The sequence below is a fragment of the Elephas maximus genome, chromosome 19 (assembly GCF_024166365.1).
Source record: "Elephas maximus indicus isolate mEleMax1 chromosome 19, mEleMax1 primary haplotype, whole genome shotgun sequence".
NCBI lineage: Eukaryota > Metazoa > Chordata > Mammalia > Proboscidea > Elephantidae > Elephas > Elephas maximus.
In genome coordinates this window covers 13,304,663-13,416,403 of record NC_064837.1, presented here as the reverse complement: position 1 = coordinate 13,416,403, position 111,741 = coordinate 13,304,663, and the positions used below count along the sequence as shown (strand labels likewise).

The 111,741-nt window shown below is 52.3% G+C and overlaps 11 protein-coding genes across 24 annotated transcripts; 9 read left to right on the top strand and 2 right to left on the bottom strand.

The window, feature by feature from the left end:
• Nucleotides 1-18,159: 18,159 nt before the first annotated feature.
• Nucleotides 18,160-19,925, bottom strand: TMEM256 (transmembrane protein 256). 2 transcript variants are annotated; one of them, XM_049860428.1, is made up of 4 exons: nucleotides 19,676-19,925; nucleotides 19,175-19,206; nucleotides 18,820-18,900; nucleotides 18,160-18,719 (listed from the first exon to the last, which is right to left on the bottom strand). In XM_049860428.1, exons 1-4 carry the CDS (start codon nucleotides 19,701-19,703, stop codon nucleotides 18,576-18,578), a joined length of 285 nt encoding a protein of 94 aa, XP_049716385.1. In that variant the 5' UTR covers nucleotides 19,704-19,925; the 3' UTR covers nucleotides 18,160-18,575. The 2 variants fall into 2 exon arrangements, with proteins under 2 accessions (XP_049716385.1, XP_049716384.1); XM_049860427.1 differs by lacking the exon at nucleotides 19,676-19,925 and adding an exon at nucleotides 19,505-19,644.
• A 478-nt stretch (nucleotides 19,926-20,403) lies between these two features.
• Nucleotides 20,404-35,292, top strand: NLGN2 (neuroligin 2). 2 transcript variants are annotated; one of them, XM_049860425.1, is made up of 8 exons: nucleotides 20,404-21,109; nucleotides 24,089-24,221; nucleotides 27,646-27,696; nucleotides 29,817-29,966; nucleotides 30,160-30,345; nucleotides 30,469-30,661; nucleotides 31,048-31,644; nucleotides 32,426-35,291. In XM_049860425.1, exons 2-8 carry the CDS (start codon nucleotides 24,116-24,118, stop codon nucleotides 33,297-33,299), a joined length of 2,157 nt encoding a protein of 718 aa, XP_049716382.1. In that variant the 5' UTR covers nucleotides 20,404-21,109; nucleotides 24,089-24,115; the 3' UTR covers nucleotides 33,300-35,291. The 2 variants fall into 2 exon arrangements, with proteins under 2 accessions (XP_049716382.1, XP_049716381.1); XM_049860424.1 differs by lacking the exon at nucleotides 20,404-21,109 and having other exon boundaries at nucleotides 23,700-24,221; nucleotides 32,426-35,292.
• Nucleotides 35,293-35,439: 147 nt separating this feature from the next.
• On the top strand, nucleotides 35,440-37,193 carry SPEM1 (spermatid maturation 1). Its single transcript, XM_049860430.1, has 3 exons — nucleotides 35,440-35,910; nucleotides 36,008-36,065; nucleotides 36,239-37,193. The coding sequence occupies exons 1-3, from the start codon at nucleotides 35,767-35,769 to the stop codon at nucleotides 36,958-36,960; spliced, it is 924 nt and encodes a 307-aa protein (XP_049716387.1). The 5' UTR covers nucleotides 35,440-35,766; the 3' UTR covers nucleotides 36,961-37,193.
• Nucleotides 37,194-38,920: 1,727 nt separating this feature from the next.
• SPEM2 (SPEM family member 2) lies at nucleotides 38,921-40,790 on the top strand. The gene is made up of 3 exons (XM_049860426.1): nucleotides 38,921-39,064; nucleotides 39,221-39,278; nucleotides 39,400-40,790. The coding sequence occupies exons 1-3, from the start codon at nucleotides 38,927-38,929 to the stop codon at nucleotides 40,683-40,685; spliced, it is 1,482 nt and encodes a 493-aa protein (XP_049716383.1). The 5' UTR covers nucleotides 38,921-38,926; the 3' UTR covers nucleotides 40,686-40,790.
• A 701-nt stretch (nucleotides 40,791-41,491) lies between these two features.
• SPEM3 (SPEM family member 3) lies at nucleotides 41,492-45,140 on the top strand. The gene is given in 4 exon segments (XM_049860314.1): nucleotides 41,492-41,629; nucleotides 41,749-41,806; nucleotides 41,919-45,103; nucleotides 45,105-45,140. Coding segments are annotated over 4 exon segments (3,417 nt in total).
• Nucleotides 45,141-47,436: 2,296 nt separating this feature from the next.
• On the top strand, nucleotides 47,437-49,604 carry TMEM102 (transmembrane protein 102). Its single transcript, XM_049860862.1, has 2 exons — nucleotides 47,437-48,184; nucleotides 48,286-49,604. The coding sequence occupies exons 1-2, from the start codon at nucleotides 47,971-47,973 to the stop codon at nucleotides 49,602-49,604; spliced, it is 1,533 nt and encodes a 510-aa protein (XP_049716819.1). The 5' UTR covers nucleotides 47,437-47,970.
• Nucleotides 49,605-51,592: 1,988 nt separating this feature from the next.
• On the top strand, nucleotides 51,593-55,522 carry FGF11 (fibroblast growth factor 11). 4 transcript variants are annotated; one of them, XM_049860863.1, is made up of 5 exons: nucleotides 51,593-51,785; nucleotides 53,434-53,544; nucleotides 53,742-53,845; nucleotides 54,392-54,590; nucleotides 54,875-55,522. In XM_049860863.1, exons 1-5 carry the CDS (start codon nucleotides 51,593-51,595, stop codon nucleotides 54,943-54,945), a joined length of 678 nt encoding a protein of 225 aa, XP_049716820.1. In that variant the 3' UTR covers nucleotides 54,946-55,522. The 4 variants fall into 4 exon arrangements, with proteins under 4 accessions (XP_049716820.1, XP_049716822.1, XP_049716821.1 ...); XM_049860865.1 differs by having other exon boundaries at nucleotides 51,660-51,739; nucleotides 52,817-53,544; XM_049860864.1 differs by having other exon boundaries at nucleotides 51,714-51,785; nucleotides 52,636-53,544.
• Nucleotides 55,523-56,885: 1,363 nt separating this feature from the next.
• CHRNB1 (cholinergic receptor nicotinic beta 1 subunit) lies at nucleotides 56,886-67,151 on the top strand. 4 transcript variants are annotated; one of them, XM_049859980.1, is made up of 11 exons: nucleotides 56,886-57,033; nucleotides 57,119-57,258; nucleotides 57,868-57,912; nucleotides 58,430-58,539; nucleotides 58,639-58,747; nucleotides 59,062-59,209; nucleotides 59,497-59,706; nucleotides 64,743-64,966; nucleotides 65,404-65,585; nucleotides 65,946-66,093; nucleotides 66,270-66,574. In XM_049859980.1, the coding sequence occupies exons 1-11, from the start codon at nucleotides 56,961-56,963 to the stop codon at nucleotides 66,297-66,299; spliced, it is 1,419 nt and encodes a 472-aa protein (XP_049715937.1). In that variant the 5' UTR covers nucleotides 56,886-56,960; the 3' UTR covers nucleotides 66,300-66,574. The 4 variants fall into 4 exon arrangements, 3 of the variants coding, with proteins under 3 accessions (XP_049715937.1, XP_049715936.1, XP_049715938.1); XM_049859979.1 differs by lacking the exon at nucleotides 66,270-66,574 and adding an exon at nucleotides 66,582-67,151 and having other exon boundaries at nucleotides 56,890-57,033; XR_007514050.1 differs by lacking the exon at nucleotides 66,270-66,574 and having other exon boundaries at nucleotides 65,404-65,790; nucleotides 65,946-66,035.
• Nucleotides 67,152-68,068: 917 nt separating this feature from the next.
• ZBTB4 (zinc finger and BTB domain containing 4) lies at nucleotides 68,069-83,004 on the bottom strand. Of its 6 annotated transcripts, XM_049859978.1 has the most exons (5): nucleotides 82,882-83,004; nucleotides 75,120-75,190; nucleotides 73,597-74,660; nucleotides 71,456-72,683; nucleotides 68,069-71,359 (listed from the first exon to the last, which is right to left on the bottom strand). In XM_049859978.1, the coding sequence occupies exons 3-5, from the start codon at nucleotides 74,649-74,651 to the stop codon at nucleotides 70,730-70,732; spliced, it is 2,913 nt and encodes a 970-aa protein (XP_049715935.1). In that variant the 5' UTR covers nucleotides 74,652-74,660; nucleotides 75,120-75,190; nucleotides 82,882-83,004; the 3' UTR covers nucleotides 68,069-70,729. The 6 variants fall into 6 exon arrangements, with proteins under 6 accessions (XP_049715935.1, XP_049715930.1, XP_049715933.1 ...); XM_049859973.1 differs by having other exon boundaries at nucleotides 68,070-72,683; XM_049859976.1 differs by having other exon boundaries at nucleotides 68,070-72,683; nucleotides 75,120-75,187.
• SLC35G6 (solute carrier family 35 member G6) lies at nucleotides 75,210-85,647 on the top strand. Its single transcript, XM_049860311.1, has 5 exons — nucleotides 75,210-75,340; nucleotides 82,631-83,369; nucleotides 83,656-83,839; nucleotides 84,051-84,124; nucleotides 84,604-85,647. Exons 1-5 carry the CDS (start codon nucleotides 75,210-75,212, stop codon nucleotides 85,645-85,647), a joined length of 2,172 nt encoding a protein of 723 aa, XP_049716268.1.
• A 1,409-nt stretch (nucleotides 85,648-87,056) lies between these two features.
• POLR2A (RNA polymerase II subunit A) lies at nucleotides 87,057-111,235 on the top strand. The gene is made up of 29 exons (XM_049860113.1): nucleotides 87,057-87,535; nucleotides 96,421-96,553; nucleotides 96,706-96,842; nucleotides 96,936-97,109; nucleotides 97,288-97,569; nucleotides 97,901-98,062; nucleotides 98,206-98,426; nucleotides 98,657-98,789; nucleotides 99,259-99,383; nucleotides 99,491-99,701; nucleotides 100,200-100,409; nucleotides 100,495-100,663; nucleotides 100,854-100,948; nucleotides 101,093-101,296; nucleotides 101,449-101,671; nucleotides 102,093-102,276; nucleotides 102,681-102,852; nucleotides 102,951-103,056; nucleotides 103,153-103,358; nucleotides 105,948-106,172; nucleotides 106,308-106,554; nucleotides 106,899-106,999; nucleotides 107,868-107,972; nucleotides 108,054-108,236; nucleotides 108,468-108,671; nucleotides 108,848-109,034; nucleotides 109,162-109,275; nucleotides 109,439-109,588; nucleotides 109,693-111,235. The coding sequence occupies exons 1-29, from the start codon at nucleotides 87,443-87,445 to the stop codon at nucleotides 110,847-110,849; spliced, it is 5,913 nt and encodes a 1,970-aa protein (XP_049716070.1). The 5' UTR covers nucleotides 87,057-87,442; the 3' UTR covers nucleotides 110,850-111,235.
• Nucleotides 111,236-111,741: the final 506 nt, after the last annotated feature.

The window sequence follows — 111,741 nt, the reverse complement described above, 5'->3', positions numbered from 1 at the left end:
TGGTGAAAGAAGGTATTCGCAATGAAGAAGTCGTTGGTCTTGCAAAATTCTATCATTCGATCTCTAGCATTGTTTCTATCATCAAGGCCATATTTTCCAACTACGGATCCTTCTTCTTTGTTTCCAACTTTTGCATTCCAATTGCCAGTAATTATCAATGCATCTTGATTGCATGTTCGATCAATTTCAGACTGCAGCAGCTGATAAAAATCTTCTATTTCTTCATCTTTGGCCCTAGTGGTTGGTGCATAAATTTGAACAATAGTCGTATTAACTGGTCTTCCTTGTGGGTGTATGGATATTTTCCTATCACTGACAACATTGTACTTCAGGATAGATCTTGAAACGTTCTTTTTGACCATGAATGCAATACTATTCCTCTTCAAGTTGTCATTCCCAGCATAGTAGACTATATGATTGTCTGATGCAAAATGGCCAGTACCAGTCCATTTCAGCCCACTAATTCCTAGGATATCAATGTTCATGCATTCCATTTCATTTTTGATGATTTCCAGCTTTCCTAGATTCATACTTCGTACATTCCAGGTTCTGATTATTAATGGATGTTTGCAGCTTTTTCTTCTCATTTTGAGTCGTGCCACATCAGCAAATGAAGGTGCCGAAAGCTTTACTCCATCCACGTCATTAAGGTCAACTCTACTTTGAGGAAGCAGCTCTTCCCCTGTCATCTTTTGAGTGCCTTCCAACCTGGGGGGCTCATCTTCCAGCACTATATCAGACAGTGTTCTGCTGCTATTCATAAGGTTTTCACTGACTAATGCTTTTCAGAAGTAGACTGCCAGGTCCTTCTTCCTAGTCTGCCTTAGTCTGGAAGCTCAGCTGAAACCTGTCCTCCATGGGTGACCCTGCTGGTATCTGAATACCGGTGGCATAGCTTCCAGCATTACAGCAACACGCACGCCCCCACAGTACCACAAACTGACAGACACGTGGGTAGCCAGGTATCATGGGTTGAATTATGTCCCCCCAAAAATATGTGTCAACTTGGTTAGGCCATGATTTCCCAGTATTGTGTGGTTGTCCTCCTTTGTGTGATTGTAACTTTATGTTGAGAGGATTAAGGTGGGATTCTAGCACCACCCTTACCCAGGTCACCTCCCTGATCCAAGGTAAAAGGAGTTTCCCTGGGGAGTGGCCTGTACCACCTTTTATCTCTGAAGAGATAAAAGGAAAGAGAAGCAAGCAGAGAGTGGGGGACCTCATGCCACCAAGAAAGCAGCACCAGGAGCAGAGTGCGTCCTTTGGACACAGGGTCCCTGTGCCAGAGATGCTCCCAGACCAATGGAAGACTGATAACAAGGACCTTCTTCCAGAGCCAACAGAGAAAGAAAGTCTTCCCCTGGAGCTGATGACTTGAATTTGGACTCGTAGCCTACTTTACTGTGAGGAAATAAATTTCTCTTTGTTAAAGCCATCCACTTGTGGTATTTCTGTTACAGCAGCACTAGATGACTGAGACACTAGGTGTACTTGAACTGCATACTTTTCAGTTAAGAGCCTAGCACATTAACCATTTACACCATCCATGGCATCACCCCCAGGGACTTGCCTCTCATTTTTTAAAGCAGCAGCTTCCTAGCTGGCCTCCCACCATGATTTTCATAGTATTCAAACCCAGTCTTGTAACTCAGGCGGCTCCAACATTTGGCCCTCAAGGCCCTCCTGCACAACGTGGTCAGCCCTTGCTCAGTTATTTCCTGTCTGTCCGTAGGACTGTGGGCTGCAGACACTTCTGTTCTCCCTATTGGCTCATGGTATCACCAGTACCATCTTCTCCCTCTTTTCTGGTGAAGCCCTATTCAGACTTCAAATCCAGCAATGACTTAAGCCTTCCTAGCCTCAAGGGCAAAAGAAACCCACCTCAGTCAGTATCTTCTTGTAACACTGAACACGTTATATCAAATTATTATTTTTAACTATCTGTCTTCACTGCTGGAATCTGAGTTCCTTCACATGCAGAGGAGGAAAGAACTAACTTTTGGAGTTGAGCAAAGGAGAGTTTACACCATAGCTTACCCAGGTGCTAGCTGTATAGTATAGAACAAGTTACTTTACCTTTCTGAGCTTTACTTCTCACTAGCCTTACAGGGCTGTTGGGAAATTGGACACAATGCATAGCAATAATAAAACCAGTAAACCACTTGCTGATGTGTCACGGTAACCCCTCGTGTGTCAGAGGAGAACCGTGCTCCCAAGAGTTTTCAATGGCTGTTTTTGCAGAAGTAGATTGCCAGGCCTTTCTTCTGAGGCACCTCTGGATGGACTTGAACCTCCAACCTTTCAGTTAGCACATTAACTGTTTGCATTACCCAGGGACTTAAAAAAAAAAAAAAAAACCATTGCTGTCGAGTCAATTCCAACTCATAGTGACCCTATCGCAACCCTACAGGACAGAGTAGAACTGCCCCATAGGGTTCCCAAGGAGTGGCTGGTGGATTTGAACTGCCAACCTTTTGGTTAGCAACCAAGCTCTTAACCACTGTGCCACCAGGGCCCCAAAGACTAGATACCAATTACTGAGTAGGCCTTCTTTATTTTGGTTCCCCAAGAGCCCAGTCCACTGGCAGGACCAAAGCTAAGGTGTGAGGGGTCCCATCACATGGACGGCGGCCATTCCAGATGCCTAGAGTCTCTTTCACGTGGAGGTTTCCCTAGGGCCCGAGACAACCCCTGAGATGAAGGATGGAAATGCGGCAAGAGCACTGCCCTGGGAGGTAGGAGCCTGGGGACCCAGCCCCGGCTCTGCCACTGGCCCTTTGGGCCACTCTGAGATGTAGCTTCCCCTCTGAGGCCTTAGTTTAGTCTTCTGTAAAATGAAGAAATATTGTGATCCCCCACTCCATAAAACCAAAGCCGTTGCCGTTGAGTCAATTCTGACTCGTAGAAACCCTACAGGACAGAGTAGAACTGCCCAATAGGGCTTCCTAGGCTGTAATCTTTATGGAAGCAGACTACCACAGCCTTCTCCTGCCGGGCGGCTGGTGGGTTCGAACCACTGACCTTCTGGTTTGTGGCTGAGCACTTTAACCACTGCACCACCACGGCTCCTTGATCCCCCACTAATGTACCTCAAATCATGCCAACCCCCTGGATATAAACACTTCAGTGGCTCCCATTGCCCTCAGGAGAGAGTCCAACCATTTGGTCCTTGCTATCCTCACCTCTTGCTGCTGACTATCCCATGATCTTCATGCCAACCAAAAACCAGACCAAATCCGTTGCCGTCAAGTTGATCCCAACTCATAGCGACCATATAGGACAGAGTAGAACTGCCCCATAGAGTTTCCTAGGAGCATCTGGTGGATGTGAGCTGCCAACCTTTTGGTTAGCAGCGATAGTGCTTAACCACTATGCCACCACCGTTTCTGATCTTCGAGCAAGCCACCAGGAATTCTTTCAGGTCCCTAAAGAACTGGGCTGTCTTGCTTCAGGACTTCCTCGAAAGCCCTTGCCTTGACCTGGAATGCCCCCTCACCCGCCTCACCACCTCACTCCTTCAGGTCTATGCTGAACTCTGCTCTACTGCAGCCGATACAGGACCAAGGTGGGGTTGTTATTAGCTGCCATGGAGTTGGCCCTCGATTCGTGGCAACCCAAATGACCAAAACGCTACCCGGCCCTGCTCCATCCCCATGGTCATTTGCAGATCTAACCTTTGTGATTCATAGGGTTTTCACTGGTTAATTTTCAGAAGTAGATTGCCAGGCCTTTCTTCCTAGTCTGTCTTAGTCTGGAAGCTCTGCTGAAGCCTGTTCAGCATCATATCAGCATGCAAGCCACCACTGACAGAAGAGTGATGGCTGCCCATGAGGTGCGTTGGTCCGGATCTGAACCCGGCTTGCCCCAGAGAAGGTGAGAATTCTACCACTGAACCACCAATATCCCCATAGAGACCAGGGTAAAAAGAAGTAGAAATTCGGAATTAATTTAAAAGTATGCAGATTGTAACTGACGTTTTGAACTGGATGAGATTACCTAAAAATCCCATCATTTAGAGAACTTGTCAACACACTTATCTGAACGCACACCTTCTGAAAAACTTAGGATGCAACCCTGATATACTATACAAACTACGTGTACTTTATAAAACATTCCCAAAAATTAAAAAAGGTGAAATTAAAATTAGAATGTATACACAGTCCTAATGTGTGCTTTTGTCTTTGTGTTTTTCATCATTAGCCTTGTGGAAACTATTGATTTAAACTGGTAGAGAAGGAGAAGCTGGCAAGGCAGGCTTAAAAAGAGCTGCCACATGAACATTTTGATCAAAGATTTTACAGAAAAATCCTTATCAAAAGGGGGAAATCGCAAAGCCAACTCTTCAGACAGGAATTGGACTGAACTATAGAAAATGATACTGGTGAGGAGTAAGCGTCTTGGCTCAAGTAGACACATGAGACTACGTGGGCAGCTTCTGTGTGGAGAGGAGATGAGAAGGCAGAGGGGCACAGCAGCTGGCTAAATGGACACGGAAATACAGGGTAGAGAGAAGGAATGTGCTCTCTCATTAAGGGGAGAGCAACTAGGAATATAAAGCAAGGTGTACATAAATTTTTGTATGAGAGACTGACTTGATTTGTAAACTTTCACTTAAAGCACACACACACAAAAAAAATCCACAGCCTTCAGTGTAGGTTATACCTCAGCATAAAGAAAACAAAAATCCTCACAACTGAACCAATAAGCAGCATCATGATAAACATAGAAAAGATTGAAGTTGTCAAGGATTTAATTTTAACTCAAATACACAACACCCATGGAAGCAGCAGTCAAGAAATCAAAAGACTCACTGCACTGGGCAAATCTGAAAAAGACCTCTTTAAAGTGTTGAAAAGCAAAGACGTCACCTTGAAGGCCAAGGTGCACAGGACCCAACCCAAGGTGTTTTCAGTCACCTCATGCGTGTGAAAGCTGAATGATGAATAAGGAAGACTGAAGAACTGACACCTTTGAATTGTGGTGTCCGCGAAGAATATTGAATATACCATGAACTGCCGACAGAATGAACAAATCTGTCTTGGAAGAAGTACAACCAGAATGCTCCTTACAAGCAAGGATGACGAGACTACATCTCACATACTTTGGACATGTTATCGGGAGTGATCAGTCCCTGGAGAAGGACATCATGCTTGGCAAAGTAGAGGGTCAGCAAAAAAGAGGAAGACCCTCAACGAGATGGACTGACACAGTGGCTGCAACAATGGGCTCAAGCATAACAACAATTTTAAGGATGACACAGGACCAGGCAGTGTTTCGTTCTTTTGTACATAGGGTAGCTGTGAATTGGAACCGACTCGACGGCACCTAACAACAGCAACAACAAGATAACTAAGTCAGCCCGTAAGAAGGAAAATGGAAAATAAAGCGTGGTATACTCATGGGATGGAACTCCCATGGCATCCAGAAATTAAGATGGATTAATTTGATCTTTGTGTCCCAACATTGTGAGATCTTCAAAGCCACAATATTGAGCTTAGAAGTCAAACAGAAGAATGATATACTCAGCATCCTATTGTTTATATAGATTTTTAAAAGACGTAAAACAACATTGTACACTATCGGTGGATGCATTGAATTGTAGTAAATGTATGAAAACATGGATCGAAATGACTCCAGCCAATTGCATAATAGTGGTTGCTCCTGAAGAAGGGCAGGAGGGGGACTAAGGAAAGTACATAATTATCCGTAATATGTTTGTTTTTTAAAGACTCGAAGTAAATATGACAAAATGTTAATATTTTTTCAAAAAGGGGGGGAATGCAGGACAGGATTTCAAATTTTCGTGGCATCTAGACTTTCTGGAGCCATGGAGATTGGATGAACCCCTGAAACTATTGCCCTGAGATAATCTTTAAATCTTAATCCAAAAATATCCCCTGAAAGTCTTCTTAAAACCAAAGAAAAGTTTAGCTTAACTAGTAAAGAATGGCTGCCTTGAGCATCATGATCTTTTAAGAACTATCTACACGGGGTCAAACTGACAAAAGCAACTGGAAATATTAGATAGGAACCTTTGGGGGCAGTAAGTTTTTGTTAATGGAGGAGGAACATTCAGAGAAGGGTGAGAATGGTTGCCCAACTCAAAGAATGTAATCAATGCCACTGAATTGTACGTGAAAAAAACTGTTGAGTTGATGTATGTTTTGCTGTGTTTATTCTCAACAACAGCAACAAGAAAATAAATTATTTAAAAAAAAAAAAAGCAGCCACAGAGATAGGGAAACCAGGAGGGCGGTGTCATAGAAGCAACAGGAGTGTTTTGAGGACAGCATGGCCAGCTGTGTTAAGTGTGCAAAGAGACTGAGAAAGATGAGATTGAGAATTGCCCATTGGGTCTGGCAACTAGGAGGCCATAGTGATTCATGGGATCTTTGCAAGGGCACTCACTGGTAGGGAAGAGATAGGATGGAAGCCTGGCCCGAAATGGTTGCAGAGTAAACTTGTGCCCAGATACCTCTCCTGAGCTCAGATGTCTCCCTGAGCTTCACAACTGCCTGCTTGATGCCTCCATTTGGATGTCTCCTGAGCACCTCAGAAACAACATGTCCAAAACTGACCTCCTGATCCATCTTCCCGTAATCTGCCCCTCCCTCAGTTTTCTCACCTCAGCAATAGCACCTCCACCCATCCTAGTGCTTAAGCCAGAGATGTCCGTGTTACTCACCTCCCGTATCTAATCCATCAGCAAGTCCCGTCAGTGCGAATTCCAAATTATATCTGAATCGGCCCCTTCTCACCACCTCTTGCACCCTAAGCCAAGCCACCATCATCATCTCACACCTGGACCTCTTCAAGGGCCTCCTGACTGGTCTCCTGATGGCCATCCTTGCTGTGCTCCAATTGGTTCTCCACATCTTTCAAAAATATAATAAATCAGATCATATTAGTCTCCTGCTTTAAACTTTCCAACTGCACTCCAGATAAAGCCCAAATGCCTGCGCCAGGCACCTGGGACCCCCTTGTCACATAGCAGCCTGTAAAATGGTGTGGCAGGGGTGTCTAACCTCCTCTAACTTCACGAGGAGGAAGGAGAACCAGGATCAACAGCCCAGGGCTGATTCCTATGAGGAGGTCAGACATGCCTTCTTTCTCTCTGCCATCTTTACCAATTCTGACACCAACCGTCCTACCTTTGCTGGGTTTGATAATTTGCTGCAATGGCCACACAGAACTCACAGGCAATACTGATGGTTATGGGGTTTAATAGGGAAGCAACAGGTTATAATTCAGGTTCAGGAACACTCAAGACTCAGTTCTTCCATCAGGACAGCTTCTTCTCACCCGTGCCTTCAGGCACACCTCTCTCTGGCCCCTCAGCCTCTGCCCTGCTGGGGCAAGTGTTACAAAACGCTTTTAGCTCTGCAGATCAGTGCCCAGAGGCACCTCACTCCGCCAGTAAGCCTCAGCCCAAAGGCGCTCAGCTCTACCTCCTTGGGTCGGCAAACCTAGCTCCACCAAGTGTCCGGAGGCACCCTATTCCGCCAGCAAGCCTCTTGCCCAAAGTCACTCAGCTTTCTCACTCTGTGGGTTGGGGAGTCCACTGCAGCATCTCCTGCTGGTCTCACCATTTCTCTGCCACTGCTTCTTGCCATCTTCAGGGTTACAGCTCTCTTTCTCAGCCTCCTGGTTCCAGGAGCTTCTCAGCACAGGGATCCCGAGTCCAAAGAATGCATTCTGTTCTTGGCCTGTCTTCCTCGGTGGCAGTGAGATCCTCCCTTTCCCACTCCTGGGATGGCTCATTTTAAGCCTATCAGGATGGCAAAACTGACCAGTCCCTTTGGTGGGCCACAGTTATCTTATTTGCATAGTCCTGCCCAATCACTTGGGTGGGAGTTAGAAGACCAGAGCAAGAAAGGCCACACAAAAGCAATCCATCACAGTGCAGAGCCACACTGCTTTTGTTCTTTCTCCAGCTCACCAAATTTTCTCCTGTCTTAAGGACTTTGAGCTGCTCCTTTTCAGCCCATTTTGCCAGCTATTCTTTTTTTTTTTTTTTAATTGTACCTTAGATGAAGGTTTACAGAGCAAACCTGTTTCTCATTGAACAGTTAGTACACATATAGTTTTATGACATTGGCTAACAACCCCATGACATGTCAAAACTCTCCCTTCTCAACCCTGGGTTCCCCATTACCAGCTTTCCTGCCACCCTCCTGCCTTCTAGTCCTTGTCCCAGGGTTGGCATCCCCTTTTAGTCTCATTTTGTTTTACGGCCTGGCCAATCTTTGGCTGAAAGGTGAACCTCAGGAGTGACTTCATTTCTGAGCTGGTAGGGTGTCCAGGGGCATACTCTCAGGGTTTCTCTAGTCTCTGTCAGGCCAGCAAGTCTGGTCTTTCTTTTTGACTTAGAATTTTGTTTTACATTTTCTCCAGCTCTGTCCAGGACCCTCTATTGTGATCCCTGTCAGAGCAGTCAGTCTTGGTAGCTGGGCCCCATCTAGTTGCACTGGACTCAGTAACAGACACTACTCACCTGAGTAGAATGTACGACATATTCTTTATAAACTGTGTTATGCCAATTGAGCTAGGTGTTCCGGAGACCACAGTCCCCACAGCCCTCAGCCCAGTAATTCAGTCCCTCAGGAAGTTTGGCTGTATCTATGGAGCTTCCATGACCTTCCCTTGTACAAGTTGTGTTGGCTTCCCCAGTATTGTGTACTGTCTTACCCTTCACCAGTTACCACTTACCTGTTGTCTGTTTAGTGTTTTTCCATTTCCACCCCCCCATAACCATCAAATATTGTTTCTTTTTGTATATAAACCTTTTCATGAGTTTTTACAGTAGTAGTCTCATACAATATTTGTCCTTTTGTGATTGACTTATTTCCCTCACCATAATGCCTTCCAGATTCATCCATGTTATGAGATCCTTCACAGATTCATCGTTGTTCTTTATCATTGCAGAGTACTCCATTGTGTGTATGTACGACAGTTTGTTTATCCATTCACCTGTTGATGGCCATCTAGGTTGTTTCCACCTTTTTGCTATTGTGAACAATGTTGCAATGAACATGGCTGTACATATGTCTATTCCTGTGATGGCTCTTATTTCTCTAGGATATATTCCTAGGAGTAGGTGCTGGGTCATATGATATTTCTAGCTTTCTAAGGAAGCGCATATCATTTTCCAAAATGATTTCATCATTGTGCATTCCCACCAGCAGTACATAAGAGTTCTGATTTCCCCGTAGCCTCTCCAACATTTGTTATTTCCGGCTTTTTTGATTCGTGCCAGTAATGGCAGGGGTGAGATGGTATCTCATTGTGGTTTTGATTTGCATTTCTCTAATGGCTACTGATTTCGAGCATTTACTCGTGTAGCTGTTGGCCACTTGAATGTCTTATTTGGTGAAGTGTCTGTTCACTTCCTCTGCCCATTTTTCAATTGGATTATTTGTCTTTTTGTGGTAGAGGTGTTGGATTTTCTTGTAGATTTTAGAGATTAGACCTTTCTCTGATTTGTAATAGCCAATTTTTTTTCCCAGTCTGTAGGTTCTCTTGTTATTCTTTTGGTGAAGTCTTTTGATGACCGTAAGTGTTTAATTTTTAGAAGACCTCGGTTATCTAACTTATCTTCCGGAGTTTGTGTGTTGTTGGTTGTGGTTTGTATTCTGTCAATGCCGTGTATTAGGGTCTCTAGTGTTGATCCTATTTTTTCTTCTATGAACTTCATAGTTTTTGGCTTTATATTTCTGTCTTTGATCCATTATGAATTAGTTTTTGTGTATGGTGTGAGGTGTGGGTCCTGTTTCATTTTTTTCAGATGGACATCCAGTTTTGCCAGCACCATTTGTTAAAGACTGTCTTTTCCCCATTTGATGGACTTTGGGCCCTTGTCGAAGATCTCATTTGGGTTCTCAATTCTATTTCATTGGTCAATGTATCTGTTGTTGTACCAGTACCAGGCTGTTTTGACTATCGTAGCTGTATAGCAGGTTCTGAGGTTAGGCAGTGCGAGTCCTTCTTAATTCTTCTTCAGTAGTGCTTTACTTAACCAGGGCTTCTTCCCTTTCCATATAAAGTTAATGAAATTTTTTCTGTCTCTTTAAAGAATGTTATTGGTATTTGAATTGGGATTACATCATATTGTAAATCACTTTGGGTAGAATCATCATTTTCACAATGTTGAGTCTATCTATCCATGAGCCTGGTATGTTTTTCCATTTATATAGATCTCTTTTGGTATCTTGCAGTAGTGTTTTGTGGCTTTCTTTGTATAGGTCTTTCACATCCCTGGTTAGATTTATTTCTAAGTATTTTACTGTTTTAGGGGCTATTATAAATGGTATAATAGCTCCTAAAATAAATACCATTTATAAACGGTATGGAAACCCTGGTGGCACAGTGGTAAAGAGCTACGGCTGCTAACCAAAAAGTCAGCAGTTCAAGTCCACCAGGTGCTCTTTGGAAACTCTGTGAGGCAGTTCTACCCTGCCTTATAGGGTCGCTATGAGTTGGAATCGACTTGACAGCAGGGGGTTTGGTGGTTTTTTGGTTTATAAATGGTATTGTTTTTCTGATTTCCTTTTCATCATTCTCTCTATTGCTGTATAGGGATCCAACTAATTTTTGTATGTTTATCTGTATCCTGCTACTCTTCTGAATCTTTCTATTAGCTCCAATAGTTTTCTCGTGGAGTCTTTTGGGTTTTCTATGTATAGTACCTTATCATCCACAAATAGGGACAGTTTAACTTCTTCATTACCAATTTGGATACCCTTTCTTTTTCTTGCCTTGTTGCTGTAGCTAAGACTTCCAGTACAATGTTAAGTAGAAGTGGTGATAAAGGGCATCCTTATCTTGTTCCTGTTCCCAAGGGGAATGTTTTCGGCATCTCTCCATTAACAATGATGTTGGCTGTTGGTTTTGCATAGGTGCCCTTTATTATGTTGACAAATTTCCCTTCTATACATCTTTTATTGAGTTTTTATCAAGAATGAGTGTTGGACTTTATCAAATGCCTTTTCTGCGTGGATCGAGATGATCATGTGATTTTCTTTCCTTTTATTTATGTGGTGGATTACATTGATTGATTTTTTGATGTTGAACCATCCTTGCATATCTGGTATGAATTCTACTTGGTTGTGGTGTATCATTTTTTTTGATACGATGCTGAATTCTATTGGCTAGAATTTTGTTAAGAGTTTTTGCATCTATATTCATGACAGGTATTGGTCTGTAATTTTCTTTTCTTTTGTGGTATCTTCGCCTGGTTTTGGCATCAAGGTTATGCTGGCTTCATAGAATAAATTTGGAAGTATCACTTCCTTTTCTATGTTCTGAAATAGTTTGAGTAGTACTGGCATAAGCTCTTCTCTGAATGTTTGGTAGAATTCTCCAGTGAAGCCGTCTAGGCCAGGGCTTTTTTTTTGTTGGGAGTTTTTTAAATCACCTTTTCAATCTCTTTTCTTATTATGGATTTGTTCAGGGTTTCAACATCATTTTGTGTTAGTTGGGGTAGGTAGTGTGTTTTTAGAAATTTATCCATTTCCTCTAGGTTTTCAAATTTGTTGCTGTATAGTTTTTCATAATACTCTGTTATGACCCTTCTTATTTCAGTTGGATCTGTTGTAATGTTCCCCACTTCATTTCTTGTTTGGGTTATTTTTAATCCTCTCCTGTTTTCCTTTTGTCAGTTTGGTCAGTGATTTGTTGATTTTGTTGATTCTTTCAAAGAACCAACTTGTTGATTCTTTCTATTGTTTTTCTATTCTCTGTTTCATTTATTTCTGCTCTGATCTTTATTATTTCCTTTCTTCTGGTGGCTGTGGGCTTTTTTTTTGCTGTTCTCTGTTTGTTGAGGTTGTGTAGCTAAAGTTTTGATTTCGTCCCTTCTTTTTTGATGTGTGAATCTATCGCTATAAATTGACCTCTGAAGACTGCCTTTGCTGTGTCCCAAAGGTTTTTGGTATGACGTGTTTTCATTCTTGTTTGATTCTAGGAATTTTTTTATTCCACCTCTGATTTCTTCTATTACTCAGTGGTTTTTAAGCAGGGTGTTGTTATTCAGTTTCCATGTAATTAATTTTTTTCCTTGCTCTTCCTGTTGTTAATTTCTACTTTGATGGCACTGTGGTCAGAGAAGATACTTCGTATTATTTCAATGTTTTGAATTTTGTTGAGGGTTGCTCTGTGGCCTCAGATGCGGTCTATTCTAGGGAACATTGAATGTGCATTGGAAAAGAATGAGTACTTTGCAGCTGTTGGGTGAAGTGTTCTATATATATCCATGAGGTCAAGTTTTGCCAGCTATTCTTTCTGCCTGTATTATATTTCTCCTCCACAGCATGTGGTTAGCTCCCTGTCTGTCAGATTTCAGCTTCAACAGGACCTCATCAGTGAGGCCTTCCCTAACCACCCAGGCTAAAGGGGCACACACTCCATTCCCCCATTTCTCCACTGGCTCCCTCTTCTTTTCCTCCAAGCACAAATCACAATTCACAATGATATATTTGTGAGTTTTTTAAAGGTCTTGCTGTGTAGGATTTTATCTTTAAAAAATTGAGATACTCAGGTTTATCATGCATAAACTTGTTTAGTTTTTATCATGCATAAACTTGTTTAGTTTATTGCAAGGTAGTCATGGCAAGGCACCCAAGTATGACCTCACAATGTTCATTTAGAACCAGTGAATCAGAATTAACAATTACAATGTTAGTTCAGTGGTTAGAATCCAAATCTTTTTTTTTTTTTTAGTTGTGCTTTAGGTGAAAGTTTACAGAGCAAATTAGTCTCTCATTAAACAATACATGTATTGTTTCGTGACATTGGCTGCCAACCCCAAGACATGTCAATACCCTCCCTTTCTTGAACTTGGGTTCTCCATTTCCATTTGTCCGTCTTTCCTGTCCCCTCCTGCCTTCTCATCCTTGGCCCTGGGCTGGTGTGCCCATTTAGTCTCATATACATGGTTGAGCTACATATATAATTGTTTATTTTATGGGCTTGTCTAATGTTTGGCTGGAGGGTGACCTCAGGAGTGACTTCAGTACTGAGTTAAAAGGGTGTCAGAGTCCAAATCTTTAGACTTTGGGCTTTAACCTTTAACAAGAGGTCTCAGGAGGAAGGCTTAACGATGGCTCAAACTTGGCGGAGGTTCCTAATAGCTAGGGTTCAAAGCCAACAGTGGTGGGCAGAATCTCAGTTCCATCAGTTCCTTCTCTCAGTCAGTGAGCAGAAATTTAGGGTTTATATGTGAATTTGTCACCTTGGTTCCACACGACAAGAGCTAGTGTGATGTCAAAGGTTACTATGTTTATGTCTTACCTTCAGGGTTAGAGAGTAGCCAAATGACTCATCTTAGTTACAAATTCGGGTGGTTGTATAGATTTATGTTTTCTTGTGTCACAGCATGCTGGGTCAAAGTGAACTTAAAGGTTGTTTACATTCTTTACATACTTCATATGCTTCTACGTCTAAGTTCAGAAAATTTCTAAATAACGGTCTTTATGGCTTACAGGTTTCTAATAACTGATAGTGTTATGTCAGATTCTCACAAAGGTAGACATATTTCTAAGTTCATATTTTGAGTGTTTATACGTATGTATTTTGAAAACATAGTAGTGACTTATACCTTATCAGATTTGAGGTCATTATAGAAATATACAGGTTCATTCCCATTACTAGATAGGAAACTCCACGAGGGGAAGGACCATCTCTGTCTTATTCACAGCAGAACTTCTGACATAATCAACACTTGATGAACACTGGCTTAATAAATACTGCACCGAAGCTTCTTCCATGAGGCAGTGGTGGTTTAGTGGTAGACTTCTCATCTTCCTTATGAGAGACCCAGGTTCACTTCCCAGCCAGCGCGCCTCAGGCACAGCCACCACCCTGCTCTCAGGGGAGGCTTAACATATTGCTATGATGGTGAACAGGTTTCAGTGGAGCTTCCAGACTAAGATGGACTAGGAAGAAAGGTCTGGTGAGCTACTTCGCAAATCAGCCAATGAAACTCTGTGGACCACAATGCTCTGATCCCCAGCTGATCATGTGGATGGTGCAGGATGAGGCACCCCCCCAACCCCAATATTTATGACTTTTATTTTCCTTGTTCTATTACCCTGACTAAAGCTTCTTGTACAATACTGGTTATAAGTCATGAGATGGACATCCTTGTCTTGTAATTGATCTTAGTGGAAAGCATCCAGTGTTTCACGATTAAGTAGGATATTGTTAGTGCTAGGTGTTTTATAGATGCCTCTATCAAATTAAGGAAATTCCAGTCATAGTTTTTTTTTTTTTTAACATTTTATTGCGCTTTAGGTGAAAGTTTACATATCAAATTAGTTTCGCTCCTGTCTTAGTCATCTAGTGCTGCTATAACAGAAATGTCACAAGTGGATGGCTTTAACAAACAGAAATTTATTCTCTCAGTTTAAGAGGCCAGAAGTCCGAATTCAGGGTGCCAGCTCCAGGGGAAGGCTTTCTCTCTGTCGGCTCTGGAAGAAGGTCCTTGTCATCAATTTTCACCTGGTCTAGGAGCGTCTCAGTGCAGGGACCCCAGATCCAAAGGATGCATGCTCCTGGCTCTGCCTTCTTGGTGCTTTGAGATCCCAGAGTCTCTCTGCTGGCTTCTCTCTTTTATATCTCAAAAGGGATTGACTTAAAACACAACCTAATCTTGTGGACTGAGTCCTGCCTCATTAACATAACTGCCATTAATTCCACCTCATTAACATCATAGAGGTAGGATTTACAACACAGAGGAAAATCACATCAGATGACAAAATGGTGGACAATCACATAATACTGGGAATCATGGCCTAGCCAAGTTGACACATATTTCCGGGGGACACCATTCAATCCATGACAACTCATACACAAGTTTTCCATGACATTGGCCACTATCTACACAATGTGTCAGCACTCTCCTCATTTCCACCCTGGGTTCCGTTTCCATTTGTTTAGTTTCCTGCCCCTTCCTACCGTCTCCTCTTTGCTTTTTGGCAAATGCTGCCCCCTTGGTCTCGTATAGTTGATTGTTCTAAGGAGCACATGAGTGTTATTGTCTACTCATTGGGCCTGTATATTATTTGGCTGAAAGGTGATCTCTGGAAGTGGCTTCAGTTAATTTCAATTTTTGAAGTGACTTCAAAAAGTTAGGTGGGTATCTTAGGGCTATAGTCTCAGGGGTTCCTCTGGTCTCTATCTGACCATTAAGTCTTGTCTTTTCTGAAACTTCGATTTTTTTTTCTATATTTTTCTCCCATTCTAACCTGGATCTCTATTGTGATCCTGGCCAGAGTGGTTGGTGGTGGTAGCCGGGCACCATCTAGTTCATCTAGCCTCTAGGCTAGTAGAGGCTGTGGTTCATGTGGGCCATTAGCCCTTTGGACTAATAGCTTTCTTGCGTCTTTGGTTTTCTTTGCTCTCCCTTGCTCCCAAAATGAAGAGACCAATAGCTGTGTCTTAGACGGCTGCTTACAAGCTTTTAAGACCCCAGACGCTACTCGCCTTGGTAGGATGCAGAATGTTATCTTTATGAACTATGTTGTGCCCAAGCAGCGTTTTGTTCTATTGTGCATGGGGTCACCAGAAGTTGCAATCTACTTCTGAAAAAAAATCAGTGAAAGCCGTATGGATCAGTAGTGCAATCCACAACCTATCACCGGGATGGCACAGGACTGGGCAACATCTCATTCCATTGTGCTTGGCATCACCATGAGTTGGGGGCTTATTTGATGGCTGCTAACAACAAACATCTCCCAGTTCTCCACACATAGGGGGTGCTACTCCAGCCTGTCTTTTCACCTTTTTTCAGTCCTTTCCCGCTCAATTCAGAAACTCAGCCCACAATGGAACGGGGATTTGTGCTGCCCTAAACTCCTTTTTTTTTTTTTTTTAAACTCCTTACCTCCCTGCCTCTGTCTTTTTGTTCACTGTTTCCTGCACACAACAGACCTCCTTCAAGGATCAACTTAAGCTCTATGAAACATTTTCTGATCCCCAATACACAATGTTCTGTTCCTGCTTTGAACCCCAAAATATGTTGTAGCTAATGGCACTCCTCCTGTCCTTCCTGCCTTAACATCTCCCTGCCTCACCTCTCACTTCTACAACCAAAGGTGCTTGAGGGCAGTCCTGCAGCCTCCACAGGACATAGCATTTAGGAGTACACACAATACATATTTGCTACATTTGATTGAAAGTCAAATATCTTTCTTTTCCTCCATAATTTCTCCCCTTTTCCATTTCTGCCACTGCCACCTATTCCTCTCATTTGTCTTGCAGCCATAAACTTAAAAAAAAAAATAGATTTAAAAAAGTTTTTAGTTTTATTACAGTATTACAGGCACATCACTTAAAAAAAGATGCAATTGGCTTCTAATACAAACAAAACTACCCCACTCCACCGCCCCACCCCACCCTCATTTCCGGTTTCAGCTCTTAACTGCTCTTTCTTCAATTTATCTCCGTATCTTTCCATTTAGCACTTTAAGATCTTTCCTATCTTCCTATCATGTAACACGAGGATTTAGAACTTACACCACTCACGCAGTTTCTGTTTCTCTCCCTGCCCCATTTCCCTATATATAACAATTTTTGGTTAAATCCCTATTGTTTATGTTAAAACGACAATATAAATTGCTCAAATATTGTTCAGTGCTGAGCCAATTAATGTACTATGATTATATTTTATTTCTTGTATAATTTTCTGCTTCTCATTGAGTAACTGTCTCATTTTTTCCATTTATTTTGTTTTCTATGCACCTATAACTTATTCTTCTTAAACTATCCAATAGACTGGAATCATCTTTAATTCCACGCCCAAACATCAAGTCTTGTTCCTGATCCTTTGGAATGTCCCTTGCAGCAGTATTGTTCCATTTCCCTGTGGGGCCTCCCTCTGTCTTCCCCCCGGGGCACAGCTATTTCAATAGGCTTATTCCTGTAAGTGAGGGCAGTGGTAGTTCAGTGGTAGAATTCTCTCCTCCTATGCCAGTGACCCTGGTGGCGTAGTGGTTAAATGCTACAGCTGCTAACCAAGAGTTCGGCAGTTCAAATCCACCAGGCACTCCGGGAAACTCTATGGGGCAGTTCTACTCTGTCCTATAGGGTCACCACGATTCGGAATCGACTCAACAGCAGTGGGTTTGGTTTGGGTTTATGCCAGTGACCAGAGTTTGATTCCCATACAATTTACCTCAAGCAGAGCCACCACCCGTCAGTGGAAGCTTGCGTGTCACTGTGATGCTGAACATGTTTCAGTGGAGTCTCTAGACTAAGATGGACTAGGAAGAAAGGACTGGAAACCTACTTCTGAAAATCAGCCAACGGAAACCCTATGGCTCACCCTGGCCGGATGCTGTTGTATATGGCCATGAATTGGGGGCCAAATCAACTGCAGCCAACACCACCATCCTGTGGATACTGAGACAAAGAAGGTACAAACAAAAAGCTGTCTTCAACTCCAGCCAGCTTCCTGGCCTCCAGTATCACCCTTATCTGAAATCAGCCTACAGATTAAAACAAAGGTGCTTAGGAAAATCTTGCGAAGCATGTCAAACCCTGGCCCCCTCCAAAGACTTTCCAGAGACTCTCTGTCACCCAGAACAGAGATTTCTAGCCCTGGCTGTGCATCAGAACCCCCAGTGCAGCGTTCTAAAATTCCCAGGACCCACCCCAGGACTACTGAGTCAGAATCTCCAGAAGTGGAAACTGAAAATTCCTATTTTTAAAAAGCTAGTAGCTTTAGTACAGTCCCATCCACAACCGATCACGAGGATGGTGAAGGACCAGGCTGTGTTTTGTTCTGTTGTGTACGGGGGTCGTCATGAGTCAGGGGCCAACCTGACAGCAGCTAACAACCAGCTTTCATATTTATCACAATTATCATCCTGTTGTTAGTTGCCGTGGCGTCTATTCCAACTTATAGCGATCCCATGTACGCAGAGTAGCACTGTTCCGTAGGGTTGTCAAGGCTGTGACCTTTCGGAAGCAGATCGCCAGGGCTTACTTCTGAAGTGCCTCTGGGTGAGTCTGAACCGCCAACACTTTCATTAGTAGTCCAACACTTAGCCATCTGCGCCAGCCAGGGGCTCCTAGGGGCATCGTACATGTGAGCAATTTGATGAATGCCTGTCTCTCCCATCAGACCCAGGACAATCAGGGACAGCATGGTACACCTGGCAGAGTAGGTGGGAGTTCAATAAACTTGTGGAACGAGAGGAGTGAATCCACTACCCTACAGTAATCACCAGATTCTAGTGGGCATCAGAACCACATGTTGAGCTTATTAGAATACAGATTCCCAGGCCCAGAGGAGTCCTTCAGTAGGAATCTCTTTACAAACATTCCTTATGATGCAAATGCTCACCAGTTTAAGAACCCCACAAGTTACTTTGAAGTGCACAAAATCCCCAGACCCAGGGCTCTCGGATTCAGTTTTAAGAAAGGGAGGGAGTTCAGAGATTGACAATCCCTACCCTCCTCCAAGAAGCTAAAGGAAGACTCCAGAGTTCTTTATTTTGCCTTTCTCTTTTAATTCGCTCCCTGTCCCAACTCTCAAAAAAGTACCCAGAAAACCCACAAATTAAACATGAGGGAGCTCAAAGAGCCAAGGCAAGCCAGCCCAAAAGGAGCAAGCTCCCTCCCACAGGGGCCAAAGGCTGGGCACTGGGGTCTCCACTCAGAGCCTGGTAGTAAAAGCTGGTGCAGAATAATGTGGTTCCAGAGGCGAGCAGTAAGCCGGCCTGAAGGAGACACAGGGCGAAATACAGCCTTGTAAGAACAGGGCGAGCTCAGAGGGAGGGGGTGGGGCTTGGTCAGGGTGAGGCAGGGGGGGAAGATTACCCAGAGGGGTTTTCTGCAGTGGGGCACCGCTAACAAGGCCAGGCTGTGTAAGAAGTGGTGTTTGTTGGTCTTGTCAAAGAGCTGCAAGAAAAGGAGAAAGGTGGGAAGGACCTCCTAATCAACGCAGGAGGCTGAGATCCCGTGGAAACACACGGGACAAAAGTTCATCCCCCCCCACCTCACCCCTGCAGTCCCAGCTTGTCCCTCCTTCAGGCACCCACGCCTCAAGCCTGCAGTCCCTGCTGCTCAGGAGACCTGGGCTCTGCGCCCCCTCTCCCCACACACACACTTCCCTCAGCACCCCACACTTCGCGCCCCCGTAGAACCAGAAGGGAGGACAGCGCAGTTACTTCACCTCCTTTCCGTAGGCATCCCGGAACTGGGCACCTGTGGAGAGGAGAGGCAAAGGTTAGAATGAACGCCCAGTCCTAGCGCCAGTCCCAGCCGCCCCCTATCCCGGGGGACTCAGGTGGGAATTAAAAGAGGCTTCTGATTGGTGGAAACACGCATCGGGCAGTTCTGAGAACCAACTGGACCGGGCTGGGGGACTTAAAAAGGCTTAAGTCTCCGCGGCTGTCTAGTCGATAGGAGACCGGGCACTTCCCGTAGGCTCCGCCCCTGCACCAGACCCCAAAGGTCGCTCCAGGGATTCCCACAATCCCATCTCCAGTCCCTGACCCCTGACCGTGCGCCCCGTAGGAGGCCAAGCCTAAGGCCCCGGCTCCAGACAAGGCACCCAAGCGCCTAAAAGCAGCCCCCGACCCGGCCATGGCTGTGGATGGTCACGCGCCGGGCGAACACCGCCCAGGCCACCCGAGAGGCCAGCCAATCCCGATCGCCCATGCAAATAAGTTACACATGTGCCCAATCCAGGCCGTGTTCATTTCAGCGTCCAGGTCCCACCCGGGTACTCCAGCCTTTGTAAAGCCGCTGCTGAGTGGCGAAGAAGTCTGGCGGGCGGAGAAACCAGAACCAATTAGGAGCAGAGTAGCGGAGCGGTGGAAGGCGGGTTGAGGGTCGGACTAGACGATTGACGTCATGGATTGGCCCACTTTCCCAGTCGATCGCCTCTTCTAATCCCCCCCCAGCTCGGAACAATTTCCAAAGATCCCGGTCCCCACGCAAAGTTCCGCTCCGCCCCTTTGCCCACAGGCTCCTCCTCTTCGGTCTCAAACCGGGCCCCCCCCAAAAAGAGGCGGCCCACGGAAACCGAAGCCCCACCCGTCGCCACTAAACCGCGCCCACTTCCCTGATGGCTCCTCCTCCGAGCGCCAAGGCTCCGCCTTCTCCGTGTGTGGCCCGACCCCCTATCTTTCACCCCTCTCTCCCCCAGGCCGCAAGGACCCCGAGGGTGGGAGGTCTGGGGGGGACGTCTGCATTCTGCCCCCTCCCGTTCCGGCCCTCTGTCCGTCCGTCCGCCCGCCCCCGCCCCTGCCCCGCCTCCGCCCCCCACTCTCCGGAGGGCGGGCGGGCTGGTCGGTGCGAGCGAGGGGTGTGCGCCGCTCTCTCGGCAGGGGGCGGGGGAGGCGGCCGCGCGGTGACGCGCGGGGCTGCTGCGGCTGCTCCGCCCGCCCGCGGATCATCACTCTCGGGCTGGGATGGACGCGCGGCGGGCGGGCCCTGGCGCGCGGAGCCAGGAGTTCGGGCCTCCGGGCTATCGAGCATCCCCTGAAACCTCCCCTCACGCCCGCCTTCCCTCCTAGAAGCCGCGCAGACCCTCGCCCCGAGGCTCCCGACTCTGCTCCCGCCCTCCTCCGACTCCCCGGACCTCCCCCTCCCGCCCGCCCTCGGGATCAACTGGATCCCTCCCCCTCCCTGAGGATTCCGGCTGGATCCTTGCCCCTGCACCGCGGATTCTGCGCTCCCGGGCCCCTGGTCCCTGGGGATTGCCGTGGACTCCTCTTCCCCGCACCCGATCCCTTAGGATCCTCCGCCTGGACCGTCTCTTGGTCCCTCGAAGCTGACCCACGGTGTCAGTGGATCACTGATCCAGTCCTGCCCCTTGCTCCCTCCTCGCTCTGTCGTCCCCATTGCGGGGTTCCCTGTTCCCGGGTTCCCTCTGATCCCATCCTGTAATATCCTTTCCCCCGGGATCGACTGGATCCCGGCCCCGGCCCCGCCCCCCGGGGCTGGGGCGATCCCCCTCCCCCGCTGGGTGAGGCGCTGCGGGCGGGGGCTGGGCCTGCGGGGCCTCGGGGGCTCAGAGGCCGCCGCCGCCCCCCTCCCGAAGCCTGTCCGCCCCCTGCTCGGAACCCTGGATGGAGGCACCACGGCCCCGGGGCTGAGCCAGGTAGGAGCTAAGCCGGGCCGGGTGGTGGGGGCTGCGTGGTGGTCCATTGGGGTCTCCCTGTCCCCATCTCTCTCCCTGCTCCTGGTCTCCCCCAGCCTGCTCCGTCTGCGTGTCTCCGCCTAGGGATGCTCTCGCCGTGTCTCTGCGTCTCGGTCTCTTTGTCTCTGCCTCTCTTCAGTCCATGAATGATCCTTTGAATGGGCCCACAGACCCCGTGTGTTCCCATCTCCCCCTCCCCCTCCTTCTCCCCTTCCCGGCCAAGCCATTTCCCCCACTGCAGGAAGGGGGGGTGGGGGGGTGCTGCGGCCTGAGCCCCTGTCCCTCAACTCTCTGGGGCTGGGGGAATAAGGCCTGGGGAAGAATGGAGAGAGCAAGCCAGAGGCATGGGGAGAAGGAGGGGGAACAAGATGTGGCAGACAGAGATGGGGAGATCAGGGAGAGAAAATGGGGGAAACAGAGATAGGGAAAGAAAGAGAGAAGGGGCTTGAGGGAGAAATTTGGGGAAGGAATTTGGAGGAGAAAGAAAGATGAGAAGCACCAAGGAGAAACATGTAGAAGAGAGATGAAAAAAAAGAATGAGACTGAAGGCAAGAGCTGGAGCAAGCTGGAAGAGGCCGAGGAAAGATGCTCCCAGGGAGCGCTATGGAGAGAAGAGAGATGGGGGAGGGCTCCATTGGGAAGGAAGCAATGAGAGATGCTGGCAGGGAGTAGGCCAGGGGCCCAAAGTACCTAGGGGAGGGGGCTGACAGGCTGATGGTGTTGGAGGGAGGGGGCGGCAAGGCCGAGGAAGCCAAGCCTAGCCTGGTAGAGGGAGAGAGACCCTGGGGGAGCCAGCCCAAGCCCCCTCCAGGTGACAGGGGTACAGGAGCTTAAGAGGACCTGAAAAGGGGAGGGCATAACTGGGTGTGTGAGGTAAGGATTCCTGTGTCCTCATCTCTGGAATAAATTGACACCTGCAGAGAGCCACCCCGGGGCTGGTGCCTGGCTCTGAAAACCCCGAGTCAGCAAACAGCTCTGGCTGCTGGAGTGGGGGGGCAAGGGGGCTTGCTAAAATGACCTGGGTGTCTGCCCCTTTGGCTTAATCTCTTCTCAGACCGTGCTTCCCTGAGCACCCAGGCATCAGAGCAGCAACTGTGGGGGGCTGGCAAGGGGAAAGGAAGGTGAGGGGATGGAATGGGATGAGAAGAAAGCCAAGATCTGCCCCTAGGACGTGGGTCAGATGCTGGGCATGGAAGAAGAGGTGTCCGGGGTCCAAAGCTGTACAAGAGTGTGGGAGGGGGGCAGTTGGTGGGCTCATGCAGAGCCCCCCCCAAGCCCGTCTCAGCACCCCTTCTTCTCAGCCAGAGGCCTGGTCACTAAGGACAAGCTCCAATTGGCCAACAAGGGGGGCAAGAGGTGGGTCTTTTAGGGTCCTCTATGCCCCCAATGTCCCTCCCCTACAACAAATATACTCCTCTATCCTGAGCTTAGGGAAACTAGTGTTCTGACCCACGCCTCTGCTCCCTGCCCCGCCCCTGCCCTTAATGGACCCTAGAGCCAATCCAGCCCCTTCCCCTCTGCATCTAGATCCCCCCTCCAGGGTTAAAGCCGCTGCCTGTTGCCGGGGTAACATTGCAGGGCAGCATCCTGTCGCCCGGCAACGGGCTACAGGAACATGCATCTGTCCCTGGATTTGCCCCTCTAACACCCTCTCCCTACTCTGGCTCCTGCCTCAAGGCACCCCAAGTTCTGATGGAAAAAAATGGAGAGGGTCTGGAGAGAGAGGGGACCTGGAACCCCACGGATCCTTAGGGAATGTGTTATTGGAGGGAGGCGAAGGTGCTGGGTTTGTGCAGTCCCAAGAAAGACCTGAGCCTGGCCTGGGGTGGGGGTTCAGCACCAAGAAATTACAGCTCAGGAGTAATTAACACATACAAACAAACCCGCCACTTCCTGCTAATTAATGACTTAGTATTTTTATTTTCTCTTCCTTGTCTATCTCATTCCCTCCCAGAGAGGTGGGAACTGGGACTCCTGAGTCCCAGAGGAGAACCCAAAAGGGAGGGATAAAGGGTCTGAAAGGGGTTGTGCTGGGTCTGGGGAACAGACCTGCCTTCTGCCGTGCTTTGCCCTGGACCTTTACCACATCCTGACCCCACCTCCAGTCTCTCTGACTTTTCTACCTGGGTCCCTCCGAGAGCAGGGAGAGCAAAGGGTGTGTGTGTGGGGGGGGGTAAGTCCCAGGGGCCTGGGGGTGGAAGAAGCCGGGGCAACTTGGACTGAATTCCAAGTCACTAACCACTTGTCTCTTCTGTTTCCCCGTTCCTTTCTGTCTGCCCCGTCCGATCTCCCTTCCCTTCCAACTCCCTTCTGTATTTTTCTGTCTGTCTTTTGCACGCCCTGCCCTGTCCCTCCTCCTCTGCCTCCCGCAGGTCGGGCCTGCCTTTCCCTTCTCCCACCTCCTCCCCCTTCCCCACCCCTTGCCCCCTCCATGGAGAGAAACAGACCCCTTCTGGTTCCAGTCTAACCCCGGTCCCTCCCCATCCCCCTCCTCCCTTTTTCCCCCCCGCCCCCTCCTCCCTCCTGGGGCGAGGGGGGCCTCCCTCCCTCTCCCCCCCCTTCTCTCTCTCTCCGAGGGGGGGGGTCCCGGGGAGGGAGGGGGGTCCCCCGATCAGCATGTGGCTCCTGGCGCTGTGTCTGGTGGGGCTGGCGGGGGCTCAACGGGGGGGAGGGGGTCCTGGCAGCGCCGCCCCGGTGGGCCCGAGCCTGGGCCTTGGCAGCCTCGGGGAGGAGCGCTTCCCAGTGGTGAACACTGCCTACGGGAGAGTGCGCGGTGTGCGGCGCGAGCTCAACAACGAGATCCTGGGCCCCGTCGTGCAGTTCTTGGGCGTGCCCTACGCCACTCCGCCCCTGGGCGCCCGCCGCTTCCAGCCGCCTGAGGCCCCCGCCTCGTGGCCCGGCGTGCGCAACGCCACCACCCTGCCGCCCGCCTGCCCGCAGAACCTGCACGGGGCGCTGCCCGCAATCATGCTGCCTGTGTGGTTCACTGACAACTTGGAGGCGGCCGCCACCTACGTGCAGAACCAGAGCGAGGACTGCCTGTACCTCAACCTCTACGTGCCCACTGAGGACGGTAAGGGCGCGAGCACCAGTCCGTTCACCCCATGGACGCAGCCCACAAACGCACATGCAGACCTTCCGGCATTGGCAAGACCCCTGTGCCTGAGGCGGCAGTGCCGGGTAATGTGTCCCTGAAGCCTCAGCGTGCCCTCGGAGGATGGTAAGGGTACCTGCCAGGCAGACCCAGGAACTAACCCACAGACAGCCACCCCGGGAAGTTCTTTGTGGCCTCAGAGAGCCAATGGTAAGGGCAGCAGACAGCAGACCGGGCTTTCCCCACTACCAAAAGAGGCACGCACAGATCCAGCCACTTAATCTCATTGTGGCCACTGAGAGGATCAGGTGATGGAGGCATCAGTTCCCTGCCCAGACACCCACTCCAACTCTGCCCACCTCCCTCTCCCAGACTTGGGCTTGTTCCTGGCAGAATATTCACTTTAGGTGCATCTATACCTCAAGGCCAATATGAACTCCTTCTTTCTCCAGGCCAACATGGATAGAGATCTATAGCATCTCCCCTGGAGACCGCATCTGAGCCAAGTGCCCTTGGCAGTGGTACTCACGCCCTCCTCTTTTCCATGAGGCTGTATCCCCTGGCCCCTGTGCACCCCTGAAAGTTCAGGAAGCTCCTCACCAAGGGCCCCTCTACTCACAGCACAGCCTACCTATCCTCAGCAGAACACCTTCACTGGAGTTCTCAAGCCAGCTGTTCTTGTCGGTGAATTCTCCACCTTACTACAAGACTGCACAGAGCCCCTAGCACACTCCCCTGGACAGCTCTCCACCTGCCCAGCTTCAGCACTCCACAGTTAATTAGAATACCTTCCAGCTTTCTACAATAGATGGTCATGGTCAGATCTCCAGCCACCCCAACAGACTATCTTCACAAGCACCCCAGTTACCTTGCCAATGTCACCACTCCTCAACATCCCAGCACACCCACAGGGATGGTTCACTTCTACACACAGGCCTAGTACCCAGGAACCCCTATACATATATACCCTACACACTCAACACTCATATATCATATACTCAAGTCCCACAAAAGACTGTGAACCTCAGCTGTTCAACACTCAGATCACGTATCAAACAAACCTACAAACTGACCATGTGCTTCAATACCCCATATATCACAATTCCCAACATCTTCACATAGCACATACTCTAACATTTCTCTGAAATTGTGTACCCCATCACCCACACATATCTATGCTCCCCAGTACTTCTGGATATAGCTAATATACTCTAATAATACCCACACATAGACCTTATGTCCCAATAACATATGCTCCAACATTCCACTCACACCATAGTCCCCAACATTCTCAACGCTTCTCAGAGATTGCTCACCCCAAGCCCTACCTAGAGATTATCTGCACCATGCCTCTGGTGGTGACAATACACTCTATCCACAGATCAAATACTCTAGTCATGCCAATCTCATAATACCTCACGCACCTCAGCTCACCCTCATCCATCCCAAGACCTCCCATATGGACCACCCATCCTATATTCCTCATACTAGCCATCTGCCCTAACACTGAACTACCCCTCCCCATATAAACTATGCCTTCTAACAGCCCGTAGACACAATGCATAGAAACACCAACAACTCCAATCCCATCTGAATTCCAAGTACCCTTACCCCCCATACACCATTTGTGCCAACGCATTCCATGCATCTTCTCCAATACCTCAACGCCCTCTGCCTGAGAACCACCCACTCCACATTCCCCTCTCCTGTCATGAACCACCTAGCCCAGTGTCCTCCCACCTGTGAATCATTAACCCCAGTACCGCCACACTGTCCATCTCAACACTCCCCACTGTGGACTCTCCCACACCTTCACTAGGCTGTCACCCCAACATCCCCCCATGTGGACTATCACTTATCACCCCCAATGTGAAATATCCACTCAACACTTCCCACTAATGGATTGCCCACCCCAACACCTCCATACAAAGTGTCCACCCTCCACCCCCATAACATGCCCACACCTTCTGTATTTTTAACCATTGCTTGTGACAGACCTACTCAGGGCCTGACACAGTCAGGTGATCTCGCTGAATCTTCACACCAGCTCTGGGAGGAAGAGGTTGACTCAGGCACATACTCACACAAATAAACGCACACACACTTAACACTCTCATGTGCATGCATGCCCTGCTGACTTCATTCCCATCCCCATCTGCTCGCAAAGTACAGGTCCTGTTCCCAATGGGTTTCTGAGGGGGTCATGGTTGCCAGTTGGGAGGTTTCCAGAGGCTGGCCTGGGCCTTGCTGATCCACCCCTCCCTATGCCATTGAAGAGAAGCCCGTCAGCCTGGGGGAACCCCCTCAGGCCTCTGGGTGCCAGCTATCCCCTGACCAAGTGCCCCCAATCTGGAAAAAAGCCCAGAGCCAATCTCTGGGCCCAATCTGGGGACTTTTCCTGACTGTGGGCACACTTTCTAACTCCCAGCCCTTCCTGGCACCTTATGTGTCAGGCTGGCTTGAGGCACTGTGTTTCTTACTCCGTATTTGAGGACTGAACCCCAAATGTGAGGGTGGGTTTGGCAATAGAGCATGAATGGAGTGGGGAAGGGGTGGTGCCCATAGTGGGAAGCTCACGGTTTGGGGGTGAGGAGAGCAGGCCTGGGTAAAGGATGAGGTTGGGGGGAGTGCAGAGGGATGAGGTGGAGTGGAGGGCAAGACCTGATGACCCCTTTCCCTGCTTTACCCCACCTTGGGGAGATGGGGTGAGAAGCCAGGCCTGTGAGTGTGGACAGAAGAGAAATGCAGCTGGTGAGAGGCTGGGTGGGTGGGCATGCAGCCCTAGCTGACCTACCCATAGCCTTCCAGGGGGGAGCTGAGGGCTTCCAGTGGCTATGTGGGGTGGGGCAGGCTGCCCCCCAGCCCCATTCTGCCCTCGCCCACCAGAGCGCTCCAAAGCAGAGTCCTTTCTGCTATCGCCCCTCCTCTCTGCAGCCTGGGGAGCAGGCAGGCTTGGCCAGCCCTGAAGGGGGCCTATGTGAGAGACTGCATGGGGCTGGCCTTGATCTCACTTTGGGCTCCCTCTCCCTTCCCCCTACCTCTAACACCTTTTCGTTTCCAGCAATTAGCAAACACATGGACAAGCCAAATCCTTTCCAGCCAAATCACTATGGCTTAAGACAGGCCTCAGCCCACTCAGGCACCCCACCCCCCAAAACCAGCCTTTTCTTTGGGGCATGACTTTTTCTGGGGAGGGGAACAAAATTGGGTTATAGAAACGTTTTTCTCTTTTCTTGGTTTCTTTTTCTTGCAAACAAATTTTGCTTTTTTTGGCTTATTTTTTCTGCCCCCACCCTCCCCTTTTCTGCTTTCTCTCCTCCCCTCCCCATCCACCACCTCCCCCAACTCCCATCTTTCCCCACAAAATTGTCCTTTTTTCTCTGTTTTGTGTTCCCGGTCTTAGGTCCGCTCACAAAAAAACGTGACGAGGCGACGCTCAATCCGCCAGACACAGGTAGATTTAAAAAATCCCGCGGCTGCATGTGGTTGCTGTAGGAGGAGCTCACGGCCCCGCCCTGAACTAAATGTCCCCACAGCCCTCAAGGCCCCTCAGTCGTTCTCCCAACTAAAAACGAAAAAGAAAAGAAAAGAAAAATTTTTAACAATTGGAAAAAAGAATTCTGAAAACTTCATACAAAATTGAACCATGTTGGGACCCACTAGAAAACCTGCAAAAAAAAAAAAAAAAAGGCTAAACGTGATGAAAAAAGAAAAGAAATTGGAATATCAGGGGAAAAAAAAGATTTATATAAAATATTTAGCATTTGAAAGAAATTTGGGATGTTTTGAAACTTGGGAAATGTGATATTTGAAAAACAATTTTAATTTGAAGCAAAACAAAATTTGAAAAAAAAAATTTTAGAGTATGGCAAATCGAAGACACAATTGAAATATCAGAAACCTGCTGCAATTTCCAAAAGCCTGTCAGATGCAGAAAGTGCAAACATTTGGCGCAAATTAAAGAATTTGGAAATTTTTGAAAGCAGGGCCCAATATCTTGAAGTTTCACCACGAAATTTTGAAAAAATGCAAAGAACTTTTTTCTTTTTTTCTTTTTTTCCAAAATGGATTTTTTTGTTTTTTCTTTTCTTGTTGAATCTGCCCCGAGAGCTTCTTGCTTTTTGGTTGTTGTTTTTTTCTTTCTTTCTTCTTTCTTGATCCTGTTTTTTGTTGTTGGTTTTGAATTCTTGTTGCCCCAGCCCCTCTTCCTGCTCCTTCCCCTTCTGACTCCCCTTCCCCCACACTGGGAGCCCTGGTGGAGGTGCCTGGAGGTGCCGGGTGGGGAAAAGGGGCAAGAAAGGACATTTAGGACAGGACCTTGGAGGGAAGGAGCTTTCAACCTGAAGCTCCTGGAAGGACACCCGAGGTTCAGGAACAAAAGGAAGAAGCAGGACTGGGGGAGGACACAGAGGGCACTGCCCACCTAGGTGCTGTGGCCAAAGAAGTCAGGAAGAGGGAGGTGACAGAGAAGGTCATACAAGATAGGAGGCCAGAAGTGTCTGTGAAAGGTTGAGGGGAGTGTTTTAGTGACCTGCTAGTTAACCTGGCAGGAAAAAAGTTTCTAGCAGGTTGAGGGAGGTGGGCAGAGATGCTGGGGGACCAGCTGTGGACGCCCAGGTATGGCTCTTGTTTGCTGAGGACAAGATAGTCAGATTGCAGGTGTCTAGGAAGAGAAAAGCCCATTGGGTCAGAGGTGACCCCACCCTGGGCACTGTGGCTGAATCATGGGGGAGCTGCAGGGCAGGTTTTATAGCCTTGAAGACCCTTTCGGACTCCTACCCTCTTCTGAATTAGTTGCCCCTCAGACCTGTTCAGAGTCCCTCAAGTGCCTACTACATGTGGCGGTGATTATGGGGTTCTTTTGGGAATAGCAAGAGAGGGAACCAGGGCAGAACCCAGGGCTCAGGCCAGTCTGTGGGGGTCTGAGACTACAGAGCTGCACCCTGGCTTCATTAAGCAAACTCTTTCCCACCCTGCCTCCTCCTGCCACATTAATTAGGCTGGGGGTTGCCATGGTAACTGGGGAGGTGACCTAGAAAGGAATTAGGGCGGGGAGGAGACCAAGCCCCCAGGGACCCTAACGCCTGGCACCCCCTCACCCACATACTAGGGCTCCACATGGAGCTGAGGCCCAAGGCCTGAGTCCTGAGAAAACACCAGGAGCCTCCAGCACCTCCAGCTGTAGTTCCAGCCTTGAGAGCTTGCTCTTCCTCAGAGCAGGAGGGAGATTTGCTTTGTGTCTGTGTGAGGAGGGGGTTCCCTGGTCCCAGCAGATGCCCTGAGGAGGGCCACACCCCACCCCTTGCTTCTGTTGGGCTTCTTTCAAGTTCTGTCCCGCATTTGGAGAAGCGCTAAGCAGGCTGGCATGGGGTGGGGGGGGAACTTCTGCTGGGGCTAGCTGGAGAGGGAGGGAGAGGAATCCGGTCTTGCCCCCCAGGGACGGGAGTGACATGTTTCCTGAGCTTCCAGCTGCACCTTGCAGGCCTGGGAGCAGGGCAGTGCTGCTTCTGGTCTGACTGTGTCCCTGTCCCTCACCTCCTGGCCCACTCGCCCGCCTGCCCCCTCCCCACACAGATATCCGGGACTCAGGGAAGAAGCCTGTGATGCTGTTCCTGCATGGCGGCTCCTACATGGAGGGCACTGGGAACATGTTTGATGGCTCCGTCCTGGCCGCCTATGGCAACGTCATCGTAGCCACGCTCAACTACAGGCTTGGGGTGCTCGGTGAGGGTGGGCAGCCCACTCTAGGGGGGCGGAACCTGGGGAAGCAGGCTGGGTGGGTGGGGTCTGGCCCCGTGGGCAGGATTCCTTTAATCATAGCCTGCAGAAGGGCTCCTGGGCTGGACTGAGCTGCCCAGAAAGGGAGGAAGGGTGCTGTGACACCCCCAGGAATCCCCCGTGCTTCCTCTACTTGCAGGTTTTCTCAGCACTGGGGACCAGGCAGCAAAAGGCAACTATGGGCTGCTGGACCAGATCCAGGCGCTGCGCTGGCTCAGTGAAAACATTGCCCACTTTGGGGGTGACCCTGAGCGCATCACCATCTTTGGGTCCGGGGCGGGAGCCTCCTGTGTCAACCTTCTGATCCTCTCCCACCATTCGGAAGGTACCAGCAACCTCCCCAGCCTGTCCCTCCCTTTCCCCTTCCCCCACCCCTGACCCTACCAGGCCCCCTGCCTTGTTCTGGCTGACATTTACAACCCAGCCTGAGGCCTCCCTGTCCTGACAGGACTGTTCCAGAAGGCCATCGCCCAGAGTGGCACCGCCATCTCCAGCTGGTCCGTCAACTACCAGCCGCTCAAGTACACGCGGCTGCTGGCGGCCAAGGTGGGCTGTGACCGCGAGGACAGTGCCGAAGCTGTGGAGTGTCTGCGCCGGAAGCCTTCCCGAGAACTAGTGGACCAGGATGTGCAGCCTGCCCGGTACGGGGGTGGGAAAGGGCTGAGTCCAGACCACCACTCTCCTTGCTGGTTTTGAGGAGGTTGAGGTGAGAGGTGCTCACAGACATTCCATTTGGCAAGGAGAGGTGGGCTTCAGCCCCGTCTAGTGCCCCGCCTCTTGGAAACCTTCCCTAAGTGGAAGTGCTGAAACGGCAAGTGTGCACAAGGTGCCATGAAGGGCTCTGGGAAGACTTCCCAGAGAGGCCAAGTGTCCTGAAGCACGCATAAATGTTTCTCAAGCATCAAAAAGGGTCTCCCAGGCGGGGGAGGAGCCTGCCTGTGGGCTCAGCAGGCTGTGGGCTCAGCAGGCTGCGGGCTCGGGGGGAGGCCAGAGAGCAGGTGATGAGACCCTGACCCCTTCTCCCTAGCTACCACATTGCCTTCGGGCCTGTGGTGGATGGTGACGTTGTCCCAGATGACCCCGAGATCCTCATGCAGCAGGGAGAATTCCTCAACTACGACATGCTCATCGGTGTCAACCAGGGCGAGGGCCTCAAGTTCGTGGAGGACTCTGCAGAGAGCGAGGACGGCGTGTCGGCCAGCGCCTTCGACTTCACCGTCTCCAACTTTGTGGACAACCTGTATGGCTACCCTGAGGGCAAGGATGTGCTGCGAGAGACCATCAAGTTCATGTACACAGATTGGGCCGACCGGGACAATGGCGAGATGCGGCGGAAGACCCTGCTGGCTCTCTTTACGGACCATCAGTGGGTGGCACCAGCGGTGGCCACCGCCAAGCTGCACGCTGACTACCAGTCCCCTGTCTACTTTTACACCTTTTACCACCACTGCCAGGCTGAGGGGCGGCCCGAGTGGGCAGACGCAGCACACGGGGACGAACTGCCCTATGTCTTTGGTGTGCCCATGGTGGGCGCCACTGACCTCTTCCCCTGCAACTTCTCCAAGAATGATGTCATGCTCAGCGCTGTGGTCATGACCTACTGGACCAACTTCGCCAAGACTGGGTGAGGGCCCGAGGGGTTGGGTGTGGCTGGGTGGGGGGACTTTCAGGCATAGGCACACCCTCCCTCCTCATAGGGCCATCCCTTCCTCCATTAAAGGACTTGCTCTTGGCTTCCCTTCTTGTTCCCTCAACTCAGACACCTGCTGGACACCTGTGTTGTGCCAGGCGCTGAGCTGAGTGTTGGAGATTATGCAGATAGGTCCCTGTTCTCTCTGGGGTGGGCTCACTCTGTGGCTTTGCTTGGTGCCTGCCTCTCCTTCCCTCCTTTACCTACCCACCTTCTTTCCTTTCCCAGTGCCTCTGCCCCCTGTCTGGCCATTCAGGTCTTTGTGGCCAAGCGTATGGAAGGGTTTGTGTCTGACTATCTGTTTCTTTATTTCTGTCTCTGTCTCTCTTGAAATTTCCTGATTTCTTTCTTTCCCTCTGCCCACTTTGAGCTGTTTACTTTTTGCTGTCTCTGGTACTTTCTCTGTCTCTTTGTCTCTCTCTTCCTGTCTCTGTCTCATCCCTCTCTTCCTGTCTCTGTCTCATCTCTCTCTTCCTGTCTCTGTCACCATCTCTAACACTTTCCCTCTTTGCATCCATCTCTGTCTGTCTGTCCCTGTCTCTGGCTGACTATATCTCCTCTCCATCTCTGCCTCTGTTTCTACATCTTGTTCTCTGTCTGTCTTCCTGTCTCCCTGTTTCTCTGCATCTGTCTGTATCCCTCCTCATGCCTGCCCCACCACCCCCATCTGAGCCTGGCCCTCACTCCTCCTTTCCCTGCCTTCCTGTGCCCACAGCGACCCCAACCAGCCAGTGCCCCAGGACACCAAGTTCATCCACACCAAGCCCAACCGCTTTGAGGAGGTGGTATGGAGCAAGTTCAACAGCAAGGAGAAGCAGTACCTGCACATTGGCTTGAAGCCACGTGTGCGTGACAACTACCGCGCCAATAAGGTAGCCTTCTGGCTGGAGCTGGTGCCCCACTTGCACAACCTGCACACGGAGCTTTTCACCACCACCACGCGTCTGCCTCCCTATGCCACTCGCTGGCCGCCTCGCCCACCCCCCGGTGCCCCAGGCACCCGCCGGCCTCCACCACCCGCCACCCTGCCACCTGAGCCCGAGCCTGAGCCAGGCCCCAGGGCCTACGACCGCTTCCCTGGGGACTCACGGGACTACTCCACGGAGCTCAGCGTCACCGTGGCTGTGGGTGCCTCCCTCCTCTTCCTCAACATCCTCGCCTTCGCTGCCCTATACTATAAGCGGGACCGGCGGCAGGAGCTGCGGTGCAGGCGGCTCAGCCCACCTGGTGGCTCAGGCTCTGGCGTCCCTGGGGGGGGCCCCCTGCTCCCCACTGCCGGCCGTGAGCTGCCACCAGAGGAGGAGCTGGTGTCATTGCAGCTGAAGCGGGGTGGTGGCGTCGGGGCAGACCCTGCTGAGGCCCTGCGCCCTGCCTGTCCACCCGACTATACCCTGGCCCTGCGCCGGGCACCGGACGATGTGCCTCTCTTGGCCCCCGGGGCCCTGACCCTGCTGCCCAGTGGGCTGGGGCCACCCCCACCTCCTCCGCCCCCCTCCCTTCACCCTTTTGGGCCCTTCCCCCCACCTGCCCCCACCGCTACCAGCCACAACAACACTTTACCCCACCCTCACTCCACCACTCGGGTATAGGGGGCAGCTTGGGGAGGCCGTCCTCCCCAGCCCTCCCTGGCCCAGGTGGGAAGTGCCACTCCAAAGGTAGGGAGGAGGACATGGCCACAGCTTTTCTTGTGTGGAGTCGTCACATGTGGCGCAGCATTAAGATGGACGTGGGTTTTCTCACTGGGATGTGTGTTTTTCTCATGCAGAGAAGCCCGTCTCTTCTCTGGACCTGGGCCTTTGGACAATTGGGGGGAGTTTTTCCCCTCCATTGGGACACCAGTCTTGGGTGTGTGGAAACGTGGAAGTATTTTCCCACGTGGAGGTGTGCTTTCTCATGAGGGGGTGTGTTTTCCCATGTGCAGGGTGAGGTTTTTTTTGCCGCCCTAGACACATGTTGGCCCCCTCAAAGAATTTCTGCAGGGGTTTGTACCCCAGAATCCTGTTCCCTCATGCCTTCTCCCACCTCTTTCCCCTCCCCACCCCCTGGAGACCCTGGAAGTGGTGTGTTCACAGGTGCAGTGACCCTTGGCCACCAGACAACACAGGGTGGTGCTGGGAAGCAGCGAGGAAATCACAGGCACCCTCCCCTCACCCCTGCCACCAGTGAAGCATTTCTGTCCCCTGTGGCACAAGCCACACAGAGCACATTCTCCCGGGGGGAGGGCCCTAGACTTCCACGGACCATGATGACGGATATAGATTTCCTGCCGGGGGAGAGGAGCAGACCCATGTCTCCCTGTGCTGCCTGGGAACTTGCTTTCCCGGGGATCCAGGGCACATTTCTCTTGATGGACACATGTTCTTGCATGTGGATGAGTGTTTTCCCATGCAGACAGCTCTTTTCTCCCCAGCACTTCCCTGTACCCCCCACCCCAGGCCTCAGGCCCAGCCCTCAGTTCCTCCCTACACAGCAGGCAGGAACAGATCAACTACAGAAGCTGAGGGGGATGTACAAGTCCAGAGGGGAAGGCCCTGCCCTTTACTCCCCCAGAGGTGCTGAGTTTGGGGGGAGGCACATGCCACCCATAGAGGCCATGCATGTTTGACCAAAGCTCTCATCCAGTGTCAGAACAGCCTTTTCCTTCAGTCCTGAGACCATTGCTCATCTGTGCCAAACTGGGGAGGTGGGTTTGAGGGGGGAAGACCCTTCCCCCCATGTGCCAAGGATTCCCCAGTCCTGGTCGGGGACTGGGGAAATGGTGGGGGCAGCTGAAAGAGTCCAGCCTATGTCTCTCTTGTCGCATGTCCCTCTCTCTCTGCCTCAGTTCCCCATTTTCCATCTCTGTTTCCCTCTTTGGGTCTGTTCCCATCTCAGACCAGCCTTCTCCTCCCAGGTGGCCTCCTCCCGTCTTTCCTCACCCGCCAGGGCCCCAGGAAAGGAGCAGTGGAGGGGAGAGCTGGGGAGAAAAATTTCATGGGACAGGTTGAGGAGAGAATGAGGTCAGCTGTGCTGAGGAACAGATGGAAGGGGCAGGGGGGACGGCGGCGCTTGGGCAGATGAGGGGGCCTGAGGAGGAAGGGCTTGAGCCCTGGGGTAAAGAACAATGTCAGGAAGAGGAGAGAATCCTTGTTTGCCGGTATTTGTGGGACATCGTTACCAAACTTGAGTAGGGGGTGGGTGCTGTCTTCCTCCGACACCCAAATCCAGAATCCTTGGTCTTGACTCCCCAGAATTTTGCCCCCTGACTGTCTCTGCCCCTCCCACCTTCACCCATGGAAAGTTAGTTCTTTTCTGACCCCTTCCCCTGCCTGGTCCAGCTCCTCCCCAAACAGTCATGCCCTCCAAATGCTGGGGACCGGGGCCCTGAACCCTGTAGACAGATGCCCTCAGAATTGGAGCATGGGAGGGGGGCTGGGGGACCCCATGATTCAGCCACGGACTCCAATGCCCAGCCCCTCTCCCCAGAACAATTCCCTGGCGGCCCCATATCCCCCACCCCAACCCTTCGCGGCTCTGTACACATTTTTAAACCTGGCAAAAGATGAAGAGAATATTGTAAATATAAAAGTTTAACTGTTGGTTGAGCCTACTGTGATGTTAGGAGGTGGTGGATGGGGGCTCAGAAGAAACAGCCTTGGGGAGTGACTCGAGATGAGGAGAGGGGTCCAAGCCCCCAGCCTTTCTTTTCAGTGAGCAGCTCCGAGGCCTCAGGGAAGGGTGGAGTAGGTTCTGGGGTGATGGGATTGTTTGGGGAGTTAGGGCAGGGCCCCTGTCTGCAGAGGCCAGAGGCTGGTATAGTGGAGGAGGGGTCGGGCTGACAGGGGCTGACGTCAAAGAGGTCAGAGGGCCTATGGGCTGGTCTCGAGGTGAGCGGTTCCGCCTCTGCCAAGGTCAGCCATGGGCCCAGGACTCAGACTAGCCCCTTGGCACATTGTGAGGAGGGTCCTTAGCATCATTGTGACCCGCTTACTCCCAGGAGTAAGGTAGGCAAGCTGGTGCATAGTGTGGGCACAGTGGGCTGGGGGCCTAGGGGCCCAGGTGGCCCTAGGGACCCCCATGGCCATGGCTGAGTGGCCACGGCCCGGGTGGGCCTCCTATCACAACCCCCACACCAACAGCTGCCAGGACCTGGGCAACTCCATCCTGTTGCTGTTGGGGGTGATCATCTGCATTAACGTTGGCCTCAACCTGGTGACCCTGGTCAGACTGGTGCTGGGCGGGAGGGTGCTGGTGGGACAGCTGGGGTAGGCCTGGCAGCCGGGGCATGCCTGGGGTCACTGTGTCCTCCCCCACCCAGCTCTGGCGCAGACTCCGTTACTTCTTACGCCGAGTGTTCCATATTATTTGTGTGAAAGGTAAGCAGGGATGGGGCTCGAGTGAAGGAAACCAGGTCCTCCTTTGATTAGCCCCAGCACTAAGCTCGCCTCTTGATGCCCTTCCCTCTCAGACACCACTGCTGTGCAGTGTCCCTCCCTCTACCCTGCCTCTCCATCCCTGTAGAGGCCCCTCACCTCTCCCCCATCCACAGAAGCTCCTAAGTCATCCTCATCTGGGAAACAGACCACCAGTCACCCCTCGAGGAAGCAAAGCCCCCCTACAGTCCACCTTCGATGCACCATGGACCCTGTGAAAATGATCGTGACCCCCCCACCCACTCGCCACCATCGCCATCGAGACGCTGTGATGCACCGTGCCCACCATCCAGTTGACTGGACCCCTGACACTGACTATGAGAAGCCCCTGCCTCAGCACCCAGCAATCTGCTCCCACAACTGGGATTGCCCTGAGGACTGGGAAAGCTTCCAACCCACCCAGGAAATCTGGAATCCCTGGGCCCAGGCCACCGTCGAGCCACCTGCCCAGACCATCCGCTTCCAGCAGACGGTAGAGGGAAGGCCCCTCAAAACAGAGGTCAAGTCAGAGGTGGGCCTAGAGGCCTATGTGTACCCTGTGAACCCTCCACCACCCAGCCCTGACACCCTGAGCCACAAGAACAGTGGGGAGGAGGTGGAGGCTACTCCCTGCTCACCTGCCCCACCGCCTGTCCTGGGCCCAGCGGCAATACCCAACATCCCCCAGCGCCCCTCCTCAGGCCGCATGGCTTATGATGCCCGTGATGTGAGGCGGCGGCTGCGGGAGCTGACACGGGAGGTGGAGGCCCTGTCCCACTGTTACCTCCTGCCCTCTGGGTCCAGCACTGCTGAAGGGACAGGTCAGGGCTGGGTCTACCGTTCCCTGGTGGGCAGGTAACTGGGAAAAGAATAAAAAAGAGAGAGGAGGTGGTTTGTGTTGGCATGTGGGGGTTCCAGGGCCCACACAGCACCCAGAAGCTCTGGTTGCTAAGGGAATCATCTCCCTGGCAACAGGGCCTAGAGAGCCCCGAGGATCCTCATCAACCTCTTGCCCTTGACAGACCCTGCCCTTAGCCCTTTCCCAGACCCTTCCTGATTCCAAAGCTCTACCCTGCTTTCTTTAGAGCGGCCTCCAGATCCTAGCCCAGACACCCAGCCAGTCCTACACTTCCGGGGGGACCCCCATTCCCATGACTGTAGCCCTTCAGAGGTCTGGACCCTGCCGGAGTCCAAGTTTAGGCTGCAGCCACAGGTGAGACAGGCATGCTCACTCCCTCTTCAGCCCTGGTGTCTTTGGGAAGGGATGGCCGAATGAAGATATGTGGGACCTCACAGTTCCCCAGTCAAGACCTGAAGCTCCTGTACCCTCGAGCCCGCTTAGAGCAGAGAATGAAATAAAGGGGACTCTCTCAAGGGCTGCCTTACTGTAATATCGCAGGCTGTATGACCTCACTCCTTTGATTAACACACCCATGTCACAAATGATACTGAGACTCAAAGAGGTCAAGTGACTTGCTCGTGGTCACACAGACATGAAGGGTCAAGTTTATGGCCTCAGATGTTCCATCTCCCTGCTCCTGCAGGTGAATTCCCATTGCCGGCCTGGTTCACCAGAGTCTCCCACTTTCCTCAGTTCTCCATGTGAACTTATCAAAACATTCCCTCCCACCAGATGGCAGGGGACCAAGGCCCTGCCCCACTCCTAGACAGGATCATATATATACACGTGTGGGTGCATGCGCGTGCACACACATGCACAGAAACAAGGATCCTTGTGAGTGGACCAAGGCTGAAGGACTCAGACCTCATCTTACACACCAGATAGATTTCTAGAATGTGGCAGACGGACTTTTTGTGAATCACCCTGCTTCTCTGTTGATTTACATTCAACTAACATTCTTGATCAGTGTAAGGTAATTCCATTAGGTGGATATGTATTGAGCACCTACTATGTGTTTGGAAGCTCGATGGATAGTGCTCACTGTCCTTTCCTCATCCTGTTTCTGGTGAGTGGGTCATTGTGTAGAATGACTCAAGGCACCTGGGCACCTCTTTCACAGATCCCAGTGATGAACCTGGTGTAAATCCAAAAATCCTTTTGCCATATCAAGAATTACACCTATTCTGTCCTTTGTGAGTTTCATATGATTTTCTTACAGTGGCAGCTAACACTTTTTGGAGAGCGTGTGTCAGCAGGATATCAGCTGGTTAGGAAGGAGCTAAATCATGGTTGTGGGTGGTCCCTGGCAGGGGCAGCAACCTCAGTCATTCTCGCTCTGAAGTTGAGGGGCAAATGGGCTCAGGGCCACAAGTAGAACTTCAATCCCTGGCCAGGAAGAGGGCGGGCAGGGATGAGTGCTAGAAGGATTATGGCATGGAAATGGGCAGGGCAGGGAGAGAGTGGTACAGTGGGGTGACCCCAGAGTTGACTCTTGCTATCCCCCATCCAACCAGTCACCCTAGCCACTGGGCCCAGGGTAGGCATGGGGTGGGGAGCAGCCACGTGTCTGAAAAGAATGAAATGAAAGAAATCCTCTGTGCATGGTTTAACCTCTGCGAAGACTGTCTCATGACTGTAGCTACCATCTTTTCAGAACAAGGATCAGGTGTGGGGTTAAGCAAGCCCTCATGGCGACAGAGGAACAGACTGGAATCAAGTGGATGCCAAGTGGATGGCCATGTAAGGGGCCAACAGAGTAGATAAAAGAGCTGCCACCTCTGCATTGTGACTCCCTCCAACTTGCCTCATTATGACCTGGCTCCCCTACCAGCTGGTAGGGGTCCCCAAGTATTGGCATGAGTGCAGTGTGGGCCAGGGCTGGTGGGGGGGGGCACGGCCCAGGTGGCCCTAGGGCCCCCCCACCATGGAAGACCAGCTCTGGTATGATACCCTGGGGTGCTGCAATCAATACCAAGAAAGTCCCCAGGATACTGAGGACTTCCTACTCCTGCTGCTGGGCCTCATCATTCTTGTCAACATTGGGATCAACATGGTGACTGTGGTAAGTGATGGTTGGGGACAAATGCTAAGGAGTGAAGAAGTCTGAGGGTGAAAGCCAGCTGCAGCCTGCACCTCCACCTGCGGGAGCGGTCTTGGCTGGGAGGGGGGCAGGGGCTGGGGGTAGAGAGCCTGGCCTTCACTCTCACTCCACCCCTAGATGTGGCATAGGTTCCAGAATGCCTTAGACAAGATGATCTGTTGGATTAACCAGAAAAGTAAGTATGGCAGCTAGAGAGGGGACCTCCAACCACATCTCTAGAAACCCAGGCCCCACTGCTCCTAACCCTGACCTCTTCTGACAGTTGCCCTGACCTCATGGACTCTTGCCTTCCCCAGATGACGCTTTCCGGGCTTGTCAAAACTCCCCCAGAGACCCATGTCAGGCTCTGGCCAGGGACATCCACATCCACTGTACTCTGGACCCTGTTGAAGTGAAAATGGCCCAGTCCACATGCTACTCCTCTTCTTCCTACCGTCTCCGCAACTGCAACTCTCGCCGCCACCGCAACCACCGCCGCCGTCACCCCTTCAGCCACCAGCAGAGGCCAAAGAGCCACAGACAGTTCCGCCAAGGCCGCCCTGTCTTCCGTGGCCTACGCGGCAGCCACAAGATGTCACACCTGCGGCCAATGCCTTCCTTGGATCGGGAGGACCAGGACTCCTACCTGGAGGATGAGGATGGCCTGTCCTTCCCACAACCCAAGTACCCACATGGGGGCTGGGGAGGACTCTATCCGAGGCTGGGCCTGCCCTCCAACCTGGGGCTGTGGGGCCGCCAAGGTGGCATTCTGGCCAGCCTGCCACCACCCTCTCTCTACATGTCCCCCGAACTTCGCCGCGTGCCCAAGCGTGTGGAGGCCAAGTCCGAGCTGAGGATGCAGTCGTATGGGCCCCACTGCTCACAATCCCACATTTGGGGCAACATGGAAGCTGAACACTGGACCCCATCTCTACAACCTGCCCGACGGCTGCCCCCTAACCCCTCCTGGGTCCCTGGGGGGCACAGCCCACACCCCTCTCGGGGCCGCCTGCTGTATGACTCCTGGGAGCAGCGGCGGCGTGGCACAGAGGGCTCTGAGCCCCCACCTGCCCTGATGCCACGGAGTCCCACCCGACCGGAGGCCCAGGGCTACCGAGATCGCTACTCCCCACAGTCCCACCGGCAGGGCCTCCCTAGCCATGCTTACAGCCAGCCCAACCGCAGCCCCCACCCATCCACAGGACACTTGATTTATAACTCACGGGATCCCCACGAGGTTCGCCGCCGGGCAGCTGAATGGGGTGAGGCTCTGCCCACTCGGCATCTTCTGACCACCTCCACGTCCCTCACTGTGTTGGGAGAAGCCTCATGCCAGCGTGGTTCAGCTCCTGGCCCAGCCTCACTTCACCACTCCTCACAGCCCCTGCCTGTGGTCCAGGCTGCTGAGCCCACCCCACCTCCAACCACCTTCATCCCACTCAGCCGGAACCCAGGGGGCAATGCCAACTACCAGGTGTACGACAGCCTGGAGCTGAAGCGGCAAGTGCAGGAGAACCGAGCGCGGGCCACCTCTTTGCCGCCACCTTCCACGTCAGTCTCAAGGCCCTCTCTGTACAGGAGCCGGGCTGGGAAACTTAGCTGACCAGCAGACAAGTGTGGATGGCAGGGCAGAGCATGCAGAGAGGAATAAACAGAAACAGAGTCCAGGATGCACTGTAGTGGTCTGTGGCTTGGAAGTGCCGTCCCTTCTGCCCTTGGCTTCCTAAAATAAGAAGCTAATGTCCTCTTATTGGTGTGAGGATTCCCTTGGCTTAATGGCCATGGTCCTACCAACAGGCCCCTTCTGGGGCCAGTACGCACTAAAGATCTTACAGCTGCAGACTCCAAACCACTGGTCTCTGGGCACTCATCCCATCTGTCCCAGCTCTCCCTGTCCTCAAAGGACTCAGAGGCTCAGCCCCACACAAGAAGCTGAGGCCAGATTCCAGCCCTGGGGGTTCCAGTCTGGGCAAATGCAGGCCCAGTATAGGGCAGGTAGGTGGCACAGCTCTGGATCCCAGCCAGGCCTACCCCAGGGCTCCAAGGCCAAGGTCTTGCCAATTTCAGGAGTGGACAAGGGGGCTCAGAATTCTTAGCTAAAACTGCTGGAATGACAGAATGAGTGGCTGTATGAATGAGGGAATCAGTGGGCAGTAAGGAAATGACGGAGGAGGAAAGCGGAGATGTGCTGGGCACCAGGCCTTGTCTGACCTTCCAGCCTCAGGTTGCCCAAGCCCAGTTACTAGGGAACTCCAGCCTGGGCCTTCCACTCCCCTCCCCTCTCTCATTGTGACCCCACTACCCACCCTATTGTGACCCACCCCTTCTCCCCCTCCCCCATCAGAGGAGTCTGGCTCCTAGTACGTGTGGGGTGGCCAGGGGGCCCAGGCAGTCCTGGGACCCTGGGCCATGGGTGAGCAAGCCCACCATGGAGCCCAAGTGTGTTCTGGCACCAACCCCAGGAAGTGCCAGGACTTAGGAGATTCGATTCTTCTGCTTCTAGGCAGCTTCATCTTGCTCAACGTGGGGATCAACGTGGTGACTCTGGTCAGGGCGGGGTCTGGGCAGCAGGGTGAAGGGACCCTGGAGTCTCACAGGGGCTAAGGTGGGAGGGCTGCTGGGATGTGGCCAGACTTCCGGACTCTCCTCTCTCCTGCTTCCCTCAGCTCTGGAGGCATCTGAAGAGCTCCTTGCGAATTCTTTTCCATCATTTTTTCCCCAAAGGTGAGTGAGCCTAGGCATGTGGGATGTGGGCCATGTCTCTTTCCCCTGTCCCTGTCCCTGTTCTCAGCCCCTCAGGGACCCAGGCTTTGTCCCATCCCACTTTTCCCTGCAGACAAGCAACCCAGCACTATAGGCAGCCATCCTGTGTGTATGCGCTACTCCGTGAACCCCAAAAACCTGTGCTCAAGAGTCTCTTCTCGCTTTCATCATCGCCCCAGCTTCCTGCTTGGGCACTCTAATCACCTTGACTCCTGGATACCAGACACGAATGATGAGAAGACTTCTAAGTGCTGTTGGATGCCGCCTCAGTGTGGACACACAGTAGCTCCCACAGAGCCTCCACGGGGACTACTGTGGAAGGAGGGAATGATGGGAGCTGGGGAGGCCCCTCAGGTCACAGCTTTAAAGGCCCAAGCCTCGTTTTTCTCCAGGCCAGAGACTTCTTCCCAGTTCAATGCCCCTTTGGCCAACTTCAAGGCTCACAAACCAAAGATGAGCAAGTTGGACATGGTTTCACTGTGCTTGCCCCAAGAGAGCAATATTAAAACTCCAGCCCAGTTGTTGTCCCAGTCCCCAGCCCAGTCCCCAGCCCAGGCCCCTGAGCACACCTCAGTCCAGGCCCCTGAGAACACCCCAGTCCAGGCCCCCAAGCACACCCCAGCTCACACCCCAGCCCACACCTCAGCCCAGGCCCAGGTTCACTCTCAGGCCCAATCCCCTGAACACACCTCAACTCACAACCGGGCCCACTCCCAGGCCCCCACTCCTGAGCACACATCAGTCTATGCCCCAGACCACACCCCCGCCCGGGCCAGGACCCACTTCCAGGCCGACATCCCTGAGCACACCTCAGTCCATGACCCAACCCACACCCTGGTCCATGCTCAGACCCACTCCCAGGTCCACGCTCCTGGGCACACCTCAACCCATGACTCAACCTATACCCTGGCCCATATTCATCTAAACCATACCCATGACCATTCCCCAGCACCTGCCTCAACTTCTGCCCCAGTTCCTTCCACAATTTCTACCCCAACTAGTACTCCTACCCCAGCCCCTACCCCAGCCCCTGCCCCAACCCCTGCCTCATCACTGGTCATGGCCCTGGCTACCGCCCCTGTCCCTGCCAGTACCCCTGCTCCTGTCCCTGAGCCCACCCCTACCCACATTCTAACCCCTATTCCCTCTAACCTGGCTGCCTTCAGCCATGGCCTTTCCACTGGACACGTGGTCTACGATGCCCGCAGGGTAAAGCAGGACTTCTTCCATGTGCACAGTCCCAAGAACTCTGAGTATTCTAGAAAGGACTTGGGTACCCTCTCCAGGCCCCAAGATGGGCAGGGCCTGGTGAGCTCTGGTACATCTGAGCAAACGAAGCAACATGGTAGGGATGGTGCCACGCCCCCTACAGGCTCTGTGCTGGGCTACTTGGAGTTGGGGGATGTGCAGTGGAAGGTCCCAGATGATGGTAAAGACAAGTTTGTCCAGCCCAAGACCTTCCCTTACTGCAGCTTTCATCCCTGCAGTTCTGGGAGGAAGAGCACAGACTCCCAGGCTCCAGTCTACCCCAAGTTCCTGGTCTACTCCCAGGAAACTGCACCTTCTCAACCTTGTTTTCATTCTCCAACCACTGCCCAGGGCTCATTGAACACCATTCCTCCACCATATACTCTTTCCCTGCCTCTTGTTCCTCCCAGATCCTTTGTCCTTCCTGAACCCACCAGCCATCAGAAACCCTTGACCTCAATACAAACCCCTACCTCTCTCCCAACCTCCAAGTCTCCTCAGTCCATCCCCCCTTCCCCATTCCTCATCTCTCCCCAGTTCAGCATTTCCCAATCCCTGATCCAACTCCAATCCTCTGAACCTCACAAGAGTCAAGGCCTTATCCAAGACCCCGGCCTCCAAAGAAGTCCATGTCCTTCAAAAGACCCAGGGCTTACCCAAGATCCAGGCCTCCACAAGAACTCAGGCCTTACCCAAGATCCAGGCCTCCATACGCATCCTGATCTCTATAAGATCCCAATTTCTTCTCAAGACTCTGGCCATCACAAGAGTCCAGGCATTATCAAAGATTCTGGCCCCCAAAAGAGCCCTACACAAGATGCTGGTATCTTTAGGAGCCCATGTGTCAGTCAACCCTCTGACCTCCATAAGAGCACACTATTTACCCAAAATTCTGGCTTTCAGAGGACCTCAGGCTTTATACAAGACTCTGGGGTCTATAGGAAACTAAACCTAAACCAAGAGACCATAGTTGACAAAAGTCAAGGCCTCCCCCAAGCAGCTGGCCTCCAGAAAAGCCCAGGCCCTTCCCAAGATTCTGGAGGCTACAAGAGTTCAGGCATTGCCCAAGATTCAGAAGTCTGCAGGAGTCCAGCCCTAACCCAGGAACCTGGTCTCCACAAGAACTTAGGCCTTGTCCAAACCTCCAGCCTTCCTAAAGGCTCAGGCCTTACCCAAGACTCAGGAGACTATAAGAATCTAGGCCTTACCCAAGATTCTGGAGTACACAAGAGCCCAGGTCTTACTCAAGATTCCAACCTCCACAAGAGTCCAGGTCTTACCCAAGCTACTGAAGTAAAAAAGAAATCTGGCCTTACTCAAGATATTAGAGTTTGTAGGAGCCCAGAACATACCCAAGGCCCTAACCTCCACAAGTGCACAGGAATTAATCAAAATCCTGGACCCCATAAAGGTGCAGCCCTTACCCAAGGCTCTGGCCCTCCCAAGAGTCCTGGTCTTACTCAGAAATCTGGCCCCCACAAGGACTTATGCCTTAGCCAAGATCCTGGTCTCCAAAAGAGCTCAGGCCTTGCTCTAGGTACTGACTCTGTCCCAGTCTTAGGCCCTCTTCAGACCCCCAAGTCAACACCATCCGTGATGAAGTCATGTGTGTCTGAGGAGTCTCCCCAGAGGGATGAGACCGAGCAGCACATACCTGGGACTCCCGTCCCACTCAATCAGAACTCCAGTTCTTCCAAGCCTCAGGGGATCTGCAGCGATCTACAAACCTTCTCAGAGGTACCTGTATTAATTGATCTGCAGCCATCCTCCCGGCGGGCAGGCAGCCAAGATTTGGTATACCGCCCTATGGATACAGTTCCTCCAGCCTGCCAGAACTATCGCCAAATGTCTATGCCTCTCAAAATCAACTGGAAGCCCCACTGCCCTGGACCAGGCCACCGGGCAGGGCATGTGGTCTTTGATGCCCGCCAGAGACAGTTAGGAGTGGGCAGGGACAAATGTGAAGCTCTGTCTCCCAGGCGCCTTCACCAAGAGGCACCCAGCAACTCACAGGAGACCACCAAGGAGTGGGGATATCAGTACGTAATGAAGACCTTGGACAAACAAGGAACAAAGATACATCAGGAATAAAGAGGCAAGAAAAGTGTTCTGTGGTTGTTTGAGGACATCCACCGCAGCCCCAGCCCTGACACTGACCACCCAGAGGAGAGGACTGAAACTATCCCTGTCCCTGCTCTTCCTCCATAGCTAAATCCATTATCCTCAAGGCCCTAGAGCTGCATTCTCCAATAGCCACTAGCCATATGTGGCTATTAAATTTTAAATTAAAAATACATAAAATTAATTTCTGTTCCTCAGTCACATTATCTACATTCCAAGTCCTCAACAGCCACATGTGGCTAGTGTCCACTATATGGGACGGTGCAGATTTAGAATGTTTCCATCATCACAGAAAATCCTATCAGACAGCAATGATTTAGGGTACAGAGAAACTTTCCTTGCCCTTCCCATCCACCCCTCAAAAAAAAACCCAAACTCACTGCTGTTGAGTTAATTCCAACTCATAGAGACCCTATAGGACAGGGTAGAACTGCCCCATAGAGTTTCCAAGGAGCACCTGGCAGATTTGAACTGCTGACCCTTTGGTTAGCAGCCGTAGCACTTAACCACTACGCCACCAGGGTTTCCCATCCACCCCTGAAAAACCAAAAACCCAAACCCCTTGCCGGTGAGTCAATTCCGACTCATAGCAACCTAATAGGACAGAGTAGAACTGCTCCATAGGGTTTCCAAGGAGTGCCTGCTGGATTTGAACTGCTGACCTTTTGGCTAGCAGCTGTAGCTCTCAACCACTATGCCACCAGGGTTTCCCATCCACCCCTAAAAAAAAAAGAAAAAAAACCTTAAAACTCCTCCAGAGCTTAGAGAACTTAGTTCCTCTTAAGGTAGCTCAGAGCTCCACCCTCTTGGGAGGAGTTAAAGTGTAGAGATGCCTGATGCCTGGTTACCCCAGACCAGGGAAAAGAACCAGTTTTTCTTGACCTGGCCTCTTGGGTCACAGCCAAAAAAACAAAAGTTGCCACTGAGTTGATTCTGACTCATGGCAACCCCATCTGTGTCAGAGCAAAATTGTGACCTTTTGGAAGCAGATTGCTAGGCCTTCCAAGGTGCCTCTGAGTGGGTTTGAACCACCAACCTTTTGGTTAGCAGTCAAGTGCTTAATTATTTACATCATCCAAGGTCTCCCACACCAGAAGTATGGAAACCTGCCTCCCCAATTCTGGGCTGTCTTGTGGCTCTTGGTACTCCAGGGGCCCTGGTCCTGGTTGCTGAGAGAGCTCCTTTCACGAGGCCTGGGATCCCCAGATTGAGCCCTGGATTCTGAGAGCTCCCCCTTTACAGGCCTCTAATTTTTCTAGGAGTCCCTGCTTAATTGTGTGGCCCATAGACTTAGGCCTATACACTCTGGAGACAATTCCTTGGCAGAGGGAATGTATGCAGTCCTGGCCCAGCACTGAATTGACCTGATCTGCAAGCCTGTCCCTGGTTTCCTATCTTTCTGTTCTATTATCCTGGCTCCAGGCCCCACCCTAGATTTAAAATGTATCCTGGTCCCTAACAGCATAAATTACTGAAAGCAATTTCCCGCCCTTGATAATCTTGCACTGCCTTGGCCCAGGCTAGCTAGGAGTTCCCTCTGGACCTGATTGTCGTTCTCTTTGCCATCTCTCGTGCATACCTGCGTGGAGGTCACTGCTCACTGATATGTATCTCTTCCCTGGATCAGGCATGTATTCCTGAGTCACTTCCTGGTATTTCTGCTTAATACTACCATCACTGATCCCAGGAAGGGCCCGTTCACCTAACCAGGGAGCCCTTTTCCAACGCCTTCCTGGTTCAGCTCTGTGACGTTGGACAAGTCATGGGCAACCTTTCTAGGCTGCAGTTTTCTCAACTCCGAAATGAGGGAGTTAAGCCTTTCCAGACCTAAATGACCAGCACTCCTCCAGTCACATGCAGGGCCCAAGGGTCTCTATTTCTCCCCAGGCCCTAGGGTGTATCTCCCATTATTGTTTGCTATTCAGGGTCTCTATTTCTCCCCGGGCCCTAGGGTGCATCTCCCATTATTGTTTGCTATTCAGGGTCTCCATTTCTCCCCAGGCCCTAGGGTGCACCTCCCATTATTGCTTGCTATTCAGCTCCACCTATAAGCCCTCTGCCCCAACCCCAAAGGATGCTTGGGTGGGGCTGACCTAGGCTTGTAAAGACCCAGAACAGTCTATCTCCGTAGAAACTACGACTTCCATCAGGCACTGCTGCGCAGAACAGGCAAGAGTCTGGAGGCGTGGCCTCCAACGCCCTGGTAGCTCCGGAGACAAACTGCAACTCCCAGGACAGCCCGAGAACTCAAGAGGGCGAAAGGAATGACGAAGTTCTCACAGAGAGGGGCGTGATCATAATTTAGGGGCGTGGCCAGGTGGGCAAGAGGAAGTTACCTGTTGAATCGCTCTATCCATTCTCTTGCACCCTTGCAGCCACCCCTAAGAGGCAGACCATAAACCTCTTCCGAAAAGAGGTGAGAGGAGGTAGGCAAAGGGAGTCGCCGGGCGGCGGCAGAGACTGGCTATTGCACACCCCCACCCCCGTAGGAGGGAGACAACAGCTACTTTTCACCTGCTGAGTCAGATGAGCCAGTCCTTGGGGCCTGGGACCTGCATGAGAGAAAAGGGCAAAGACTGAGAGGTATTTATTTGTTCCTTTTGAAGACTAAATTCAGAGCCCCTCATCTGCAGACCCAGTTGTGGACTGTCTGGGGCAGTCGCTTGGCCTAGGAGAGAGGGGGATCGAGGGCGATTTTTCGGCCGTCTCGGCTGCCCCCTGTCCGTGTTTTGCCTAGTCAAAATCGATAGAGCCACATGGCTTCCGCTGTCTGGGGGGGTGCCCCCTGGTGGGGCCCGCCACCCCCGGCCCCAGCCCGGCCGCTCACGGACATAGACTTCTGCTCTGGAGCGCAACTTCAGGAACTGACCCAGTTAATCCAGGAGCTGGGCGTGCAGGAGAGCTGGAGTAACGGGCCCAAGCCGGGGCCGGACCTCCTCCAGGCCAAGGACTTTGTCTTCTCTTTGCTCAGTAAGTAACCCCCCTTGCTTTCGAGAACTCGCAACTCTTAGCCACACCACGCCCTCGCCCCGCTTTGGGCCACACCCGCACGAACCCTTCTCTTCCCTTAGGTCTCATTCACCGCCGGGACCCCCGCTTTCCTCCCCAGGCAGAACTCTTGCTGCTTCGCGGCGGGATTCGCGAGGGTTCCCTGGACCTGGGGTCTGCACCCCTGGGTCCCTACGCCCGGGGACCTCACTACGACGCAGGCTTCACGCTCCTGGTGCCAGTGTTTTCGCTAGACGCCACTGGGCCGGAGCTGCAACTGGACCTGGAATCCTGTTACGCATGGCTCCACCTTCCAGAGCTGGTGCGCGGAGCCTCGGTCCGGGAGGAGTGGAAGGATTGCCTGGGGCCCCCGGTCCCAGGAGGATGTGATTCGATCCACCGAAACGAGAACGAAGAAAGTCCTAAGGACCAGCCAAGCTTCGCGGACCAGCTGTATGGTTACGTCACTGAGCCTGAGCTGCAGGTGTCTTTGGAAAAATCACCTAGTGACGTTTCAGGGCCCGAGTCGCCTCGTCGTGACGTCACGGATCTTGGTTCTCCCGCACCCTTGAAGACACTGAGTGGTGACGTCACCAAGCCGGCTGTCCCAGGCCGGGTCCCGAAGCCGTCTGAGGCGCGGGAGGTGTGGCCCACATTGTGTCCTGCCCAAGTGGCCGCCTGGTTCTTTGCTTCGCTGGCCGCGGTCGCTGAGGCCCTCATCCCGGTCCCGGGTGCCCCGCGCCTTGTGCACGCAGCCCGCCACGGGGGGTTCACCACGGTCCTCCTGGCCACGCCAGGGCCCCCGCGCCGTCTCCTGCTCTTCGACCTGATTCCAGTGGTGTCCGTGGCCGGCTGGCCCGAAGGGGCTCGGAGACACTCATGGGCGGGCCCACTGGCCCCCGAGTCGACCTCCTTCTACCTGGTGCCCGGAGGCGGCACTGAGCGGCCGGGCGCCTCCGGGTGGCAGCTCTGCTTCGCCCGCCAGGAGCTGGCGCTCAAGGCGCGCATACCGGAGCCGCTGCTGCAGGCGCACGCCGCGGCCCAGGCTCTGCTGCGCCCGCTGGTGGCGGGTACCCGAGCTGCGGCGCCCTACCTGCTAAGAACATTGCTCTACTGGGCGTGCGAGCGGCTGCCCGCGCTCTACCTGGCGAGGCCCGAGAACGCGGGCGCCTGCTGCCTCGGGCTGCTAGACGAGCTGGGCCGTGTGCTTGAGGCTGGAGCGCTGCCCCATTATTTTCTGAGCGGCCGGAAACTCCGTGCAGGGGACAGCGCCGCCGCCCTGCTGGAGGCATTGACCCGGCTCCGCGGAGACCCTGCCCGGGCCCTGCGCGTCGCGGTGGAGGAAGCCAAGGCTGCTCGCAAAGGGGGCGGTTTGGCCGGCGTGGGGGGCGGGGCTCATTAAAGACAGTGCTCCTACCCGCGTGCAAAGTGCTGTTTTGGGGGAGCGGGATGTGGAGATGACTGGCCGTGCCTCTCCTGGGGGCAAACTGTCCCCTGTGCCCAAAGACCCCGTGCTAAAAGGCCTCGTCGATTTCTCCCAAACCCCAGCCCGGTCATCCCATTCCAGATGGTCCACTCGGAATCTGTGGCCAGCGCACGCCCGGCCCCAGCACAGCCTGAGGCAACCGTCTCCCCCCAGTTCTTTTGGTCTTTTCTCTTAGGAGTCAATAGAGAGGGAGGCTGTATTTGCTGACAAAACGCGGAAAGGAGAGAGGTATGCAGACCCGGAACTAACCAATTTGGCTCACATAAAATCAGGGATATTAAGGAGGCCCGATTTCACCCCAGGGTCAATCTCACCAGTTCTTTCCCCTTTTCTTTATCCAGTTCTGTCCTCACTCCCATCCCATGCAGTAGGGTCCCCCTCTCCATTCTCAGAGCTTCAGTCATTCCATCTAGCTTAAACCAATCTCTCCCCTCATCCAGAGCTCTGATCAGTGGAGTTGCCTCCCTGTCCCTCTTCCTCTGAACCCCGAGACGTACAGCCCAGCCTCGGTTCCGTCCCCACTCCCCGCCTCCAAGGAACCCGGGGGTTCCTCCAGCTGAGTTATTCCCCCTTCTTTCCCCGCGTCTCCGCCCCCTGCCCCGCCCCCGGGCTGGCTCTCCGAGGAGGGGGAGCTGCTGTCGCCGCCACCGCCTCAGCTGCCCACAGCCGCTGCCGCTGCCGCTGCTCCGCCTCGTCCAGCTGCCTGGCCCAGTGCTCCGACTTCGCCGGACTGGGGCGCTCTGCAGACACCCCCACTTCTTCCTGGGGGTCCAGGGCATCAATACGGGCACGGGGGGAAGCTCTGCTCGCGAGGGACCGGGAGGGAGGAGCCTGGAGCCGGAGCCAAAGCCACCCATCGCCGGATCAACAGGACAGGGCAGGTTGAGGGGCGTCGGGGAAGGAAGAAGGGATTGCGATAGACAGTCCCTGGGAGGATGAGAAAGCCCGGTCACAGGAAGCTCAGACTGATGCGCTCCGACTAGTAGGTCGCCTGTTCACATTTGGGGACCAGCGGCAACGTGGGAGCATTCCACTCGGGGGGCTGGTTGGATTGGAGGGCGTGGGATCGAAACAGCACCAGCTGTCTCCAAGGAAACTTAAGGGGCAACAAGGAAAAAAGAAATCACTGACGCTCCTTATTTTGAAGTGACAGTGGGCCCCCCAGACAACCACTGGTGTATGGGCTAGGAAAGGTGGATTTGGAGGTGACTTCAAAAGGAGTGGAGGGTGACAAGGTGAGAAAAGGGGCTCAGCAGCTGGAACCTTGGGCCACTAGAAATGGAGGTGACTTGGTGAAAAAAGGTATTATCCAGTGAGAGGGCCCGGGAACCCCTGGAAATTCTAAGACATAGATTTTGCGGATTTCAGTGAAAAAAGTGGGGGATCCTCTCCATTTAGGGGGCAGCAAAGGAAAGAGCACCAAGGTGGAGTTCCTCCCTGACATTGGCAGCTCCCCAGTAGAAGTGGTATGAGCTAATATCCTCAAATCAAAGGGTCTCCACCCTTTAGATTACAAGTGTGGATTTGGTAGGGGTGCAGGGCCCCAAAATAGGGTTCCTGGGGATATTGGAACCACATCTTGGAAATTTTGAGGGTCTTGGCTTTGAAACAGGCGACAGGGACACTGGAGAACAGGGAAGGGGGAGTTTTTAGTAGGAGGCAAAATTCGAGGGTGGGGTAACTGAGGGGCCGATAGGCTGCTGGGTCCGGTGAAGCCAGCACAGGGCCCAAGGGTCGGAGCTGGCGGCTGTGGGGGGATCTGGGGCCTAGCCTCGGGTCCTGTGGGTTGAGCAGTGAGTTGGGGCAGGAGTGGTAAGAGTATGCCCTGGTGAGCGGGTTTCTCTGGGGGAGCCCAGCGCGCTCTGGGCGCCTGCCGGTTTGGGGGTGTCTCCTCCCGGGGTGCCATGGCGGCGCTGGCCAGTAGCCTGATCCGTCAGAAGCGGGAGGTCCGCGAGCCCGGGAGCAGCCGGCCGGTGTCGGCGCAGCGGCGCGTGTGTCCCCGCGGCACCAAGTCCCTTTGCCAGAAGCAGCTCCTCATCCTGCTGTCCAAGGTGCGACTGTGCGGGGGGCGCTCGGTGCGGCCAGACCGCGGCCTGGGTGAGTGCGGCTGGGCGAGGTCTCCGGCCGGGGTGTCTCTGCCTGGGAGGTTGAAGTCAGGGGCTCTGAAGAGTGGTGCCCGGCAGAGGGGGCTCCCCGGAAGTGGAAGGGGGTGGGCCAGGACAACAAAGTCCCAGCCTGTCTAATCGTACCCCAGTTTCCTTTCCCTTTTTCCCGTAATTCCGAGTCTCCTTGCTTTCGAGGGCAAGGGGAAAGCTTGATGGGTTAAGTCTGGCGCCCCGAAGCCTCGCAGCTTCTGTTCACCCCCTCCACCAAATACTGGAGTCCCCACCCCCAGCATCCTCCGCCTACGTGCGGGTTCTCGCGATTCTTTCAATCCCGAGCCGAGTGGGCTGGGGGTTCCGGACGCCTGGATCACCCCGAGGGTTTCTGCTGCTCAGCCGCCCCACCCCCGCCCCGGTTCTCCCGCTCCTCCACTCTTTGGCTTGGTTCCTCCTGGCCGCGCTTGCCTGGCTCAGGGCCAATCTCCCCAGCTCTCCCCCGGGTATCCTTGCAGCTACCTCTCCAGCCCGCCCCCCTGTGCGCCCTCCTCGCGTGACCTGCGCTTCAAGAAGGGAGCTGGGTACTCCCAATTACCCCCGATTTCCTCCCCGCGCGACTCCGAAACCGGGTCCCATAGGCTCAAGGGACCCTGCCCGGAGGAACTCAGACACAGTTGCAGGGCTGGAGATGGGCACTGAGACTGGGGGTGGTACCACCTACAAGGGGGGCAGGGGAGTGGGCGGAGAGCAAGCGATGGGGGGTGGAGAGTTGTAAGGGTTAGCGTGTGATCCCCGTCCAGGTACGACAGGCAGGGAGTCCCTCCAGCCCTGCTCACGCCCGCTCCCAGCTCCCCTGGGGGCAGTTCCCTTGAGCGCTCCTTCTGCCGCCACCGGCCTTCCGCAGTGGTACGGTCCGCAGCCCACCCTCTGAGTGGGACACAGCCCCCACGTGACTCCGTCTGCCTCTCCACCTCCTTGGCCCCCCTTCCCCCATTTCCTGGGTAAGTTACCGAATGTCTCCCACCCCAGGCGGGTTACCTGACTGAAGGGGAGAGGCTGAGCCTCAGGGAGGGCTGGGCCCCGCGTGCCAGCAGACGGACAGACAGACAGACGGACAGATGGGTCAGTGTCAGACAGGCCGGCTCTGGGCCAAGCTGAAGCCGGATCCAAGCGAGCAGCAGCCCAGCAGCAGGTGCTGAGTCAGCGTCAGGCCCAACCCCACCACCACTCCTGAAGGGGAGCCCCTACCCTGTGGTCACCCTACCGCCCCCCCACGTTCGCAAACACACCATTCCTTCAGCAGTCCTGCCCTTCTCCCTCCCTCCTCTGCCTTTTGGTCTGTTTCTTCCCCCTCTCTCTCCCCTCCCCCGTTTTGGTTGGGCTGTAGAGTAGGAATTAAGCATTTAAATAAATTTCAATAAATTAATCTGGAAGCTCTTGGTTAGAGGAAGCAGAAAGGACCCACACCCCAGCTTCCTCTGGAGTCAGAGAGGTTGGAGAGTGCTTGCTTGGAGGCTAAGGGAGTTGGGGCCCTGGGACCCCCGTTTCTTTCCTCCATTCCCTTTTTTCCCTACCATCCCGCCAAGCGTAGGAATGCATCTGGGAACAAAGATGTCATTTTCAAAGCTGAATGTCTCTCTCCCCAGAGCCTCAGCTCAAAGGCATCGTTACCAAACTGTTCTGCCGCCAGGGTTTCTACCTCCAGGCGAATCCCGATGGGAGCATCCAGGGCACCCCAGAGGACACCAGCTCCTTCAGTGAGAGGGGGAGCCAGCTGCAGGGAGGGGTGGGGGGAGTGGGGGAGGGAGATGACAATCTTATTCCCTCTTCAGGTTCAGTTGCTTTCAGTCTGTCGCCTTGACTCCCAAGGGAAGAAGTGGAGCTGGGGTGGGGTGGGGGGCTCAGGTGGGGGTTAGAAGCCTGAGGTGCTGATGTCTGCTCTCTCCACCCCTAGCCCACTTCAACCTGATCCCTGTGGGTCTCCGTGTGGTCACCATCCAGAGTACCAAGCTGGGCCACTACATGGCCATGAACGCCGAGGGGCTGCTCTACAGCTCGGTGAGACATTAAGGCTGAGTGGGCTGGAGTACTGGGGACTCCCGCAGCATACAACCTTCTTCAAATACAGACATTCTGCAGCCCAGGACTCCCTTTTCCCCCAGCTTTTACTGATGGCCTCTCATCACTGGCCACCTGAGAGCACCTCCTCTAGGGTCCCACCAATCCTACTTCTTATGCAGTCCTCCAAACACCCTCCAGATTCTTTGAGAATCCAAGTCCTTCAGCCTTCTAAGGTCCCTAGTTCTTATTCTATCCCTTCCAGACTTCAACATTACTCACTTCCCCAGAGTCATTCAGAATAAGGGATGGTGAGGGGTCAGGGTAGAATGGAGAGAAGGGACTTTCTTATTCCAGGCCCTTGAAAGTCTAGCTCTTAGCTCTTGGCCCTTCCTTGTCCTCCCTTTGATTAGTTCCTGCATGGGCTCAGAAGTTAGGCCCCCAGGGACATGCATAGATGACACCCAGCTTATTCCTTCCCAGGGTTCCTTTCTGCTCAGTGATGTGTCTGTTTGTCTGTGCCTGTCTGGGTCTTTGTCTCCTCAGCCACATTTCACAGCTGAGTGTCGCTTTAAGGAGTGCGTCTTTGAGAATTACTATGTTCTGTACGCCTCTGCTCTCTACCGCCAGTGCCATTCTGGCCGGGCCTGGTACCTAGGCCTAGACAAGGAGGGCCGGGTCATGAAGGGGAACCGAGTCAAGAAGACCAAGGCAGCTGCCCACTTTGTACCCAAGCTCCTGGAGGGTGGGTATGGCCTCAAGAAAAGGTGGGCCACATATGGGAGGGTATTGACCTTGACAGGGACATTCACTGACACACAGCTTGAGCTACATGTGTCAGGAGGACCACTATTATGACAGGTCAAGCCAGAAAGGCTTTGCTCTTTGTGGGTCTGGGGGCCCTCTTCCTGTGGGTTGGGGGTCCAGAGGGTGAGTGTAGGGGAAGGGAGCCCTTTCAGAGCTCTGACTCTGCCTGGATTCCTCTATGCCTAACTCTCTTCTTCCTGCTCCTTTCTCTCCTCTTCACAGTGGCCATGTACCGGGAGCCTTCTCTCCACAGTGTCCCTGAGACCTCTCCTTCCAGTCCCCCTGCCCCCTGAAATGTAGTCCCTGAGCTGGAGGCTCCCTGCACTCCCACTGAGCCAGCCACCACCCTAGCCTGTCTCCCAGCCCTGCTTCTGGCCCTGCTCTCACCCCTGCCTGCTACACCTATGCCCTGAGCAGCCAGGTTCCACCAGGTGCTCTTCCCCAGAGGAGCCTAGGAACTGGCTGTGACTTCTGGAGCTTCTGAGACCTTTGGATCCTTGAGTCTAGGAGGGAGGTACAGAGGGTGTCTGAAAATGGTCCTGGCTGATCACTCTTTTTTTCCTTTCATAGTCACAGACCCTCAAAACATTTTCCTGGGTTGGCACTGTGGTTTCCAAAACAGACAGAGCCAGGGCATAAACACTTCCCACTCCAGACCCTGCCAGTTCCTGGAGCCCCATGCTCTTTTTCATTGCCTCTGAGCCATAGATGTGTAGGTCCATCGGTCCATTAGTTTCCCTCTTTCCTCACTCTGCCTTCTCTCTTGGTCTGGACAGGTTCTGGAACACGGGGCACCTCAGCCAGGGCCATTTCTGCATTAGGGCTCTGTGTTGGAACCCCGGCACGCTGCCAGACTGTTCTGAGTCCACCAGATTTCTGTTCTTGACCCAGACAGACCCCTGGTTTCCAAGGAGATGGAGGCCATATCTGAGCTCTGCCCAGCCATGGCCTCTGCCAGAACTGGGACCAGTCTCAGATCACCACAGGCTTAACTTCCTTATCCCACCCAGTTCTAGAGCATGGTGTTCTAGACCTATGTGAAGCCATACTTTCTCCTGAATCTCAGCTCTAGGATATAGACCCCAACTCTCAGCCCTCCCCCCCAGGATGGAACTGGGGCCTGTATAGCCACATTGTTGCTCTACAGTAAGTTCTAAATCCACCCTCCCACCTTCCCTAGTGATGTCCATTAAGGCTGGCCTCTGGAAAGGACCCAGCTATGATTCATAAAGAACTGAGTTCTGGATGACTTAAGTACCACTTCTTATTTTTCCTAGATAATTAAAAAAAAAAAGTTTATTCTTCCATACAGAATGCTAACTTTATTTTTAAGTGCAGTTTCTAGCTCCTGGAACCCGGCTGGCGTATTGCCAGGGGAACAGAGTCTGGGAAAAGGCAGAGTAGTTTTGGAAGGACCCCTAATCTAATAGGAAAGCTGGGATGGGGAAGTGGCCAAAACCATGGCATAGTGGAACCTGTGCCTGGGTTCTAGGGGGACACGAACACTTAGCTACCTCCACTGGAATTCCTTTCAGGTCCCCTGTAAAGCTGAGGTCTTTATAGTAATGGGTCTGGAATAAAAAGGACAAGTGGGACACAGCCTTGACCCCCAGTGAGGAGACCCCAATTCAGCAATAAGTCCCACTCTTCTCCCCTACAGGTCAGACCAAGGAAGGTAAGGGCCTCTTGGATCCTAGATCTCATTCACCCCCATAGCTTCTAACTGAATAGACCTTGCTTTATCTTACAGCTTATAACCTCAGCTGGGTTTTAGGTACCCAAAAAGGGCCTGACCAGATATTTCTGGAAACCATGGAGAGCTAGGGGCAGGCCTGGAAAAGTCCGGGTACCCACTAGTGAGCTAGGAGGGAGACTACCTGAAGGATGCCTCAGACCTCCGCAGGATAGACTGAGAAGCCTGGAGGGAGGGGCTAGGACGCAAAGGCAGGTCACACTTTTCCTCAGGCTCTTTCTACTTCTGGCTTGTTGCTAGAGGGGTAGATGTCCCCCTCACCCACACAAACCCTGCTCAGGCTCCGCCCGTCTCCTGGCTTCGCTCCCAGGGGACCAAGTTTCCACTCCACGCTTTCTCAAATAAAGAGGATTATACAACGAACTTTTGTCTGTTATCTGTGGGTGGCGGGCACCAGCAGTTGCTCGGGGCGGGACCAACCCCCGGGGGCGGGGCGGGTGGGCTGGCTGCTGCCCCCCAACAACAGGTGCACATTCCTGGGAGCCTCGTCACTTCCCCTGTGCTGGCGGTCCCGGCTGCTCACCGAACGAACTCCCTGGGCCACCCGGCCGGGCTATGACCCCGAGGGCGCTGCTGTTGCTGCTGCTGCTGCTGCTGCTGGGGGCTCTGGAGACGCCGCTTTCTTCGGGTAAGCCTGGGCTGGGAAGGGTCAGTGACAGGGGCAGGGGAAGTGGCTGGACCCCACGGCTTCACTTAATCCTCTCCTTCCCCAGGCGCACATGGCTTGGAGGCGGAGGGCCGGCTCCGCGACAAACTTTTCTCGGGCTATGACAGTACGGTGCGCCCGGCACGGGAGGTGGGAGACCGCGTCCGGGTCAGCATTGGTCTCACCCTGGCGCAACTTATAAGTCTGGTGAGGTCGCGCGCCGGGGGTTGCGGTCGGGCCCACCGACAGGCTGAGGGGCGTGGCTTTGGGCTGGGCAGGACAGATGGACAGGCTGGGGGAGAGGCCTGGCCGGGAGATGGACGAGCCGTTAGCGCAGATTGAGTCGAAATCGGACCAATGGACGAGCTGCGGGCGTGGCTGCTGACCGGGCTAGGGATGGAACCGGATAGCATGGTGGGCGGGCCTTGAGGTGAAGCTGGGACCGCAAGACAGGCTGGGGGCGAGCCTTGAGGCGGGGCCAGATGAGGCCTCGACAAGGCTGGGGCGGAGCTTGGTGCCTGGTCGGGTCAACATAAAACAGCCGGAGGTGATTCAGGGCTGGAGGAATTACCAGTGCGGGCCAGGCCTGAGACAGAGCCAGGCGGAGGGATGGGTGGAGGTAAGACTGTAGATGGACAGGCTGGGAGTGTCCCCGGCAGGAACGGGTTTTTCCGAGACAGAGGCGGGACTTGGGTTCAAGAGACTGAAACTTAGAAAAAGGGGCGCGCCGGGTTTCCAGCGGAGAGCGTGACCCGCCGAGCCTCCTCATTTCTCTCCCCGCCACTCACCTCTGTCCTTTAAATTTTTCCCTTTTAGAACGAGAAAGATGAGGAGATGAGCGCGAAGGTGTACTTAGACCTGGTACGGAGACCCCGCAGGGTGGTGAAGGGCATCCCGCTGCCTTTACAATTTCCTCGAATGTCCAGCCCAGGAATACTTTAATATCACCATCTCAGAAAACTCATTTATAACTGAAATAGAAGCTTCAGGAAACATTGCCCAGCTGTACTACGGGAGTTGCACTCCAAGCATTTTTAATTCTAAAAATTTTAAGCACTGGTTTTGGGCCACTAATTTGGTTCTCAATCTACTAAAGGGTCGCGAACTGCAGTTTGAAAAACACTGTTTTAGAGGCTAACTAATGCAGCATCCTGATTTTTACAGACTAAAATATTTTGGGTCTGATGCGGGTGAAGGGGAAATTAACGGATAGGGGTTCCAGCGAGTGAAGGCGGAGCCCGAGCCAGAACCCCGGCCTCCAGATCCACAGCCCCTGCCCTGCCCGGTGCTGCACTCTCTTCTCGGGCTTTCCTGGGGGCATCCCAAGTCCCCTCCCGACCTCCAGCCCTAGACAGTCCCTCAGCCTCTGCTTCCCTAGGAGTGGACTGACTACAGGCTGAGCTGGGACCCCGCGGAGCACGAGGGCATCAACTCGCTGCGCATCACGGCTGAATCCGTGTGGTTACCGGACGTGGTGCTCATGAACAAGTAAGGATCTTCCCAGAGCCCAGGAGGTGGGCGGGCCGCAGGAAGAGGGGACTACCAGGGCAGGGCCTTGATTTCAGACGAGAGATCCCTTCCCTGCAGCAATGACGGAAACTTTGAGGTCGCTCTGGACATTAACGTCGTGGTGTCCTCCGACGGCTCCGTGCGCTGGCAGCCTCCGGGCCTCTATCGCAGCAGCTGCAGCATCCAGGTCTCCAGGCCCCGGCTGGGAAGCTCCAGGCGCTCTTAGAAACCCTCCTTCTCCTCTGAGACCTAGACTCCCCAGAGCCTCCCATCCCTCATCCCTTATCTCTCATGGCCCTCATCTCTCTTTTGCCCTCACGTGATAACCTGCCAATTCTCCTGTAACCTCACTTCCCTGTGATCTCCTTTGGTGATCCCTGTCTCCCCAGCACCCCATATCCTCTGGCCCCCATCTGTTCTGTGACCTTCCTGTTGACCTCCTGAACTCCCTCAATCCCTACCAGTTCTCTTGCAGCTCTAATGAATCCCCTTTCTGTCCAGGTCACTTACTTCCCCTTTGACTGGCAAAACTGCACCATGGTGTTCAGTTCCTACAGCTATGATAGCTCGGAGGTCAGCCTGTGGACAGGTCTGGGCCCTGATGGACAAGCACAGCAGGAAATCCACATTCACGAAGGCACCTTCATTGGTGAGCGGGCATGGCCCCATATCCCTGGGCTTTATAATTTCCATTTTCTAACAGGCCGATAAATATACCACATCAGCAATGCCCAGTACAACCCTGGGTGGTCAGCAAGATGAGTATGACTATCTATATTTCACATATATGGAGGAGACTGCCGAACCCAGTGTCCACAGCTAGCCCCTTATCACAACAGCCCTTTCAGGAGTAGGACATGGTACAGCAAGCCAAACCTAGCACCAACCAGGACAGCTCCCACACTGGTGTCCCATTCTTCTGCTCTCCTCCCCCAGAGAACGGCCAATGGGAGATTATCCATAAACCCTCTCGGCTTATCCAGCCTCCAGGGGATCCTAGGGGACAGGGAGAAGGACAGCATCAAGAAGTCACCTTTTATCTCATCATTCGCCGGAAGCCTCTCTTCTACCTGGTCAATGTCATTGCCCCATGCATCCTCATCACACTCTTAGCCATCTTTGTCTTCTATCTGCCTCCAGATGCAGGTAAGGGGGAAAGGGACTGTAAAAATGCTGTGGTGGGGGCATCAGACTTCCTCTAAGAGGGAAGGAGAATCAAGATCAACAGCCCAAGTCTGATTCCTATCCGGTGGAGGGCAGACATGTCTCCACACTCCAACCTTTTAACCAATTCTGCCACCAGTCAGCTCTCCCACAGCACTCTCTGCTTCTCTGCTAGGCTCTATAATTTATTGCAATGGTCACACAGAACTCATAGACAATACTCTCTATTATGAGGTTTATTAAGGAAGAAATAGGTTACAGTTCAGGCTCGGGAGCACTCACGATACAGTTCTTCCATCGGGACAGCTTCTTCTCAGCCGTGCCTGCAGGCGTACCTCTCTCTGGCCCCTTGGCCTCTGCCCTGCTCAGGCAAGTGTTATAAAGCTCTTTTAGCTCTGCTGGCAAGTGCCCTGAGGCACCCCACTCCGCCATTAAGCCTGGGCTGAAAGGCGCTCAGCTATCTTGCTCAGTGGATCGGCACACCCAGTATAACTGCCTTGCTCTTGCTTTGTGAGCCAGGAAGCCCACCGCCCTTTCTCCTGCCAGTCTCCTGGTTCGGCTGCCTCTGCTGCCACCATCTGCCGCTGCTTCTTGCTGTTTCTCACTATCTCCAGTGCTACAGCTCTCTCTCTCTCTCTCTCTCTCTCCTGGGTCTAGAACCTCTCAGCCCAGCAATCCAAGGTCCACTGGACATGCTCCACACCTAGCTGTTCTTTCTTGGTGGCAGTAGTGCCCCCCCTCCCACCTGGACTGACTGCACTTTTAAGCATAGCACGATGGCAAAACTGACCAATCCCCTTGTTAGGGTTCCATATACTTTATTTTCATTGTGCCATCCTCACAAGGGTGCTATATACCTTATTTACATTATTGGTGGGCCACAGGCACCTCATTTGCATAGTCCTTACCCAATCATTTGGTGGGAGTTACAAAGACTATGGCTAGAAGGGCCATATTAAGTAATTCACCACACCACAGGGACCCAGCCCTCCTTCCCACCAATAGCTCAGCTCTTTCATTTCTAATCCAGGCAGGGTTTTCTTGCCAATCTAGGCCATCCCGGCATCCCACCCAGGTTTTCCCTTCAGCCAGAGAGACCCCCAACTGAACCCAGGTTTTCCCTTCTACCAAGTAGGCCCAACCACAGGCTCTGCCTCCCCTCTTTTCTCCATTCCTGCAGGGGACATTTGAACTTTCTTTCAGAGCCCTAGGCTCTCATCCATGGAATCTCCTCTCCTCTGACCAACAAACTCCCAAGCTTAAACAACAATCCCTGTCCTTTTCTCCATTCCTAGTATCCTCCTCCCGCACTTTTCTGACACCACTTAACCTCCCCAGGAGATAATAGCCAATGTTTTTCTATGAGGCAGCATAATGTAGTAACAGGGAAGTTTCTGTGTTTCTTAGTGTCCTGATCTGGAAACAGGGACAATTACTGCATAGAATTATGGTGAGGATTAACTGTCTGGTACTCAGTACACAACATAAAGTGTTGGTATTATTTTTACTATTTTTGAGCACTTTCTATGAGGTTATACAATTAGCGTGTTACATATATTAACTCAGTTCTAATCTTTACAACAACCCTGAGAGGTAAGTACTGTGTCCTGTATCACTGTTCCCATTTTACAGAGGAGGATAAAGAGGCTGAGAGAGCTTAAGTCACTTGCCTGACATTATATTGTTAGAGAGGGGCAGTGCTGGCAGGTTCGTATTTCAACTCAGGTCAGTGCCAGTCTGTTTCAGGGACCTGGTATCTTTGACTGTAGTATTCAAAATATGGTTTCCACCTCTCTGGCATCAAGTCCTCTCTTTGTTTAGGAAAAGAGAGTGGTGCACTCTAAAACTCACTTCCAAATGTAACCTCCTACTTCCCCCTGGAGCAGGGTAAATCTTGGAACCCAAAATTATAGGACTGAAGTGGAACATATCATGAAAGTCATTCATTTCCATCCCCTCCCTGAAGTATGCAGTGCCTGTTGCATGCCACATGAATAACCAGCCACCTGGCCTGTCCTTGAATACTTTGCTTCATTTTTAGACCTTTCAAATTGCTATGTAGTTCCTGAAAAAGCTATAGGGGTTGGTCCATTTATTAATGTTGAGTGTCTATTATGTGGTAGGTACTAGGAAAACATCAGTGAAGAAAAAAGACAAAAATCTCTGTCTTAGTGAAGTTTATATTTCAGTGGGAAGGCAGTAAACAAAATAAATCAGTTAATAACAATCAGTTAGTAACAAAATAAATCAATAAACAAAATAAATCAGTCTACTAGATACAATAAAACCTGCAAAAGCCAGAATCTGTGTAAGGTGAATACCTGCCAGAGAAGGAAAACTGAAATATCTTCTGCTAATAGACAGCGATAGAAAAGTGATAAGGCTGCACCCTGTTAAAGGCAGAAAACTTGCGAGGTCTGGATAAACAAGGCAGTCCTGTCTAGTTCCGGCTCTCACAGGTTTCACTGTAGTATATTAGAAAAGGACAAGTGCTAAGGAGGAAAATAAAGTAAGAAAGAGTGTGGAAGAGGATAAGAATTGGGGTAGGGGTTGAATTTTAAAAATAGGATAGCCAAAAGGAGAGTCTCTTCAATAAGTAGTGCTGGAAAAGTTGGATTTCCACATGCAGAAAAAAGAAACAGGATCCATACCTCACACCATATACAGAAACAAATTTAAAATAGATTAAGGACCTAAAAGTACAAACTAAAACCATAAAATTCTTAGAAGAACAAGCAGGGGTAACGCTGTCAGGCCTAGCTTTCAACGATGGATTATCTAACATAATAAAAAAAAGCACAAACAACAAAAAACAAATAAATGGGACCTCATAAAAATTAAAAACTTTTGTTCATCAAAAGACTTTACCAAAAAAGTGAAAAGACAAGTTACTGACTGGGAGAATATGTTCAGAGACCACGTATCCAACAGGAACCTAATAACCAAAATGTATATAAAACTTCCACAACTTAATAACAAAAAGACAACCCAGTCATAAAATGGGCAAAGGACTTGAACAGACATTTTACCAAAGAGGACAGTAAATGGCCATCAAATATATGAAAAGATGCTCAGTGTCAGAGAGATGCAAATCAAAACCACAATGATACCATTTCACTTCCATTAGGATGGCTAAGGAGCCCCTGTGGTGCGGTGGCTAAGAGCTCTGCTGCTAACCAAAGGCTCAGCAGTTAGAATCTACCAGCTGCTCCTTGGAAACCCTATGGGGCAGTTCTACTCTGTCCTATAGGGTCAACTGTAAGTTGGGATCAACTCAATGGCAACAGGTTTGGTTTTTTTTTGTTGTTAGGGTGGCTAAGATTTAAAAAAAAACAGAAAATGATATATTGGCAAGGATGTGCAGAAACTGGAGCCCTTATCCATTGTTGGTGCGATGCAAAACGGTACATCTTACGGAAAACAGTGTAGTAGTTCCTCCAAAAACTAAAAACAGAACTACCATATGACCCAGCAACTCCACTCCTAGGTATAATACCCAAAAGACTTGAAAGCAAAGACTCAGAGATGTGTACACCAATGTTCACTGTAGCACCATTCACAATAGCCAAAAGGCGGAAACAACCTAAATACCCCTCAACAGATGAATGGATAAACAAAATGTGGTACATACATACAATGGGACACTATTCAGCCAGTAGGAGAAATGAAGTCTTGAGACTACAGTATGGACAGAGGTTGAAGACATTATGCTGAACCAAATAAGCCAATCACAAAAGGACAAATACTATATGACCTCACTTATATAAAAAGACAAGAAAAGGCAAATGTATGGAGAACAAAGTTTATTAGTGGTTACCAGGGGTGGGAGGGGGAAAGGGGAGTTAATAGTGATGGGAAAATTGCATTTATTAAAGGGTATCGCACAGCCTATTATTATAATTGTTGTCAATATGTTGTATACCTGTAAAAAGTTGAATTGGCAAAGTAAATAAGTAAATAGAATAGAATGGCCAGTGAACGCCGCACTGAAAAGGGAACATTTGAACAAAGGCTGGAAGGAAGCAAGATAGTGAGCCAGGCAGATATCTGGGAGAAGAATGTTCTAGGCAGAGTAAACAGTAAGTGTAAAGGCCTTGATGTGGGAGTGTGCCTGGCATGTTCAAGGAACAGCACAGAGGCCAATGTACTGAATGAAGTAAGCAAGGGGAAAACAGTAGGAGATGAAGCCAGAGAGATAATGGGAAGGCCCTGTAGATCATAGTCAGGATTTTGGCTTCTATGCAGGAGAGGAGGAGCCACTGGAGGGTTTTGAGAAAAGGAGTGATATAATCTGACTTACATTTTAACAAGATCATCCTGGCTGTTCAGTTGAGAACAGTCTGCAGGGGAGCAAAGGATGAGGCAAGAACAGTTAGGAGGCCGTTATAATAATCCCGACCTGAAGTAATGGTGGTATGGACCAGGGTGGTAGTGGTGGAGGTGATAAGTCATTAGTTTTCAGGATATACTGTGAAGGCAGGGTCAGTAGAGTTTGTTATAGATTGCACATGGGATGAGAGAGATGAGAATTGAGGATGACTCCAAGGGTTTTGGCCTGAGCCACAGGAAAGATAGAGTTGTCATTTTTAAGAAGGGGAAGACTATAAAAGGAGCAGCTTTGGAAGCAGGGGATATGTTAAATTTGAGGTGACTGTTGGACATCCATTAGAGCCCTGGTGGTGCAGTGGTTAAGAGCTACAGCTGCTAACCAAAAGGTTGGCAGTTCAAATCCATCAGCTGCTTCAACCCTATGGGGCAGTTCTACTCTGTGCTACAGGGTGGCTATGACCCCACAGAAATGAGTTACTGGACATCCAATCAGAGAGGTTAAGTAGGCAGGTGTATATGATTTTAGAGTTCAGGGGAAAATCCCAGACTCTGGACTTGCAGGAATCATTTGTATACACATGACCCTTCCAAAAGCCTATCCTTGAGTGGGCTAGAAACACAGTCACTGATTATGCCATAGAAATTGCCTTTTGGCAAAGCCTAATCTTCCTTCCCTTCTAACCCCCAAGGGGAGAAGATGGGGCTCTCGATCTTTGCCCTGCTGACTCTTACTGTGTTCCTGCTGCTGCTGGCAGACAAAGTGCCTGAGACCTCCCTATCAGTCCCCATCATTATCAAGTATCTCATGTTCACCATGGTCCTCGTCACCTTCTCTGTCATCCTGAGTGTCGTAGTCCTCAACCTGCACCACCGCTCACCCTACACCCACCAAATGCCCCTTTGGGTTCGACAGGTAAGAGATCTCGACCCCCAACCTGTGTTAACTCTCAATCCTAGTATTTGGGTTTTTGTCCAGGTATCACTTGGCAAAATTAATTTTACCCTTCCATCATTGTAATTTCATAGTTCCCATACTTTCTTCATCAGTATTATCCATTCTGAGTCCAAGAGAGACATTCTCAGGGTTGGGTACTATCAGGATGGGAGCCCTCAGAACCTCTCTTTCCAGTGATGATGCCTTCCAACCTACTTAAGAGCTCTGAAGGCTGTGTAGTGCATTTCCTTGCCTGTGTAGGCTGTGTAGTGCATTTCCTTGCCTGTGTAGGCTGTGGGACCAGATTCACGCATGCGCAGGAATGGGGCTGTGGCGAAGGGGTGGTTGGCTCCTTCCCTTCTGGTCTGAAGACCTGAAGGGCCCCCTTTAATACTCCTCTTCCATTCCATCTGCAGATCTTTATCCACAAGCTCCCGCGGTACTTGGGTCTGAAAAGGCCCAAACCTGAGAGAGACCAGATGCCAGAGCCTCCTTCTCTAGCCCTCAAAGATTCCCCAGGAGGTGGCTGGGGTCGGGGAACAGATGAATATTTCATCCGGAAGCCGCCGAGTGATTTTCTTTTCCCCAAACTCAACAGGTAAGACTGCTACCCATCGCCCGTAAAGAAGGAGGAGGAAGAACTACAGCTCCCAGAAGACTGTGCGGAAACAGGAGGCCTATGGTCCCGGAAGATGCTGTGGTTGAGCATCATGGGAGTTGCAGTATCCCTTCAGAGGTCCACTTTGTGGGAAGGTGGAAACTAAAGCACAGGGGCGTGGGAAGAGTTGCGGAAGGCAGGCGAGGTTTGTTGAAGGTCGCCGCTGGCTGGGAGAGCTTGAAGGGCCCTCTCAGGTTTTGAGAACAGGCACGGTGCTGGAGGAGTTGGGGCGGGGCTTAGAGCACGGCCGTGAGTTGTGTCTTTGCGCCCAGGGCGTGGCCAGAGTCACTCCTCCTCTAGGTTCCAGCCTGAACTGACTGCCCCGGACCTGCGGCGATTTATCGACGGGCCAATCCGGGCTGTAGGCCTGCCTGCCGAGCTACGGGAGGTCGTTTCTTCCATCAGCTACATCGCTCGACAGTTGCAAGAGCAGGAGGACCACGATGCGGTAAGCCCAATGAGGGTGGGTGGGCAAGGCAGGATTAGGGCCTCTGTGACTTTGGCACCACCCCCAAGCTCAGGCTCCACCCCTACCCCTCGGTTCACTTTCTGATTGGAGATCTACCTCCCTTGGTACCGCCCCCGGCTTCCGGACTAGTTCTGTACTCTGTCCTTCGCTTGCAGATCCCTGCTGGCGCAGTGGTTAAAAGCTAACCAGAGAGGTCGGCAGTTTGAGTCCACCAGTCGCTCCTTGGAACTCTCTGGGGCAGCTCTACTCTGTCCTATAGGGTCGCTATGAGTCGGAACCGACTAGACTGCGATGGGTTTTTTACTCTTCACCCTTGGTTTTGCTCTCCTGCTCTGCAGCCCGCCCTTTGCTGGGTGGGAGAGAAGGGGGGATGTTGAAAGATTCTGGCTTGGTACTGGGATGTGGGGCGGGCCTTGCTGGAGGTCGCGGCCCCGGGCTCAAGGAGAGTCTCCTCTGCCTATCCCCAGCTGAAGGAGGACTGGCAGTTTGTGGCCATGGTAGTGGACCGCCTCTTCTTGTGGACCTTCATCATCTTCACCAGCGTCGGGACCCTAGTCATCTTCTTGGATGCCACGTACCACTTGCCTCCTCCCGAGCCCTTTCCTTGAGGACAGGAGAGACCCAGGTCCCCGGCCATCTGAAGTGAGAGTTCTGCAGTACTCTCAAGCCCTGTCCCTTCTCTGCTTCTTAACCTCCTAACTCCTATGGGAATCCAGCCCTCTCACCGTTTCTCTCCCTGGGGAGGAAACGAAAGTGGGACTGGGACAGATGGGGACTTTGGGATTACTCTGGGTTCTTGAAGAAGCTCCTTTGGATATCAACACCTAGGTCCCCAATGAAATGGATCACAGAACAAGCAGCAGACTATAAGCCTGTATGATGGCAGGAACTGTGTCTTGTTTACCTTACTATCCCCAGCGCCTGGCATAGGTCCTCACCTATAGTAGATCCTTAACAAGCATTTGTTGAAAGAATTGGAAAAAAATTTCCTGGAAATACACCAATTTAGTACTGCTTATCTTTGCATGTTGGGACTAGTGGTCTTTTTTTTTTTTTTTAAAACCTTTCTTAAATTCTTTTGTGATGACTGTTAGAAAATGTTATTTCTGAAAGCATGTGCTTGTAACGAGAAAAAAAAGCATTTTAAAGAATTCCATTCAAGTTCCAGCTTTGGTGCTCAAGCATTAGATGAGCCACTGAAACTGCTTTGTGCCTCAGTTTCCTTATCTGTAAAATGAAGCTAATAATACTATCTTCCCCTTAGGGTTATTTGAGGATCATATGAGAAGCACTATACAGTGTATTTCAGAGGTCACAAACTTGTTTGTCTTGGCCTATGGTAAACATCTTAAATTTGAGTTTGTTGGCTGCCCCTTGAAACTGGGCTATTTCATAGGGAAATTTTGATTTCTGAATTCTCTTGAAGAAAAAAAATTAAAAACTTTCATAACACTAGTCCTAGGTTCTCTACTGGGAGGAGCTGCTCGAGCTAATTAGTGGCTACTGGCTCTGGTAAAGGAATTTATGCCAGAATTCCTGAAAACCCTCACCTGCCTGACCAGCTTCACTCATTTTACCTGCCCTTCCTCCATTACACTGAAAAGAGACAAGGGAAGAAAGGGGAGACAAAGAGTTGAAGTCAGTGGGAAGTCACTAGTTTCCTTTTAATTTGGAAAAAGGGTTGGACCTGGTTTAAGGCATGGTCCTTCCAGGACACAGACCTTGGGCCCAGCAATTGTGTGCAACAGGCTGTGTGAACAGGACTCAGTTAATGTCTCTGCTTGGAGGTTGGACCAAAGAAATTTTGAGCCTAGTGGCTGTGTAATAGTAGTGATGTACCTAAGGTCAACAGACCTTCACATCTACTCAACTGCTTGAAGCTGTAGGGATCCCCATGGGATAAGGCTAGCATGTCCCTGTTCACCAGGCCCACCAGCCACGCAAATAATCGCACCTGGCACCCTGCTGCGGAGCACAGTTCATTTGTCTTGTTGGTTTATTGGCCTAGAGAGTTGGACACACACACAAACGCGGAGATAAATATCAGTCAGTTTCTCTATATCTGGGTCCTCGCTACGTATAGAGCTAGAGTCTGTAGAATTTAAATCTTGCGTGCTGTGGCACAGAACCAGTGGCCTTCCCACTCCGCCATCACCCGTCTTCCCAGAGAACATGGGGAGAGTACAAACTAACAAGACTTGATAGCTTTCAAAAGACAAAATTGCAAAATCCCAAATTTCCAACATCTAAAATTCACACTACCCCAGGTCCCCAGCTCAAATACATATATTTTAATCTCCACCTTGCCACAACCTCATTTGTTGCCCTGAACCACCAAATGTTGGAAACAATTTTCCTAAATCATAGTTAAAAAAAAAATAATAATAATGTCTACAATCTCAGTTCTCCCAAAATATCCATGGTTTTGGAATTTTGACCTATTCTGAAATTCAAATTCCCCAGTTCATCCTCAACCCCGTCTGTCTCCTGTGCCTTTTTGCCTCAGAGGAGTGCAGGCTAAGGATATAGGGGGACTGTCATCACATTTGCCCCCTGCTTCCAGGCCCTCCTCAGTCTCTCTTGTGGTTCCGCTGTATATATATATATAGATAGATAGATAAATTTGTGTGTAGATATATATATGTACTCTTTATTATGTATTTTTTCGCAGTTTTTCTAAAGTGCCAGAACAAGATTTGTGGGACTTTTTTAGTGATTTTTTTTTTTTTTTTTTGCATTGTCCCCTGTTTGAAACTTTTTTCCCCCCTTAAAAATTGGAACTTGGTACATTCAGTAGGAAACTCTTCACTCAGGCTGTGGCCAAGACCAAGAAAAGTGCAAAGAGACAGCAGGGGGAATGAAGGAGCGACACTCCTCCATGATTAACATTCAGGGAGCCTGTTGAAAGCCTTCTCCCCCTTCCTATATGCTGTGAGGGCAAGAGGAGGCAGGAGGATGCTCCTGTCCCTCCCCTAAACTCACCTCCCTCCAGAAGCCTTGATCTTGCCCTTTGAGCAGATGCTCAGAGGGCAGCCATCTTGGCCCCCAGAAAACAGTAGCTGGGAAAAAGGCTGCATTTTGACGATACAACATTTTCCCTTTTTAAACTGCACTCCTCTAATTCCCATTTGTCAAATTTGCTCCCCAAAACTGAACTGGCTCTCCCCTTTTGGGCTGTTTTTTTTTTTTTTGGAGTGGGGTGGAAGTGTTCATCCAATCACTGATGATGGAGGCCCAGTTTTCAGAGAATTAGGAACAAACATTTCTTCATCTCCCCCACTGGAAGGAAATACAGGGACCCCTGACCAGAGTTAACTAGTGCAAATTAGGGATTAGGGACTATTTAGGGTCCCTGTACCCCATCCCTAGGCTGGGATCTTTGGGTGTGGGGAACTGAGTTAAGGATTGGGTGTAAGGTGCTATTCTGGAGGGAAAGTTGGTGGGGGTACCCCAAAGCCCACCAGGGGAGTAGGGTACCTCCCCACAAACCATCTGGAGTGACTGATGAGGGGAGTGACATGGGAGAAGCTGAGGGTAAAGGTAAGGATGGGAGGTCATGTGCAAATCTTGGGCTCACCCACCCATCCAACCCCCATCACTTTTCTGGCTATTTGGTCTAGTCTGGGAGAAACCATCAGGAAAAACAGGGAGCAAGTAGATTCCCTTCCTCATTCCATATGGAGCTTCTTCCTCCTGGCCCCCAAATCTGGTTTAGCCCAGAAGAGGCTGTATCTAGAGGCAGAAAGAGGTGGGATATACTCACCTCTTTTGCCTTGGAAGAATCTGGAGCTCACTGGATTTGAGGGTCAAGATAGGGCCAAGATTGGTGCTGCCCTGGGATGGGAAGGAGCTCAGCTGTGGAACAGAGGGATCTAGCTCTCCCTGCAACCACAGTACCTCCTTGACCTGGATTGGGAGAGCCTATCTCCAAAGTCCAGGAGTATGGAAGATCCAAAGGCATGGATGCCAAGGAAGGCATGGCATCTAAACATGAAAAAAACGGGGACATAGAAACCCATCCTGGGAAAAATGGAATCCAAAGCCATGCCCCCCAGTGGGTGGGGTTCAGGTATCACAATGGTCTGGTCCAGGTCTTGGGCGTCACCACCCTCTCACCTGGGGAGGGTGGGGAGTGGGAAGAAGAAACAGAAGACTGGAATGTGCTGGGAAGCATCTGGGGAAGGGCCGTAGGGGAAGAGAAAGCTTCAGAACCAGGTGGGATCATTGGGTGAGAGAGATGATTTCCCCCTTCGTTTACAAATCAGGGGGCGCAGGGTTAGACATTCAGAGCTGATGGGGGCCGTGACTAGAGATTCATATAAGTATATTGCTCAGTTGCCCCTAGGGCTGGAGAAGGGACAGGGGCTGCCCCTGCCCCTCAAGGAGGCCATTCCCTGGAGGAGAATTGAGAGGGGAACCATCAAAGATCCCTTCCCAGGAGATGGGAAACTACAATCTCACACAAAGCAGCCTGACCCCTGAGCTCCAGGGGCCCCCAAGTCCCTGCACAAGAGTGTGGAGGGGCTCCCAAGGGGCAGGGAGGCCAGGGCGCTAGTAGTAGTGGTGGGGTTCAGGGAGGGTAGCATCTGGTGAAAGGGGGGAACTGGCCCAGAGCTCACCCCACATCTCCCTTCTGGGCTCTCTCAATCCCTGCCCTCTCCCCTTCTCCCTTAGGGGGGACTTGGGGAGGAAGAGTTGGGGGAGCTGGGGGTGGGGGAGTAGGAGGTGCTGCTTGGGGATTCACTGCATAGCCAAAGACCCCTGGTAGGAAGGGAAGGGCCCCACCACCCTTCTCATCAGGTAGGACCATGTTGAGAGCGACTGGGAGAGCGGCCAGGTTGCTGAAGTTGTAAGGGTAGGCAGCCAGGAGCTGGGGGCCATAGACAAGCGGGTAGGGCTCAGGGTAGAAGGTGACTTTGGCAGCCCCCATCCCCTCCATCCTGTCCCCCTCCCCAGCCCCCACGGGCACCTCACTCCCAGGTTTTCCCCTGCCACTGCCAGGTTCCCGGCCACTCCCAATCAGAGCCAGTGGAAATTCCTGCACAGGCGGGTAGGTATAGCTGCCCCCTCCTGCCACCACTGGGGGCTCCTCACCCCCTGAGATGACAGGGTCCTGAAGGGAGGCGGTCTCAGAAGCTTCCTCTGCAGCAGCACTCCCGCCACCTGCCTCCCCGCTGGATGAGGAGACTTGCATCTCTTGAGGGGCCTCCTCCTTGACATCCCCGGGTCTGGTGCAGGTGCTGCCCTTGGAGTAGGCAATGACAGGTGTGGGGGTGCCCCCAGGCCGCTCAGCAGCATGCCTCTGCACGTGGCGGCTCAGGGCAGCTGCCGTCTTACACACCTTGGCGCAGTGTGGGCAGGTGAAGCGGCTGGAAGGCTTCCGTCCTGCCCGGGAGCTGTGGGAGCTGCCACTGTGGGCCTCCTGGTGCTTTCGCAGCTTCCTCAGGGTGGCGAATGTCTGGGCACAGTCCCCACAGCGGTGCCTCCGCTCACTGCGGGCACGCCCTGCTGGGCCCTCAGCTGCTGGGGTCTCCTCCCAGCTCCTCCGTTCCAGCTTCTGTCTCCAGCGCAGCGGCCGCCGGCCTCTGGGCATGCCATTGCCCCCACTGCTGCTGCTGCCACCAGCAGCTCCAGCTTTGCGCTTAGGCTTGTATGAGTAGTAGGGCCTCCAGAGCTCGTCCTCCCCACCAGCCTTTGACTCCTCCTCGTCTTCATCCTCCTCCTCCTCATCCTCTTCCTCGTCTTCATCCTCCTCTTCACTCTCCTCCCCATCCTCTCCGCTCAGCTCCCCAGGACGCAGGTCGGTTTCTGAGATACGGCGCTTGACGATGGCCTCCTCACCGATGCGCACAGTGATCTGACACAGCGGAGGGGGACCCTGGAGCTGTGAGGGGCCCCGGCCAGGCCCTGCAGTGGGACCCCCGCCCCCGCCGATCCCGCCAGCTGGCTTGGCTGTGTAGGTCAGAGTCCTCCCGGCCCGTGGATTCTGGCCCTTGGCCTCCTCTGTGGCTGCTGCTGGCCCTGCTGCGGTGGCTGGGCTGACTGCTGCGGCTGGGCTGGTTGGTGTGGGTGCAGGCTCAGGGGGAGGAGGTGGGTACTCACGTTTCTTGGGGGGCCTTGGGGGAGCTGTGTAAGTGATGACTGAGGCAGCCTGGGCCCCCCCTGTGCTGGCTGGCCCACTTGCTGCTCCACCACTGCTGCTGCCCCCATGGACAATGACAGAGGGGGCTGGGTGGGCAAAGGTGATAACAGAGGGTGGGGGCCCTGGCTCTGGGGCGGGTGGGGGCCCAGGTGGTGGGCTGGCTGGGATTGCTGCAGGGGCTGCTGTGTCAAGGCCTGGAGAAAGGGAGGGCTCGGGGGCTCCCTGGCTGTAGGTCTTGTAGGGCCGCTTGGCTGCCCGCATGGGGAGCAGACGGTACAGCTTGAGGGTATTGAGCTTGGGCTTGTACCCTCCGTTGGGTGTCTTCTCACTGGCTAGGAGGCCCGGGCTAATGCCATGGAAGGCTCGCTGGTGGGTCTTCAGGTTGTAATAAGTGACAAAGGTCTCCCAACAGAAGATGCATTGGTACCTGGGCCAGAACAGCAGGGAACAGGGCAGGAACAGAGCCACTTGAGTCAGGGCCCTGAAACCAGGACTTCAACTTCCCATGTCCTCAACTGCCGTCCATCACACCTCTAATTCCCCTGGCCATTTATTTTCCCTCATTCCACGCTGCCTCACCCTGCCAGCCTCAGGAAGAGCACTGAGAGTCATAGCTCAGCTTCCCACCAGCGGTGAGACTCTGGACCTCAACTGTTCCATCTTTGAACTGGGAATCACACACACTACCTAACTCACAACGCTTTCTTTTGAAGCACAAATGACAGAATGGGGAAACGCTTTATGAACCAAACCAAAACCAAACAGTTGCTGTCGAGCTGATTCTGACTCATGGCGACCCCATGTGTGTCAGAGTAGAACTGTGCTCCAGGGTTTTCAAGACAATCTTTTGAAAGTAGATCACCAGGCCTTTCTTCTGAGGTACCTCAAACTCAAATTGCCAACCTGTTGGTTAGCATCCAACTGCTTAACAATTTGCACCACCCAGGGACTCTGTCTTAAGAACAGGGATACATTATAGAAATATAAAGTACTGTTCTGGATATTTTAGCTAGTGGTGGACATGCCTGCACTTCCCATAGTCCTTTCCTATGAGGGCAACTTTCTCTTTCCTTCTCTGCCTTCTCCATAGCACTCAGCCAGGGCGTAAGGGTGCTAATAATCATCGGCTGAAGGAAGTGGTGGAGGGAGGCAGGTGGGTGAGCAGAAGACAGCTGGGGCCAGTGGGTGAGCAGGCAGGTGGGGGGTGAACAGGCCAGTCTCAGGATGACTTTCTAGGCCCCACGCTCAGCTTATTCCCTCCCTTGTCCTGTGGTCCCCAAGTTCTGGCCCCTGATCCCTCTGCCCTGCCCACCCCCGACCCCTGGCCCCAGGCCACTCACCTGCGCTCCCCAGTGTGCCACACCTCATGCTTGGTGCGGTACTCAGCCAGGGCGAACACCTTCTCACAGTAGCGGCAGGGGTACTTCCTCCGCCAGGAGTGCACGTTGCTGTGCCTCTTCAGGCTGGACAGGGTCACGTAGGAGCGCTCACAGGCCGCACACACATACAGCACGTGTCCGCCCACCACCTTCACCACGTGCTCAGGGCCACCTCGGAAGCCCACTGGTGGGGGCAGGGCCGAGGCATCCACTCCTGCAGGACCCCCGGGGCCAGGACCCCCGGGGCCAGAGCTCCCGGCTCCCAGCCCCGTAGACCCCCGAGTGCTGGCCCCCCGTCGGCACTGAGCCTCATGGGTCTGCAGCCTTTTGGGATGAATGAAACTTTTCCCACATCGGGGGCAGGGGAGGAGCCTCCGGGACAGGGGGGACTGTGAGTCAAGGGCCTGGCCCTCAGCCCCATCACCCTCCCACTCCCCAGTGGGCCTAGCCCCAGGCCCGAAGCTGTCCTCTTCAGGCTGCAAGGTGGCCATAGGGGTTGGGGCAGGAGGTACCCAGGCATCACCTCCCTCCCCTAGGCCCTGCAGGCGGGAGATGCCCAGACGTCTTCCCAGAGCTCCAATCTCTGCAACAGCTGCCCCGTCCCCTCCCCCACCAGGTAGTGCAAGCCTGGCACTATAGATGAAGTTGAGGACATCAGAGAAGGCAGCTGCTGGGACCCCTGGCAGCTCCAGGACCCGGGGTGGGGATGAAGTAGGGGGTGAGGCTGGAGGGGGAGAGGAGGAGGAAGATGAGGAGGAGGAGGTGGCAGCTGTAGTGGTGGCAGGGTTGGGGGCCAAGTCCCCAGTAACTGGTGGGAGGGGCAGTGGGGCCGAAGCAAGCAGGGCCTCTCTGAAGAAGGGACTAGAAGCAGCCAGGACGCTGCGGTGAGCAGGGAACTTGGTGTCTCCAGCTATGAGGGTGACGTCACAGAAGAGGCCACGGAGCCGCTGCTCATTGAGTTGGCGCAGGACAGCGGGAGCATGGGACGGGTCCGTCACCTCTGCAGGGGGGGGCATGGCGCCAGTCTAGATAGGGGAGAAGAGGCCAGGGGTAAGGGACCATGAAAGATTGGGGGAAGGGTGAGGTACTGATGGCAGGGAGGGTGGCTGAGGAGGGTCTCAGACACTGGGCCGAAGGCAGGGGCCTCCAAGATCAGCGAAGTGAGCTGAGAGGGAGTGAGATGATGTGGGTCAGAGACTAGTGGAAGGCTGAATAACTTTAGGTCACCGGAGTCAATGATTAACCCTTAGCTGACCAATTCCAGACAGCATCCTACATCAGGGGCTAGAAGAAGCCTCAGGTACCTTAGGGCACAGTGAGGGTCAAGGAGTCGTGACGTCCAAAGTTACAGACTAGACATGTAAGCAATGGAGACCCCATAACCATTTCAAAGGACTCTTCAGCCCAGACAAAATGGCTGCCTTGCTGGCCAGAGGCCTCAGGTCCAATGCTTCCTGGGGGCAGTCCTCTTGACATCCTCTTACCTGACAGCACAGCCACCATGGAGCGGAGGGGCGTGTGGATCAGCAAGTCCCTTCTGTTGGGCCTCTTCCTTCTGACAAGAAACAGAAACTATGTCGGGGAACATAGAGAAGGAGGCCAGGAAAGTGTCCCCAGGAAGGGAAGGACCCCAGGAAGTGGGGGCTGGCACAGAAGTGGGGGCCAAGAAGTGCCTGGGATGTTCTGCAGACCCCGAACTCTTCCTGTGCGGGAGAAGCCTCAGTCAGGTTATTTGCTTAGCCACTGCCAACAGGTCCTAGGAGGTCACACAGTTTATTGCAAAGCCTTGTTCTACTGGCCCACGGAAGTACAGCAACAACATAATTTGCATACTCCCAATTCACTGACTGCCAGACTCAAAACAATATGTCAACTAGCTCAGTCTCACAGGTCCAGGGATGCCTGTCATCACTTTTAAGTCCCCGTGGCCCAATCTTAGAGGCTCAAAGTAGATCAAATATTTGCATGTTGTCTTTCATCGCAATGATCTCATTTGCATATCAGGATATATTTACATGACCCTTTTTTTATTAGACCAAGTTGCTAGATATTCAGGTCGAGAGGACCTCCCCACATGTCCCAACATCCATAAATCAGAGAGAGGTTTCTGGCCTGGATGCCAGGTGACTACCAAAGACCACTGACTCTCAGACAAACGCACCACTTGCTCCGGTCACTGGAGGGCACTGGAAGGGCCACCAGACCAGGGTCCCTGTACTCTGTGACCTGGTGGCCTCGAGACTTTAGCTTAAAAGAGGGGGACAGAGTGGCCACCTCACCTCAAATCCAGAAGGAATGGCAGGCAACCCACACGTAAGCTGTGACAATCACAGCCCTGGGAGCACCTCACTGCTGTCTCCCGTGGCAGCACCAGGCCCTTCTGTTCCCAGTTCTCGGTTGAAAATCTGGATTCCAGAGACATACAGTGACTTATCCAAAGTCACACAGAGCTGGTAATAACAGGTGGGGTCTGTTCCCAGAGCCAGGCTGCTGACTTGAGAGCAGAGCTCTCCGCCCTCTCCTCTACCCTCCACCAGTGCTGCCAGCTCCCTCCTTTCGTTGGGGACATCCTTCTGAGTGCCCTGGGTCACACACATCCTCAGAGGGGTCCTGCAACAGGAGTTCCTTATACAATTCCCACCCCCCCAAGAATGTTCTCTTCCCATTTATCACTCACACTATCTTGACTAATGGTCTCTCCTACCCCCCACACACACCCCACTTCACATTCCCCAAAACACTTCCCTGACACCTCTCCTGGGTGAGAAGAAAAACCAAAACCAAACCAGTTGCCAATTCCGAGTCATGGTGACCTCATGTGTGCAGAGTGGAACTGCTCCATGGGGTTTTCATGCCTGTGACCTTTTGGAAGCAGATCACCAGGCCTTTCTTCTGAGGTGCCTCTGGGTGGGTTCAAGCACTTAACTGCGTGCCACCCACGGACTCCATATGAGAAGATGGAAGGTGGTAAAAAGGGTGAGAGTTACAAGTTTTAATAAGCCTGACTGCTAGGCCCAGACTGGATACTGGGTCAAGTGTTAGTTCGTTAGTTGCTGGATTGCAGCTAGGTCAGGAATCCTGGGGAAGAGGCCTACTTCACCAGCTGGTGGTCAGTTCTGGGTGTAAAGTGAGCAAAGAGAGCAAGGCCTCCCACTCCCTTCCATAAGAGCCACCACAGCCCCTGGTTCTCCCAGAGTCAGCGCTTTACATGTATTGCCTCATTTGTGTGCTCCTCACCACTACCCTTTAGGGCAGCAGTTTGCAGCCCTGTTTTAAAATGACAGACTGAGGCTCAGACACTTGAGGCTCAGACGCTCGGTAGCTTGCCCAAGGATATATAACCAGTTGATAGCAGGGCTGGGACCTGACCCCAGGAAGCTTGGCTCCAAAGTCTGTGTTCCTGGTGATTGCACCACACCACAGGCCCACAACGAAGGGCATGTTTACAGCACCCAGGACGGCCCCTCACTAGCCCATCCAGGCTGCCTTTGTGAAAACTAGAAGGGCCCCTTCCTCCTCGAGGTACAGTCCTACCTACACAGGTAAGCAAAGCTTCGATCTCAGCCCCTATTCACCTCTCAGCCAGGCCTGCCAACCTTCACGACTACACGTGGCAGGCCTAGGGCCTGCCGAGGCACGTCTGTGTGCCGGGATCCTGACCAGGACTGTCCAGCCTTCTTAGAACCACAGAGGCCTAAAGGTAGACTGGCCTTACAGAGCACCCAGAATCATCACCACGATGATCCTTGTAGTTGCCATTTATGAGATATTTATTATGTGCCAAGTATTTAAAAAAAAAAAAACCCAAACCAGCTGCTGTTGAATCAGTTCCAACTCATGGTGACCCCCCTGCGTTTCAGAGTAGAACTGTATTCCGCAGGGTTTTCAAAGGTCGTAATTGTTTGGAAGTAGATTATCAGGCCTTTCTTCTGAGGCACCTCAGGGTAGATTCGAACCACCCACCTTTCGGTTAATAGCTCAGTGCTTAACCGTTCGTGCCATCCAGGGACTCCTGTACCGAGTATCGCACTAAGCATTTTATCTGCATCATCTCATTTCAACACTCACAGTGACTACGGTGAGGTAGGGGCTATTGCCAATGCCATTTTACAGATGAGGAAACTGAGGCTTAGAGAAACTACTCCAAGCTCCTAACTTTCAGGTCAAGGGAACATAGTGGTTGGGGGATTTGCCCAGGGTCTCACTGCTATCCAATCTGGGGTTTGCATCCAGTTCTTCTGAGTTCAAGTGTCCGTCACCGGCCACTGCCCTACAAGGGCTTATGGAGACAGAAAGGACAGTAGCTATGTGACCCTGGCAAAATTACTTAACCTCTTTGTTTCCGACTCACAGTGGCCCTATGGGGCAGGATAGAACTTCCCCATAGGGTTTCCAAGGCTGTAATCTTTATGGAAGCAGATTGCCACACATCTTTTTCCTGTGTAGCTGCTGGTAGGTTCGAACCACAGACCTTTCAGTTAGCAGCTGAGTGCTTAACCACTGTGCCAAAAAAGGCTCCTTCCTTTTCTGAGATGGAGATAATAGTTGCCACCTCATGGGGTTGTTGTACAGATTAAATAAGCTCATAATTGGCAGGACCTAGAAGAGTGCCTGTCTCTGGGTGGTGCAGATGGTTTGTACTGGGCTACCAACAGAAAGGTTGGTGGTTCAAATCGATCCAGTTGCACTACAGAAGAAATGCCTGGCAATCTGCTCCATAAGGATTACAGACATGAAATCCCCATGGAGCAGCTCTACTCCATTAACACATGGGGTTGCCATGAGTCAGAATTGATCTGATGGCAATGGGTTTGGCTCTTTGGTTTTAGAATAGTGCCTGGCACGCAGTAACTGCTCAATAAATACTAGCTCTTATTATTATCTTGGAGCGCAGTGCTGGAAAACAGTGGGGGAAAGTGGTGACGAGGAAGAGGCAGAAAGCAGACTTCACGGTAGGTTTGGTGGCTCTGTGGTTTTTAGTTTTTTATTTCTTTGTCTTCACCATTTCTCTACTCTCATCTGGCTGTGTGACCTTAGAGGCGGGACTGGCGTGGGGATCTGAGCACTGCCAGCCAGACACGCTCCACCTCTTGCTGCCCCCTCCGCCTGGAATGTTCTTTCCTGCAGATAGCCTCAAGCCTTGCCGCCCCACCTTTTTAAGCCTTGACTCAAAAGTCTTGTTCCCCCAGAGGCCTTCCCTGGCCACCCCCCCACCACTAGTTTATTTTTCTCCTTGGCACTTAGTAAAACATATCGCTCACTTATCTCCAGAATGTAAGCTCCAAAGGGGGGGAGGGCAGTGCAGGGGTTTTTGTCTGCTTTGTTCACTGCTGTGTCTCTGGTGCTTAGAACCATGCCTGGCACATAATGGGAGGCAAAAGGATTTTTGGTGAATGAATGACCTGCCCTCTTCAAAATCAGCCTGCAGTCTGTCCACCCTCTGGAAGGAAGCTGCCCACTACGCCAGGCTGAGTGGGCCAGGGCCACCTCTGAAGCACCCCCAATTTGCCAGATGCACCTCCTGGGGCTTTATATGCATCACCTCATTCAATGAGATCCTCGAAACTGCCACCCAAAATAGGTGTTTATATTATCTCCATTTTACAGAAGAGGAAACTGAGGCTTTGAGAGGGATATGCCTTGTTCAAGGTCACACAGCTTGCAAGCAGCAGAGTCAAGATTTGAACCCAGGTCCATCTGTCCTTAGAGTGGCTGTATCTTTCTCCTGTGCCATACTGTCAGATCCTGCTCTGAAGAGGCCTATGGCCGGCTAGCTGGTTACATAAATCACCACACAAGGCCTCACGTGCTAAGTGCTAAATGTGTCATGTCTGACTCCACCCTTTCCCTGCTTCCCACATCCAGGCCGTCACCAAGTCTGGTTGAATCTGTCGCTGAGCTTGGGAATGGCTCTGGAGACCTTCCCTTCAACCCACCTCTGTCCGCCCAAACTAGCTCAGGTCCTTATTAACACTCCTATGACCCGTGGCCATGGCCTCCCAGCCAAACCCCCTGCCTCCAGGGTTCCCTACTTCCATGGTTTTCCTCCCACTTCAGAGACCTTCACCGGTACCCACCAACTCCCGAATAAAGTTCACATTCCTCAACTGGGCATTCAAAGGCTCTGGTCTAACTCCAACCTTTCTTTCTAACCTGGCGCTGCCTTATTCTCCCTTCAGCACTCAGTGTATTATCCAACCTCAACACATCCCACACGTCCATGCTTTTGCCTCTTCTGGCTCTCCTGCTAGAAATGCCCTGTCCCCAACCGCTTCTCAAGATCTCTCTCCAAAATGTTAAGGTCAAACTCAAATGCCACCTCCTCCTTGACCCTCCGTGACCCACAGAACAAGGAGTAACCTTTCCTTCCCCTGATTCATCATTTCGTGCCCCTCTTGGCAGCACCCCACATTATACTGCAGCAGATAATTTAGGCTCTCACTCCCCAGGCTGTGACTCGCTGAGAGCACTGCCTGAACATTCCATAGGGCTCTTCTAAAATGGATTGGTACAGACGCTAAGTTCTGCTGCAACTGGGGAGAAGTGCATGGGGGTGGGAGGGGCACAGAGAGGCCCACTGAAAGTTCTAGTTAGGCAGCAGACTACAGTGGTAAAGAGCACAGGGCCCAGGTCCTGACTGCTTGGGTTCAAATCCAGCTTTACCTCTTACTAGCTAAGTGACTTTGGGCAAATGACTTCTCTGGGCCCCAGGTGCCTCACCTGAAAAAGGCAGGTAATTATAGCGCCTACTTCCACCGGGTTGTTGTGAAGACTAAATGAGTGATCATGCGTAGAAGTACTGAGAACAGAGCCTGGTACCTAGTAAGTGCTAAGTGTTTACTACTATTATTGTGAGCAAAACCATAAAAAGGGGACCCTCAGTGCTGGCAGAGGGCTGACAGTGGCTGACACAGGCAGAGCCCCAAACTGTTGCCACTCTCCAGGTCCATTTCCCAAGTGCTACTTCCAATCCTGTTGGAAGACAGGGCAGGTAATCACCCCATTTTGCAGGTGAGGAACTGAGGCTCACCCAGAGAAAGTGCCAATGAGAACACTGGTGGGCAGAGTCCTCAGTTCTAGCCTCAGGCTCCTTCCCCTCCACCAGGCTGTCCTGTGCACCTGCTGTGCAGGCCTCATGCGGCAGCCAGCCTCCCCCCAACCCAGGTGCAGGAGGCCTGGGCCATGGACTGTGCCCCCCTGCACATACATCCTCCCCTCCAGGCCAGGCCCGGGACACAGTGGTGTGCATACCTGCAGCACACACACCACTCGCCCCCTACACACACACACACACACACACACACAGCCACAGAAGGGCCCAGGCCCCACAGGTGAGGAAAACCTGTTTCAAGGAATCTGCCTACTGAGCAAATTCCATCCCCAGAGCCCTCCACGGTGGCAGGTCACAGGAGTGAGGCCCGGTGTGCGTCAGAGGAGAGAAGGAAAAGCAAGAGATACCCGCGAGGGGGGGTGGTGGTGGGCAGACAGAGGACAAAACAGGAGAAGACTGAAAACTTCACTTCTTTTTTCCCCCCATTTTAATGACAAGAGTCACACACCCGGCCTTTACATAAACATGGCCAAGGAGCCACAACTGTGTCCAAGCTCACTTTCCTTGCAGCCAGTCTGGCTTCTCCTCCCAGTGACCCTGACATACGGCACTGGCAGGCCGGCGGCTAGGGGCAAACGAGTAGACCCTGCACAAAGGCTGACGGGGCCACTCCGACAACACCCGTGCCTCCAACTGTTGCCCTTGCTCTATGTCACATTTATCTCCCCACCTTCCTCATAACACATCCCCACGGTGGCCCCACACCACCACTTAAACACACAGAAGTCAGGCACGCACAGGCAGCTCGCTCTGGACTCTTGTGTACGAAGCCCAGGGTACCCTTGTCACGCCAGTTCCCTCCCCACAAGTGTTTTTTGACCAGCTCGCCTCTCAGTTCAACAGCCCGGACAGGCTTCCACAAACAACGTCACAAAAGAATCCCGTGGAGAATGTTGCAAACACACAACCTTCCCCCTCACTCGACTGCCCACAATCCCATAAACGCAACCTGCCCGATCCACCCTGAGCCCCTACACTAGCGCCAGCCGACCTAGAAGGACCCAAGACACACCCTTAGGTTTCTCACTCCCCACACGATCCGCAGGGCCTGAGTTCTAGTTGTGCAACCGCCATGTAACTCGCTCATCACACAGACACACAGACCCATCCAGTGGCCTGTTCTCGCCAGGACTGGACCACACCTCGGCAGGGCCACAGAAAGGGGACCCAGACGTGACGCCCTCTGCCTCAAAGACACACAGCCGCCCCCTGCAAATGGGCACATACATCTGGCATTCTGGTGGCCTCCACAACACACACACCATGCCAACTATGCAGAAAACAACAGTTCATAAACAGTTCATGTGTGCAGCACAAGATACATACGTGCAAGAAAACACACGCTCGGGTAGAAAACATACGTCAAACCCCACAGCTACCCAAGTCCGCACTCCGCTTATTGTGCCCTGTTTTCAATGCCCATCTGTCACCCAAAGCCACATCTTGTAATTCTGCCCCACAACAGTGGACACCCTCCTGCCTTTCTGCCCCCCCTGGCTCCGGGAGGGCCCTACCCGGACCCCTGGCTGCCAGACCAGCAAACGGTGGTGCCCGGGAGAGTTTTACCTTGCCCACAACACAGCGGCGAGACACAGCGTCCAGGACTCACAGCCACAACCCTGCCTCGACGGCGCGGCGGCTGCAGGGCCCCAGCTCGCCCTGCGCACCCCGCACACCCCAACTCTGGGGCGCTCGGCGGCCCACCCCTCCCCCGCTCTGCCTGGCTCCTACGCCATCGCCCTCCCAGCAGCTTGCAGCGCCAGCCCGGGCTCACACCCGCCCCACCCCACCCCCCAACCTGCCCCCACGGGGAGGGGGGGACATTAGGCTGCAGAATTAACCCTTCAAGGGGGGGGCTGAGCGCGGCCCCTCCCACGGCCCCAGGCGATCGCGCCCCCTGCCGCGGCTCGGTCGGACGCCATACCAGGGCCCACTCAGTCGCCCCCCAGCGTCGTGCGCGCCTGGGGGCGGGGCCTGGCTCAGCCCACGACCCCTGAGCCCCCGGGTCAACCCCAAAGGGGAGCGGGCGGGGCGCGGGGCGCGGCCCGGGTCCCCGCGGCGCCGGGCAGCGGGGAGGGGGCCTGGCTGCGGGCTGCGGTCTGCCCTGGCCTTGCCCGGCTCGCCCCGGGGCCCACCTGACTGCGATGGCGCCGAGTCCGCCAGGCCCGGCTCATCACCGTGGCCGCCCCCGGCCGCTCCGGCTTCGCCCGCCTCCAGCTCCGGCTCCGGCCCCGGCCCCCCCAGCGCCTGGCCCCGGCCCGGCCCCGCCGCCGCCGCCGCCGCCGCCGCCGCTGACATCATCGGCTCCCCCCGCCCCGGTCCTACCCCCACCCCCACCCCCGGAAACAGTCCCCCCCCAGTGCCGCCGCCGCCGCCGCCGAGAGGAGGCCGGCGCAGCGCAGCCGACACTCAGCTCCGAGCTTGGAGCGAGCGCTCCCGACGGCCTCCGCCGGGGCCGATCCCGAAGAGAACCACGCCGCGCAGGGCCGCCGGGCCAGTGGGCGCCGAGCGGGGCGCGGGCCAGGCTGCAGCCCCCGGAGGGGCATACGATCGCCCACTCCCTGGGAAGGGACCCCCACCTCCCTTCTGCACGCCCTTCACTCAGCGGTGCACACCACCCAGGGCACACACACCCTCTCTGGGTGAAGACGCACAACATGGCAGGCTCACAACCAGGCCCAGTGAGACCCACAGACCTGGTGTCAGCACACTGAGAGGCAGTTCCAGAACGAATACACACACCCTCCCCAGGAATGTGCAGGGACCCCCACCAGGCCTAGGGCAAAGGGAGACCCAAGCTCTACAGAACTGGCCACACAGCAATGACCACAGGGCAGATGAGCACGCAGCTTGGTATTTGTCCCCACTGGCCCAAATATCCTTATTCTATCTCCTGTGCATAAATGTAGAGGCCTTGGGGCCTCCTGGGACACTCCAACAAAACACCAGGTGGAAGCACACAGAAGAAACACATTCCTGAGACTCCAGATGGACAATCCCAGAGACTCCTTCCTGGTGTTCAAAAATTCAAAGCTCAAGAGACAGAGGCGACAGCCCTTGGAGCTCATGTTCTTAAAAGCTTTCTGAAACAAGGTGAGACATCAATTTAAGGCCACAGAACTAGCCCAAAGAGAAAGCAAGAATCAGACAAACTTTTGAGCCTGAGGACATAGATTTAAAGCAAACAGAGTTGGAAACAGTGGGGAAAATAGGCCCACCTGCATCTGAGGGAGGTTCCAGGAAGCACCTCCCACCCCCACCTCGTGGAGGTTCCAGGAAAGAACCCCACCCCCACTCCAACCAGGTCACAATGGCTGGAGCTCTGAAGGGTCCAGGTCCTCTGAGCCAGGAGGAGAGGAGGAAGTCCAAGGAAAGATGGTGAGTGTGGGGGCCATGTGGGACCTAGCACAATCCTACCTCCCTGTTGCTCTTGGATGCTGCCCTTGTTTCCCTGAAACATCCCAGTTGTTCTAGAGACACCCACAAATGAAATCTATAATGGTGTACTCACATGTCCCTGGAACCTGTGACATCACACAGACACAGCATCTGAGGCCACCTCCCCTTCCTCAAACCAACGGAGGATCCTTGGGTCCTCTTTTTCTCCCCTCAGGAACAGCTTACCCAGAGAAACCCAATGCTCCAAGACTTCACTCCCTGCTTTCTGCTTCAGAGCCTCAAGGCCCACATTGTACCACTTCATCTTTCAGGCCCTTTCTAGCTTCCAAGAGTTCCTCAGCAAGAGAGCCTACCCGCTACTGTCCCACAGGGTCCCAGACCCCAGCCTGGCAGTGCCCCTGCCCCAGGTCCCCCAGGCTGTGGATGCCCTCATGCCCAAGCTCCTTTCTCCCTGACAGGCTGGTAGTCACCCCTACTTCAACCTGCCCGACTTCACCCAGCCATCGCCACCCTCCACTCCACCCAGCCTACCCTCGAACCAGCGCTGCCGGCTCTCTGATGCCACCAAGGGCCTGCTTGTGGCCCTGCTGGGTGGTGGCCTGCCTGCTGGCTTCGTGGGACCTTTCTCTCGTATGGCTTACCAGGCATCCCATTTGCCCTCACTGGAGCTACTCATGTGCCGATGCCTCTTCCACCTCCCCATTGCCCTGCTCCTTAAACTTCGTGGTGACCCCCTGTTGGGACCTCCTGATGCCCGGGGCCGGGCCTGCCTCCACGCTGTACTCAACGTCCTCAGCATTGGATGTGCCTACAGTGCCGTGCAGGTGGTGCCTGTTGGCAATGCTGCCACTGTTCGCAAGGGTTCTTCTACCGTCTGCTCTGCTCTCCTCGCCCTCTGCCTTGAGAGCCAGGGTCTCAGTGGCTATGACTGGTGCGGCCTGTTGGGGAGCACCGTGGGACTAATCATCATTGTAGGGCCTGGGCTAGGGACACTGCAGGAGGGGACCACAGGCCTCTACACTGCCCTAGGCTATGTGCTGGCTTTCCTGGGGGGCATGGCACTGTCGCTGGGGCTTCTGGTGTATCGCTCCCTGCACTTCCCCTCCTGCCTACCGACCGTGGCCTTCCTGTTTGGCCTAGTGGGGCTTCTGGGCTCTGTACCAGGCGTCTTTGTCCTGCAGACACCAGTCCTGCCCAATGACCCTCTGAGTTGGAGCTGTGTGGGGGCAGTGGGAATCCTCGCCCTCGTCTCCTTCGTGTGTGTGAGCTATGCAGTCACTAAGGCCCACCCTGCCCTGGTGTGTGCCGTCCTGCACTCTGAGGTAGTAGTGGCCCTGATGCTGCAGTATTATGTGCTCTATGAAGCGGTGGCACCTTCTGACATCATGGGGGCAGGAGTTGTGTTGGGCAGCATTGCCATCATCACTGCCCAGAACTTCAGCTGTGAGAAGGAGGAGAAGGAGGAGAAGGAGAAGAAGAGAGAGAAGAAGGAGGAAGAGTGAGACCAAACTTGAGAGCCTAGGGGTGGGGGGGCAGGGTAAATAGATACTGGAGTACATACATGGGAGAATGAGTGACTGAAAAAGAACTGGTGTGGGAGAGGGACACCCCTCGGAGTCAAGAGGTATCTTGGGGACTTGGTGGAGTGTGACTATCTGGGAGACTTGGAGCAAGCTTGGAGAACAAGGTATGTGGAGCCTAGGCTGGGTCTTGGGAACTAAAGGGTATGATAAGGGGCAAGGTCTGAGGAGCAAATCAAAGGGCCTCAGGCTTTGTGGGATGAGGCAGGACAGGACACCTGTAGGGCAGTGGGGAGCATTTCCCTCAGCAGCAGGAAAAAGCCTTGGGGCTGGAGCGTTTGGGGTGTTCAGAGAATCAGAAAGAGCAAGCAGCTGCACTGGGGAAGGGGACTGCCTGTTTCCCTTGAGCGATAGTTTCACTTCATAGTTGTGTTCCTCCTCCTTGGGCTGGTGATGTGACATTGACATCAGACAAGGATCACTCTGAATGTAGCTGCGATGTTGGTGTCACCTGTGGGTTAGAGAGCGTAGAAGTCCTACACCCCTCTTATTGAAGAAGCCCTTAGGAACCACCCCCCAATCTTATTTCTAAAATTTTCTAGAAGGGGGAGGATTTCCAAATGTTCAGATTCGTATCCCCCAGGACTTTCGTATCCCGCCCCATGGCTAATCTGCTTTTCCCGGATTGTTGCGGTCCCGTGATCTCTCCCGGACAGGGGCCGGCCTCCTCCTGGGACAGGCTTCCGAGCGAGCTGAAGCTTCTTCGAGCGGCTCAGGTCGGGCATCCAGGACCAAGACTCCGTACAGCCTCCACTAGAGGCCAGGAGATGCCCACCTATCCCGGGAAGCCGCTCGACAAACATCGGCTACTTCCGGACGAACAATTGGCCTCGCCATCTTGATTTGTTCATGAATATTTAGCGATCTTACTGCATATTCATAACGGAGGACGGCCCCCCCCCCAGCACTACCCCCGGGAATCCACTCGGGAGGACCCGATCCGCCCCGCCTCCTTTATTACCGATTCTCAGAAGAGACCATTTTCCAGCTCGGGGGGATATTTAATGAGAAACTTGCCGAAGATGAAACCATACTCCAAACTAAATAAAAAGCGGCCTAAATTTACTCTTGTTCCTTCAAGCCTTAAACCTCAGTGCGGGAGGGAGCATCGAGGGGAGGCGGCGGGATAAGAAGTTCCCTTCCCCCCGTCGTTTCAAAAGGTCGCCCAACCGGGTGGCCGGGAAAGGACGATCAACGACACAAGCGCGCGCCCCGTGCAGGCCGGCGCAGGCAGCCCCGTAGCGCAAGGGAGGGCGGGAAAGGAAGGGGCGGGGATGCAAGGGCGAATCTATAAAGGGCGTCATTCGGCGAGTTCGCTCCTCAGAAGCGCCGAGAGCGCGGTCGGGACGGTTGGAGAAGAAGGCGGCTCCCGAAGGGGGAGAGACAAACTGCCGTAACCTCTGCCGTTCAGGAGCCCGGTTACTTATTTATTCGTTACCCTTTTTCTTCTTCCTCCCCCCAGAACCTTTTCCTCCCCCCCTCTTTTTTTTCCTTTTTTGGGAGACGAAAAATCTCCGGAAAGGGGGAGAAGAGCTCTTCGCTCTTTCTCATTTCCCCGCCTCCTTCCCTCCCCCACCTCTCCCTCCTCCGGCTTTTTCCTCCCAACTCGGGGAGGTCCTTCTCGGTGGCCGCCCCGACGGGGTCTGAGCACCTAGGCGGAGGCGGTGCGGGCTTTTTGTAGGGAGGTTTGCGCCTGCGCAGCGCGCCTGCCTCCGCGATGCATGGGGGTGGCCCCCCCTCCGGGGACAGCGCATGCCCGCTGCGCACCATCAAGAGAGTGCAGTTCGGAGTCCTCAGTCCGGATGAACTGGTAAGCGGCTCTGCCCTCCCACTTCTCCTCCCTCCCGCTCCCGCTCCCGCGGCGGGCGGGGCTGGACGGTAGTTGCGGAAACTTGGCGCTCCTCGCTGCCTGTTGGTGGTAGCAGCGTCCAAGGCAGCGCTGTGTCCTGCCTCTTGTCCTCCCAGAGTTAAGTTTTGGGAGGGTGTGAGCAAGGTTAGTGCTGTGTCCGAGATGCGGGTCTGGCCTCAGAGGTTCTTCGAAGCTTGTAGGAAGGGCTGGAGGGAGAGAAGAGGGACTGACTGTGCACGTTGAACGAGAGCAGAAGCATTTTAGGGAGATTCTTTGCAAATGTGGATAGGAAACTGAGCTCCAGATTTTTTTTCTTTCCTTTCTAAAAATACTAATTGAGCACGCAGATTTTCTCCCTTTCCGCTTCTGCAGATATTAATCGAGCGCCTCTGTGTGATAGGTGGAGGAGTCCTGTTGACGCAGTGGTTAAGAGCTCGGCTGCTAACCAAAAGTTTGGCAGTTCGAATCCACCCGTTGCTCCTTGGAAACCTCGCGGAGCAGTTCTACTCTGTCCGGTGGGGTCGCTGTGAGTCGGAGTCAACTCGACGGCAACGGGTTTGGTTTTGGTTTTATGTGCTGGGGATACAGAGCTGGCAAGGACCCTGCCTTCTAGAGGCTCCTTTCTGCGGGCAGGGGTGGGAGAAACAGACAGTGAGCATATGAACAAGTGAATGAGCAAGATAGCTTAGTTAATAGTATTTAATAAAGTGAAACCGGGGTAATGGGGCGATATTAGATGGGGTGGTGTTAGGAAGGGCTTGTCTGAGGAGGTGTTCTCAGGCGGAGAAAACAGCAAGTGCAAAGGGCCTGAGGGAAGAATGAACTTGGGTTGTCTCTTGGGCTGAAAGAAGGCCAGTTTTGTCTGGGCCTTATTGGGTGAGAGGGAGAGTGTTACACAAGTAGGCTGGAGAAGGGGAAGTGGGGCAGACCAGATGGGATCTTGTAAGTCATAGTGAGGAATCTGTATTATTCTGTTTTCAGTAGGAAGCCATTGGAGAATTATAAGCAGAAGGGTAGCATGACCAAATGTACGTTAAAAAAGAAAAAAAACAGCAACCAACCAGCCAGGATCGTGGTTGCTCTGAGAAGATCTGATGGGGGCGGAGTAAGAATGGAACCCCAGAGAAATGAGATCTGTGAGGAGGGTAGTCCCAGGGGAGAGCTGTTGGTGACTTGGACTCAGTTTTTGTGGCAGTAACAGGAGGGAGCCAGTTGGCTAGGGAGAATGGAGTTAAAGGGCTGTAACGCAGATGGAGACAATTTTGATGGGCGAGAGAGCTCAGCTGTGAGAGAGTTGTGTCAGGAGTTAGAACATCCTGACCCCACACCATGCCACAGAATAAATTCCAGATGGAGTTACGGCTGAGATCTAGAAAACAAAACTGTAAAAGCACTTTTGGGAGCCTGACATCAGGAGCAGAAACCCTAAGTAATGAATTAATTACAGGTAAATTTTATTGAGTGCCTGCCACGTGCTAGACACAGAGCCAAGTGTTTTACACACAAAGAAGAGCAAGGCAGATTTCACTACTTAAAAATAAGAGCCACTTTCATTTATCAGAGATGCCGTGGGTAAAGGTAAAACATTGGGAAGCAGGTGACATCAGAGAGTTAGATTTCATAACACACAGGGAGCAGTCACTCACAAATCAGAAACGCACACAGCTACCAGGAAAGTGGAAAAAATATGTGAACAGGCAGTTCACAGAAGTAGTAAAAATGGTGTGTAAAAATAATCAGCTTGCCAAAGAAAGGCAAATTAAAATATCATTTATACTTACCTAATTTTTCTCTTTTGGAAAAAACATTGGGACATAGGCATGCGTATACATTGTTGGAAGGAATGTAAAGGCATATAACCTTTTTGGAGGACAGTCTGGCACTTTTATCTGTCTGCTCTGACCCAGCATGCCCATGTTTAAGAATTTGTTAAAAGTTCTTCATTTCTCTCCTTAGACGTGCCCCTTCTCCACTCGTCTTACTCAGTAAATGGCTCCACAATTTATATGGTTGCTTAGGCCCAAGAATCTAAAAGCCACCTTTAATTTTTCTCTTTCTCACAACCTCCACTCAGTCCATCTGCAAGTATGTCAGCTCTGCCTTTCAGAATATGTCTGGAGTCCAGCCATTTATGATCATCTTCATTTCCGCCAGCATATTCCACCCCACAATCATCATTCCCCAGGCACCTGTAGTAGCCTCAGCCCCCAGTTGGTCTTCCTACAGTTCGCAGAACAGCTAAACATCTAGAGGAATCTTTTCATCGTGCTCCTTCCCTGAAGGAATACTCTCCAGAGCTCCCCAGTCCCTTATGTTTGGAGTGAAATGCACACCCCTTACTGTGACCTACAAGGTCCTTGTGAGCTGGCCCTTGCTTACCTCCTCTCCTTACCTTCTCCTCTTCGCTGTTCTTTAATCACACTGACCTGCTGCTCTTCCTTCGATACTACAAGCTCATTCCCGCCTCTAGGGCTTTATTGCTCACCTTCCTGCTTCTGGGAACAACATTACCCAGACCTCCAAATACCTGTTTCTTTTTGTCAGTATGTTCTCTGTTCAAATGTCATGTCATTCAGAGCACTTCCCTGACCATCCTATTTAAGATAGCATTCTCCTTTGAGTCCTTGGGTGGTGCAAATGGTTAAGTGCTTAGCTGCTAATGGAAACGGTGGTTTTAGTTCACCCAGAAGTGCCTCAGAAGAAAGGCCTGGTGACCTACTTGTGAAAAATCAACCACTGACAATCCCGTGGAGCACAGTTCTACTCTGACACACATGGGTCCGTCTCTTTTCTGTTTTATTTTCCTTCATAACCTGCCATTACCTGAAATGATAAGTTTTATCTGTTTCCTGCTCCCTCGCTAGAGGGTAAATTTCGTGAGGAACCTTGTCTGTGTTACCTCTGTTCCCTTGGCACCTTGAATGATGCCTGGCACACGATTACTTGAAATGAGTGGATGAGATAATTGGGCCAGTACATGAATGTATATGGAAGAGTGTTTATTGCAGTAGTGTTTGAAAATGACGATCATAAACAACCTAAGTGTTCATTAATAGGAACCCTTTCTTCGAATAACTGAGGGTCCGTTCTAACAATAGAGCAAGAGCTTCCCAGAGGTTGGATCTCTGTTCCCAACTGCTGAGGCACCCCAGGCAGCACCGCTGACTCACACGGTGCAGTGGGATATTTTCAACGTTAAAGAAAAACACAGCTGCGTTTGTTGGGTGCCCTGGGAGCTCATGGGGGAGGCCGCCCCATTTCAGCATTAGGTGGCGCTGAAGCCTGTCTCATGACGTCATGTTTTTGTGAAGCTGGGATTTCAGCAGTTGCTAAGCACCTGGCAAAAGTCAGTGTGAAACAAGAAATAAGGGTGGTGCTAGCCAATCTGATTCCAAGATTTGAGAAGTTCGCAGTGCCAAACAAGTGCCCGGCACAAATGTGTAATTTGAGAAAGAAATAAAAATATTTTTTTCTTTCAGTTTATGTGTATTACTTTTTCCAATGCTACTAAGGTCTTAGAGCGTAATTATATGTTAAGATGTTTGGATCTGATTACTTAAGTGGGTCTTTTAGGAACTTCCTTTGGGCTGGGGGTGCTGTGAAAGTTACTGAGACAGATAGCCCCGGTGGTGCAGTGGTTAAAGCGCTTGGGTGCGGAACAAAAGGTCAGAGGTTCAAATCCACAAGCAGCTCTGCTGGAGGCCGATGTGGCAGTCTACTTCTATAAAGATTACAGTCTTGGAAACCCTATGGGGCAGTTCTGCTCTGCCCTAGAGGGTCACTGTGAGTCAGAATTGACTCATTGGCAATGGGTGAAGGGCACTGTGAACTGGTCACATTTGACAGTCTCTGGATTAAAGGAAAACATTACTAAAAAGTACGCAGAATGAGACTTGATTTATGTAAGGATAACATGTTTGCATTTTTTAAAAGTTCACAAAACTTTTAGCAGTTATTTGTGTTCCGCTTTGGGTAAGTGGATAGGTGGGTAAGGGGCCTTTGTGGAGCAAGGGGTATTTAAGGTTGGAGAGTTCTCCAAAGGGCTGGGCGAGTGGTACACTGTAGGTACAGAGAGCTCTTAGAATTAGCTGCAAGATAGAGTTTCTGCGTTTGCTGTTATAAGATAGGTGTGGATGTTGCTGGCTTGCTCAGAGTCGGGGTGGGGTGGGGTGCTTGACTGCTTTAAAAGGAGTTGATCCTGGTTCATTAAAAACACCATTTATTGACTGTCTACCATGGAATGTATAATCGTATTTATAGCCTAACTTATTCCAAGAAAGATTTAAAGCAGGAATATACTGCTTTAGGTAAAGTGTATGCTACATCAGTAAATCAGAATGTTATCCCTGTTTTCAAATTATTTATAATTTAGTGAGGGATTTCCTATACGTATAACAAATATTTACTCAGATTTTGGGTGGCACAAACTGTTAAGCACTTGGCTCCTAACCAAATGGAGGTTGAAGTTCACTCAAATGCACCTTGAAAGAAAGGCGTGGTGGTCTGCTTCCAAAAAATCAGCCGTTGAAACCCCGTGGAGCACAGTTTTACTCTGACATACGTGGGATTGTCATGAATTGGAAGGGACTCTATGGCAACTCTGTTTTTTTTTTTTTTTGTACCATGTGCTGGATACCGTGCCAGGCAATGAGGATATAAAGATAAAACATGATCCTTGCCCTCAAGGATTACAGTCCTGAGACAAATGTGTAAACAAGTAATTAAAGTTCAGCTGAGAACCTTGCTTGAGGTATGGGTAGAGCTAGGAGGAGTAAGAGAAGACTTTATAAGAAGGTAATATCTGAGCTAGGTCTTAAAAAATGAATAAAAGTTTAGTCTGGAGGAAGCACGTGAAGCAGAATGAACTTTGAGAAGTCTTTTGTAGACGGAGCTTAATGTCGGGCTGGGAGAATGTGGAACCACATAAAGCTGTAAAAGTGGGTTGCAGGCGAATTGTAAGGACCTTGAATACTTCACTAAAGGCAGAGGAGAGAGAATGAGTATTTACTGAGAACCTACCACACACAGACCTTACGTTTTGTGACCTTGGGTTACACAGCCAGAGCAGGGCAGTTCCTGAGTGGGAACCCAGCCTGTGACCTGCCATCCCCCTGGAGTTTAACCTTATCCTCTAGGCAGTGAGGAACCAGTGTTTGGTGTGAAGGGTTGGTGGCTAAAGTGGTTAGAATGTATGACGGAAGCATAGTCCTTCCCATCAACTAGAACATTCATGTCTGCTGCTTAGGATACCCTCCTGCCCAGTCTCAGAATGCCTGGAAGTAGAATTAGTCAGAAGGGTGGTTGGCTTGGTAAGTGTGGACTCTGAGCAGAGGGAGATAGAGTTTTGAGCGTGATTTCCCTCAGGCCTCTCTGCAGTGACAGTTCTGGCAGCCAGATTCAGGCCTGCTTCCGCGTTTTTGTGTTTTTATTCAAGGTGAGCAAATTCTTTGTGGTTCTCTCACAGAACAGCCGATGGGTTCCAGCTTTGTTAATTTAGTCGCACACCAGGCCTGGCCCCTTGAGATTGCATTAGGTCGACTTGATTAGCGTTTTGGGTGTTCAGGACCTCTTCAGCCTTGCACCTGTAGCCCATGTTGGTTTCTGCCCAGCCGTGGCTGATCAGCTCTGTATGAGGGGATTACTGGTCTGTCAGGAGCAACCACTGTTTGTTCCGAGTTCTTTGAGGACACCTCCCTGGAGTTGAGAGTCTTAAGCAGTTTAGTTCAGATTAATAGGCATTTATTGGTAGCCTGCTGGGTGTTAGGCAGGCACAAGGGACCCAAGATGAAGGAGGGATCCAAGATGAAGGAGAGGTGTTGCCTGCCTGAGAGGAGCGTATAATCTGTGAGGGAGATAGATCTCTCCTAGAGAGGGGCTGCGGAAGCACACAGGGACCCTGGGTCTAAATGGGGAGCCGTGAGAAACCTTCCTGGAGGAAGAGTGCCTGAGCTGAGTCTTGAAAATAGAGAGGTTTGTCCAGTGGGAAAGGCATTCCAGGCAGAGACAGCATGGTGCGGAGGAGGGCCTGCATGTTGTGCTGGATTCCAGGGGGTGGAGGAGATTCTGTTGCTGGTGAGTAAGTAGGAAGGTGTGGAACATCAGGGAAATGTAGGTGGAAACGTCAGATGGCACTTTTGTCTGCCATTGTGCTGAGCTTAGACATCTTTCTGAGGACAAGAAGGTATGAATGATTAGATTTCCCTTTTAGAAGGAGCACCCTGATTGTGGTGTGGATAGACTGGTGAGGGAAAGGCTGGGGACCGATGAGATACTAGTTCACTGCCTCAACTAGGGCAGTGGTAACAGGGACAGAGAAGAGGGGCAAGAGACCAAAATATTTAGCAGTTAAAAATGACCTGAACTTGGTGAATGATTGGATAGTAATAGTCGTCATTTAGTGAACACCTGTTATGTCCTGGGCTTAAGCCAGTGAGTGATTCAGTCCCTACTGGTTACATAGTTCATAAGGGATAGAGCCAGAACTCCTCCGCTTAAAGAGAGGTTTCTGACTCCAGCGCCCATACTCTTTCAGCAGTTTTGTGCCAGTATAGGTTTCTGACTTAAGTGCCATCTCCTGAGATTGGGACTAAAAATCAGAGGGTTTTGTGGAAAAGAGAATTTACTTTTAGACGTGTTGGGTTTGAGTTATCTGTTGAATATCTGCAGGGGGCTCAGCAGGTAGTTAAGTATGTGAATCCAAAGCACGGAAAAATGGTGAGGACTGGAGGCAGATAGTTGGGAGTCATCAGTATGTAGGGCGGCTTGTCAGGTATGATGAGAAGTGGACCACCTCAAACCCACGAGAGCAGCAGTAGAACAAGGCAGAGGAGCCTGGGAAGTCAGAGAGGTAGGAGGAGAGTGTGGTGTGGAAGCAGAGGGAGAACTTGTGCAAAGATGAAGCAGGGTCTCAGCTCCAGTGTGTCACGTGTAGCGGAGGGCCAGCAAGGTAAGGACTGAGATGGGCTGTACATATGGCAGAGTGGAGCTCCTCAGCCTATCCGGAGAGGCTTTAGTGATAATGGTGGTGGTGAGAGAAGGTGTCGTATTTAGGAAAGAGCTGTGTGTAAATCACCAGTGATCGCCACGTTTTGCTGATTTGGACCCACCCATCTGTTTTTCCAGCATGATGCAGTAGAAAGGCTGTACAGGTGAAACCGATAGACCTGGGTTTACATCGGCTCCGCCACTTTCTTCCATTTGCATGACCTTGGGCCAGTCAGCTTTGTAACCTGTAAAATGGAGACAGTGATAAGTTAGTTATGAAGATTAGAGTGGAAGTCAGCTAGCACTTGTGCTCGGCACCAAGAAAACGTTAAATGGATTCTCGAGTTTAAGTCATTATTTATGCGGCAGCCTAGTAGAGTGGAATGAGCATTTGTGTTGGGAATATGGAGAGTTGGGTCTGACTTCCTGTGGCGCCTTCAGATGGAGGCTTTGGCAAGTCATGTCACGCAGCTTCAGGTTTCTTACATGTAAAAAAATAGTAGTTTATTCTTGTGAGGTTAACGGTTAAGATGAGAGTTCTAAAATACCTAAGTTCATTTGGTGTCTGACATTAGGGTAATACGCACATGAAAGTTCTCGTTAAATTCCTCTAAGTTCTACTGGGAGTTCAGTGGACCAAAGCCTAGCTAATTTGGTTTTCAATGTGAAAGATTACTAAAGGTCGCCACAGCCAATCTGTAGCCTAGCGCAGAAAGCTTTTCTGAGTTCTATCTCCCTCGTTCCTTTACTGAGTTACCCCATGTATCCTGGCTCCACCTTCCTCAGGATTCCAGCTACCAGCTCCGCATTGGTCCACCTTGGTCCACCTCTGCTCCAGATAGTTCATTCACCTGTCCTTCTAGCACCCAGCTTTCCTGTCTTATCTCATCTGAACATGGAAAGGTTCGGTCAAGTCGGACCGTTGAGAAGATGGCAAGGAAGAGGTGTAGAGGCAAGACTGTATTTACAAGTGTCTGATTGCTCACTGAGGCACCCTGGTGGCACAGTGGAAACCCTGGTGGCATAGTAGTTAAGCACTACAGCTGCTAACCAAAGGGTCGGCAGTTCAAATCCACCAGGCACACCTTGGAAACTCTATGGGGCAGTTCTATTCTGTCCTACAGCGTTGCTATGAGTTGGATTCGACTCGACGGCGCTGGGACTGGGTGGGTGGTACAGTGAAGCGACTGACTGCTAACTGAGAGGTCGGCAGTTCGAAACCACTGACCACTCCATGGAAGAAAGATATGGCAGCCTGCTTCTGCAGAGACTTAACAGCCGTGGAAACCCCATGGGGTCACTGTGAGTCGGAATTGACTGGTGGCAGAGGGTTTGGTTTTGGTTTTGATTTCCTTATCAGGAGTTGAAGTTAGAGTTGGAAGGGTGGGTCTGGAGACAGGACACCTCCGCTGTCATACCAGACAGGCAGGTACAGCGAGTCCCTGAGGGAGGACTCAGAGTTGTGATCTTGATTTCAGTTTTAGGGAGGAAACAAAGCATTGATTTTTTTTTTTTGCCCCCTCAAACAATTTTTATTTCTTTTTTTGTGGTAAATCCTATACATGTGAATTACCTAGAATTCAACCAAGAGGTATGTCTTGGGGTTTGAGTCCTAGAGGTGGGCATTTGCCCCAGGGTCGACGGAACTCTATTTAGAGTACCCCACTCCCACTCAGGTGGGAACAAGCTTTTGACTTGTGACGTTCAGCTTTGACATTGTCCCAAATGACATTTGTCCCCCATATCTCCCAACCCAGGATAGACTTGGCTAGTTCTTCTCAAAGTAGTTTGGGATTCGCTTGGCTTTAGTGCAGGAAACTAGGATTCCTATTTAGTTGTTGGCTTTTTTTTTTTCTTCACAGAAGCGAATGTCTGTGACAGAGGGTGGTATCAAGTACCCAGAGACAACTGAAGGAGGCCGCCCCAAGCTTGGGGGACTGATGGATCCAAGGCAGGGCGTGATAGAGCGGACCGGCCGCTGCCAAACATGTGCAGGTAAGTGCTGGGGGCCGGAGAGGAATCCTGAGGGGAAGGAGAGTGCCTTGGGTCCTTGGAGAAAGCCAGGGCTGAGGGTGGACACCTTGGAGACTTGGTCTCTGAGGTGAGTGGGAGCTAGAAGGGAAGATGTCAGTTCTGTGCTCCCATAGGAAACATGACAGAGTGTCCTGGCCACTTTGGCCACATTGAGCTGGCCAAGCCTGTCTTCCATGTGGGCTTCCTGGTGAAGACCATGAAAGTCCTGCGCTGTGTCTGCTTCTTCTGCTCCAAACTGCTTGTAGACTCTGTGAGTGGCTGAGGGGCCCTGGCCTGGGGAGCGGGGCTGCTTGGCTGGGGGAAGGGGCCAGGCCCACCTGATCTTGCTCTGTTTTGTCTCCAGAACAACCCAAAGATCAAGGACATCCTGGCCAAGTCCAAGGGGCAACCCAAGAAGCGTCTCACACATGTCTATGACCTTTGCAAGGGCAAAAACATCTGCGAGGGTGGGGAGGAGATGGACAACAAGTTCGGTGTGGAACAGCCTGAGGGCGACGAGGATTTGACCAAAGAAAAGGTGACTGGGGCTGCCAGAACCTGGCGGGAGGGACGCGGCAGGAGGTGGTCAGAGGGGTCTGGAGGGAAGAATGACAGGAGGTAGCAGAAGAAACAGGACCCAGAAGGGGATAGAGGAGTGGGAGGCGTTGGCCTGCTGGGGGAGTACGGCTCTGAGGGCTCCTCTCTCACCTGGGAAGGGCCATGGCGGCTGCGGGCGGTACCAGCCCCGGATCCGGCGCTCGGGCCTGGAGCTCTATGCAGAGTGGAAGCATGTCAACGAGGACTCTCAGGAAAAGAAGATCCTGCTGAGCCCCGAGCGAGTGCATGAGATCTTCAAGCGCATATCCGACGAGGAGTGTTTTGTTCTGGGCATGGAGCCCCGCTACGCACGGCCGGAGTGGATGATCGTCACGGTGCTGCCCGTGCCTCCCCTCTCCGTGCGGCCCGCTGTTGTGATGCAGGGCTCAGCCCGCAACCAGGTCAGCGTCTCGGGCCTCGGCCTCTTAGCTGGGTGGCAGGTGTCTGGGGAGGAAGCATCTGGGAGTGGGGTGGGGGTGTGCAGGGGCCCGTGGTGGGGTGGAATACTCGGGGGTGACGGACAGATAGATGTGTTTGGAAATACCCTGTCACCTACCAGCTGTGTGACCTGTCATGAGGTCCTTGGTGTGGTTAAAGGTCACGAGGTGCTTATCTGTAAAATGCAAGTCCCAGGTGGTATGAGGATGGGAGGTGAGGGCCGGGGTGGCACATAGGTGTGAGTGCTCAGTAAGTGGTGGCCACGGTTGTGATGATGGTGGCTTCCTACCTCAGGATGACCTGACTCACAAACTGGCTGACATTGTGAAGATCAATAATCAGCTCCGGCGAAACGAACAGAACGGCGCGGCAGCCCATGTCATCGCAGAGGACGTGAAGCTCCTGCAGTTCCATGTGGCCACCATGGTGGACAATGAGCTGCCTGGGTTGCCCCGTGTGAGTCCACACAGTCCCCAGCCACCTCCTGTGCCTGAGAGGAAAAGGGGTCAGAGGCAGGGTGACCGCCAGCATGAGGTCTCAGTCCTGGCAGAGAGGCCAGTGCTGACTGCTGGGCGCTTCCCACCCCTGTTTCCTCACAGGCCATGCAGAAGTCTGGCCGTCCCCTCAAGTCTCTGAAGCAGCGGTTAAAGGGCAAGGAAGGTCGGGTGCGAGGGAACCTGATGGGCAAACGTGTTGACTTCTCAGCCCGCACGGTCATCACTCCCGACCCCAACCTCTCCATTGACCAGGTTGGCGTGCCCCGCTCCATTGCCGCCAACATGACCTTTGCGGAGATTGTCACCCCTTTCAACATTGACAGGTACGTCTCAGTTCAGATGCCCTGCCTTCGAGTGGCCAGGGAGGCATGACCATAGTGGTGAGGCTTTGAGAAGAGGTGCTGCTCTCCCTGCCTTGAGGGATGGGCTCTGGTGAGAAGAGGGTAGGGCTGGAAGTTTAGAAGGTTGGATTTCCACTTGGGGCTTTGGGGTGAGGGTGGCAGCAAGGATTTCCGGGGAAGCGTTTTGTTCATTGCACCTCTTTCCTCCCTAGACTTCAGGAACTAGTACGCAGGGGGAACAGCCAGTACCCAGGGGCCAAGTACATCATCCGAGACAATGGCGATCGCATTGACTTGCGTTTCCACCCCAAGCCCAGTGACCTTCACTTGCAGACTGGCTATAAGGCATGTAGCAGGAGGCTCTCTGAATGGGCACGGGCTGGGGTTGGGGGTCTGAGGCTGTCCTGTTCGTGAGGAGCCAGGCCTGCTGACTCTTTGTTTTAAAGGCTGCTGCTGTTCTGGGCATGCTTGTAGCCGCCCACCACTGATGTTCAGGGTGGGTGTCACAGAAACCCCAGGGACACGTGAGGGATTAATGTACATCGGGAAAGGGGGAGAGGGCAGAAGGCTTCATGTTCAGAGTCTTTCTTGGTTTTCCTGAGACTGAGTGTCTTGAGGTTGATGGATACTGTGTCTTACTCATCTCTGATAACCTGGTGTCTAGGCCAGAGCCTGGCCCAAAGGGAGTGTTTGATAAGCATTCCAAGTGACGTAAGTAGCCTACATTTCAGTCTACAAAGCATTTTAGATCTGTCGTCATTTCACTTGTCCTGTACCTCCTTCACTGAGACCTTTCTGGTCCTCACCTCGCTAGGTGGAACGGCACATGTGCGATGGGGACATTGTTATCTTCAATCGACAACCAACTTTGCACAAAATGTCCATGATGGGCCACAGGGTCCGCATCCTGCCCTGGTCTACTTTTCGCTTGAATCTTAGGTCAGTCCCACGACTGAGGGAAGCAGCTGGGAGCAGCGGGCTGGGGCAGGGCTGCCCCCCAGGTTCACTAGAGACGTCTCCCCAGCTTGACTTTCTCTTTACTACAGTGTGACGACCCCGTACAATGCAGACTTTGATGGGGACGAGATGAACTTGCACCTGCCACAGTCCCTGGAGACACGGGCGGAGATCCAGGAGCTTGCCATGGTGCCACGCATGATCGTCACCCCCCAGAGCAATCGCCCGGTCATGGGCATCGTGCAGGACACGCTCACGGCAGTGCGCAAATTCACCAAGAGAGATGTCTTCCTCGAGCGGGTGTGTGGCCCTGGAGCTGAGACCTGGCTGGGGCAGGCAGCAGGGTCCCTGGGTGGCGAGGTGGGAAGAGGGAGAGGGAGCTGTGGCATTTTGCCCTGTCTGCCCTAAGACTGCCTTTTCTGGCGAGGTGGGAGGAAAGCAGCTGAGGAAAATCGGGGGCCAAAGTGTGGGGCTCTAGCACCTTACTTAATGCTTTAAAATTTCACGTAATTCTAAAATTCCGGAAGTCTATAAAGTAAAGATGAAGGGAAAAATAAATGATCTTATTAGAATTTTGTTTAGCTGTTTTTTTTTACCTTTGTTTATTCACTTATTTTCTAATTATAGAAGTGATTTGTGCTAATAAAAAAAAAAATTGTTTGGAAGAATTTTTATTGAAAGTTTGGAAAGCACTCTGCCTTGCCTGATGTCCCTTTGCCTCCAGAGTCTGGCCTCCCCTGGCATCCTGAGAGGTGAGACTTGCAATTCTGACTGCCGTCCCCCGCCTCTTCCTCTCAGGGCGAAGTGATGAACCTCCTGATGTTCCTGTCCACGTGGGACGGGAAGGTCCCCCAGCCAGCCATCCTCAAGCCGCGACCCCTGTGGACGGGCAAGCAGATCTTCTCCCTGATCATCCCAGGCCACATTAATTGTATCCGTACCCACAGCACCCACCCTGACGATGAGGACAGTGGCCCTTACAAGCACATCTCTCCTGGGGACACCAAGGTGGGGGCTGACTTCTGGACATGCGGGGACAGGGTTTGGACATAGGAGTCAGAGTAGAGGCCCTGAGTGGGTGCTTTGTTCCCAGGTGGTGGTGGAGAATGGGGAGCTGATCATGGGCATCCTGTGTAAGAAGTCTCTGGGCACGTCAGCTGGCTCCCTGGTCCACATCTCCTACCTGGAGATGGGCCATGATATCACCCGTCTCTTCTACTCCAACATCCAGACCGTCATTAACAACTGGCTTCTCATCGAGGGCAAGTGCAGCGGCTCTACCAAGTCCTCTCCTTGCAGCCTTTCTTCCCACACTTCTTATACTGCTCTTCCACCATCACCTTCTCTTTCCTCCTTGGATTCGGTGTTTTTCCATCTACTCTTTGTACTGTGATTCCATCCTGCTTCTTGGAAGTCCAAAGGGGTGTTGCTGATGTTTCTCATTATTTCTAGGTCATACCATTGGCATTGGGGACTCCATTGCTGATTCGAAGACTTACCAGGACATTCAGAACACTATTAAGAAGGCCAAACAGGATGTGATAGAGGTGAGAGGGAAGGCTGAGCAAAGACTGAATGAGAGGCACTGAGGGACTTGAATTTGGCAAGAGCAAAGACGGTGTGAAGGGTAGAGGGAAGGGAAACAGGGCAGGGGCTGATGTCTCACTGAGCGCTCTGCCTCTTCTGCCCAGGTCATTGAGAAGGCGCATAACAATGAGCTGGAGCCCACCCCAGGGAACACTCTACGGCAGACATTTGAGAACCAGGTCAACCGCATTCTCAACGATGCCCGAGACAAAACTGGCTCCTCTGCCCAGAAATCCCTGTCTGAATACAACAACTTCAAGTCTATGGTGGTGTCTGGGGCCAAAGGCTCCAAGATCAACATCTCCCAGGTGGGGAGCCTTATCTTTTCATATGTGGGGCCACAGTGAAGGTTGAGAGGAAAAAGAAGGCAGGTGTGTGTTGGGCGGGGGGATTTGGGGAAGACTATCAGGGACTCTCAGGGAAAGGAAGTTAGATCCACCACATGTCTTCTGTGTCCCAGGTGATTGCTGTCGTCGGGCAGCAGAATGTGGAAGGCAAGCGGATCCCGTTTGGGTTTAAGCACCGGACTCTGCCTCACTTCATCAAGGATGACTATGGGCCTGAGAGCCGTGGCTTTGTGGAGAACTCCTACCTGGCCGGCCTCACACCCACTGAGTTCTTTTTTCATGCCATGGGGGGTCGTGAAGGGCTCATCGACACAGCTGTCAAGACTGCTGAGACTGGTGAGGTCTTCAGACCCAGGGCCCTGCCATGGCTGGTACCGAAGGGTACCGCAGGCTGAGAGAACCCTAGGGGTGGGCTGGGGTTCTCAGCCTAAAGGCTGAGATGTAAGTGTGGCCTTTGTGACATGCAGGAAGGGTAGAGCTCAAGAGTGAGGTGAACACCCTCGTCCTGATTGCTTTACAGCATTCCGTGATGCAGGGTCTCTGCTCTGGGCCTGTCACGTGGAGGTGGTTCTTGGGGAGCTCTATTGGGCCTCATGCTTTCATTAAAGGTTCTCAGGAGGGTGGGGACTGCCAGCCCCAGGGGAGAGCTGGCTCTTCTGGGGATCAGGTGGGCCAAAGCCCTAGACTGGGTAGCAAGGTTCCAAGATAGGGCAGTGTCTCCTGGCCTTGGGTCGCTCATCTAATGACCTATCCCTAGGATACATCCAGCGGCGACTGATCAAGTCCATGGAGTCGGTGATGGTGAAGTACGACGCAACTGTGCGTAACTCCATCAACCAGGTGGTGCAGCTGCGCTACGGCGAGGACGGCCTGGCGGGCGAGAGTGTGGAGTTCCAGAACCTGGCTACCCTTAAGCCTTCTAACAAGGCTTTTGAGAAGAAGTGAGAAGAGGGGCAGGCGGGTGGTTCTGCCCTGGGGGACTTGAGGCCTGAGCTGTAGAGTTTTTACTTCCTTCCCCCCGCCAGAGAGATGGCTTTACCTTTTAAAGCACTGTCCCCACTCTCTGAAGGCAGCTGTGAGATGGGAGGTGGCGTGGGGTGGGGCATACAGTTGAGGCTCATCCCCACTGTGTCTCTGGTGATGGCAAAAAGCAAGCCCAAGGGGGTGGGCACATGCCAGGCCCCACTGGCAGTCCTTGAACCTGGATCTTCTATTTCCCCGCCCAGGATTCTTGCCCCTAAAGCCCTGTTCTCGTGGCTCTGCAACTTGGGAGCCTCACAGTGCTTGTTGAGGTGATCAGACCCCAGAGCGCCCTTGCCCCTGACCCCACTCGTGCTGCCTGCAGGTTCCGCTTTGATTATACCAATGAGCGGGCCTTGAGGCGCACCCTGCAGGAGGATCTGGTGAAGGACGTGCTGAGCAACGCGCACATACAGAACGAGCTGGAGCGGGAGTTTGAGCGGATGCGTGAGGATCGGGAGGTGCTCAGGGTCATCTTCCCAACTGGTGACAGCAAGGTGCGTGTGGGTGGGAGTGCTGGGGTGGAGAGTGCAGCTGCCGGGTGGCCGTCCTCGGCCCATCCCTGTGACCCTCCTGCTGTGTCCTCGTCGCTCAGGTTGTCCTTCCCTGTAACCTGCTGCGCATGATCTGGAATGCTCAGAAAATCTTCCACATCAACCCCCGCCTTCCCTCCGACCTGCACCCCATCAAGGTGGTGGAGGGTAAGTACCTGCTTAGAGGGGCTCCGGGCCAGGCTGGGGGATGGGGGCCTGCCGGGCCCGGCCTGACGAGCTTTTCATCCTGCGCTTGGCCCCCAGGAGTCAAGGAGTTGAGCAAGAAGCTGGTGATTGTGAACGGGGATGACCCCCTAAGCCGGCAGGCTCAGGAGAATGCCACGCTGCTCTTTAACATCCACCTGCGGTCCACGCTCTGCTCCCGCCGCATGGCTGAGGAGTTCCGGCTCAGCGGGGAGGCCTTCGACTGGCTGCTTGGTGAGATCGAGTCCAAGTTCAACCAGGCCATTGTGAGTGCCGTGCTCTTGCTGGGTCCCTGTTTTTCTCCTTTTATCTATGACGTCTCTGGCTCCTAGAGCAGCCCACCTCTGTGTGCAATCACCTAATAATAGCCCTCTTTCACTATAGGACTTCTGTGTGCCAAGCCCTGTGTCAGTGGTTTATCCTTTTTATCATAGCAACCTCAGAACAGCCCTGCTGGGGGTGGTGGTTGGCAGTTCCATGTTGCAGAGGCCAGAACAGGCTTGGAGAGATTGTATGACTATATTGTATGATAGACACCCAGGTAGTAAGTGTCATAGCAGAATTTCAAATAGGATTATTGTTTATTTTCATGCACTGTCTGTTGTGTGCAAAATTCTGATTTAGTTGGAGTTAGGGAATTGGAGTAAGTAGGGAAGAGATTACAGATACCGGGATATGTTACCACTACTTTTATGAATGTCATGGATAACGGAAGGGGAGAAAAGCATAATTACAGGCTTGCTTCTAAATCTGCTTAATATAGATCGTTTTATAAGTTAAGTAATTAAGAATGCATTGGGGAAAACGACAAAACATTGGAAAAAATTAAAGAAGACCTAAAAAAAATAGAAAAACATTTCACGTTCATGGAATGTAAGACTTAATGATGACTGTATTCCCCAAATTGATCTACTGATTCGATGCAATCCTGTCTGCCTGCATTGCAGAAATTAAGCTGATCTTAAAATTCATGTGGAAATGAAAGGGACCCAGAATAGCCAGAACGACCTTGAAAAAGAAAAAAGTTGAAGGATGCGCACTTCTGATTTCAAACCTTATTACAAAGCTGTAGTCACAAGACAGTGTGGTACTGGGATAAGGAGTGACACCTAGATCAATGGAATAAAACTGAGAATCCAGAAATAAACCTTCACATTTATGGTCACTTGATTTTGGACAGGGGTGCCAAGGCAATTCAATAGGGAGGTTTTTTGTTTTTGTTTTTGTTTTACAAATGGCGCTGGGACAACTGGGTCTCCACGTGCAAAAGAATGAAGTTGAATCCATACCTCACGCTGGGTACAAAAATTAACTTGATGTGAGAGCTAAAACTATAAAGCTTGTTGTAGAAGAAAACAGTCTTAATCTTCCTGATCTTGGGTTAGGCAATGGTTTTGTAGATAAGACACCAAAAGCATTAAGGAATCAAAGAAAAAAATAGATAAATTGGACTTCATCAAAATTCAAAACTTTTGTATTTCAAAGAGACCATCAAGGAAGTAAAAAAGCAACACACAAAATGGGGGGAAATATTTACAAATCATGTATCTGATAAGAGACTTGTGTCCAGAATATGTCACAAGTCAACAATAAAAAGAAAGATAAACCAAACATTTGAATAGACATTTCTCCAAAGAAGATATACAAACAAGCCAGTAAGCTCATGAAAAGATGCTGAACATCATTAGGTGTCAATGAAATGCAAATTTAAACCACAGTGAGAAACCATTTTATAGTCTTTAGGATGGCTAAAATAAAAAAGGTAGACAATAACTAAGTGTTGACAAGAACGTGGGGAAATTGGAGCCTTCATGCATAGCTGACGGGAATGATGCATTTGCTTGGGAGAACAGCTCGGAAGTTTCTCAGATGTTAAACATAGAGTTATTACACTGTTGCCATCGAGTTGATTCTGACTCAGGGCAATCCTGTAGGACAGAGCAGAACTGCCCCACAGGGTTTCCAAGGAGCGGCTGGTGAATTCGAACTGCTGACCTTTTGGTTAGCAGCTGAGCCCTTAACCACTGTGCTAGCAGGGACCCAGAGTTACTGTGTGACCCAGCAGTTTTACTCCTAGGTATATTAGCCAAAAGGACTGAAAATGTGTCCATATAAAAACACAGGTGTTCCAGAGCACCAGCATTCACAATAGCCAAGCAGTGGAAAGAGCCCAAATGCCCATCCACTGATGAACAGATAAACAGAATGTAGTATATCCACGGAAGAGAATGTTATTCAGCGATGAAAGGTGATAAGCTATCAAGCCATAAAAAGACCTAAATGGTCTTAAATACAAATGACTAAAGTAAAAGAAGCTAGTCTAAAAAGGCTACGTACTGTTTGATCCCAATTAAAAGGCTGAATTTTACGGTATGTGGTAATATTTTGAAAGTAGTGCATTAAAGGGGGCAGGAAAATTAGAGTACTGAAAACGGAACAACCAGAACCCAAAGAGAATGTTGACAAAATATGGAAAACGTATTAACATCTTTGATCGATTTGTGTGAAAATGGTCAAACGGTAACCTAACTTGCTGTGTAAACTTTCACTAAAAACACAATAAGGTACTATTAAAAAAAAAAAAAAAGAAAGCATTAGGGAGCTTTCTATCTGGAAGGCTGCTATAAAGTGAATATCTAGCCTGTCATTTTAGTATGCTTTTAGAAGTTTGGATTTTACATGATAAAGTATTTGGGTGGGCACTAATGGTATGCTGGAGATGAACCTCTAACCCCACGCTCATCTGCGCCTTGTTCCCTAAGATTAGAGTGTGGTCTCTCCTTGGCTGCATCCCTGTCTGATTCACCAAAGCGAGTGGTTTGCTTTGTCTGATGCTAGCTTTCCTTACTCCTTAGGCCCATCCCGGGGAGATGGTGGGAGCTCTGGCTGCACAGTCCCTAGGAGAACCTGCCACCCAGATGACCTTGAACACCTTCCACTACGCTGGTGTGTCTGCCAAAAATGTGACGCTGGGTGTGCCCCGACTTAAGGAGCTTATCAACATTTCCAAGAAGCCAAAGACCCCTTCCCTTACCGTTTTCCTGCTGGGCCAGTCTGCTCGGGATGCTGAGAGAGCCAAGGTGGGGCTTGGGGGTGGTGAGCTTGGCAGGAGGAAAAGGAGGGGAACTCTGCCCTGAACAAAGGGTTTTGGAGGGTTCAAAGAGGTCTTTGGAGTTACCAGCATCCCTGTGCCATGAATCCTTCTCCCTTCCCAGGACATTCTGTGCCGCCTAGAACATACAACATTGAGAAAGGTGACTGCCAACACAGCCATCTACTATGACCCCAACCCCCAGAGCACAGTGGTGGCAGAGGACCAGGAGTGGGTGAATGTCTACTATGAAATGCCTGACTTTGACGTGGCCAGGATCTCCCCCTGGCTGTTGCGGGTGGAGCTGGACCGGAAGCACATGACAGACCGGAAACTGACGATGGAGCAGATTGCGGAAAAGATCAATGCTGGTGAGCCTGGGAGGGCAGGCCCAGCTCAGGGTCCTGCCTGGGATCCCACCTCTGGTGTGTTCACTGCCCTCTAGTTGCCCCATCCTCACCGTCTTCCACATACCGGGTTTGTTCCTCCAAGACATCTTGTCTCCAGGATCTGTGCTTTCCTAGCCCTCCTAGTATATCCCGTTCCCCTCGGCATGCCCTTCTGTTCCTGGTATTTCTCCTCCTTTCTGGAGGGATTCTATAAGGATGGGGAGCCAAAAGCAAACCCTGTAAGGGGAGAGCTGAGAGTGAACACTGCCAGGGAAGCAAGGCCTGTTAGTGCGGTCTTTCTCATGGCTCACGCCTGTCCCTGCCAGGCTTTGGCGATGACTTGAATTGCATCTTTAACGATGATAACGCAGAGAAGCTGGTGCTCCGCATCCGTATCATGAACAGTGACGAAAACAAGATGCAAGAGGTAGGTGGGACCCAAGAAGAAACTGGTATGTCAACGTAGGAAATCACTAAGTTGTGTCAGTGACCAAAGAAATAGAGATGCTCCATCCAATTTGAGAATGGGGGATGGTGGAAAGAAATGGTTTTCAAAAGTTTTCGGCAGCAATAAATCCTTGAAATCTAAAGTAGTGGTCAAATAGATAAAATAGGTGGTGGTGAGGTGGGGTTGTGTTTCCGCAGCCCTGTCACCTGGCTTCTCCCCTGGGGCTCCTGCAGCCTGTCCTCCGAAGGCAGTACCAGCTCAGCCATGAGGGGGCGCAGGTGGGACAGTAGGGACTGCCATGTCCTGGGGAAGGTGGTGTGACAGTGTGAAACTGACCAGTGAGCTCGCTCCTGGGCTCCTAAAAGGTGGTTCACGATGTGGGTGCCTGGTTCTTGAACACTAAAAACTCAGACCTTACTCACTGTTGAACTGCAGAAGAGTTGGGGAAATTTTCATCATTCTTGCTGGAGTAGGGTACGCCACCACTAAAGGAGAGTAGTGTCAAGACAGTACCAGCCTGGAAATGTGCTTGGTTAAGTGCCAGAACAAGAACGGGAAAGTGTTGGATGCCTGCTTATAGCGGTTGGGATGCGTGCGTGCGCACATGTGTACAGGCCAGGTCTTGGACAGGACCATGCAAGATGGGAGTTGGCTTAGGATGGTGGGGTGTGGGTACCTTTTCTTGTTTTGGGGAGAATCTTACTTTAAAAGCCTGATAAGTAATCTCAGGTGAACTGAGGAAGTGGAGCCTGGTGGCTGGACTTGGTCCTGAAGAGGCTGTAGTTTGCGGGGAGAGCCTGGGAAGAAACCGGAGAATCCTAGGGTTGCAGCCTCACTCTTGTGGCAGGAGGAAGAGGTGGTGGACAAGATGGATGATGACGTTTTCCTGCGCTGCATCGAGTCCAACATGCTGACCGACATGACCCTGCAGGGCATTGAGCAGATCAGCAAGGTCGGCCCCCCCAGCAGCTTCCCGCCTGCCGCGCCCCTCCCTCCCTCCTCCACCATGCCTAAGCCGGCTCTCTCTCCCCAGGTGTACATGCACCTGCCCCAGACGGACAACAAGAAGAAGATCATCATCACTGAGGACGGGGAGTTTAAGGCCCTGCAGGAGTGGATCCTGGAGACGGACGGCGTGAGCCTGATGCGGGTGCTGAGCGAGAAAGATGTGGACCCAGTGCGCACCACGTCCAATGACATCGTGGAGATCTTCACGGTGAGCTGCCGCTGAGCTGCCCTCTCGGCTGCCTTTCTCAGTGTCTCTGGGACCTTCCCTGGGCTCCCAGATAGTGCTTCCATAGAGTTTCCTTGCTCAGAGTTTTTTTATGCCTGAGTCCACTTTGGAGCCTGGGATTCACTGACTTGCGACTCTCCCTGCTGATCTCTGGGTAGTGGTGGGAGCGGGGAGCAGAATGAGTTCGTGGTGCTGACCCCTGCCCTGTGCCAGGTGCTGGGCATTGAGGCTGTGCGGAAAGCCCTGGAGCGGGAGCTGTATCACGTCATCTCCTTTGACGGCTCCTACGTCAATTACCGGCACTTGGCTCTCTTGTGTGATACCATGACCTGCCGCGGCCACCTCATGGCCATCACCCGGCATGGCGTCAACCGTCAAGACACTGGACCTCTCATGAAATGTTCCTTTGAGGAAACGGTAATGGCAGAACCTCTGAGCAGGGTGGAGGGAGAGAGGGACCAGAAGGTGGGGCAGCTGTGGAAAGGAGGGCACCTGCTGAAGTGCAAATGGGCAGTGGGAATGGCGGTTCTGCACATCCCGGGCACTGAGCGTGGAGGGTCTAAAGGGGCCTCCCCCTGCTTTTGGCCCTTCAGGTGGATGTGCTCATGGAAGCGGCTGCTCATGGGGAGAGTGACCCTATGAAGGGGGTGTCTGAGAACATCATGCTGGGCCAGCTTGCGCCCGCTGGCACTGGCTGCTTTGACCTTCTGCTTGATGCGGAGAAGTGCAAGTATGGCATGGAGATCCCTACCAACATTCCCGGCCTGGGGGCTGCTGGACGTGAGTATGGGGGCCTCGCCGCATGGAACCCAGCTGGGCCGGGGAGGGAGTGAGGCAGGCAGTGGGGTGGGGGTGTCTCCAGTCTCTGGGTGCCTTTCCTCATAAGTCACTGCATATCCCTTTGTAGCCACCGGCATGTTCTTTGGCTCAGCACCCAGTCCCATGGGAGGAATTTCTCCTGCCATGACGCCCTGGAACCTGGGTGCCACTCCAGCCTATGGCGCCTGGTCCCCCAGTGTTGGTGAGTAACCTGGCCCAAGGAAGAGAGCCCTTTAGGTACGTCTGAGGGTGGGTGAGCCGATATTGTTGGGAGTACCCGGTGTCAGGACACTGGAGGCCTAGGGAAAGGCATTGGGGAGTTCGGTTGGTCGCCAGCTCTGGTTTTAACCTGTTTCTCTCCTCAGGGAGCGGAATGACCCCAGGGGCAGCTGGCTTCTCTCCCAGTGCTGCTTCAGATGCCAGTGGCTTCAGCCCAGGTTATTCCCCTGCCTGGTCTCCCACGCCGGGCTCTCCGGGCTCCCCGGGCCCCTCAAGCCCGTACATCCCCTCACCAGGTGAGTTGTTCCTGTCTGTCAGGGGCCAGGTTCATATCCTCCTTGATCCTTCCTCTGGACGAGTTTCCCATCACTTAACTCCTGTATCGGTTTGCTTCCCACAGGTGGTGCCATGTCTCCCAGCTACTCACCAACGTCACCTGCCTATGAGCCCCGCTCCCCAGGGGGCTATACGCCCCAGAGTCCTTCTTACTCCCCCACTTCACCTTCCTACTCCCCTACGTCTCCATCCTATTCTCCAACCAGTCCCAACTATAGCCCTACATCACCCAGCTACTCACCGACTTCACCCAGCTACTCGCCAACCTCCCCCAGCTATTCTCCAACTTCTCCAAGTTATTCTCCCACGTCCCCCAGTTATTCTCCAACTTCCCCAAGCTACTCACCGACGTCACCTAGCTATTCACCAACCTCTCCCAGCTACTCACCAACCTCTCCCAGCTATTCACCAACATCCCCCAGTTACTCGCCAACGTCACCCAGCTATTCTCCCACCTCCCCCAGCTATTCACCAACATCTCCAAGCTATTCACCAACATCTCCAAGCTATTCACCAACTTCCCCGAGTTACTCACCCACCAGCCCTAACTATTCCCCAACCAGTCCCAATTATACCCCGACGTCACCTAGCTACAGCCCAACATCACCCAGCTACTCACCTACTAGTCCCAACTACACGCCAACCAGCCCTAACTACAGCCCTACCTCTCCAAGCTATTCTCCAACTTCACCGAGCTACTCCCCAACCTCTCCAAGCTATTCCCCTTCAAGCCCACGATACACACCACAGTCTCCAACCTATACCCCGAGTTCTCCCAGCTACAGCCCTAGCTCACCCAGCTACAGCCCTACTTCGCCCAAGTATACCCCAACCAGTCCTTCCTACAGCCCCAGCTCACCAGAGTACACCCCAACCTCACCCAAGTACTCGCCTACCAGCCCCAAATACTCACCCACCTCTCCGAAGTACTCTCCTACCAGCCCCACCTATTCGCCAACCACCCCAAAATACTCACCAACATCTCCTACTTATTCACCAACCTCTCCTGTTTATACCCCAACTTCCCCCAAGTATTCACCTACTAGTCCCACTTACTCGCCCACTTCCCCCAAGTACTCGCCCACCAGCCCCACCTACTCTCCCACCTCCCCCAAAGGCTCCACCTACTCTCCCACCTCCCCTGGGTACTCACCTACCAGCCCCACCTATAGCCTCACCAGCCCGGCCATCAGCCCAGATGACAGTGACGAGGAGAACTGAGGGTGAGCAGAGTGCAGCGATAGCTGGCTAGGGAGGAGGGCGCTGTGGTCGTCTTGCCCCCCCCTCACCACCTGGTAACCACACCAGCCCTCTTGTACATAATGCCTGTGATATAGTTCCCCAGGGAAGTTCTGGATCCCATTTTCGATGGGCTTTTTGTCTTGTTTTTTAAGTGTGCTTTCTCAGAACCCACTCGCCCAGTTGTGGTTTCTCCTTCCTGCCCCGCCTACCCCAGGCCTGTCCCCACACTGAGGCTCCTTCTTTGCCTGTGGCTTGATTGGGGTAAAGGATGTTTTCACTTCTTAGGGGTAGTTCCTGCTGTGGGTCACTACATTGAATTTTCAGAAGAAACAAAGTTAAAGCCGTCTTGTCTGTTATTTTATTTTTTGAAGTTTAAATAAAGTTTACTAATTTTGATCAAAAGTATTGTGCATCAAGTGTTTAATTGGCATTTGGGGGAGGCAAGAATCCCCAGGCCCCCAGCTCCTCCCTGGGCTGCTGTTGCCCTTTAGTGTGCCTCAGCTGATCCCTGCAGAAGGGGGGAGAGACAAGAGGAGACCAAACAGGGTCACTGAGCAAATACCGCGTCCAACTGTGTGCCGGCCATTGCTCCACTCTGGCTTTGCCCTGCATTAACACAGTAGTGAATACAACAGCTTTTTAACTTATTTTACTGATGTAACATATAATTTGGAAAAGGAAAGGAAGATGTGATAGACAAAAGCAGAAAAGTTACCATTCTTAATCCCACCACTAGGAGGCATATGTCATTCTGGTATCTTTTTATATACACATTTCTCACTTTAACAAGTGAATGAAAATGTACCTTATTTTGGCCCCAAACCAACATGACAAGATTATGGGGGCTGTAGTATATTTTAAAGCTAAAGTT

What these genes read in the sequence shown, in the direction of transcription:
- ZBTB4 (XM_049859973.1), bottom strand. Translation starts at nt 74,651, where the DNA reads ATGCCCCCCCCTGCAGAGGTGACGGACCCGTCCCATGCTCCCGCTGTC. An exon ending in TGGCACACTGGGGAGCGCAG is followed by an intron (nt 72,684 to 73,596) that starts GTGAGTGGCCTG and finishes GTTCTGGCCCAG; the next exon opens with GTACCAATGCATCTTCTGTT.
- SPEM2 (XM_049860426.1), top strand. Translation starts at nt 38,927, where the DNA reads ATGGAAGACCAGCTCTGGTATGATACCCTGGGGTGCTGCAATCAATAC. An exon ending in GGATCAACATGGTGACTGTG is followed by an intron (nt 39,065 to 39,220) that starts GTAAGTGATGGT and finishes CTCCACCCCTAG; the next exon opens with ATGTGGCATAGGTTCCAGAA. An exon ending in CTGTTGGATTAACCAGAAAA is followed by an intron (nt 39,279 to 39,399) that starts GTAAGTATGGCA and finishes TGCCTTCCCCAG; the next exon opens with ATGACGCTTTCCGGGCTTGT.
- CHRNB1 (XM_049859979.1), top strand. Translation starts at nt 56,961, where the DNA reads ATGACCCCGAGGGCGCTGCTGTTGCTGCTGCTGCTGCTGCTGCTGGGG. An exon ending in GCAGCAGCTGCAGCATCCAG is followed by an intron (nt 58,748 to 59,061) that starts GTCTCCAGGCCC and finishes CTTTCTGTCCAG; the next exon opens with GTCACTTACTTCCCCTTTGA. An exon ending in TGCCCCTTTGGGTTCGACAG is followed by an intron (nt 64,967 to 65,403) that starts GTAAGAGATCTC and finishes TTCCATCTGCAG; the next exon opens with ATCTTTATCCACAAGCTCCC.
- NLGN2 (XM_049860424.1), top strand. Translation starts at nt 23,765, where the DNA reads ATGTGGCTCCTGGCGCTGTGTCTGGTGGGGCTGGCGGGGGCTCAACGG. An exon ending in CCTCTCCCACCATTCGGAAG is followed by an intron (nt 30,346 to 30,468) that starts GTACCAGCAACC and finishes CTGTCCTGACAG; the next exon opens with GACTGTTCCAGAAGGCCATC. An exon ending in CAGGATGTGCAGCCTGCCCG is followed by an intron (nt 30,662 to 31,047) that starts GTACGGGGGTGG and finishes CCTTCTCCCTAG; the next exon opens with CTACCACATTGCCTTCGGGC.
- TMEM102 (XM_049860862.1), top strand. Translation starts at nt 47,971, where the DNA reads ATGGCTTCCGCTGTCTGGGGGGGTGCCCCCTGGTGGGGCCCGCCACCC. An exon ending in CTTTGTCTTCTCTTTGCTCA is followed by an intron (nt 48,185 to 48,285) that starts GTAAGTAACCCC and finishes CTCTTCCCTTAG; the next exon opens with GTCTCATTCACCGCCGGGAC.
- TMEM256 (XM_049860427.1), bottom strand. Translation starts at nt 19,589, where the DNA reads ATGGCCGGGTCGGGGGCTGCTTTTAGGCGCTTGGGTGCCTTGTCTGGA. An exon ending in GGCCTCCTACGGGGCGCACG is followed by an intron (nt 19,207 to 19,504) that starts GTCAGGGGTCAG and finishes TCCTCTCCACAG; the next exon opens with GTGCCCAGTTCCGGGATGCC. An exon ending in GGGATGCCTACGGAAAGGAG is followed by an intron (nt 18,901 to 19,174) that starts GTGAAGTAACTG and finishes CTTTTCTTGCAG; the next exon opens with CTCTTTGACAAGACCAACAA.
- FGF11 (XM_049860863.1), top strand. Translation starts at nt 51,593, where the DNA reads ATGGCGGCGCTGGCCAGTAGCCTGATCCGTCAGAAGCGGGAGGTCCGC. An exon ending in AGAGGACACCAGCTCCTTCA is followed by an intron (nt 53,545 to 53,741) that starts GTGAGAGGGGGA and finishes CTCCACCCCTAG; the next exon opens with CCCACTTCAACCTGATCCCT. An exon ending in AGGGGCTGCTCTACAGCTCG is followed by an intron (nt 53,846 to 54,391) that starts GTGAGACATTAA and finishes TTGTCTCCTCAG; the next exon opens with CCACATTTCACAGCTGAGTG.
- POLR2A (XM_049860113.1), top strand. Translation starts at nt 87,443, where the DNA reads ATGCATGGGGGTGGCCCCCCCTCCGGGGACAGCGCATGCCCGCTGCGC. An exon ending in GAGATGTCTTCCTCGAGCGG is followed by an intron (nt 99,702 to 100,199) that starts GTGTGTGGCCCT and finishes TCTTCCTCTCAG; the next exon opens with GGCGAAGTGATGAACCTCCT. An exon ending in ACGAAAACAAGATGCAAGAG is followed by an intron (nt 107,000 to 107,867) that starts GTAGGTGGGACC and finishes CTCTTGTGGCAG; the next exon opens with GAGGAAGAGGTGGTGGACAA.
- SPEM1 (XM_049860430.1), top strand. Translation starts at nt 35,767, where the DNA reads ATGGCCATGGCTGAGTGGCCACGGCCCGGGTGGGCCTCCTATCACAAC. An exon ending in GCCTCAACCTGGTGACCCTG is followed by an intron (nt 35,911 to 36,007) that starts GTCAGACTGGTG and finishes TCCCCCACCCAG; the next exon opens with CTCTGGCGCAGACTCCGTTA. An exon ending in CCATATTATTTGTGTGAAAG is followed by an intron (nt 36,066 to 36,238) that starts GTAAGCAGGGAT and finishes CCCCATCCACAG; the next exon opens with AAGCTCCTAAGTCATCCTCA.
- SLC35G6 (XM_049860311.1), top strand. Translation starts at nt 75,210, where the DNA reads ATGTCGGGGAACATAGAGAAGGAGGCCAGGAAAGTGTCCCCAGGAAGG. An exon ending in GCAGACCCCGAACTCTTCCT is followed by an intron (nt 75,341 to 82,630) that starts GTGCGGGAGAAG and finishes CCACGGCCCCAG; the next exon opens with GCGATCGCGCCCCCTGCCGC. An exon ending in AGCGGTGCACACCACCCAGG is followed by an intron (nt 83,370 to 83,655) that starts GCACACACACCC and finishes GCATAAATGTAG; the next exon opens with AGGCCTTGGGGCCTCCTGGG.